At 41.8% G+C, this 139186-nt stretch overlaps 4 protein-coding genes across 5 annotated transcripts in view; 2 read left to right on the forward strand and 2 right to left on the reverse strand.

The window, feature by feature from the left end:
• ghrhrb (growth hormone releasing hormone receptor b) overlaps window positions 1-25291 on the reverse strand; it is a 36394-nt gene extending 11103 nt beyond the window's left edge. The window contains exons 1-5 of the mRNA XM_019273558.2: window positions 25000-25291; window positions 15595-15703; window positions 5849-5956; window positions 912-1012; window positions 171-268 (exon numbers count right to left, since the gene is read on the reverse strand). Of these exons, the coding sequence (XP_019129103.2) occupies window positions 171-268; window positions 912-1012; window positions 5849-5956; window positions 15595-15703; window positions 25000-25101 (518 nt within the window). The 5' untranslated portion in view covers window positions 25102-25291. The remainder of the gene's footprint in view (window positions 1-170; window positions 269-911; window positions 1013-5848; window positions 5957-15594; window positions 15704-24999) is intronic.
• A 13953-nt stretch (window positions 25292-39244) lies between these two features.
• cyldl (cylindromatosis (turban tumor syndrome), like) lies at window positions 39245-47203 on the reverse strand. The gene is made up of 15 exons (XM_019273571.2): window positions 46880-47203; window positions 46132-46608; window positions 45039-45320; window positions 44532-44610; window positions 44274-44446; window positions 43927-44092; window positions 43261-43402; window positions 42474-42584; window positions 42277-42368; window positions 42129-42192; window positions 41891-42023; window positions 40930-41038; window positions 40712-40830; window positions 40379-40592; window positions 39245-40297 (listed from the first exon to the last, which is right to left on the reverse strand). The coding sequence occupies exons 2-15, from the start codon at window positions 46573-46575 to the stop codon at window positions 40113-40115; spliced, it is 2313 nt and encodes a 770-aa protein (XP_019129116.2). The 5' UTR covers window positions 46576-46608; window positions 46880-47203; the 3' UTR covers window positions 39245-40112.
• A 2931-nt stretch (window positions 47204-50134) lies between these two features.
• zc3h3 (zinc finger CCCH-type containing 3) lies at window positions 50135-110966 on the forward strand. 2 transcript variants are annotated; one of them, XR_002042827.2, is made up of 13 exons: window positions 50135-50267; window positions 52158-53646; window positions 53842-54014; window positions 83121-83271; window positions 91907-92070; window positions 94494-94572; window positions 94870-95025; window positions 96005-96074; window positions 98992-99123; window positions 105684-105850; window positions 105945-106102; window positions 110727-110816; window positions 110954-110966. XR_002042827.2 is itself a non-coding variant. In XM_010749793.3 (12 exons), the coding sequence occupies exons 1-12, from the start codon at window positions 50222-50224 to the stop codon at window positions 110756-110758; spliced, it is 2817 nt and encodes a 938-aa protein (XP_010748095.3). In that variant the 5' UTR covers window positions 50135-50221; the 3' UTR covers window positions 110759-110947. The 2 variants fall into 2 exon arrangements, 1 of the variants encoding a protein (XP_010748095.3); XM_010749793.3 differs by lacking the exon at window positions 110954-110966 and having other exon boundaries at window positions 110727-110947.
• Window positions 110967-116466: 5500 nt separating this feature from the next.
• mafaa (MAF bZIP transcription factor Aa) lies at window positions 116467-121607 on the forward strand. Its single transcript, XM_010749792.3, has one exon. It carries the CDS (start codon window positions 118408-118410, stop codon window positions 119344-119346), a length of 939 nt encoding a protein of 312 aa, XP_010748094.1. The 5' UTR covers window positions 116467-118407; the 3' UTR covers window positions 119347-121607.
• The last annotated feature ends 17579 nt before the right edge of the window (window positions 121608-139186 follow it).

Consider the following 139186-nt stretch of genomic DNA (forward strand, 5'->3'; position numbering starts at 1 on the left):
AGTTTGATCTCTTTCACTGCATGAAACTCATTATAAAAGTTAGTGATTAGCTGAGTTTAATTTAGTGACTTCTTTCTTTCAGTCCTGTCACTGAACACAACGTCTTTCTGGGACACTTGCTGACATGATGCTGTTGTTGTTCTTGTTGAAGGACAATCTAACGATGTTACCTGAACACAGTGAAGACAAAAATAGCTGATATCAGAGCGATGAGGGAGGTCGCGTAGCCAGCGGTGTAGACCTGTTTGAAGTTGGAGAAGTACGTTGTCTGAAAAAAACAGAATAAAAGAAATAAACTAGGTTAATACTGACATTTTAACTGCTCACTTACAGCCTTCACACACATCTTTACAAGTGATAATTATTGTGACAAAAGAGTTAAGTTGAGTTTTGGCCATCTGGAGCTTGGTTGCATTTTCTTTATGCCGAGATCAAATTAGCAAAGCTAATACTGACATAACCACGTTATAATTAAACAATTTGCCTCTGAAATATGAGACTCATTCATGAGGCAACTGTGTAGAGAATTTGCTAAAATGACAGTAAATTGAAGGATTCATGTTGAGAGAAGGAGAGAAATGTCAATCATCTATTTTATAGCCTGCTTGAAATAACTTCTTCCATTTCGCCTTACCGGATCATAATAAGCTAAATTATGGGCTGTTGCTTCAAGGCTAGTAATTAAAGTCCCTTAGTGTGAATATGGAAAAAACGTGCATGTTAGCCAGTCTACAGCAGAGAAACAAGTCTACCGCTACTGATTTTGAAACGACAGCTTCCTCAGGGTAACACTAACGGCGATGAATCACAGAAAATCCAAATTAAAAGCAAACGAGAGAACAGAACAATTACAGAGAATGGACCCACAGAAGAACAAGAAAACATAAAAAATAATCATCTAAAACATTTACCACTGGTTCTGGCTCTTCGTAATCTGTGAACTCGCAGGCTTCCTCGTAGGAGGGGTAGAGCTTGGACCATCCATCTTTAGTGCAGTTCCTGTAGATGTAACCTTAAAAAACAGACAGAAGAAACAGGGACAGCCTTCACGAACAAAATTCTACTGCCATTACAATTAATTAATTAATTTACATTTGTAGATTTAGTGACCAACTATGTTTGCAACAGTTTTCCGAAGCGCTCCAGAGCCCGTGTAGTAATGCAATACCACCTGAGAGGTTGTGAGCCCCCTTATGTGCAGAGATTTATCTGAATGTTTTAATAAAGTTCTAGCAAATTAAACAAACGGATATCTCTTTTAGAAGTCTACGCTGTGGTGATGTTAACGGACTTTGGTTGCAGGATCTGAGATTAAGTGTAGCGTACAGCATGGGCACAAGAACATATTCCTGAGCCAGACAATGCAAGAGTTTGATATTTGTTCTCATTAGGAGTCTGACTGCAGCATTCTGTACAAGTTCAAGACGTGAGTGAGCTTTGCTACTCATAAAGAAGTCGGTTTGACCTCAACCACAACACGTGCAGCACCTTTGAGATGAACTGGAGCAACAACTGTGAGCCAGACCGTATCACAGAACATCACTGTTGGACCTCACTGATGTTATTGTCTTTTAATGGGAGCAATCATTGGAGCAGGTCCAGTGTCTGAAGGTCCATATTGACCATGTATATCCAAAAGCCTGGACAAATACTGCAAAAAATGTGCAAATGTCTAGATAAATGGGAGATTTCACTATATATTATTACTGTTTGTGTGACATAACCCTTCAAATTTAAACCATCGAGTCACATTTCATCAACACTACAGACACATTGTTTGTTCTACGACGGCTGTTCAGTTTGTGGCCATATGTTGATTCATCAGACTCCAGCGTGGACATGCAGCTTTCCTGATGAATCCCATTAGTTTTACTGAGACACTGATGACCAATGAGAACCGAAAACACTCTACGCCGCCTCCTCTCTCGACACAGACATAAACACATGTATACACATGAGTGCAGCTGTTTCTCAGAAGTGAAATAGCAGCACTGCTCCTTGTTAGGATTCAGTGGGCTGCACTAAAACTCCATCTGCTTGATAATGACACGAGTGGCTGGAGACGTAGCTTGCACTAACACACATGCACAAGAATACTACCGCTGATACTAGTAGACTTATCAGACAGAGGTGATGTCTAAAGGAACCGGTAAGGATCCAACATTGATGTGTTGCTCCAGACTGGTGCCGTATCAGTACGTATTTCATCTTCCCATTTATTTGATTTTGTTTGAATGAACGATACGTTTTTGGCTCCTTTTTATTTGAATTTGGTTTTTGGATTTCTTGTTTAGGGTTTCCTGTTTTATTTTGTAGTTCTCCTCTCTCCCCATGCCTTTAACTTTACTTGCTTGTTGTATTTCTGACCAGTTTTTATGATCCGAGTAGTTTTCACCTGTGTCTTATCATCCTGTGTTCACTTGTGTATTTAGTATCAGTTCGTCTTTATCTGTTTGTGTTCCTGATAGATGGTAGATTTGATTTATGGATTTTGGACTTTACCTGCCCGTTGGATTTCTTTTCCTTCCTTGGAATGCTTTCTGATATTGATCACATTTACCATTTAACAATTGTTCAGCACCAGCTCAGCCTCTGTGGCCCGTGTTTGGTTCTGTTCCTCGTGTTCTTGGGTAACCTGCTCGATATTTTGTGGCAGTACAGGGTCCAAACTCCTAGTGTCAGAATATTATGAAAATTGTATCTTTATTTCTCCATTAGATATCCCATCTATTATCTTTTTGTGCTCATTATTATATTTCTTTACCTCTCTGATATGAGGGCAGGTAGAGCAATACTTCATCAATTTATTTTACAAAATCCTTTTTGCTTCTAGCTATTGGGCCTGTTGTACACAACAAACTTTGTTTTTTTAGCTTTAATGGTTTTTTTTTTATATGTGAGTGCAATTGGAGTTCACTGAACTGTATGCGTCATACCTGGAGCCTCAAGGCAAGTTTGATCCATAGAGTCAAGGAGTTGCTTAACTTTATGTGGTATATCCAAAAGTACAACAAGAATACAAAGTAGGCTGTGAGATTTAGGTACTTGTTAACTTTACTAAACTAAAAGCGGAGGTAGCACTGACAGTAGTCCAATCAGGTGAAGGATAAATTTAAATAAGGCGAACTTGCAGCCGTGTTCTCCCACCATGGCCTGCAGTTAGAATGACAGAGCTCACTCTGCAAGCTTGTACGACGGTCATGACGCACACAAGGTCATCATCTTTGCAGCGTGAATCCGTGTTTCGAAGAAGGAGGATTAAAAAGTTTACAGTGAGATAAACAGATCTCATGATGTGAATATGCCCGTCCGGCTCCTCGGCACAGAGCCGAGTAGAGTGTGGGGGTTTGAGTCGTGGGTGGTTTCTACCGATATCCATCTGCATTAGCCTCAGTGTAAGGTGCTGTGTGGAGCCTGCAGGCCTGTGGCGTCGGTGGGTGAATGGTTGGATGTGAGTGGAGGTTGAAGGCTGAGGCTCTGGGGAGGGCACTAGTGCTCACACCACCATGCTTAACAAGCAGCGCCAATTCCTTCCTCATGCTCTTGGCTCTTACAGTGAACTCTTTGATTTTCCAATTCATTATTTTCTCTGCATGCAGCCTCCCGTTGGAGCTTGATCTATCCGCGCAGCGATAGCTCTCGACTTAATCGGGTGTCTGTGGAGGAGGAAATCTAGCGGGGTGCTGGAACCCACTAACACTAAGTTATGAGGTCATCAACAGCAACCTCCGCCTCCTGATCCCTCGACACAAAGTATGTGCTTAACTTTCGCTGCAGAGCTGCTGTGTTCTTCTTCTCTGCTTTATACTCGTGTCTTTGATTCTGCTGGAAATCAGTCAAGCGCATCATTTCTGCACTCGGCATCCCACATACTGTACCTGCTCTCTGCTGCTGGGGACTCCTCTGTGAAAAGTAGTTCAGCAGCACTGACTGGAAGAGTCTCTGGACTTCATCCACAGTGTTTCAACAAGGCCTCAACTCTGGCTGCTTACAGAAAAAGGTTAAGAATGTAGTTCGTAGATGCTACAGCCTGGCCAATACTGGCTTCAACATTCAACCCCACACTGTAAAACTGTTACTGTTACAGTGATTAACTGGAGCCATTGACAAGTAACCTACTGTAAAAATTACAGTAACTTAGCTGCAGCCATTGACAAGTACCATCATGTAACTGTAAAAAAAAAAATCACAGTAATTAACTGGCATCCATTGACAAGTAACTTCTTTTTTAAAAAAATCACAGTAATTAACTGGCTGCCATTGACGAGTAAGATTATGTAACTGTAAAAGAAATCACAGTAATTAATTTGCATGTAACTTACTGTAAAAAACAAACAAACAGTATTTTAATAATGTATTTATTTACAGTAAAAATCACGTCACTGTAAAGAAAATAGTGCTTTACTGTATTTTAGGTATTATTTACTGTAGGAAATCACTTCTGGCAGCAGAGTTGCCGGAGAGTGAACTTTAATTTTTTAAAGATTAGATTAGAAATACTTTATTATTCCCAAACTGGGAAATTGCATTTACAGTGACTTTACTGTAATTCAGTTAGATATTTACTGTGAAAGTAATTCAGAAACACTGACTGACAGACTGGAAGAGTCTGGACTTCATCCACTGTGTTTCCAGCAAGGCCAAAGAAAAGGTAAGAGTGCAGTCTACAGATGCTGCCTGAGAGATAATGGCCCTGAATTCAACCCTGAACTATAAATATGTCTGTGCCGAATTTAATAGCACTCCAATCTGGACAAAAGTGGTGGATCCACTGTTCTAAAACTAACCCTAAAATACTGTGGCATCTAAAAAAAAAACTCTATACAGAATCATCCTTCATCGCTTTTAAAAAAAAGATTATTTCTTGTTGTTTATATCCATCCTTGATGCCATAATGGCTTCATCACTCGATAAAAGAGAATCTTTCATTAAATGTTTGCCCTCCAAAAAATGTTTTATCTCTCCCCTTTGGAGCTCTGCTATTCTGTATGATAAATATTTTAGTGAACACTTTGTACATGCTTTTGTGTGGATAATCATTTGTTCTACAGGTGATAAGACCATTAGTTTTATGTTTGGCTAAATGAATAAACTTTTTCCACTCCTCTGCATTTCCAGTGTGTGTGTTTGTGACAACACACAGCTTTTTCTGTCACTGTCCGTCTCCCAAATGTCCTGAAACTCATTTATCAAGCATCTCGGTCGCATCTGTATCTGTCTGTCTGCCATTAGATGATACGTGAGAGATTCGAAGCATATTTTTATTTCTTTAGACCAGCCAGCTGGATGAGACAAGGCTCTGGAGGAGGTTAGGGTCAGGAGAGCAGCTCTCTCTGCAGCCAAGCTTAGACACTGGAGACGAGCCCATGTGACCCACATAGAAAAATGTCCATGAACTACTCACTGGTCCTAAGAGATATCTAAATATATGCTGGTCACTGAAAGATAGAAGCAGAAGTTCATCTTTCTGCAGAAGTTAATTCTGTTTTTTACTCTTTACTCCACACAGAGCTGCTTCTACAAACAAAAGTCAACATGGCCTTAAGATAGAGAATTGTTCGACAACATCAATAGAGGAACTACAACAGATACAAGCAGGAGGATGAAAAGAGGATGGGTATGACTGCTGGCAGGATTATTAATCATTTCTCTACACCACCTCAAACAGTGCCAAGTAAAACATAACCAAGTGAAATCTACAGAGTAAAGAGGTATAAAAAAATACAAAAATATAATATAATAAGACAAACTGATGCACCCACTGGTTTATCTTTTGTCTAACTCCAACCAACCTTCAAAATACAGTACATGTGAACAGCTCGTCAGAGGTGAGTTTAAGGTGACTTACCTTGGTTATTGGCAAACAGATGAGAGACATCGACACACGAGATGTTGACCACCTGGCCCACCTCGGCACGATACCAGCAACGAATGTCGTCCCACAACGTTGGACAACCTGAGACAAGAAGACAACGTTCGTCACACTTTATGAGTTTGACTGATGAGCTCGCAGTGCAGGTAAAGAGCAATGGGAGTACACACTGCTGTAGAAACAAGCCGTGGAAGAGGACTGCCGACATCTTTAGATATAAACGGTTCATTCTAAGGTAACAAGAACATAATGATTCTTAATTTAAGGTGATTATACACTAATGAAAACATAGTTATAATCCATCTCAACCTGACACACTTGACCTTTAAGAAAATAACTGCTACATAAATGAAAAGTGACAGCATGACGCAGAGGTCTTTTCCTCTCTCTTTATGCGGCGCACTTAATATTCTGTCAGCGAGTGACTTGTTTAACCTCGAACACCTCTGAATCAGGCTAATGTTAACTACTGATTCACAAATCTAATTATGAATCAGTTCATCCGGTGCGAGTTTTTAGGGATTTCCCCCAGTCTGCCAGAAAAAACAAGGGGCGTTTGATTTGGTGACGTCTTCTGTCCTCCTCTCTGCCCGTGCTTTAGTCTCTGCTGCTCCCCTCACGTGGCTGACAAGCTCTCCCTGCAGCCTCCGAGGTGTGGCGAGGGAGGGAAGGGAGCGTGGTAATGAGGAGCCCGTCTCTCTCTCCCCGCCACCACAACGCCTCATACATCAAAGCTGCTCGGCCCCGTGTCAATTAAAACGGCAGCGCGTGGAGACACTCATTCATAATGAAACACAGCTTCTGGCTGCCGCTGGAGGTTTTCCTGCCAAAGCTGTGATGAAGCAAACATCTCGCTGGATAAATGTGACTTTGACCTCTCCTTTTTGGAACATTTTTCGCTTCACGTCTTGGTTCTGCAATCACGACGAACTGCTGATGACATTTTCATCTGCGGCATCGATTGAAAATGACGTGAAATAGGCCATTTTGTAAATGCCCTAATGGCTCTCCAGGTAATGAAAAGCCACTCTGTGCATACAGACTGTAACAGCACAAAAGGACACCGTGCTTTTGTTTGAGAGCAGCCAGGTCCTTCATTAGGTGCTAATTGAAGCATAGCTCGTGACACCCTGACAGGAGGATGGAGTGGACGAATGGACTGGTGCTTCTCATTAGGTATTAATGGTTGGATCTTTTGTCCCGTTAACAGTAAGTATCCTGAGCACAAAGCCTTGTTTCTTCTTCATGCTTTCAATAAATCACCTCTCCAGGGTCTCCATTATCTTGTTAGGATCGGCGGTGCATGTGACAGGCTATCATGTAATGTTCCTCAGCAGCATCATAACGCTCACACCCTCATGAACGTCTAATCGACGCACACCATCGCACATCAACAGAACTGTCCCAGAGGCATGTAGCCACGAAATGAATGATGCCTCACTCGCAGCTCAGAAAATTAACTCTTTTGATTTGGTGTCATCATCACTTAAAGATTGTCAGGCCCAGAACAAAGCGGCAGACTCAGAATTGGCAGGTTGGAAGAAACTTTTGTTTCCAGGCTGCTGGAACACGGTTTACAAAAATTACAACAAAAATGGCTACACTGACCAGAACTCTAATTAACTAAGAATCTGCTACTCTCGAACACTAAAATAGAAAGAAAAAGCGCTTCACCAAAATGGGAAGGAATAACCTAATAAAATGTATCAAACAAAAACACTCACTCGAGATGAGGAGGAAACAGAACTATCTATATCTATGACCTAATCTTCTTAAACTGGCTTGAAACAAAAAGGATCCCGGAGGATGAAAAAAACTTTATCAAAAGGAAAGAAGCAATCAAACAGAAAACGATCCCGCAGGACGAAAACAGGCTACAAAATCCTATCTATACTTAACTTGTGGCTGTGAAACTTACAGAGCAAAAACGTGGAACAGGCTTGGAGACAATGGAAAGGCTTGGGTGCGACAACAGAAAGTACGAAGACACTTCGGCACGGGACAAGGGGAAACACAGACTATATATACACACACACACGAGGGAAATGGGGAACAGGTGGAAACAATCAGGGCGGGAAAGACAATCAGACTGGTAAGACATGAGGAAGGGCAAGTGACCTGAAACGAGAGGAGAGTTATCTTTCAAAATAAAACAGGAAATGACAAGACATAACAAAAACCCAGCTTGACCTCACCACGGTGTGACAAAGATACACTATTTTATTTTACACAGTCAGCAATCCTGCTTCAAGACATCTCTGTAGTTCTTTTCTCAAACTCAGAGATTTTTAAAACCTAGATGAGTCATTTTGTTACCAGGTGCAGGTGGCCCCCTACAAAGTGTCTATATTTGTAGAGTTTAGTTAAGTTTACTTGGTGGTTGGCTGCATGAGGACCATCAGATCCCAACCAACAGCAGAAACTTCAAGAAATGTAATGACGCCTGAGGAAATGTTGATTAATGCATCTGCAAAGTCACAAAATCCTTTAAATATCAGGAAATCTCTTTACTGTATCTAGTTTATTGCAACACAAAGATTAAGAATTTTAGGCAACTCTGAGTGTTTGGTGAAGGACAGGGAAAGATTCTTTTCTTGATTTAATACTCAAACAGTCCACAGTGACTTAAAGCGCTCAACGTGTTTAGCTTCTTAACATTTAACTGAAACCACAATCTTTTACACACCATAACCTAAACCTGACTAGAACACACTCTGGCTGAGAGTTTGTTCCCCGGTTTCACGGTTCTGCACTAATCATGCCAAAATCCTGCTGAGGTCGCAAAACATCTTGGGATGGCAGGACGAACACATGGAGCCTTGTTAGAGCTGCACACATGTGTCTGTTTAATGCAGCACCACTACAATCATGTTTAACTTATTGGCTTATCTTCCTGACTGACTCAAACTCAAACCTGAGTGAGCCCTTAAACTTTGTCCTATGTGAGTTAAATAAGGACTTACCCCTCTGACATTCATATGATCTATAATAAACATCATGGACAAGTTATGAGCGAGCTTTTTATTTCCATGGGGCAGACGTGACGTGGGAACAAGAATAAAACTGACCAAACGCCAAACTAAACATATATCCTGTATTTCCTCTACGGCCATCTCTCAGCATTTTATTCCTCCTCTGGGTACCTCACTTCACTTTCCAATGTTTTCATGGCTCAATAAAGTATTCGTCTTCTGTTTGTTGTGTACTTTGCTACTGCTGTAATATTGTTACAAATATCACAGATGGAAAGGCTCCACTGGGATGTATACTACAATATCCACCCTTTAATAAACAATGTCATGCGATAAAAGACGAGCACAGGTGGACGGAGAAAACAGAGAAGATGAGGAGAAAGAACTGACAGCGGGAAGATATTCAAACAAGACGAAGAGTTTGACCAGAGACGTCGCTTGTGTAGTTTAACTGACAGATTAAGGAAACATAAAGTTTGTTTTATGCTCTGCTTAGACTGCAGGCACATCCCTGGATCTCATCTAATCTCCCTCCTGCTCCGTCAATCCAAACTGTACGACCAACTCCATCCGTGCCTCTCACACTGCCTACATCTGTGTGCTACTGAGCAAGTTGTTCTGTCCTCGGCGGTCCACTTGACCGCTTGCACTCTGCCTAATCTTTCAGAGACTGTCCTTTACAGAACGAAATCACGTTTGCAGCACGGACTGACCTCTCTGGAGAACCGGAAAAATGTCTGTGCAAACTCCTCGATAAAAGAAAAGGTTGTCCGTCTCTCTTGATAGTATCGGCCCTGCAGGTCAGCTTTACTTTTAGGGGTTACAAAGAGATAAACCAGCGTGCTGTTGGTCGTAGCTGAGCTCAGACCAGCTTCCCGCTGTTAATGAAGGGCATCCAACATCAGCACATAACTTGGTTTGGTTATTTCACATCAGAATTTCATGGTTTTGTCTGCGCTTTTCTCATTGGGGCTCAGTTGGAGAAAAAAATGTTAGGTAACATTTTGAATGTGACGACAGACGTGGGGTTGTTTACTCATCTTACTCACTTTTAAAGACATTTCGTGTGCTACATTTAGAAGCTTTGGACACGCAGGAAAGGATGGAGTCTCTTCATTGTCATGGTAACTTTAATAAACGTGGTTAATGTGGATAGGTTTTTATTAACAATGAACAACATCTTCAACATCAATGTATATGAGTAAATTCACTGTGAATCTCTATTGTCACTATCAAATAATAATCTATAGTATCTGTTATAAAAATTAGGGTTACACAGCTAGTTGGATGTTTTAAACTTATACAATGTTTGTTCTTACATTATATGTTCTTAGGGCACTTCCCTTTATTGATGTTTTACTCAGACTGGCAGGGAATTCGATCCTCCTTATTTAAGGGTTTTTCTTTAAAAATTCCCGTAACAGTATCAAATATTTACAGCTTTCTACAGTCCAGTCTGACGTCTTTAAATGTCTTTATTTTATCCAGATAATAAATTTACTGTCATATAAAACAAATAAAAGCATTATCCAGATAATAAATTTACTGTCATATAAAACAAATAAAAGCAGAAAATCTGCACATTTGTAGCATTTTTAATTGATAAACGACTAATTATTAGTTCATTATGAACGTCAGTGCTGATTAATTCATAGACCAATCATTTCTGCGATAAAACTGACTTTATTACTTTCCACCTCTGGTATTTGATCTTCGTAATTAGTTATGAAAATGACGACCGTGAGTGACCACAAAGAGACGGGGAGAAAGTGTTTAATGATCTGTGGAAATGCCAACGGTGGAGCGTAAAAGCCATGTAGAGGACACACACACACACACACACACACTTATCCTCACACATACTCTCACAGGCTGGTTGTTGCTCTAATTGATTGGTTGCTGCTAATTACAAGTATCCTTTGAAAATGGACAAGACTGTTAACCCCCCTTCTCTCTCCTGCACTCCTGCACTACTTCCTCATTTCCTCTCTGTCACTGACTTCCCATGAATCTCCTCTGATGGTGTTTCCTGCGGGACTTGAGGTGTGAAGGTAATTAACCCAAAGTGGAGGAGACAGCTGCCCTCTCTACCTCCAGCGAACAGTTGTTGATAAATCAAGAAAGAGAAAAGGGCTCAAAGTGAAAGGGGAGGATGTGTTTCGGACTTATTTACCCATTACAGCCAAATGTAACCACACTAACAACTCTCTACTTCATCTGCAGTCTTTTGTCCTCCTCATAATTTCCTCCATCACTCTTTCACGAGCTGCGTCGCCCTCTGCCTCCTCTCTTCATCCCACCCATCTGTTCGTCCCCCATTTAGTCACACCTGATGGGTTCGTCCACCGTTGATGAATTAGTCTGGAAGGATTTCTGCAGGTGAATCGTGTCTCTAAACGCACCTGTTTGACCTCGTACTGAAACCAACAACTTTGTCTTTCCTTACACTGAGGTAAACAGGTGCTCGCAGCAAAACGTCCTCAGCTATCCAGAGAAAAGCGGCCATGTGATGAGACTAAACTTGATTGGGATTTTCATCAAGATCCACATCTAAAACTTTGTCACAGGATTCAAATTATTCGCTGCTTTTGCCCAGTTGGAGCAACAACTGAGAACTAAACACAAATTCAACATGTCTGTAATTTCATTCTTGCAGAGTCTGGCATGTGCAGAGGGGAAAACAAAGTTAATCTCATCTATCCATCCATGCATCAATCCATTTTTTGTAACCGCTTATCCTCATCAGGGTCATCAAGAAATGGCCAGGACAGAATGAAGAGGTCAAAAGGAAGCTGAGTTCAAAACAAGCCTCTTTTTCACACTTTGGAGAGGTCATGTTTTCCTCACGGTGGTCCTGTTGACTGGCAATCTCAGGCGGGAGCAACAAAATTAATCATGGCTTCATTCCATTCAGGTGTGTTACTGCAGGGACCCGGCATTGTGCACGCCGGCTTACTGGCATGCTGTAATTAATGTTGTTAGCAACACCTGTGCTTTTCATGCTCCAACAAGTGGAAACACAGACCTGTTTTTATCCAGCAGAGATGTTAACAAGCAGTTTTCTGACATAAACTCAAACATGTAGGGATAAAGAGGACTGAAATGTTCAATATTTTCCTCTGAAATTAAATCTACAGTAGAAAAATGTACACATTCACTTCTTTAATATACGCTTTCTTCCCACCTGACCTGACAATCTGACCCGAACACTTCTCCCCAAAACACTAAATATTCATAAGAGTTGAGCTCATTAGTGGCTTCACAAACACTCAACATGCTGTTCTTGTTTTGACTTTTGATTTTATTATTATATTAATTTTACTTTGACTGTATCTATATTTTTATCCCTGCTGTAATGTATTTTTGGCGTGCATTCGTTTTCAGCGGAGCCCCTAAAGTCCTGTAACGTCATATTATTTCATGTGTGCACCCAACATGATTCAGTGACCTTTGTTTCATCTCTCTCCTGAGTCTTACATTTGGGTAATAAAATCATCAGATAGCTACAAATGCATTTAAATAATGGTCACTATGATTCTTTTTTTATACACTTTTTGTATTATTATTATTATTATATAGTACTATATTATTCAATTCATTTTAATGTTACATACAATATAATCAATTTTTACTATTGAAAATACATGTGTGTGTGAGCTCCTAAAATGTGTTCAATTACTAATAGTGTAAAATATAATAGTAATGAGAACCTATTTACTCAATTATACAATTTTACCATTTTACAACCAATATAATTATTTATATTATTGATAATCTATTTAACTTTCTCCTCTTGTTTAGCCCATGCACCTACTGTACCGTGTGTGTGTGTGTGTGTGTGTGTGTGTGTGTGTGTGTGTGTGTGTGTGTAGGTATTTGGTATATTTGTTTGTTTTTTAGTTTGGATGTTCGTTTTGTTTGGTATAACTGGTTGACTTCTTCTTGACTTCTTTTGAAGATGACCGGTTAATGAGATGACTTGACTTAATTATGATGATTTTATGGTGTATATGTATTGTCTAATTTAATAAAATAATAATAATATTGATAAATAAATAAAAAATGAACCCTGCATTGTGTTATATGCTCTGACCAACACCTCCACCAGCTCCTCCTTATGAGCTAACATTATTGATTTTCTCATATATGTGTTTATTAATGGGGATTCGTTCTCCCAGTAGAATAATAATAGGAATCTTTGTGCAGAGCCTTTGCAGAGTCTGTACAAATAAAGCTTCATTGACTGATCTGATGCTTGGGCATTTGGTCGACTGGTTAAGCCACCGGGGGGCCCGGAGCCTCAGTCTACTTCAGTCTTCAAATACTAATTGTCACATCTTTGCTTTGGTAGGATCGCAAGAAAAAGGGTGACAAATGATGCAATTAATTCTGAGCGACACCAGCTGTGTCATGCACAGGCAGCCCCACGGGCGACGAGACGATTGTCTCACCGAGCTTTCATCAACCTTTTCAGAATGAAGAGTCGGAGCGAGGAGAGAGCGGGGCTTACCTCTCCGGAATGACCTGTCGCACAAGTCAAAACACTTCAAAACAAAGAGATTTCATATTCAGGGTGTAATAATCGACATGCTTTCAGACAGAGTCTCAGATGGAAAATGAAGCGCGGTCCTCCTGAAGGACAAGCTGTTCGAGTGGCTGAGGCTTTTTTCTTCCGAGGCACTGAGGGGAAGATAACGGATGACTCTCCTCTGATTCAGTTGGCTCACCTCCTACCTGAGCTGAATCAGGACCTGGCCAGGTTGACCAATCAGTTTCCTTTAATCCAGACATCTCCTCACCTGATTAGTTCCCCTGATTGTTTTGGCTGCTCTGCCAAGTGAAGGGCGGTAATTTGATAACAGGGCAAATGGGCTGGCTATGCTTTTGATTAAACAGCAGCAATCATCAGCTACAGGAAGCCTGCACTGAGCTCTACATGCAGGTTTCATCTATAGTTTACCTCGAGATGGTTCTTTTAACAATGATGCATTATATAAATGTTACATAACGTTAAGGTGTCTGCAAAACTGACCTCGCATGCGAGTATAAACCTACACTATTTACATTACAAACATGTAGAAGTGTTATTTGGCTGAAAGTAAATGTTGGCAGTAAAAACATTCCCCAGGCTAAAGCAAACGTAGCTCTTTGTCCGGTCCGGTGTTGTTTATTTAGAATTAGTTCAAATCTGAGAAAGAAAAAGGCGATTAAATCAACAGGTGAGTTGTATTCGATGTGTCTGATGTAACAAGACTTTATGAAACCACACATCCAAAACCTGCAGCACGATGAGACTCACAACAACCCGAACGATGCTTCTGTCGACAGAAAGTTCTTCAATCATATTCTGTTGTTATAACCATAACTTGTGATCTTTCTTACATAAGAAAATAAAAATCATCTTGAAGCTATACTGACTTATGATGATCTGAATGTTTGTCCGTCATGTAACCACTAAGGTTACCAGAGGCAGAACATGGCAGAGGTCATTAATTAATAAATTTAACCTATAACCATGACCTCCTCTTTAAAGGATTAAAAACAAAAATAGTGGTGCCTTTTAATCTTTGTAGTCTGGTCAAAATAGAACCACTGAAAAAACGCTGCTACGGTCAGAAAAAGACAAAAAAAAAAAAAACAGCCCCCTTTGTACGTTTCTACCAATAAGTATGATCTTGAGAGAGGTTTGATCCTCTGAGGAGTCAGACTGCCAGTGGCTGTCACCTGTTCATTTAATGAGGACCCTCCACACAGAAATCAATTTGAGCTCTCTGACTTTGTCCTGACATTTACCGTTGAAGCTTTTCACTCCCTTTAACACCCTCCAAAGATGAGGAGGAGGAAGGAAATGTGGCCCTTCAGCCCGTAATGATTCAAAGTCAAATATATAAATGTACATTCTCAACAAACAAGACAGATTTCATCAGCATCTCCTGGATGTATCCAAACTGTGCCGTGCTTTAAAATCCATAATTTGCCGTACTTTCCTTCAAACTCACAGAACATGTCAACTTCAGTCAACTTCAGTGAATGTCTATAATTTTACATCGTGACATGACTCAAGCCCACTCAGGAGTGCTTCTGAAAGTGCCTCCATAGGGAGAGTGTTTCTAATTCTAATGTGCTGCTTCAAACAGGGCTGAAAGTACCTTTTTTTCCAAGAGTAAAAGTCAGGACGGCTGTGATTTAAAGAGCATAGGGACACGATTTGGGTTTGTTTTGTTTGGAGGAGGCTGTGGGGAGAGAAGAAGAACCTGCAGAGCAAACCCTCTCATTTAAAATCTATAAGTAAGTCAGGATTTTAGAGAAGAGAGGACCGAGTAGATATATTTTGTTGAGAGTGTGTCATTTTATTTAAGGTCCTACTTGCTTCTAGTTGCTATGACTTCTGGTTAAACACAGGATGCATGAGATATGTCAGATCCATCAGAGAGTGAGAAAGAAAGATCGGCAAACATGAAGAGTAAACATAACGTGAATAAAACTTTACATTACCTCCTCCGTCGTCACGTCAGATAGATTTTCATCAGCAGTGGAGGAAAGACAACATATCCCATGATCCCACGCTACAACATCATCAAACGACATCTTTGTTTCTTGTTTTGATGTGAGTAACCCCCTAATGGCATAAATTACATACTCTATATTCAAAACCAAGTCTTAAGGACCTTGTGGGGGATCTATGTAGTCCTCACTAGGTCAGTATCTGTGTGAATATTTGTTCCTACAACATGATTAAAACACACTGACCTGCCCTGGTGGAGTGGTTGTTCCCCTCCTCTTTGAGGATCTGGTTGCATTCTTCTTGAGCCATCATGTGCTGAACCACCAAGGCACAGTCTGGGTGTATGGCCTCTGTCTAAGGACAGAGAAAACACCAGAGTCGAGTTACACATAAAAACACTCAGCGGTGTAATGAACAAGGAGCCACATTGGCAGTGATTACACCGACAATGACACCAGAAGTCTGCAGGAGTCAGACAACTGGACAGATGATAGAACAATATTAATTCACCACAATTGCTTTATACGACAATATTACCTCGAGTACACTCTCTAGGATGACACGAATGTTTTAAAATGACAGTAATTCCTTTGAAATGTAATCATCGGTACAAGCTGCAGCAAAAATCTAGTGGCCAGATGCACACTGTCTCCACCATGAAGACTTTACAGAGCTACTTCAAGCTGAAATCTGCAAATTCATTCAATCCAAATGTTGGAATTTTAATCGTCTTAATGCTGAAGTGTTAGATGTTCAATACTTGATTGATGTGACTGATGATTGATCTGACTGATGATTCTTACAAAGGTAGACTGATGGAGGAAACCTGTGCTTTGCTGTTTTGGGGTACGCCGACACACAGAAAATCAATATTATTTAATAGCTATTGATACTCACTAATCAGTGTTTGGATATCCGATGTGTCGATCTGTCCATCTTTATGTTTTTTATGTTCATGTGAGTTTAATCTGATCCGTGTTTGCTGCATATTGTTAAGGATGTCGGTGGTTCCCCTCCAGTGAGGGACCTCTGCATGGTAATCAGACACACCCGACAGCTTAAACGTGGGAGTTCAATGATTTCCCTTTCTTAAAGTCCTGACATCCACTGTCAAGGCTGCTCTGCCTTCGTTTCACGTCTTCTGAAGAACATGAAGAGGAGGAGGACAGAAACCTGCAGACCCACAGGCCTATAACGGTCTTAGAAGACTTATAAATTCACATGTGCAAAAAAAAAAAAGATTTGTATTGGTCCCATTGAGTCATGATGATCAGCCTGGGTAGCTTGGTTATCCGGCATAATCCACAACATAAGCATCCGTAACTTTTACTGGTGCATAATGCATATTCTTGAATTCACTTCTCATTCCGTCTGGATTAATTGGTTTCTCACTCCCTGGTCCCTCCCATTGGACGGACAGGGTGGATGGTTTTAAGAATACCACACAGGTACTTTTTACTTCTTTCCACTCTATGATTTATTTTTCTTCTGACAGGAATCCTTTCTTAGTCCTCTGCCTGCCCAGAGTCCTGAGGTTGTTCTCCTTAGGCCCCCACCCCATAGATAGTGGCTACCCTGACGTAGGGTGGTAGGTTCTGTGTGTTAGTAGCCATTCTTGGTTCTTGGTTTTCTTCTAGCTTGGAATCGGTTTAAGCTCCTTTAGTAACACTGTGTTACTATCTAAGATCTTCTTTACTATGTCTGATACTTCCTACTTAGCTTTGACTGCAGTATTCGTTGGGTGGTCGCGTGCTTTGATCCACACTCTCTGTCCAACTTTGAATGGGACTCTCAGTCCTGGGACCGCCTTTTTCTGGCACCACTGGTCCACTTGGGCGTTGCGGAAATGGGTCCCATTGCTCGTTCGGAGTTCTTTGGGCACTCCCAAATCGGAGCAGACTTGATCCAGCATGCTGACCACACTGCTGCCATTGATTCTTCTCACGGCTCTGACGAGTACGTACCCTGACATAGAATCCACCAGCAATAAAAGGTACTTTTCGCCCTTTTTTCCTGTAATCCCCAGCGGTCCAGCTGCATCCATACATACTGATCCCCAGGGTACAGTGCTCTTTATGGTGAGGCCGTCCACCCTTCTTCCTCTTTGTCCTGCATTGTATCGACCACATACGTTGCAGTCCTTGAGGACTTGGCGGACTCTGCCTCCTGGAGCCCAGAGTTTCTGCTTTTCCAATTCCTTCCGTGTAGGCATGGCGCCTGCATGGCCTAGCGCTTCATGTACGGCCTGCACCACTTCTATCACAGAACCTTCGGGAACCACCCTTCCTTTGAGTGTCTGTTCCCACTTCTCGTCACTGACAAAGACGATTCTTCTCCTCATCAGCGGGTCTCAGCGACTGTGGTCCTGCATCCAGTGCGGCCTCTGGCATACCTGCTTTTCCTTTGTCTTTGTCTTACGAGTCGTCTGGGGTGGTTAATCCTCCTTGCCTCGGCTCCCTCTTGCCAGCTGTGGTTCACCGAATTCTTCTCTTGCGATGTTGGGCTGTTCGTCTGTTCCTTCTCTGTGGTTTGGAATCTAAGTCCGCAGATTCAATGCTCCCGATGTGGTCTGTCGTCCAGGATGTCTCGAACTTGGGTGCCGGCTGACGAGGATAACCCCGATGTGCAGTGGCTCTTATACTCCCTGTTTGTTGGATTTTCCCCCTATCAGGCTACAGAGTCACTTGCCGGATTCCAACCATATTAAGTGGTGATTGTCATAGTTCATCCTCTCTGTTTGTTCCTCCAGATGTTTCCTGTTTGCTTCACTTATCCCCTCCCTCTTATTCTCCCTCCGGTCCAGTTGTTCAAGATTTCCTGGCCCAACCTCTCAGCATTTTTTAGTTATGATTTCTTCTTTAGCTACTAGCTGTTGCAATGATTTCACAATCTCCAGTAGTCAGAATCTTCAGTTATAATCACAATCTTTTCCTATGGTTACACTCATTTCAACAGTTAATTTTTACATTTGTTCAAACACAGAATCATCATTAATCACATTTTAGCTTAGCTCATTTTTATCTTTATGCATTACTCACATACTCATATATATTTTTTAAATGTCCAAAGGCTTAACATTACTGGCATGAATGAAAAGTCCCTTCGTTCCCCATTCTCAGACCTTCTGCCGGGGGGTTTCACTTCCCCATTTGCAAGGCCAGACAGTGAGAAACTTATTATTCTAACTTTTCCGTTGTGTTAGCAGATCAGGGATCTCAACTCACTTGACAGTATTCAAGGAGCATGTCCACCCTGCAGCTACATTAATTCTGTGAAATCATGTCAAGTGAGAAGTAAACCCTATCACGGATCAGAAGGCATGTAATTGATTTGGGTAAGTGTAATTGGGTCAAAATGTGTGAACCGTCTCAGGCAGAACACCTGCTTGTTGGCCAGATGGAGACCCTGCAGGTGAGCGCGACATTTGACCTCGTTCTCTCGCAGCTCTGCAGTGTCCAGGATTAACACGAGCGAGAGAGAGCGCCTGTTGCAGGACGTCTTACCCGACAGCTGTCAGGTTGTTGTTGTCTATATGTCAATCTGTGTGTGTCTACAGCGCTTTCCCTTCATTGAACCAGTCGTCGAGAGACTAAAGAGGAGCACTGAATATTCAACTGTGTGTTTTGATGGAGGCCTTAAGCTTCCTTCCTGTCCTATGTTTTCTTTTGCTTCCTGATGTTTGACTGTCTTGTCTCTCTGTTTTTGTTGTGAGTTGCTGGGCGTGGCCTCCATGCTGGAGGAGGCACCAAAATGGCCCAATTATCATCATGTTAAAAGAGTAGTGTAATTCCCTTGGGGCATACAGCTGTACATAAGGTGTGAGTGGCCAAGCGAGAACCACAAAGCAATTATTCTTAGGTCACCAAATCAGCTAGCAGTGGCCCTGCCTGATTGTCATGTAACCACCTGCTGCACATCATCATCCTCTGTCAGATTGTTCAAGGCAGTCTTGTCCTTGCACTTGCTCCTTAAGACTTCCTCTCCCTTCAAGACCTCATCCAGTTGCCTCGCTCCTGAGCTGCAGTATCACCCGTGGTTTCAATTAACTGTTCTGATTCTGGTCTTAGTTGTTTGCTACCGTTCTTAGTGGCATTACAATTCTTCTACTTGGCACATCTCTGCTGCATGGACTGTATGTACTTAACCTTTCTGTATCAGAGACATCCAGATTGTTGGATGGGTGTATTTTTAGACATACTAGTGCCATGGTGACCTGACTGCACCAGATGGTTTGTTACCCAAACTCATTTGGGATGTCGTCCTTGGAAATTGTTTGGATGATCCATCTGTCTATCACGGATGATTCAACCAATCAGATCAACAAGTCAAGTAAGTAAGTCGGTCAGGGAGAAGAGCAAAAATATCTTTGATCCACTGAGAAAAGCCTTCAGCACTGCTCTCCAATCTTTCAGTGAAGAAATACTCTCTGGTTCTGATGTAACTGATGTTTGCACCATCTGCGATAATCTCTTTAGAAGCTGGCATTGTTGTTTTTGAGAGCTCATTCACTTCTCGCTGTGTCACACATAACCTTAAAGTCACATCACAAAAGCGCACAGCTTGAAGCCTCGTGTGATCTCACGATTTCTTCCTGCGTCCAGAAATCCGGCTGTCCACGAAGATGCAAGGCTCTATGGATGGCAATGCTGGTCTGTCATTGGGCCCAACACTTCTGGACGGAAATGTCTCAGTGACTATTTGATGATTTACCATGAAATTTTGTAAAGACTCAATGATCCCCCATGACCCCCAGTGGATAAATGGCTACTGACATAACATCTTTTCTGTAGCTGTTCCTGGGCAACGTTATTCTTTGTTCTCAGGAGTTCAATTACAGGGGTTTTCAGGTGATGTTTGTTGCAGGTTTTCTGTGAGTGTGTCCAAAATCCACTTTCTCCTTTGAATTTGTAGGTCAAGAGGATCCTGGCTTGTTCTTTTCCATAGGTCCACATTGTTTGCTTCCTGTCTCCACATTGTTCTTCTGTCTCTCCCCTGATATTATCCTAATACAGATGCTAATGAATGTTTGCAGTCGGTTTGTTGTTTTCCATCCATACAGCATCACCTGTTTCACATCAGAGTGCATATTTTAGTGTTTATTGAGACGTGTTTCGAGCTCCAGAGCTTTCTTGAGCATGATTAACACCGAAGCCTGTCCCTCCGGTGTTGTCCACAATCAAGACTGAGTTATGTTGCAGCTTCTGAGAGCCTGTCCATCTTCTCCTGCATTTGTATCTGTGCATGTATAAAAAGGAGTGCTACATTACAGGAGCCAAGGTCATCTCGCTGCTCCCACATTCTCAAGTGAAGTCGATTTACAGTCCAAGCAGTGCTCACAAGCCCCCCCTCTGTGAAACCGTCATCATGTACAGATTGCATGTTAACACCAGATGTATAAAGAATATATGAGCAGAGAGCAGAGCAGTAGTTTCCCCCTTTCACACTGTTTCATTAAAGTAATTACAAAAGGGCCTAAAACCAACCCTTTTTGGAGGACTCTCTGGTTGAGCTACAGTAAATCCAGGCTTTCTGATAAACAGCTGAATCCGTTCCCACACAGACTGATAAGTTGTAAGAGCAACATGAAAGATGACAAAGGCTCCTCCTGCAGGTCTAACTTAAATATTTTCTATTTTAAAGGTTGTCTGATAAATCCACAGTGCCCTCTAAACACAATCTACTGTAAAAAGATTTATAATAATAAAATAATCTAACTGGGTGGCACGTAAACTCCTAAATCGCTGATAGTTTATACCTACAGCAGCAAGAAATGTGTGTGCGTAGCCGAAAGACTCGATCTGGCAGCGCCGCCTCACTTATCTGTCCTGCAGGTTTACAGAAGAAACCTCCTTCATGCAAGCAAGATAGCAGTGTGACATGTTGTCTTATGAAGCAACACATTGTGCAATTGTAGTCATGAGTTAAGTCATGTGCAGAGAATCTGGTGTAAGAAATATGATGAGTCTGGCAGATGTTTTCCCAACTTCATAGATGCAGAATTAATGAAATCAGATTGTGTGTGTGTGTGTGTGAAGAGCTCGAGTGCCATTTGAGCATGCACTTTAATTACTGTAACCCTCGATCCAAATGGCAACAGTTTACGTGGCAGCAATGCCATTTAAATTCAATCACTGTCTGAACTGGGTCATTATCGCAGGGCACCGATCGCCTGCAGCCAACCTTTACCGAGCCGCCATCATTTACATTCAAAATTTCACATGAGGACAGGTAATCACAAGGGCCCTGATGTCATTAGACAGCCACTGTATTTGTGTGTGTGTGTCTGTTATTGGCCCTTTAATGTTTTCAATCTAAGTCTTACCTCCGGGTCAAGTACTTTTGCAATTTCTTTTCATTTTACGCTGATGATACACAGGTATATCTAATACATCAGAGCTCTCCTCTTACTCACACCTTGCCTTGCGACATTAAAGGAATAGTAGATATTTTTGAAAAGTTATATCCACTAAAATATCTCAACAAGTACCTGATGGATTGGAACTCTTGAACCTGGATGTCTGCAGATAGGTTTGTGGATCTGTGCGGGTGAATTGTTCGTCAATCTGGTCGAATTTTTAACAAGAAGAGAAATAAATAAATATAATGTAATGTAGCATAACCCTGTTCCATTAATCACCTCAGAACAGTGGTGCTAGAATGAGTTTTTAAATGGTTTTAAGTGGGGGGGCATCTCTTAATTTATGCCCCCATTACACCACTGACTGATTCCTGGGTGAAATTACAGCAGGTGATCAGTGTACAACTGGGATGTGCCAAGGAAAACCTGGCACTCGAAACACCGAAAAAACACTGCACACCACAACATCTTCCAAGTCCAGAGAGACACACAAAATGCGGCAAAGTCATCACAAATCGACCTGGTTAAAGTATTTTGTTAAATGATAATTGTTTTTATTATTGTTGCTTTAAATGTTGTTGTTGCAAGGAATTGTGGGACAGCAATTTTCTCCTTCCCTTCAGTAAAGGATGGACTAGTGTATCCTACGCTGAAGGAGATGAGAAAGGAAGCATCAGACCTGCACAACATGAACCTCAACTACCAACCATCTGTCATCGTTCTTTACATTTCCTGACGCATGAATCCTTCCTGTCTTCGTTTCCAGCAGCTGGATGACTGTCACTCATTACTCGCCCCCAAAAGTCAATTAACTGCTTTCCGCTTGATGGTGCGTCAAAGCACATTTCCGCCACTTTGACCTTTCATCACTGGTCAGGATTAAAATTTAGGCTTTACAACTTGCCTCAGGCTGGAGACGGAGAGGAATGAGTCTTTGGACATCAGAAAAAAAAACCTCTGGAAGTGACTTCTGCTGAAAATCAGAACAGTGTCCTTTTTCTGAACTCCAGTTTTTAAGTAAGTAACATTTCTGCAAGCAGTGGAATGTAACTAAATACTGTATTTCAGTACATGTAAGGTACTTTCTAATTCATGCTATACATATTCTACCACATATGACAATTTCATTTGTTATTTTATCCGCTCCATGTATCTATACTTACAAGTAACGTTGCAGATTAAGATTTTACACAAAACGGGAGAACATAAATGATGATTCATCATTATAGAATAAACTACTCAACTGTGGTATTAAAAGTACACTACCTGCACCAATCACACACAATGCACAAGTAATTTTAATGCAGCAATATAAAAACGGTTTTAAACCTCACAGGGGGTACTTTTACTTTAGATTATTCTTTAAGTACGTTTTTCTCTTGTTATTACTTAAGGTGCCCTGTTGAGTTTTCATGTAAACAATTAAGCAGCAACCTGTAGCCAAAAAAAACAACAAAAAAACCCACAGTTCCTCAAATGGCCACTTGAGGCTGGCTCCAGAAGTGAGTCAGTCTCCATAAGCCCCCATCAGGTAAGCAGAAAAAAACCCTATATTTTAGCCACATGAAGAAGGTCCACTTACATTTAAATGTGTCCTATACTTTGATCGCTTTACTTTGCCGTCAGGCATCCTTTTTCTTTGACACTAAACTTCCATATTGCTACGCATGAGCGTGCACAGCCGTGCACTGTATCACGCAGCAGATTAGCTGCCTGAATCAGAGTTACAGCTGCACTGACAGAGAAACACAAGCATGCACCGTCTAAAGGTGAAGTTCGATTTTGGTCTGATCTGCAACTTCTGACACAAACAGCAACGTAAAGAAGGAAAAAAACATGAACCCACCAACCACCGGCTACCTGCAGATAAATCTACAAACTATAGATTGATAGCTCATACAAGCTCACTTCAACTATCCCTTTGAGTAAATGTGGATGTGTGCATACTGAATCACTTTATATGCAATTACACTGATCCAGCAGGTCAATACGTGGCATTAAACGTCCATCCTGCAGTCATCGATACCAGTGATCTATAATGAAAACGTAGTGAGGATGAGGACCGTCTTTCGTCCTGATACCAATCAGAACTGCAGCAGAGTCTCTGGAGGAAGCAGCTAATAAAGGAAGGGACAGCACAGGATCATTAACAGCCTTCAGGATCAGGAAAGACACGTCATAAAACCAAATCCTCCATCATGATTTAGACTCTGATGGATCTTCAGGTGAGCACACGGCTGATGGAGAAGCCTTCATGGTGGCATTAAAACACCAGTTCAAATAAGGATAAAATGGAATAAAACAGGGAGATTCTCCACCCTGAATCGTCTGTGTTATTTGAATTTCAAACAGTCGTATGTGCATATGCAGAAAAATAAAGGAAAATATTAATGCTTTCTCTTTGCTGCTGTCTGTCTGGAGCCGAAGGCAGCAGAGTTGGTGTCCAGTGTTAATGGAGCCACAGGAGACACCACCAGATCTTATTTTATTGACTTGATATTTATTTGAGGTATATGGTGTGTGTTTTCATCATTGCCTGCTCCTGGTGATAGCTGAAACTTTCTCTGATTTGAATGTTTCATTCATCAAAGGTTGGGGAAAATCAAAAAGTTGATATGGCAAAAGTCACACAGAATAGGCAATAATGAATAATAAACCATGTGATCACTGGGAATTTGTCACCACGCAGGAGATATTAGTCATCCATCAGGTAATTATGAAGATAATTATATAATAACAGCAAGGCAGCGGGTCGATAGCTTCAGAAAACAGCCTCTTACCTGGACCTTTTGGTGTTTGTGAGACCATTTACACCCTGAAAATCATTTTTAACTTGCAATTAGTTATGTGTGATATTCAGATTGCTTTAATTTTTGCGTGGAATTGATAAGCAACTGGCCAACACAATAAAATATAGTAATCTAAATGATAAAAATAGTATAAAATGTTTAAAAATGCTTGATATTAAATGTATAACAGTCATAAAATCGAACTGAACTTCTCCAACCTCTCAGTGAAAATGTAGGGACAAAATCAAACATGAAAAATGTGCAAACTCAGTGGACAGTGACACTTGTTGCCTGGTTATAGGCAACAAGAAAAGAGTAAAGAGATAAATAAGAACCAAATATTCAATGTTAAAAGTAGACCAGATTGTTTAACAGCTATATTTGAGGTTGTAATATTCATTAAATTTACCAGTGCTTTAATGAGTCATATTCCTTTTAACTCATCTGTATTTATGGTTGTCAAAGCTAAGATAAAATAATCAGATCACCATGGTTGGACTCACCGTTTTCCAAACCGCCAGCTGCAGGAACAGACCCAAGTGAAGTGATGTGGCCAAACATATGAAGCACGAGCCTCCAGGGATGAACACACTGTGCATTAACATGTTTAAGGTTTGTTCACTTTCAAAAGAAATAAAAGTAAAAAAATGTGTCCAAGAGTAAGAAATCAAGAAATCACTTCCTTCTTAAATTTCCAGCCCTGGAAACAATCCGTCGATATGAATGTGATCGGGCTTTTGTTTTTTCCGGTGTCCAGTGCAGGGAAAGGTCCGCATTACGCGCGGAGGAGAGCCGGTACTCGACTGAAGGCGAACAAGGTGCGCTCCTCCTTGAAAAGGCAGAGACTGAGCGGAGCGCACAGACGCAGCAGCGGCGCAGAGCTGCGCGCTGACACACACACACACACACACACACACACACACACACACACACAGAGAGAGGACGTGGAGTCTGTGTTCACCTGCGCACACACACATTCATAGCACAAATACATTAAGACTGTCAGAGTGACCTGAAACTAATCTTATAAATGCACAGACAGTATTTTATCTCCTGTCTTGTATAGAGTATGACATTTATGTCTGCTTATCCAAATTTTAAAACTAAAGAATCAATTTTAAAAACATTATCCAAATGTCAGAGATGTTCTGAAGCATTATGATAAATAAATAGTTTTTTAATGTCAAACTACTATTTCCAAAGTCAAACGCTGTTTCCAAAACATTTTCTTAAACTGAAAAGGTTGGATGGATTAAAGTGAGTCTGTGTCACCTTTTAAAGAAGAAACGACACACTTGTCATTTCACAAAACAAAGGTTGAATTCATCAGCAATGAAACAACCTTGATCAGTCAAATGACTCTCGGTTATAAAGTGGTTTTAAAGCGACACTCTCTCCTGGTCTGCTATGACCGAGTAGTTTCTGGTGGCTCACATTTATTGTTTGATGATATTTGTTCTCCCTACAGGCTACATATGACACAGATAAGATGATGTTTACTGTGTGTTCACATCCTGGTACATTCCTGCAGTGTGTGTGTGTGTGTGTGTGTGTGTGTGCATGCATGTGTATGTGTGTGTATGTTTGCTCCTGTGGTACGTATGCATGCCCTTGCAGTTATGTTTCATTGCTCAGGACACATTCTATAAACAGATTTAGAATAAACATAAACAGTGTGCAGGTTGACAGCAGCCCGGAGAGCAGCAGTGTGTGTGTGTGTGTGTGTGTGTGTGTGTGTGTGTGTGTGTGTGTGTGTGCTGGAAGCACCTACACCTTGCAGAGGTCGATCGATGACAGACGGTGCCTTTGGCTTTTCCACCGGACCACCAACAATGAACTTCCTGTGGACAGCAGCACCTGTGAGTACAGAGACGAGGTTGGGTGACAGAGGGTGGTGGTGGTGGTGGTGGTGGTGGTGGAGGAGGTCTAATACAGGGATTAGGCTGCACACTTTATTAGTTTATGTTTGTGCCTGAATAGCTCAGTTCGCATGTGTTTGTTGTGTATTTATGATATTGCAAGGACAACAATCTTCAGCTTATCATTCATTTTGAAAATGGTATAATTGTTCTTGATTTAAATGAGCAGTTTCTGATCTGCCAGCTCTGCGGTTAAGGTTTGGTTAAGGTTAGGCAACGAGAAGTACTTGTTTAGGGTTTAAAGACCGTCCACATTGTTCAACAGTTCCTGACCAGGATTTAAAATCAGTTCCTCATCCATGCATTTACTATTTCCTACACAGTGCGTCCTTAGCACTATAGGGCTGATATTCGATATTTTCCAGCTGATTTTGTCTGATTGCAAATACTCATTCTGATATATGCAAAGATTCTTCCCCACCTAATTGCAAAAAACACCAGCTCTGCTGTGCAGACATGAAGTACACTGCTTTTCAAAATTCACTGGGCAAAATGATCTTTGTTATTCTCTTCAGCTCCAAACCATTTCATACTAGCTGTGTTTCATCATCCATCCATTTGCATGTAAGTCTGCAAATGGTCACAAGTAGTTACAAGGGTTACAAAAAAAAGCAAACAAAAAAACTCTATTGCTTTCATCATAAATAAATCACTAAATCTGTGGAGTGTCTCTTACATCTGGCTTATGTAAACTACAAATGTGAACTGTGTTTTCCCTTTATAGTACATGACAAACAACAGGTATGTTGTATTTTTCCTTTTTGTAACTGAAAATTTGGCTTTATTATTAAAAACCTGCATTGGACTGAAGTGTGCAGAGAATAAACTCAGCCCCTCCAAACGAGAAGAAGCACCTGACACTTCGTATCCATTTTGCCATGAATGAAACTGACCAACAGTCGCTGCTACATGATCAGCCAGTTTCAGCACAACTAATGAATATCAGGGGATTGTTCAGACGACTGAATGAGGTCACATCATCATCATCATTGTTTTAAGAGTTCGAACAAACAACCAAAGCTGAGAGCCGTCTCTTTTAGGTGACGACTCTGACAAGGTCAGGGTGAACGTCTAGGGAATTTATAGAAATCAATACTATACCCTCACAACTATAGTAGGCATGAAGGTATGAAGGAGAAATAATCTGCTTGACTTTGACTTTGGGACAAGCTGTCCTTTCTGCTATTTTCCACATCTGATGTCCCACTTCATCTCTCTTTAAATCACAACAGATTATTTTTCCATTCCGACAAAAACAAAAAAAAAACACACCTGAGATTTCCTTTTATGTAAGAGGCGATTTATCCGAGCTCGACACAACACAACACTTCTCACAATGCGACATCTTTGAAAAACAAGAAAACAACATCTGAGGGAGAAAATTGCACAAAACATATAATTCAGAAAGTAAAACACAGATGATGCATTCGCTGTCTGTAGATCGTTTGATCAAAGATTGCAGAAACTTTTGTTATCAACTCGTGAAAATCCATGAATTTGTCCTGATTTTCAACTGTAGTCATATTATTAAATATCTCTCTAAACTCTGCTCAGTCCATAATATGATTTTGGATAAATCACAATGGCTACGGTTTCCATACGAGTTATAGTGCTCAGAAATTTCACTGATTACTGCAGGAAGTTACTGTACTTACAAACAGAAAACTGTCGTAAGCTCGGTCAGCCAGGCAACTCACCAAACTAACTCAGCCTCAGGATGTCAGGTGATCTGCTGTACTCCCTGCCAAAACATCTACCGCTGGTCCTTGAGGTTGTGTTCGGTCCAGACTCTGACCACATTCAACTGGATCCTAGTGCTACTTGTATAGCGGTTCACTCCGTGAAGTGAGGAAGCAAACAGCACTCTGATTTTTGTTTCATGGGAACTTTAAAGACAACTTTAAAAACAGGATTATCAGACATGCCATCAACATCACTGACCGTTGATCTGGACTCGTTCTGCTGTATTAGAACTTCAGCTGACCTCTTCTGTGTTTGTCCAGATCTGTTTTTTTAAACAGCATTCCTAGGTACAGTGTGTGTGTGTGTGTGTTTGTGTGTGTGAGGAGGAGGGTTGTCATTGCTGGACACATGCTGTTTGCAGCTGCATGTCCCCAGACGGTTCACAGAGACGCTGTGAGGCTCTGAACCCTGAACGGAAATTGATGGAACAGAACTCGTCCAGATGCGTCACGCATCGACTCCTTCTCTTCGGGACCTCAGTCACTGTTCTCATCTGAAGAAGAGCAGCGAAGAGGAAGCCTAACGTTGCTGTGTGTCTTTCAACCATTAGGTATAGATTTAGCCTGGTGTCAGCTCTCAGTCATGTCCGTCATACATCCATTTTCCATCTAATCTATCACCGCTGAATTTATCACAGCAGCTGAAAAGATTGATGCTGTCGTTCTTGTTCTTCATTAGAGTTATTCAAAAGATACCATGGTCTGCTATAGTAGCTTTAAGTAAGGTGGAAGGACTGTAGTCTTTAGCCATGGGATGTTTTGCAATCTGTTGCCCGGCAGAGACAATAGGCCACTAATGTCGGAGTGTAGCCGGCTCTGGCTGGATGATGAATCGATACTGAATTACAGCTTTCAGACAAAGCAAGACACTGACTGACACATGATTGAGCCTTTAGTGCTTGATTGCATTAACAAGAAGCCAGACCACAAAGTAAAGATGCAGTACAGAAACTCTGCTGAAGAAGGTGAGCTTTACTCACATGTACACTACATGTGTGCATCACCTACATGTTCACGTGTCCCTGTAGTCCTGTGGAGGTATGCCAGCTTCCTCCTGACATCTGAACCGTTTTGCCTGCAGACTGAGAGCTCGCTGCTCTCGATGACGCCTCTGACGGACGTTTCATTGACACACAGGATGCGATAACCTTCAGGCTCCCCTCTGGAATTCATGAGGAGACATTTTATGGAGATGATTTGAATGATAATACGCAGAGACTCATGATTATGTAACATTCAGTATTAATATCGTTGTTAGACCAGACTGACTCTTTAATGACCTATAATGGCTTTACTGGAAGGCAATTCTCTTGATCATTTTATCCTTCTTGTCTCTTATTTATTTGGCGTTTGTCTTCATGTTTCAGACTATAATTCTATTTTCACAGACTTGTCTTCAACAGTTAAACATATAAACAGCTAAAAATGACAGAAATGAGCACTTTGACTCATGCTCTGTGACATTTACTGACATTTTTATTGTGTTTGTCAATCACTTTTTTACAGGCACAACAGGCAAAAACATTTTCATTCGTGCATTGATCAATTTTGATATTTTGGGCTATTTTCTTCCATACAATGTGTTTTTTGACATTTAGATTAGATTATTTTACTTCAGTTTGTCTTTTTGTGTTTGCAGATTTTACCAAAAAATTCCAAATACATAATGCCTCATTTGCTTATTTGAACATACTGTAACTTAATGTATGTTTCACTGTGGCATCTATTAGTTAAAAGTTTTACTTTACTAGTTTCTGTTTGTCTGTGCTGAGGAGGTTTTGTCCTAAAACAAACTCAAAGAAGAGCTGAGCTGAATAGAGAAGATACAGTCAGTGCAAATGTGAGTCTAATTTGTATTAATCTGCGGCCGGATTTTGATGTTCAGTTAATATGCGAAGAGCGTTTTACAAATGATCTCAGATCCATTTGAAGGTCACATTTAATTGTGTTGCAGTGTCCAGCTGGCAAAGAGCTTTTATATTTTCACATCTCCCCCAGACGGTCAAAGATATTGCGGACAGCACTGATGGTAAAATGGTCACAAGGTCAAGTTGCAGGAAGTGAGCAGCTGTGGCCGAGCAGAAGTACATGAATTTTACCATTACAACTGGAAACCGGATGTTTGACTGTTTGAAAAGTCTAACACCAGCGGCGTACCGCTTTAAAAAACAGATCATTTGTACGTTATAGTGGATAGAGCCTCATAGTCTCATAGGCCAAGAAGGCAGACCAACATTCAGTAAGAAGAAGAAGATATACTTTATTAATCCCTCGATGGGGAAATTCTTTTTTCACTCTATTTTATTTTTATTTTTTTACATGTATTTTAACCCAGACACGCACACACATGCAGTACAAGGGCATAGACATGCGGTGGAGTGATGGACAGCCAGCCAGACCAGCGCCCAGCTGGGTGCCTTGGTCAAGAGCACCTCGGCAGTGCCCAGGAGGTGAACTGGGACCTCTCCAAATACCAGTCCACCTTCCATGTGGGACTTGAACCGGCCACCCTTCGGTTCCCAAGCCAAGTCTCTATGGACTGAGCTACTGCCGCCAAGTAGGTCAGCACTTCTAGATATCGACAGCCATGCTAAACTCAAAGCTCCCACAAACCAATGCAGCAGTATCTTAGTATAAAGGAAAAAACAAACGCTCAACCTACTGACATGCCTTTGATTGAACTCATCAAACCGTCCAAAAGTTGGTGCAGGATCACTGATTTTTAAGGAAAAGAGAAACATCCCAGCGTCTTTTGATGGAAAATTATTCATGGAAGCGTTTCGAGAGACTGCAGATACTCTGCCTCAAAAGAAGCTCACATGCTTTGAATGGACATCAGCGTCCACTTTCCCTGCCTCTGTATTGAAGGGCAGGAGTTTATCTTGAAAATTAAAGGTTGGGTCAAATCCCTCCTGCTTTGGAATGAAAACACATCGCTTTGTGCAACTACATTGAAAAATGTTGTATTTCTTATTTGGTGCATTATTGAGTCCAAACATAATACTCTGCAGTATCACCAGTATCTGTCCTCAAAGCTCCAACCACCGTGGAGCTGCTCTCACAACAACAACAGCATCATTAAAAAAGAAACATGATCAGCATTATCTTTACAAGGGCCGACAACAACAGCAGCAGCAGGTACGTCCCCGCTGACTGAGAGGAAGCCTTCAGAATGAAAAATCTGTTTTCTCCTCTCTCATTAGTCCTGACCGAGGTCAGAAATGAGGACCGACGCAAAAAACTGACGAGCCGGTAAACAGAGTCAGATACAAAGATGTTTGCTGCCCCCGTTAACCCGTGCATGAGGATCACGGCTTTCAGGTTTTACCAATTTTCACAAAAAAAAGTCCTGATGACCTGTCAAGTTATTGCAAAGGTTTATATGATGTTTATTTTAGATGTAATAGTTATTACTTTGCCACCATTAAAGTGACTTTAAGTGTATGGTAAAGGACTAGTTGACACGTTGGTGTTTTATTCTTCTGCTCCGGGTCTCACTGTGCTCATATGTAGGTCAGCTAAGATAAGGACTGTTTATTGCAGTTTCTCCGATTTCCAGTCAGCGAACGCGCTGTAGATTCTCCAGCTACCTGTGACGCTGCTTGGTGTTGGGCAGCAGTCTTGTCTCCATCCACTACTGTTATACGAATATTAGGAGTTGGCAGGTGGCACCGATTCTTCAGTCGGACACCAGAAGAAAAAAGTCGCAACGTGACGTAACTAAAAGAGCGCCAGTTTCAGCCATGGGGAAACAGCTGATTAGTCATGTGTCTTAAACATTTGCCACGTCACAACTTATTCAGAAGTTTTTAGAAAAAGATATTTTTCTGAATTTGTTGTTTCCATCAAACTTTTCTAATGTGATACGTCAAAATACATTGATGGAAACCAATGTACCTGTGATTGTTAATTTTTGTTCTTCCCGATGGTTCAGTCGAAGTGAGAGATTATTGTTTATTGTGTCTCATCTTTCTCTGATTTGACTTCATGATTACTGCTTTTGTCCAAAAATGTTTTCACAGCGTTTCACCAGTTTCTTCCAAGTAAACTCCGGAGGGAAACCTTTATTTGAAGTGTGCTGAGCTCACTTGCATCGCTCTGCACCTACACACATACTGACGGCAGAGGAGAGGAGCTATTTTAAAAGGATTTGTTATTCATTTCCAAACAGATGAGGGTACTTCATAAAATATCATGTAATTCTAAGGCCTGGAAGATTGGAAATACAACATTTTATTCAAAGTTTTAATTAATGAATGACATCTTATCTCGCTGTGAACCCTGTGTCTTTGTCACTCCCGTGTTACAGCAGAGTAAGTCTACATCTTCTCTTTGTTCTGACTTGTAGCAGGCTTTAATGAGGATATCAGGTTGGAGGCAGATATCTGGCTCCTAATTATAACCTCATTCAAAGCTTGACTCCTGTGCCTCTTAGAGAGGCTCATTGATCTCTTCTGTTTACATGTTGTTGCTCCAAAGAATCAAGCTTTCTGTATGGTGACGGTTGCTATAGAGTTTCAGAGGTCCTCGGTTTAATCAGATGAGCGAGCCAAACCCTGCGCATTTCCTCCCTTTCTGATGATGTCCCGTAATTGAAGACTCGAAGCCTCGCATTAATCACCATTATCTCCAAACACTGTTCACATTCTTTCCATTAGGGTGGCTGCCATTCATTAACGTGATTTGTTGCTTAAGGTGCAGCATCAGACTTAAGAGCATGTTATGGCATGTTAATGTGTGGGAAAAAAAAACATTTGAGCAATTGTTGCAACATCAAACCAGATTTTCTGTACCAAACCTTCAGGTAATCTTTTAGATAATTGTCAAGATAATCAAAATGATATCACGGGATGGCGCATGAATAATCTTTTAAACTTTTTGTGTCATTTAATGGTAACAATAATAAGTGTGTGGTTGTGAAACAGTCACAGTTTGGTTCAGTTTCAACAACAAAACTAGTTGGTTGGGTTGAGGAAAACATCGCATTGTGTACTTTATGCAAGTTAAATCATACGTTACATAAGTCACCGCTGAGAAATGGCAAGAAATGACAAAAGCTTAAAAAGTGTAATAACATTCAAAACACTCGTGTTAGTTGCCATTTGTTATACGCCATTTGGTGATAATGGACTGAGATATTACGTTCGATAATTGTTGATGGGATCCATCTTCTGAGGAACGTGAATATTTTATGGCACTCCATCGTAGCGCCATAAAAAATAAAGTCTAGTTGTTGAGATATTTCTTATCTCAACAACTAGACTCCTTCGTAGAGATGCAGAAACAGAGAGAAACAGATGTTTGTTGTTGCTGTAGAGACATAAATGGAGCTTTTGGGAGGTGAATGCATGTCCCTCAAAGTGCCAATATTAAAGCTGCAAATCAGTGACTTCAGTATCAGCATGAAAAACAAAGTAGAAAGTTAACAGAAGGCCGCCAGTTGCAGTGAGACGCGGCAGCCTGCGGGGGATCGATCAGCGCTTTCTCACTAAAAGCCACGTCTCTTGGTCCCATTATGGGTAAACACATCTCTTTTTATTGTGATGGATAAATCAGCTACAGTCCCACGTGGGGCAGCTTTTTCTCTGAGCTCGACATCAGACACACGCACGACTTTATTATTCTTTATTATAATCAGGTTTCATGCAGCCAACTTCTTATATCACTTTCTAATTTTTCAATCACACACTTCCACATTCACATGTCAACTTCACTTCTGTCACATGTCTCCGCTGCCTTGGCTGGTGTATAAAGGAGAACATCACCACTGAGGGAGAAATGATTTTGAAGCTGAAAATAAGACGGCGTTAACCTTTCCGGTGCTAAATTATGCAGATGTAACATTGGCCAGCCACCCCCTTTGTGAATACTTTCCATGACAGCCAGAGAGGAATATGCTCATCATGCTGGATGTAGATCAGGGTCCCACAGGTGCTGATGACATACAAATCTCAAATAATATCCAAAGATCACCCCATTCACACTGCTGCGAATTAATTCCAGACTCTAGAGACATGAGCCATACAAACCCCTCTAAAGACAACTGTATTCGGCCATCAGCATGTGTGCTTTAATGGCACATTTATGAGCTCTAATGCTGATAAGTAATTGAAAGAGCATATGGCTATGAGAGCCATAATTCTCACCCGCTGGAGAGGGGGGGCAATAAAAGCCTTTTCTTCTCATGGGAGGAGAGGAGAAGTTTTTTTTATGGATCTGAATTGATTAAAAGTGGACTCCATAAAAACTTTAATACACGTGTGACCTTTAATGCAAATGTCTTAATAAAAGGGAAGAGGCAGAAGAAGAAAAAAAAACCCCATTCATAAAAATAAATAAGTACATAAACAGTCCCAGTTCAGGTCATGAATAATATATTCACAATAAAACAAACCACAACGCCTCGACTCCATGAAATGGATCAAACAGAATGAGAGAGCTTCCCTGTGAGCGACCAATGAAACTTTTACTGTCCACAGAAACACGCGTTTGACAGAACGACACAAAAATGAGATCTGAATAGATTTATCAGAATCTGTGCTGATGACAGGCTGAGCAGAGACACGTCACCGTCACTTCCAGTCTATCAGGACTGATAATATTTGTTCCTCTTCCCATTGGAAGCTTCCTGTCTGCACGCAGCAAGGACGAATGTGTTCGGAGCTGAGATGGATAACAAGGACACAAAGTCTATCACAGAGCAGAGTATTATTACTTCTAAGGATCGGCAGAGAAGCCAGTGTAATGTATTAGTGTTTTACGAGTGCTGTATTTCACTGTGTGGTCTCTGCGAGGACGTTTGTCTTCCACCCTTTGCATGACATGAACTGAATATATAGATTATATATTTATGGCTTCTCATCTGCTCAAACAGTTTGTCAAATGCACGGTGGTTCACACGAGGTGCAGGGACGGGATTACATTAAATGGAAATCCTTCCCAGCCACTATTAGAGAACATACAGCAAATCTAGAGCCTGTTTAAAGGAACGTTTCATAGAAATTATAATATTTGCAATTTATTATCCCCAGTATTAAAGTGTAATACCAACTGTGGTAAATATGGATAGCTGCGTGTATTTGATTTATTTTTAATTCATAATAATCTAGATTTTTAAGGTCATCTAGATTTTCTTTGAATATTATTAGACTATTTATTGAACATTTTAAATACTAAAAAAAGATTTTAGATTTTAGATTTACTGTTCCAGCCTCTGGTCAGTAAACAAATAAGGACGACCACCATAAACTCTTAAGTAATTTTCAATAAATTATATGTGCATTCACTGCATGTATCGTATGTACTTAAGTTGTTGCTGTATGTTTGGAATCATATCTTTCTTATCTGTCATTTTTCCCTTTGTTTTTATGTTTTCTTATTGTTTAAATGGCCTTTTGCAAAACACACAAGCAGCATATAAATGCGTTTATAATTTCCATTGTTGAATCTCAACACAGTATCAGTGTATCAGGGACAATAACATACATTCAGTATGAAAATGATGTTTTCCTCCAGAGTATGGAGACTAGAAATGTCATGTTGACTCTGACGTGGAAAAGGTCTGCAGCTTTGGGCTCTGTGTGTTTTATTATGCAGACATTATCTTCTTTCAACAAACCCAGGAGCAGTTCAACTATACTGCTCAGACAAGCACAACTCTCCCCTTTATGCAAACACACACATGCAGGATCTGTAGTTTTCTGCATAATGATGAATATGTTTGAAAATGCTGAGCATGTTGGATTAAAAGGATGCTGCTTTGTTGAGTTGCGGGGCCGTATATTAAGACAAGGCTGTAACCGGCTGTGCCCTCGGGTATATAAAAGAACCCAACTCATCACAGAGCAGAGCACAGCGCAGCACTCCTAACTAGCGCAGAGGTCATCCACAGAGCTGATCACAGCGAGACGAAGGGGGAAACACGGTGGACAGCGGGATCAAAAGCATCCGGAACGAAGACAAATATCCACTGAGGCATCATTTGAAAAAAAGATGAGAAGGGAAGAGTGAGGAGCTGAGGAGACTCATGTAAAAACCCTGGGTGTGTATTCAGATCACGTGAAGTTATAGCGTGTTGGTCTGATCAAGATGAGGTTGGTGTTACACTTCAAGCACACGTCAAAGCCGACAAAGCAGCATTTTGTTGTACCGGAGATCCCAGCAAGGTTGTGAAGCTTACTGTATGACTTCAATGACTCGAAGTGTGTTACAGTTCATTTCCTGCTTGTTTCATATTTCACACGAAGGAACTGTACTGAGGTCAGCAGCGAAATGTGTATTTACAGCAGGTGAGATGTCAGGAACAATTTGTTAATGTGTCTGAGGACACTCGATGAAAGACAAGTGATTAGAAGTTTATTTATTATTGTGTGAGAGGAATCAAGTAATGCCAGCTTCAAAAACCAAATCTGTTGACCAATGTCCAACCTCTGTATAAAACCCTGAAGGTTTTGCTTGAGTTGCGGAGTGTTCCCGTCATCATTTGGTGTAAGGAGGTCATAAAAACGAGCTGTCTTCAGTCTGTCTTTTTCTCGTCTCGATGACCTCCCTCTCTAACACCATCAGAAAGCAGGCAACTGGCTACACAGCAGTAAATGTGGCCACCCTGGTGCCTGCTCACTCCAGCACAGTAGGGTACACCAGGGCAAGACCAGTTGTGGTCTTGTCCAGTCTTGAACAAAAATCCTGAGTCTTCCTTGTCTAAAGAACTAGACCAGACCGACTAAAAATGCGAGACTGGGGCCCTTGTCTCGAGACGGATTTCAATACCAAGACTGATCTCGAGTTTGACAACACTGAATTTGACATCTGATGACTAAAGACACGTCTGTCTGAACGGCTTCTCCCCACTGAGAGGGCATTTATTCGAGTGGGTTCATGTTATCACCCCTAGAGTCCTGCACTCACAAATGTGTTGCAGTGTGATCCCTCACTGGCTTCCCACCAACTACTACTAATTATGTTCATTCGAATATAAGAGGTGAATTATATTGAGGATTGTTCAGGACATTAAATTGTACTCTGGCTAATCCGATAAATCTTGCTCTGCAGAACTGTCTGTCTCATCTTGGACATAATTTGCCAGGAGTCTGGGCTAAACATGTCTCTAAAGCACACACACATTTATTTACATTATTTTATAATTTGTTTCCAGCAGCAGACGGAGAATTTTAATTGCTCTGCTTATCACAGTGTTCATGGTGACGGTTTCATCGAGCTTCCAGCAGCATCACAAGTTAACACAAAAACACTGTCTTTTCAAAACACACTTTTTTTGTGCTCTCAGTGGTTAATTGCTCCAAGACACACACACACACACACACACACACACACACACGGATGTACACACATCTGACCTCCTGCAGGAGACCTTTAACACTGCCGTTAAAAAAAACATTGATTTTTTATTCATGAACACCATTATTTCATCCTTTTTAAAATGATTGTGTTCAATATCTTGATGCTTTCTGTTCCCATCACTTTAGTGCTTTGATCTGACCTTCTTCCCATAAATATTTTTAGACTATAGCTACTTTTATACTCACATCATATCTTTGTTTTAAACTTGATCTGATATCTTTATGTGTGGTTGGCTGGCTAGGACCAAGAAGTATAAAAACATTTAACCACAAGGTGTTTGCCACATGATTTGGCCTGGTTCATATCCAACCAGCAGGATATTTAGAAAGGTACAGCAGAGCAAGACGATGTGGAGATTTGTAGACAAAATAATTTTATAATCTCCCTTAAAATTGACAAGAAAACACAGATCGAAGTTTAGTCATTCATTTTTCATTTCATTTTTTTAAATATCACAATTATCTGCAATTCTGATATGCCGACATCCCAACTTACCTACTTGTACCTTGTACTAAATTTTAAGTGAACTCAGTGTTAGTAATCCTGCTGATGCCAAAGCTCTAGAAATCAAAGTCACAAATAATAAAACTAATAAAGTTTGTGACTTGTGTCGTAATTTCCAGAGACACATATGAGAACGTATTTACGGCTGCTGAGGCACCAATAAAATTCTTCGTCATTATTGAGTTGCAGGAAACTGAGAAATTTTGCTTATTTATGTCTTTAATACACTCAAGCATTGACTTAACGGGCGATTCCATGGGACAGCAGCTGAGTGTCATCGGTATATTTAATGGTAACATTGGGCATCTGTGGGCAAAAGTTTGAACAAACTGAACAACAGCGGACCGAAAATTGATCCCTGGGGAACACACACTAGGAAACCCTTCTAAAACTGCATGACTCACACACAGACATTTTAATTAACTTCAGGTCTTGGCCTTCATCAATGCACTGTGAATATGACAGTAAAGATGTGATGTTGTTAGGAAATTGTCATGAAATTAAGATAGCAAAGAGGCCATTTGTTAGCACGTTCGTTGATTTGCATAGAGGAATTCTATAGCCGAATTATTCCTTAGTACAAGTATTTTGTCTTCAGCCAGCTTCCTAAAGAGGAGGAAAACCTAAACTCCCCCTTCGATGTTCAGTTGTAGCTAGTCAGCGATCTGAGACATCTATCTTACAGTATGTCTCACATGACTAACTGCATACTGAACTTTTAGGGGGTTTGACTTTTGACCCTGACGGTATCTTGTCCTTTTGTTTACAACTGGATGATAATCAGAGTAGCCAACACTTTGCATATAACAAGGTGTGTATTCCAAAGTGTTGCTGATATACTGTAACCACACTGTAAAGTACGTCCCTCATAGAAATTGTTCACAAAGTAGTGGAACTACTGTACCAACTGCATTACTAGAGCGCTTTGGAAAGCTGTGACACATCTCTGGCTCCATCAGGAAGATATCTGGCGTCAAAGAATGAAGACGTGATCTAATTATGCGACATGTAGCACAGACGGGGAAGTGAAGCCTTTGGAAATAATTAAGTTCAAAGTATGAACCCGGTTATAAGTGGGCACAGTTGCATGCTGAGAATCACAAACAGTTTAATAAATAAGTTATATATAATAGTTTACATATAAAAACCTAAAATATTCATTTCTGTTTGTGGTTTTTCTACATCCAGTTGTCACAAAAAAAAGAAAAAAAAAAAAGCCATACTTGTGTATGCCTTGGGATGTGTCTTTATTCATTGTACAGTTTAGCAGAACCAGTAGCAATTAACACAGTAAGCACTACATTGTAAAGAGAAAAGGCCACGAGTTTAACCCACAGAGCCATTTGAGTGCAGCAACTTTGCAATCTACCATACTGTTATTCTAAACATCACTCAGGATGCTGAATTTTCATATCAAAAAGCAACATATAATCCCTGCTGAGGTGAAATTCAAATTTCAAATATTAAACATTCAAAATAATCCGAACAAATGTTTTACTAAAATATATAAAGTACATGGTTGAGCCACAATCCCAAACTGCCACGGGTTAGAAAACAGCGAACGTCTCGAGCAAATTAACAATGTATTTACAATAAGTGCTGTGGAATTTACAGGACAGTCTGAAATCATTTTAATGTTGTCGCCTTCAGTTGAGTCTGATTTTGTCTCCAAAACTCTCAGTATAAAATGGAAACTTCAACTTTTTAAGGATAATTATCAAACATCTAGAAGAAACTGTAAACTACAAAACCTGAAACAAAAAAAATTATAGTGCAAGATGTCATTTATCTTTGCCAAAGCATTTCTTTTCATTACAGTGCAAAAGTATTGAGCCAGCATTGTCAGTTTATACTTTTTCTTCATACAGTATTACCGATATAAAACAATGTTGTTTGTACCAACACCAGGGCAGAAAATCACATATATACATGTTTTACATGTTCATGTGTATACTTCCATACGTTCGTGAAAGAACAACAATTCCCGCAAAAGGAAATTACATGAACAGCAAAAGCAACAGTATTTTGTGCTATTGAAATATTGTGCAGCGAGCAAGCTGTGAGGTTTTTCCAGTGCCGTGACGTCTCCTGTCAGCGATAGAGACACATGCTGGTGCTTTGATACAGGTACATGTAGGCGTCACAAAAGAGACGTTTGGCCACACCTTTCATGTCACGAGGCACCTGAGCGGCCAGCTCCGCTTGAGACATTTCCAGGTACGTGCCGACCTCAGGGCAGGCGTGAACCTCCGGGATGTTGTAGCCGTCTCTCTCGCCTAAATACAATGCAAAACTTGAGCCAAAGAGCACGTGACGAAATGGTGCGTGAAATATGACAAGGCATAGAGACTGCTCACCTTGTCTGTCGGCCATGCTGTCAAAGAAGATCCAGTCTTGGCTGTTTGGTCCGTATTTGATGAAGGACACGTAGTGGCTGGTCTCGATGCAGAGCACAGCGAATAGCTCCAGTTTGTCTCTGGTTAGAGCCGGAGGATTACTGCGACCCGCGTAACCCTTGGGGATTTTCAGAGGAGCTCGTTGATGGGACTGGCGCTGAGGATGAGCGTGTATCTGGAAAAGAAAAAAACACACATGCTCAACAATCATATAATAATACTGAGATAATGTTTGGTATTTATATATTTGTTTAACAAATGACTTGGGTGTCCAGACAGTTATACAAACGGCACCTGAGATGAACACGTCCCGCAGAAGACTTTGAATCCCGTCTGGCTGAAAACGGGATCTTTAAAACAGGCGGTGCACTCTTCCTCCGCCAAGTTTCCACACAGCACGCACTGCTGTGGACCTGAAACACACACAGCATGTTGTAATCGCTGTGTCTATTTAAGTTAAATCAAGTTAGTCTATGTGTGCTGCGTGTGTGTGTGTGTGTGTTGAGCAGTACCTTCAGAGAGGAGGTCAGTGACATCCAGCTCCAGAGAGGGAATGATCTTGTCAAACATCTTGAATTTCTTTCCAAAGCGAGGCATCTGGAGAATGAGGCAGGAAGGGACCTGCAGGAGTCAAAGAGGTGATCTGCTGAGGAAACTGTTCAACAGAGCCATCTACTGGAGAATTCATCTAGGAAAGGAGCAATTTCTAAGGCAGGCATACACAGAGGCATATGGAGACAATACATGATGGACACATGATGGACAGTAGTAGTAGAAGGCACCTTAACTGAAGGTTAAGCAGGTGAACAGCCTAATGACTAAAGGTCAGAGGGCAGCCACTTGAAGGCCCTATGTTGAACATGATGGGGTCCTATAGTATGAGCGGACTTTCTGTAGTGCTGATCGTGCAGTAAGATCAGGGACTAGAGCAGATGTTCACTTCATATTTAGGATTGTGATAGTGTGGGAGCAGCAGATGAATGAGAAGATTATTACACTGTTGAGGAGGGAGTTATTTTGAATGTAGCGACCAAAAAGATGAGGAATGCAAACTTAATTTTAGTAAAAAACATATTGGTGTCAGCAGCATAAACTCTTAGATCAAGGAATATGTTGCTACTGAAACAAACAGCAGGTTAATTGGTTAGGTAATGCACAAGAAATCTATTAAAAAGTGAAAATAATACCACATATTTCCTCATTACAGCTTAAAAATGCAAGAGATATGGGTGTTTTTTCCCTTTATTATCATTTGAATTAATCATAGTATCATTATTTAAGCACATCATGCTCTTTGGAGATCTAGGAATTGAACCACCAACTCTCACTCACTCAGAGATCAGAATATGTCCTAATTTATTGACGTCAATATATGATCGATGGAGGTGTTTGTAGAGCCTCATGATAACACTGGTCATTATGTGATAATTAGCATTACAGTATGTGATGAGTGTAACAGAAATCTGCTCTTACCTCTGCCAGCTTGAGTCCTGAACTGTAGAACGAATGTTCCAGCAGCTGCTGGACTGTCGGCAGCACCAGGCTGTGTTCCTGGTCCAAAAAGATCTGATAGCAGTAACTCTCCTGCACTTTACCAGCTGCTGAGCTAAATGAGAGAGAAACGATTGTGACTTTTCTGCCAGAAGTATTTTACTGTGGTCAGTATATATAGTTAGAAATGGTATTCAGCTGCTGTGTGGTGTAACTGTACAGTTTGAGTAGGGGATCCAGTGCTAGGATGTGGTGCATGATGACAGTCAGGAACTCCTCTGGATCTGAAAGGCAAGAACATCAACAGTCACTTTAAACCAAAAAACAACAAGAAATCAGCTGTTTGAAAGCTTCCACATCAAACTGACCCTTCTCATCTGTGGTGAAGGAGTGACTGTAGCCGTGTTTCTGCAGCTGCTGCCGGAGCTTCATGATGTGTCGACCTTCCACAAAGCCATTACTGCAGAGAACACACAGAGGGCATGACATGCAGAGTGTTTATACGTTATTAAATTACCACAAAAATGATTACATATCTTCCAAAAACACATAAAAGAACACACACATGCGGAGGGGGTTAACAATGTCATGGAGCAGCGTGTTCTGAATCGGGGCATCTTGAGGTTCTGTTGATTTAAACAGCATGGAGTCCAACACAGAGGAGCAGGAAAACAAGCTGAAAACACAGAAGACACAAACGAGAGATGTGACATGAAAACTCACCACATTTAAAGTATGCTTCACACACACAAGATGCAAATAGTTTGTTTGGTTTCCTACATTACGAGCACACGGTTTCAATTCCTTCCAGTAAGCTACAAAAATACACCTGCAGAGGCGTGAAACCAGGGACCATTTTTGAAGCTCTCAGTGAAGTCATTAAATAAGTAAAATGTATAATTAACAAACAAACACTGGCACCATGAACTATGTTGTGACTTTCAGTATTCAGATGACTAAAAAACAGAGATTCAGTATAACGGACGATGTGAATTAGGACAAGATTTAACTTTAGATACGAGTGCAAGGAGGTGGAGAGAGTCTGTACCCCTAAAAGTGAACCACAAAAAGAAACAGAAATGATTTAATAAGTGCTCGATGTGTATTATTAACATGATACCAATATTTAATTTTTTCAATATCACAGTCATCTTGTGAAAAAAAGGGGGCTACTGTTCAGCACGACTTTTAATCCTTCGACAGTGATGCATCCTTGACAGCAACACCAATATGTCTCAGCTTGCAGAGGCCTCGCCGCTGACCTATGGATTATGTGGTTTCTATAGTTAATGGGGCAAAACCTGCCGAACTCGCTATGAACGTTTATAGTCATGTGTCGTCCTCGTCCTGACCTGAAGAGGGCAGCGTCCATGTAGCAGGAGTTGCAGTGGCCTTGGATCCCTCTCATTCGTCCAATCAAAATGTCCTTAACCTGCTCCGTGCTGATCGGAGGGACAGTTTCCAGCTTCCCCGTGCTGTGCCATGACTCTTTCTCTAAAATAACACACACACCATTAAATATGTAAACACATCACATAATCTAATGTCCAGCTGGTCAGACCAGTTGGTGAATGCAGTTATTATTCTGTACTGTATATACTACATTGCCAAAAGTATGTGGACACCCCTCTCTATTCACTTATGTGTACCTTTGGGTTGATCTTCAGGTTTTCCAGCTCTATGTCAACAGTTTGTGTTTTCTTTTTTACCTATTTCAACATGACAAACATCATTAAGCTCATGTTTTGCACATGAGAAGGCAAGCCCTGGTATTAAAATGGCTATATGCACATGAAAGAAAAGGTAAAAGCTTATAGCTTATTGTTTACATTTGTACCATTGGGAGTCAGGTTATGGAGACTAGCCCGTATGTTGTTGTTGTTTTGGATATACCCATGATATGTTTTGTTGATAGATTTGTTGCTGAAACCAGCAGCCTACTTCCTGTCTGACTGCAAACAACAACAAAGAGTTACTCACAACTAAACCGACAGAGAGATGATCAATCTTGTTCTGACCTGTGTCTAACTGTTTGAGCATACTCTCGCCTCGATTGGCTGTTGGGCTCTGAAACCGCGAGTCAGGACGGCAGGAGGCGAGCTTCACAAAAAGAGCTCTCTTGGGGGGACAATCGAAGAAACGCTGGCTTTTGAAGGTCCCATCACTCACTCCTTTGTCTTCCTCCTGCGAACAAACACACACACAGATGATTAATGTCATCCATCCAAGATTAAATGAAAGGAAATCATTTACACTGGCTCAGAGCTACTAGAAACAAAGACCTGTCACAGAACCGAACACATAGGAGATGTTTTCCATATGAAATGATGCTGACTTCATCAGTATAAAGCAGTATTAATATTACCAGCTCTAGTCCAGCCATGATATCCTTCCGTTCAGGAAGAGTACCGATCCAGCGGATGATTCCATATGAATTGCCTTCACCCAAAGTCACCTCAACCAAAGAGTTTATATCCAAAAAGTGATTGTCAACGCTTTGTTCCAACGGCGGTGTATCAATGTCCATTCTCTCCGGCTCTACAGTGCAGAATATATTTGGGTTAGATTGTTTAAAAATGTGTAAAGTGGCTTTGCGGTTCATTGTGTACAGAGCTGCTCACACCTGAAGGCACCTCCTCCTTAAAAACTGACTGTAGCGGAAATTCAACCTCACCCCCTGTCTTTCCATTCTCATCTCGGTCCTGAAAACAGCAACAAAGAAAATGAATGAACGTCCTGCAACCTGAAAACTGCAGCGACGGAAGTAATACATTTTAAACTTGTATCAGAACTCAAAAATGAACCAGAGCATACAGACTGTGACAGCAAAAGGATGGCAGAACAGTGATCATGTGATCAGCAGTAAAAAAAATATGAGGGATGCGTAGAGTGAAATGAGAAGTGGAAGTGAGAGCTGTTATAAAAATGTGCTATTACGCTTTCTTTCTGATTTCTTTAGTGTATGATACACTGAACAATCCTTTACCAAAGAGGAGACGATAACGCTGAAAGCGAGAATGCTTTTATGCTCATGACACGATCAAAAACAGATCCTTGCATGATTGACTCTCCAGTTAGGAGTAATCTTGGGCTACTAAATCACACAAAAACAATTAGAAATGTTATGTACCGTGGAGATTCGAACAAAATATTTTCCGTTCCTTTCCAGCACATCCAGCACCATCCCATGGCGATCTTTGTCATTGATGAAGTAAGTGACTCTATCCCCGGGAGCGAGCTTTGTTTCTGGCTGTGCGGAGGGCTCGGGGACGGAAGGGGACAAGGAGCTGGGAGCCACAGGCCTGAGTCTGGTGAATGGGACAAAAATGCCACAATCTTTCGGACAGGAGAAGAGCTGTTTATAAGTCCCTCTGTAGATCCCATTAGTATTTCCCTTCCCCTTGTCCAGACCCTGGAGGGAGGGAGAGAACAGCAACTTGGAATCGATGTCACTTACACTGTCAGTTTCACACTTATATAAATGAATATGCACATTTTACTGTTGAGTATAAAAAGCATATTTTAAAGGCTCAGAATTTCCTAATTTCTGCATCTATGCCAGAATAAAATGGAAGTCGATTCTAATAGGTCTGAACAATACAATTAAATTCAGTGTTTTGTTGGTGCACAGTTCCACTGAACTAGTTTCAACCCAAAGAAATATTTCCTGTGAAAACGTGACAGTGTCGTCTGTGGATTATTTTACTTCACAGCCACGTCGTCTCTGTGGATTTTACACTACTACTGTAGTGCTATAGATTTTGTAGGGGAAAAAACACAAACACTGGATTTGGAGAAAGTCTGAAGGACTAGTTCAAAGGTAAAAACACCTTTAAACTTCAAACTTCAGCTTTCTCATTACCTATCCATGCAGATAATTTGGGGTGTTTTGTTTTATGGTACAGTGTCTTTCTGTGATTTCTTCAGGACTTCGACACAATGTAGGGGAATGTTTTTGTTGCATGTTCAATAAAAAATCTGGAAATAAAAATGTCAAAGAAGCTGCTGTAAGCACGGTGTGTGGTTAGGATAACCAGGACACTGTCACACCACATTAACTGTATGTTTTTAAGGTGTGTGTGTGTCTTCCACCTCCGCTGTGTTAGGGTGGACACATAAATATCAGAGATGTATATCTCAAAGCCTGTGCAAGTGAAAGCAAAACTATAATCCTGAACTGACGGCAGCTGGGGGAAGCAGAAAGGAACTCTTTAAAGTCAAACCTGCAGTTCGATGCCAAAGAACCTCCCTGATAAAGGACAGGAAAGTGTGGATGGCTCTTTCAGTCTTCCAATGTAGCGAATGACGCCTCTAAGCTTCTCTCCGTCTTTGTCCACAATCATGTCAGTGCCCTCTTTGAGTCCCAGGGCTCTTCGAAGAGCGTCTCCCTCCGTGAACCACTTCAGTCTCTCCACATCATCGGGCAGGGCCTGCAGCAGCTCGGCCTCCTCTAAACCCAGATCCTCCAGGCAACTCACCTCTATATCATAATCTAAGCTTGAATATGCATCGATGAAGATGACGGGCAACTTGCGGGAAGAATAATTACTCACAACATTTGATGAGTACTTGTGTACAGACATGTAGCATATCTGGCCAGGACTTTTACTTAAGTAACCACCAGGTTTCTTTGTTAGGATGAAGTAATGCTGGTTGTCTGTTGACATCGTGTTGCTGAGGTCAGGAGACGTAGCAGGATACTGTACACACACACACAAAGAGAGTACATAGACAGGTGTAACTATTACAGGTGTAACAATAAGCCTGTTATCATTTTTGCAGGCAACACTCGAGCTAACTAACAACAACAACAACAACAACAACAACAACACAGACAGTTGTTGGTGTACAATGTCAGACACAAATCACAGCAAACCTTTAAACAAACTAACGGGTTTAACCTCTAAAACTAACGGTTCTTCTCACTTTGTGAAACATTTACGACACAGTTAGGCGTCAGTTTAACTTTACCTTAACTTTCAGAGTTACTTCGCTCTGTTCGGTTCGTGTCCAAAGCAGCTGCTGCCTTTAACTTTCACTTCCTCTTTCATTTCATTTCACAGCGGCGTCATCGGCTTTTTCCTCCGGTCTGAGTCCGTCTGTACACCACAAAAAATAACGTCTTAGTTATAATGTTCGTCTTTAAATGAGCTCTGTAACGTGGTGAGGAATATTTAGTGACGCCGCTGTTTTTAAAATCAGTTGACAGCCAACTGAAAGTCGTTCGATAACAGGCTCGAGGGGAAAGAGCTCCTCGGTACGGGCTGACAGACCGGGGATGGGTCGTTCGTGGACGAGTCGGTTCAAACAGCCGGCTCTTTTTAACCTAAAACTCGAACGGGTGATTTTCACTTGATTTTCATTGTGTTGCTGCTGTTTGAGTGGCATAGGTAGATTCAGGCTGCTCACTGGTGTCATTAATGGTATGTTTGTTTCCCTCCTCCCATCTATGTGACTGTTAGTGATAGTGAGTGCCATTTTTTTTGTCTCTCTCTTCCACAGTTGTCAGTGATGCAGAAAGTCTGTGCCTTCACCAGACAAGGCTCACATGTCCCAGGAATGGGTGGACCAAAGAACAAGTTCCCAGCTCCATTATTTTTTTTTGTTAGGAAATTTCTCCTTATAGATTAGCTGATTTTTCAATAATTTTGCTGCCTTTTTAAAGGGTCCCCCATGGTACCTTTTTAAATTTTTTATTTGATATTGTATATTGGGAAATTAAAGAAGAGTACAGTGGTCCCTCGTTTATCACGGGGGATATGTTCCAAAAATAACCCGCAATAAACGAAATCCGCGAAGTGAGTTTTACAATTATTATACATGTTTTAAGGCCGTAAAACCCCTAACCACAAACTTTTATACACCTTTTTACACACATTTTGTACAGTACTCCCTTAATTTTTATGCTGTAAAAAAAAAAAGCATGCAAAATTACACTCAAAAAAATCTGCGAAACAGTGAGTCCGCGAAAAGTGAACCACGATATAGCGAGGGACAACTGTACTACAATTTGGCATACAGTGTTGTACTTTTACATAAATTCATGAAAACTGTATATTATCCGGGATATTATATCGGGTAAAATATACCCGACGTTAGTGACGGTGTTACTAATTTTAACGTTAGTGTTCTAGTGAGCTGTTGAGTGATAGTAGAAAAAAAGAAGCAGCATTTGGACCCATTTTAAATATTTGGGAAACACAAAGGCAGAATGCAGAATTTTGCAAAAGCCAAGCTGTCGTATTGAGCAGGCTCCACAAACAACCTTCACAGACAGATGAGAACTGTGAATCCAAGTCCAAGACAGTCAACAGCTGTCCTTTTTTAAAATAGTTTTTATAGGTGTTTCTATCTGCTTTGTCTCGCGGAGTGATTCTACAAGCTAGTTAGTGCATTCATTGGGCGGTTTCAGAGAGTCATTCTTTCTCATCGTTTTGGTCTTCTCATAACGCCTTTGTGATGCATCAAATCATTCATAAAATTAACCCTAGACTATGTGTGCTGATTCCTCTGCAGTCCTCGGGATGCATATGATACCAGAAATAAACATCTAATCACTGGGAAAAAAAGAAGACTAAAAAGTACCACCTTGTCTCTTGCATGCAGGGGGACCGCAGATTTGGAACGAGCTCGATGAGAGTTTAAAAATGGTGAAATCCATCTCCACCTTCAAGAAAAAGTTTCCTTGAGGGAATCATCCCAATGGGATCAATAAAGTGCAGTCTAATTCTAAGTCTAAGTCTAACATGAAGAGCCGCTCTTCTTGGTGAGCTGAGTCAAATGATCTGGCTCACTAAAAATAACCGAACTTCCCATCACTATTACAGATCAAACAGCAAACAGGTTATCCAAAATGGATTTCAAAGTTCAAAGTTCAAAATTACGTAACCTGGCAGTGTCTCTGGAGGATGTTTTAGTTCCATGTGTACAGGTTTTGAGATAGGCCTATCTTTCACTTTGATTTCTGCGTGACATCAAAAATTACACAACTTACCCTCTCGGAAATAGTTGCACTGATTTCTCTAGATAGTCTATAGCTGAGCTGAGGACAGTTTCTGACAGAAAGAAACTGTCTAAACAAGCACTGTTATTATTTTTTCATGATATCAGAATCAGAATCACTTCATTGGTCAGGTGTGTGTACACACACAAGGAATTTGACTCTGGTTCACTGTGTTCTCAATTGTGCATACAGATATAGACATAAGTAGTTTGTTTAAAAGACACGGGACATGATAGGTAGGTGCAAACATAACATAAAAACATGAAACATAAGTTTACTCATTAGATTATAGATTCAGGGCCCACAATTTAAACGATTTCAAGTATTTATTTGTTTTTGTTTTGTTTTGTTTTTACATATTTTGGGCTTCCAGCTCAGAAAAAAACATGCAAACAGGAATTCAAAAAATTAGAATACTGTGAAGAAATCACCATTTACTTCTCAGTCTTTGCAGAAAGGAAATTAGGATCTTATCAAATCAGTCAAAATATGGTACTTTCTAAATGATATGTCAGTGTTAAATACTTGGTTGGGAATCCCTTTGCCTTAATCACTGCCTCGATGCGCCATGGCAAGATAGAGATTCGAGAGATATAGATATAGATTATATATATAATATATATATATATAATATATAATATTATATATTATATATATATATCAGAATCTGAATCAGAAATACTCCCAGGTGGAACATATTTTTGTTACAATACTATACATACTTCTTCTTCTTGTTCTTTCTTTCTTTCTTTTTTTGTCTTTCTTCTTTTTTTCTGTTCGGTCGTTCTTTATTATTATTTATTTATTTATTTTTATTTATTTTTTTATATGTAGTGTCCATAACATCATACTCATTATTACTGGTAAATAAAACCACAGAATTTTTTTTTTTCCCCACTGGTATGTAATTGATTTGTTGCTCAAATTATTAATCAGCCTGTGAGACAAAGCTGGGGGCTGAAACAGCCACATAATCAGATAAACCGCGTTCTGTGATTGGACAAAACATTAGTATAAACCAGATAAACGCGCGCGTCTGTGATTGGACAAAACATTCGTATCAAACCAGATAAACCGCGTTCTGTGATTGGACAAAACATTAGTATAAACCAGATAAACCGCGCTCTGTGATTGGACAAAACATTAGTATAAACCAGATAAACCGCGTTCTCTGATTGGACAAAACATTAGTATAAACCAGATAAACCGCGCTCTGTGATTGGACAAAACGCATCACGCATCATCCTGGAAGCCCCCCTATTTCTTTTCTCGTCGCCACCGGATGACGAAGCCAGTCGGTTGTAAACAACATGGAGGAGCGAGAAGCTCTGAAGAGAGAGATCGAGCTGCTGCAAAGTAAAAACACGCTTTTATTCAACGCGGACACTTTGTCCGAGAGCGAAAGATGTGACGCAGTTTAAATCCAGAGCTGTCGTATGAATGTGAAGCCCGCGCTTTTTAAATATTTTAGACAAACGGACGTTAACGGTCAGTTAGCTCAAACTAACGTCTAAAAAAAAAGAGAGACGTTGGTGTCCAAATCTGACTTTATCCGTTATAATATACTGTAAGGTAGAGTAGCGTCGGTGAATGTGCTGTGTTATGTTTGTTTTGTTATTTTACTGGACGTTAATAACTACTGTAGTTAGCTGTTTAAGCTGTCAACAGGTTTAATAGTTCACCGTTAACCGTCAACTGTCTGTTCAGCTGTAACGTGTAACGGAAAGTTACAACACTATTTTTTTTTTTTACTTGTGTCTGGCGTAGTAAGTGAAAGGTAGACGAAGACTTGATACTGGTGGGTGACAAATAAAAGTGTAAGGTCCACCAGAGCAGCCTCAGTGCTCCTTTAGTATCTACAAGAAAGAGTCTGCAGAGACAAATGATAAATATATATTTAAGTAATGACAGTAGGACAGACTTTAACAGTCACTGAATGATGGATACGGAAAGGTAGAGCATGAATTAAAACATTGTGGAGAAATTGCTGAAGTCAAAGGTCAGCGGTGAGGTCAGGAAGGAAGGAAGTGTTCAGGAGCCTCTGATGTCTTATGCTGTATTATTTATTGACGCTTGGCCAAGGAGAATTAGAGACACTCTCAAAGTTCATCAGAAGTGCCTGAGTCGGTCTCACATTCTGCCGAACTCGTGCTGGTGGATAGACTTTAAATCCAAAGATAACACCACAAATACTACACGCCCAGAATTAACCCATGCAGGTGTTATTGTCAGCATATTCTAGTCTGGAGACACAGATGTTTGTTTACGCAGATTGGAACGCCAACAGCAAGATATCTATTATGTCTAGGAAGGCAGCAACAGGTCTCTTTGACCCTGGCCACCACAGTGTTGAGATAGACTGGCACCTAGTCAAAGCCAAACAACTAATACTGCAGAGGACCTCAAGGCCCACACGTGACCTTGTGTTACCTAAGGATAGAAAATTCCATGATACTTAGTATCTACAAGAAAGAGTCTGGAAGTCTGCAGAGACAAATGATGAATATATTTAGGTAATGACAGTAGAACACACTTTAATGGCAGTTTTGCCTACAGACAACAGTCACTGAATGATGGATACGAAAAGATAGAGCATGAATTAAAACAACTATACAGCTAAACATTGTGGAGAAATTGCTGAACTCAAAGGTCAATGGTGGTGTCAGGAGGGAAGAAAGTGTTCAGGAGCCTCTGATGTCTTATGCTGTATTATTTATTGACGCTTGGTGAAGGAGGATTAGAGACACTCTCAAAGTTCATCAGAAGTGCCTGAGTCGATCTCAATGGTCAGACTTTAAACCCCTACAGATAACACCACAAATAATATACACCCAGATTTAGTCAAAGAGAAGCGTTACCGTCAGCACATTCTAGTCTGGAGACACTGTTCTCTGTTTATGTTAAAGAAACGTCAATAGCAAGCTTTCTGTTACATCTAGGAAGGCAACATTAGGTCTCCATCACAGTGTTGAGATAGGCTGGCACCTAAGGACACCTAAGGATAGAAAATTCCATAACACGAAGCATCCAGATTTGCTAGATTTCTCAACTTTTCCAATAATGTTTCACCTGTCTTCAGTTCGTTGTGGATTATCTAGACACTGATTGTAAAAATGTTGCTGTAGAGATGTTTTTTTGTTATGTAAAACAACTTCTTTGTGTGGTTTCTGGTATCTTAATATTGTTTATCAGCCTGGAAGTGATTGTACAACAAAATAACTGTTTTTATTCTTTTCAAATTTCCAGATCTCATCAATGAACATAAGAGCGTCCATGGCGACACACCATTTTCAGGAGTTGAGCAGCGTCAGCCAGAAGCGCCGACATCAGCCAGAGTTCACAGCACATCTTTCATCCATCCTCACAGCTCCCGAGGGAGAATATATGCTCCTCAGAGCCACGCAAGCTGGAGGAAAACATACTCTCTGAAAAACAAGAATCCTCAATCCTCCCATGGACGTCCCTCAGCTTCTACCACCTCCTTTGTTCATCAGTCTAGTTCCCACAGTATATCTAACAGCGCCTCACTGCCCAGCCACAGCAGAGGAGAGGAGAGTGAAAGAACTGCCAATTTATCATCAGGGATCTCTCCACAGAAGAGAGAAGGACATGTCAGCAGCATCACATTGGGGATTGGGGGAGCTGCAACAGAGAAAAAACACACAGACTCGGCTCTGAGAAAAACAGGGACGTCTGTGTCTCAGCATGAAGATGGAAAAGGACATTCAAGCTCTGCGGGCACTAGTATGCAACATAGAACGTTTCACAGACAGACTCAAGAAGTTCAGAAGAAGTCTGAAAGCAGCCATGAAGTCCTGCCAGGAAAGAAAGTCAGTGCTCCCTCAGAAGTCTCCTCTTCAGTTAAGGCCAACTCCTCAACCAGTTTACAGAGCAAACCTTCCCTGACAAGCAAAACCAGCACTGAAATCAAACAGACTGTTAATACAACAACTCCAGTTATTCTCACTGCTGGTAATACCGGACCATCTCTCTCTGCTGCCTCTAAAGTATTAAAACAAGCTTCCATTAACCCCACATCTCACACCAGCCAGGGCCAAGTCAGTGCATCTTTTCCAAAAAAATCCAAGTTCACTTGGGTAAAGAGCCAGAATGTGGGTGGAGTGGAGCCTACACAAGCCAGTTCCATGTCCTCGCCCACAGGTAAAGCTGTGGCTGTTGCCCCAGCGTCAGTCTCAAAAACTGGAGGTGCCACAGGAAGCTCCCCCTTATTCGCTGCCAATAAGAGAACCCCCGCCAAGAAGTTACCTCGGAAGCTAAGTCCAGTCACTGTAGCCCCCAAGACCTCCAAGTACAAATGGGTCTCCTCCTCTGCTGGAGCTCAAGCTAAAATATCTCGAAAATTGCTCTCGCCCAAAGCCCTCACTCTTTCCCAGAGAGCTCTGGAGAAGGGAGAGGCCACCAAGAAACTCAAAGCAGCCTCTGCTCCCTCTGCTAAGATAAAAAAGGGAACTGCCGGTTCCCCTAACAGCTCCTCACTGAGTAGCCGCTACCGTTGGAAGGCTGGAGGTCAGAGTACCTCTGCAGGACTGACAGGAGGAGCAGCCCGCCGTAGATCTGCCTTCCACTGGACGTCAGAAAAAAGCAGCAAAGCAGTGAAAGGAGGTCTTGTTGGTTCCCCATCTGTAACCCAACGTACCTCCCTTACACCCTCCTCTTCCCCTGGTGGGTTCAAGCTCCGCAGCAGGATGAAAATAATTAGGAAGCCTGCTAATAGGTAAGCAATGGCAACATACACATGATCTGTGCATTTACTTCAAGGTCTTAATTCTGCCAGAAGGTGGCAGCAAAGCACGCAGACTATTGTCTGTACAACAAAGAAAATAGATTTTCTCGATCATTTGTTTAAAAGTAGCCTCAAGTGTATCACTGATTCCACTGTTTTCTTTTGCCCTCTCTCCTGTGGCCACAGTTGTGGTGGGTCAGAGAAGGGGATCAGCCCATCAGCAGTAAAGTACTCCCCACGGAGCCGGATACACAGCTCCACCCGAAGTCCCATAGGCGTTAGGAGGACATCCTCCAGGGAGCTTGTGTCTTTTGGTAGACACAAATTGAGGAGGCTCTCCACCACCTTCTCAAGGACAAGTAAGGAACACACACACACACACACACACACACACACACACACTACGGACGATAGTACAATGGAGTATCGTTGTTTGCTTTGTTCCGTTCATGAAGAGCAGTTTTTGACTAATGAGCAGTTAACCACCACATGCTTATCCCTGCAAAACAACAGTACGTGATTAAGAGAGAGCAAATCTAATCTGGCTAGTTTTGGTACAACTTTGTTGTCTGTGGTCTTCTAGTATAAACGCTAGAACCATGTTTCTGATCAGTCCTTAAGCCTAATTTAGTATGACTGACTGACGGCAGCTAAAGTTTCCAACAACCAGTTAGTGAGTTGGAATTACATCCTACAGCCATTTGGTGGTGCTATGACAACCTTACATCATCAGACAAGATCCTGTAACATAACTAGGAACAAGGTGGTCACAATTAGTCTGATGTTTGGTGTATTACTAATTTGTATTGCCAATTAGGTATAGTCTTCTGAATTTAAATGGTCATAGGTATTCTGCAAAGATGGCAGGTTTGTACTTTCTGTAATTACACAGAATCATTGCTTCCACTTGTTTTGTGTGTCACTATTTACATCTTTCAGCGATTCACACTAGATATGCCACTTCATGACTCTTCTGTTCTCTCTTCTGAGATGTTGTTTGCTCCATTCTTTTATTTTATGTCTGTTTTTAGAATTTTAGCTCTTAAAAACTGAATAAAACTCAGTGTTACCATCTGGGAGATTGGCTTTTCTGTCATAATTGTTAATGTGATACAACCTCTTTATATCTGCCAGTCACACCCCAAAACATCCCCACGTGTCACTGTGTTTTATGCAGCGAAGTCAGCACAGAAGATGTCAAACATGCACTTAGTGGGCTGATTCGTCATCGCAGAGCTCTTCGGGTCAAACAAAGAGTCTTTTGAGTTACACTTTCTATTGATTGTGGTTTTATTTACAGCAAATTGAACATGCCAAGAGAATCTGTGGAGGCTTGAGAGGATTCTCACGTGGTTCTTTGGTTCTTAGTTTATTGCCCTTCTTTCAACTTTGGCACCACGATGCTCTTCGATGCTTGTGTTAGTCTTGCACCACCCGTCTCCCCTCTAATTGCCGTAATACATTGTTTTTGTAGTTGGTTCACGAGGAATCACTGTATGCTGAGGGGAAATGATGTAGTACGCCTACTGACAGTTCAGTCAATCTGCAAATTACACCACCAATTGTAATTCACAAAGAGAAAACTATGTGTTTGAGATTTAAGGCTTATTTTAGTTTTCCAAAATCTTCCTGCAGCAGTTTTTACTTCCATCCTCCAAGTAAATCTAAGCAGCACACCAATTCTTTTAGTGCGAATACACTACATACAGGAAGCCTCCTTTTTATAATTGTTATGTACTCCGGAATAAATAAATTGGCCCTTCAGTTGTAGCTCTGACAGCAGCCGTTCCAGCCGTCTCCAGTAGAGGGCAGCAGCTCACATCCGTGTAGTCCTTGTTGGGGCTTTGTGTTGCTCGCTGTCACTAGAGAGGCTTACAGGCAGACTATAAGAGGAGGAGGGGGGAGGTTAATTGATTGCCCAATTCAGCCGTGATGGCGAACAAGTGCCGATAGCGGGTAATTTGCAGAGGTGGAGGCAGGCAGCGCCACTGCTATCAAGCCCTGGCACCACTCTCCCTCCAGTAGATAAAAAGGAGCTAATGCATAATTATCCTTTTGCAAATTGGATTGTTTTAACGAACTGTAGAATATAGGCCTAACCTGATGGAAAGCAATCATTGTTTTTACAGCCCCCCCTCCCTCTCTCTCTCTCTCCACCTCCCTCCATCCTCTTGCCCCTCCAACCCTCCGGTCATTCTGCGTGTACCCTACACGCCTCATGCCCATCTTGGTGTAATCTCCCATACTCAATGGAGTCAGAAGACATTAGAAAAGCCATCACTATTAACATTAGGCTTTATTCGTCCCCATGGCTCTGTGTCTATCAGTCTGCCTCTCTTTTTCGGATTCCTTAACTTTATGCGTCTTTTCTCACACCTTCTACACCTCCTCCTTCCCCTTCCTCCTTCATCATTCCTCCGTGGGTCTCATGTCATGTGGAGAACCCGAATAGCCTTACAGCAGGAACACATGCATCTCTAATTAAAGATGGGCATACAGAATCAGAGACACAGGAAAGGTGGAGCAGGGGTGAACACAGAGGAAGATGGAGTGAGGAAAGCTGCTCGTAGCCGTCTGTGCCTCCGATAAGAGCTGCTAATAAAGAGCAAATTGAATTACTAATGATGGGAAGCAGAGTCCCTATAGATGAGCCCGTTAAAAACAACCTTATGACCACTCACACATGCATGATAATACACTCGCAAACAATGTGTCTTAATTTCCTCCTCAATGGCCAGCTTTAGCCTCCCCTCGCCATGGCGGGCGTTTCCTGAGGTCCTTCGATATCTGTGGTTTAATTTAAAGAGGGCATAAACCTAAGTAAGCAGTTAAGGGCTGTAATGAATTGAGAGGGGTGTGTGTGAATGAATATATCTATCTTATATGTATATATCTAAGCGTGTGTGCTTGCATGTGCCTGAAGACAGCCATGTAGCCCAGATAATCTAATAAAGCAGATAAATGTCAGGAACGGACAGAACACAGAGAGGAAGAGTGCTGAGCCGTGCGGCTTCGGGCCCCATGTGACTGACTTCTGGAGCGTTTTAGGTCTCTATCTCACTCCACTTTCTCTCCTCCCTCACCATCTCTCATCCAGTCTCTCGTTCAGTCTTTTTTTTTCCTCTCTGGGGCTGTCTTCGCTGCTCTGCTAATACGCCTCGTGACTTTTTTTTTTAAAGCCCAGCGCTGTATATCACCATGCAGACTGCAGGCATTTTCTGTATAATCTTAGTCTAGGTGTGAACTTAATGTCATGAGAGTTCATCTGGATTCTTAAATCACTTCCAGAATAAATAAAATTTGAAGAGCTAACGTAAAATGAACATCAGCAAATGAAGATACTGGAGTAAGTAACTCCTAGCTGTAAATAATTATTTTCATTATTGGGTAGTCAGCTGATGACTAAAATCTCAGTGACAATGTCTGTTACAAGGTGACTTCACATCTTTTATTTGACCTCAGATCAACTAAATAATGATTAGTCAAGCCATCTGTGTTATTAATTGCCAGCTATTTTAATAATGGATTAATTGTTTTGAGTCTTTTTTTTGTGATAATCTTTGTATTCTTTAGTCCTCTGTGACAGTAAACTGAATATCTTTGGGTTGTGGACAAAACGAGACATTTGAGAATGTCGCCTTGTGCTTCAGGAGGCACTGATCAACATTTTTCAGCATACTGATGACTATAATGATTTGAAAAAATGATCGTCGGATAAATCGATAATGAAAATAATCATCAGTTGAAACCCTAATTTTTCTTTTTTCTATACTTGAACTTTTACTACAAAGAGAGAAAAGAATGGCATATTTACTTACCGGTATATACTATCACAGCTACCTGCACAGGTTAGGATATAGAGAAAAAAGCTATAAAATAACTAAATTTAATTGAAACATTTGAGGGATTATGTGTGGCTTAGAGAGACGAGGATCTAGAGGATCGACTAAACAAAATAAAGTACAGTTCAAGCCAACTGTCCAACAAAATAATGAATGAAGGAGAATTGGACTGTGCTCTGGCTTCACCTCACAGAGGTTTTTACTTGAAAAAAGCACATGGCCTTACAGGAAATACAGTTGAGTTGCCAGTGAAAAAGCTCTGTGGTTTTTAGATCGAAGAGTTTTTGGAAATAAATGTAACATCCGTCTCTGTTCTTGCCTTGAGTAGTTTATGTTAATGATAGTGCTGTTGATTTTGATCAGAAATGTTCAAGCTTACTTTCCTGGTGGATTATTTTGTAACTGTGTGTAATATGGTGACTGTCAAGATGGGGTGAATGAATTATTGCTGTAAGGACTTTGTAGAGTTGTAGGATTGTGTCTGATGGATAAAACTCATGAAAACAGTCAGACTAATGCCGTCTAATTCTCTCTTATTACTCTGAGTTAGTATTTACAAGTGGACTTTACAACTGGTTTGACTTCTCGGCTGGTTCTCAGCTGTTTATGTAAATCATCACACGGGTCAGACTGTTGACCAGTTTGTGTGTTGTTGTAGTAGGAGGTCTCTCTCACAGTTACAGTGGTGCCACCTTTCTCGCCACCTCCTCGCCCCTCCTCTTGGGGGATCCTGTTACCGGGCCTACAGTGGTCCCATTTATTTCACCCATAAATCACGCGTGCTGCTCTGCATCGAGGCCGTGCTCTCTCTGACATTTCTCTGGTGATCGGTGTGTACGGGTACATTCGAACATAATTGGGATAATATCAACAACCTTGCCAACCTGTGTAACAATTCGAGGAGCTCGGGAGACCATTTTTCAGAGTCCAGTATCAAGTTCTTAATAAAGTAGAACGTCCTGTGTTGAGTAGTGATCAGAGCACTTATTTAGTCATGAATGAATGAACTGAATTTACTTGTGTATTACGTTTCAACCGCACAGACCAAAGGCACCTTTGACTAATGTGTTTATAGTGAGATTGTAGTCATCGACAAAGATGTGATTCATTCATCATTACAAAATGGACAAAGACACGTTACTATTTAGTTTTTTATTCATGAATGAAATGAGTTTGTTTCCTACCACAGGGCCTCCAGTCTCATTCAGAAGTACCTGTTGACCAGTTACAGAGTAAAAAGGTTCGCTTACCGCTGTTTTAAGACCTCGTTAGAAAGGTGCTCTTTAAGAAAATGTTGATTTGCCCGCTTCAGAACAGACTTCCATTTCAAGCCATTTGCTGATTGCAGCAGTGATGTTGTGTGTACTAAAGAGCATCTCACGCCGGCAGCATCGAACACGTGACTGAACAGCCTTCATTGTTGCTGCTTCTTGCATGTCCTCTCATCAGGATCTGCCAGCGCTGTATTTCTGAGTGTAGTAAACTCTTCTGGAAAACAATCATTTCCGAACATGCTAATTGATATTTAAAGGAATACTCCTTCAATGAAACGACCATCTGGCCATTGCATAAGTAAATGGGCAACGTTCAACTGTCTGCTTGTGTCTCTTCGTCATTTCATTCACCACCTGCCTTGAAAGTTCAGCGGTCGGGTGCATGCATAAGTGACTGAAGTGGAATGATGCAAGTAAAACGGGAGCAAGCGAGAACGCAAATCTTTAGCTGTTCCTGGGAAATGTAAATCTGAGGACTCGTGGTTCACCAAAGACTGGCTAGTTAAATATGACCTCATGCATTCTCCATGGCCAAACTAGGCCACGCTGGGTCCTTGAGTTTGAGGGAATTGCACTTGGAAAGTTCTTGAATAGTCCATGAATTTGATGTTTAGGTGTGAATGTGAGTGCATTATTGATCATGAAGGAAAGAAACATTTAGATGAACAATAAATTCCACAGAGGAATCTTGTTTTTGCACTTCTCTCTGTACAAACCAATTTGTCTACATTCAACTCCACTGTCTGCCAAATTACTTCCTTGCAGTCTGAGTTGTCCAGATGCTCTGTCTCGTCTTGGTCTTCCCCGAAGACTGCTAATCTGATCCTTAGAGTATTATTAGTAGTCTTACTAGGTTATCATTTATATGCTAAAACCTTAACTACTTTGAGAGTGAATAAAAACCTTGTTTCTTAGTGTTATTGTCCAGAAAGTAAGAAAATTGTTTTTGGTTTAAGGATGTATTTTTAGCCATTTTTAGTCTTTGGACGCCAGTCTCTCGAGCTCAGCCTGTCCTTTTTGGACTTCAACTTGGCATGACGCACGTTTGTTTATTTCTGTTTGTTTATTTGCATCACTCTCTGGTTCACACTTGCTCCAGTTTCTCCCACTTTTCCTTCACACCGCAGCCACTTGTCCTGCTCTCTCCTCTCACTGACCCCCCCCAATGTTTCATGTCCACACACACACACAAACACACACACACAGAAAGGATATTAACTCACTGTTTGTTTGTTTGGACATCTCGACGCACAGCTGGTGCCGCTATGCGCATACTGCAGGCGTCATTCTATATCTAATGTATGTGTACGCTGATCTTCCCAAGTACTTTTTATTGGACAAATGATTTTAATAGTTTGTTTGTGAGTGTGTATGTGTGTGTACAATTCTCCCATCAGCTGCTTTTTTACATACCGTTCCCTGAATGCCATTCCCCAGTGCTCCCATAGTATCATCAGTTGGACGACACACATACACACACACACATTTGCACTGTGTGGACCTCAGCCTAATGCACAGACACACACAGCCGTGCACACACTGGCATTCTGCTCATTCCTCTGCACTTTCTCAGGCTCTCTGTGTCAAACAGGTGGACCTCTGTCTTCTCTTTCCGTCCGTCTCTGTCTGTGGTTTTCTCTCTCTTCCTTTTTCTTTTTATAACTGTCACCATTTGTCACACCTCCAGAACTGTTACATTGCCATAATGATTTTAGGCAAGAGCTGCTGTTGCCATTGCAGACAGAGAAGGAGAGCTGTAAGGGTTTTTTGTTGTTTTCCATGTTTGTTTTTAGCATTTCGAAGGAGTGAGCATGTTATGTTTGTGCCTATAGATCAGCTGAATGTCTCTTTTGGTTGCTTATATGATTCAGTTTCTCTTGTCATGTCTTGGCAGAACGGGCTCAGTTTAGCTCTCTGCCCCGATGAACAGTCACATTTGGCATTTTGATTAACCTCTCAGGACCCATGGAACCACACATGCCAGTCTTCAGACGCCTGTATCTCTACAGTATGTCCACATGAATAACCCCTCCTCGTCTGTGTTGCAAGACCCCTCCTCCTTGCTGCCGACTCTCATCAAACTGTCAACTGGCCATAATTAAAGTTGTGACTCATTTGAGATCAACATGCAAACAGACCTCACTGGCCTCAAGGACACACAAAGAGTCACAAACATAACACATCGCTAAACCTGTTCAAATGACTGCATAACCTTTATGTTGAAAAGGTTTCAAATTGCTCAACAGTTCTATGTATTTTCTTCGAGAAGTATCCGTCTTATGGTGTGTTCTAGATGTTCCCACAGTCTTTTTTGACAGAACTCTAAGGTCAGAGTGCTATTTGCTGTCATGAGGGGGTGTTTCTAGCCTATGCATCTGTGAGGAGGGGATGAACGGCATGTGTTGAAATGTGTAATCAATACTATTGAGCCCAGAAACTTTAGCCTGAGATGAGTGTGACTCCTTCCCAGTTAAGGAGGTAAATGTTTTCTTGGTATCCAAAGGAGTGGCCCATGTGCCAACCTGTCTGAATAAATCAGAAACCTAACAGGACGCAGGCAGAGCCTTACTAATTATTTGAGAACACATGGCAGGCCATGCCTGTGTCATTTAATGGTAAATGGCTTGGCTGGGGTAGGAGGTGTTGCTGTGTTCTGAATACAGTCTGTGGGTGTGTTATATACAGTACAGTTATACAGTTCAAGTAATGATTTTTATTTGACTGTTGTTTGTGATTATACCAGTGTTTTCAGGGCTCTAATCTGACCCAAAGCCGTGGTACAGTTTTGCACTTTCTGGTGTCACCGGTTGCCAGGTTTCCTCAGAGAGAGGATCTAAACCAAGTTGGGCTACATAAGGGTAGAGTAACTGTCGTGAATCGTTCGGTTGAGGAATGAACTTCAGAAATTAGATATTATTTTTGCAATAACTTCTTCCAATTGGTCCTGGATGCAAAATGTTTAGAGTGTCGTTTTGGTAACAAAATGCCTGCAGTCACACCGATAGATATAAAGGTCACGTCCGATTCGTCTTGTATTTGGAAGATTCCCAGCTCGATTCGATGCCCAGCTGTTCTGGAGAGTATGAATCGCTAACCGCTCGTGATGAGCAATTTGGCACCTTGCATGGAAGCCTCTGCCATCAGTTTATGAATGTGTGTGATGAGTCAATGTTGGCATGTGTTTTAAAGCTCTTTGAGTTGTTGGTAGGCTAGACAAGCACTATATAAAAGCCTCAAGTCTATTACCATTCACTATGTGGACATGCATGTCAGTGCCTGAGATTTACCCAGGCATTGCCTCCAGCAGGGTAGGGCTCCTTCACTAGGAAATCTGAACAAAGTATGGGTCAAAACTTTCAAAAACACTGTAATGGTCCTTCAACAGTTGTTAAAAATCCACTGAAGTCAACTTCCATGGATCGAAACTGTTTATTCTTTCTCAGTAACTTGTGCCAGTTGTATGTGGTTTGGTTTTTGTTGTCTGTTCTGGTAACAGGGAGGAGAAAGTCAGGGGCCGTTAGGAACCACACCATAAATCTTCACCTTTTGTCAGCTGGAGAGCATGCTGGTATAACTGCACACCCCCTCGGCCCACTTTACCCCCCGACCCTATGACAGTAACCTTATCTCCCCCAGCTCTCCTCCATATGTCTGCACACACTGACGTGTTACCATAATAATCATTGGGGGTTTGGTGCTTACGTGGGAAGACGAGCAGAGAGTCTGAGAAGCGCTCGGCATGTTAATTATGCCCCCCACCACACACACACACACACACACACACACACACACACACACACACGGACACATGGTAGAGCTGGGATTGTGTGACTGGTGGGGATGGTCACTGGTTGGTCGTCATGGCCAGGGCAGGATTATTTGGGCACTGGCCATGGCTGTTGACATGAGTAGTGGTTTATGACTTTAGGGGCTTGTTGGGGATTTCTTGGAGGTTTATAAATTGTACCGAACAGTTTAATCACATAATGCAATCTTCTTTTTAAGGGGGTTGACCTGTATTTTAGTTTTACAGAGCCAAAGTTGAACTGTGGATTAAATTTCAGTTCCTCTGGTCCAGACTACACTTTGTTTTTCTTTTTTGGTAGGGACAATTTTAGACTCATGGTAGATAACTTAGAGGCCCTGAGGAATAATCAATCAACTAATAAATTTTCTCATTCACTTACTGAGCGATGTGTTCAGTTTTTGGTTGTCTGCAGCTGTTTTTTGGGGGGAAAAAATTTTAAAAAGTAAAGAAACACTGATATCAAAATGAGATTTAACTTGCTATTGGTTTTTGTTGCCAAATTGTATCAAACCACATCAAAGAGTTTGATTGTCTTAACTAAGACTTTTCCCCCTAACTTTATTTAATAATAAATATAAAATGATATTAAGAAATACTTGACATGTGAATCTATGGTTTTAAAGGCTTTAAAAAGTTAAATGCGACCATGTAACTGATATCAGTTGCAATTTTTTTTTAATGTCTGATGCAAGTTATCATGATCTCTGCAGAAATGGAAGCATTCACAGCTTCTTTCTCTCAGCTAGACAACGTGTAAGTCCTATCACCACATAATGTTAATGTAGATATATTCTCCTCTTTGTTGACCAAATTCTGGGGTCAGGGATGTCCAGGCATTAGATGTATGTTGTTGTGTCATCACTGCAGAGGTCACATGAGCGCACACCAGAGGTTGCGTTAGATGTTCTCCTTGTCCATCATTTTGACAGACAGGGTCGTAAAAATCTCATCATGCATTTTTACCCATTTTAATCTTAATTTGTTAATGAGCAGTCTCGAAACTTTAGTCTAATTAACACATTTACCTCCAACTGTACAGCCTGGTTTACTGCAGGTGGTCTTCATGTGGTTATTGACAGTGCTGCATCTGAATGACTTAATATGACAATAGATTGCCTTCAGTGTTAATCTGTCAAGATGACGGACAGCCTTCAGATTTTTCTAAGCACACATAAGTTCATCCACCATGGTGCACAATCTGTTTTCAGTACTCTCCACAGTTTGCTTTCTACACTTCTTCTTTCTGGTCTTCTCTCTGCAGTCACATTCCATGATTGCTCACCCACACCATCACTTTATTTCTCTACTTCCTCCCTGTCCACAGGGATTAAACGTATTCCTCTAATTAATGTCTTGGCTGCAAGTCTCAGTAGGTTGGTGGAGCCAAATAGGGGCCAAGAGCCATATTCCTGTAATTTTAGTGAATCTTGTATGGTTTCTATCTTTTTTTCTTATCATCTTATCTTTTTTTTATTTTTATTTTTTTTATCCATCTTTTCCATTTGTCTCCATCTTTCTTTCCCCCTTTTTAGTCATATGCCCTCCACCTGGCTCTCCATCCAAACCCCAGACTCCAGGTCGAGGCCTCAGGCTGAGAAGAAACCCAACCCTTTTATCTTCTTGACTTTTTTTTCCTTTTCTTTTTTTTTTTTTTTCAGCCATTCCAACTTTCCATTTCCATCATACCGGCCTGGACACCCGACCCCCCCTGGTCTATTCTGGTCTTGTTGAGTTATTCAGTGACCCTCTACTATCTCCCCCATGGGTCCCTACTACTCTTTTTCCTCCCATCTCAGTGCCTCCTTTCCTCTTCGGTCACCACTCATCCCCTCCTTGCATGTCTTTCCTTTGGGTATTTGTCCCTCCCATGGGGAAAGTTAAGTTTTGTCCATTATCTCAGCCCCCTCCCTGGGTATTTGACTGTGTGCCTCCAGTCATGATCGGCATGCAAACCCCTCGGCTCAATGCCCCGACTTTCCCTTATGTCCATGAACTCCTTGCTTGCAGGCAGAGGGCAGGCTTCTTAAGCCCACCATGATCTCCCTACAGGTGTTCCCCAGATTTAACCATTAAGAATAATGTTGTCGGTGTTGGGGAAAAAATGTGGAGCAGATTCTTCAGCAGAGGCATGATGGACAGGTGTAAACTGAATGATTGATTGGTCCTGTCAGCCTCTCTCTTCTCTTTAAAAGAAAAGAAAAAGCACACTAACAAATCTTCTTTTTACAGTACAGGCATAGAACATGATACAGTCGATGTCATCATTAATGTTGCTGCGGTAAGGACTTTTTTCTTGATATATGGGGTGCACACTCTGCCAGGTTAACTAACGGGGCACCATTAGTATATTTTTAATTGTTACAAGAAACTCTCAAACAGTCTCACTGCAGGATTCATCCTGTCTGTGGTCTATTATTTTTTGGGTAATCTGTAATAAGTCAGTAAATCAGTTTAACTGATGATGTTCATGTTCAAATGTTGGTGGAGTAACAACAATTATGATCATTATTGATTAATCTGACAGGTATTTTCTTAATTAAGCAATTCTTTCTTGGTTTGTCTGACTAATAGTTCAAAACCTAAAGAGATTCCCTTTAGTATCACAAAAGACAAAGAGAAGGAACCCAGTTCATGTTCGGCAGATTGTTTTTCTGTTGACCAATGAATCAACTAATCTGATTGCAATGGCCATTAAAGGAGCTCACTTCTGAGGAATCTGCGGTACAACATGGACATGACAACAGCTACCGGGTAGACACGTTCACATCTTACAGGTCAGGATAGACATACCCACTTGAATGAGAAAACAAAGATGGTGTCAACGGTAAAATGATTACTGAAACTGTCTTTGTTTTTCTGTACCAAAGCTCATGAGGAATTGTTACACACTCTTTTTTTTCTGTGATAACTTTGCCTCCAAATAAAGTGGATTAGGGACAAAGTGGACAAAGTGAATGTTGTACACAAACTCAAACCATTTCTTGTCCCATTGAACTGTCCACCACCACCACCCAACTCATCTACTGAGCTTCGGTTGTGTTTTGGTATTTAATAATGGATGATTGCTTGTGTTTGTCAGTCAGCACACTCTTGTTAAAGGGCTTTAAGATAACTGCTAATTCCAGCAGGGCTGTATTGATTAGCTGCGCTGGGTGTGGATTGTTTTATAGCCTGAGAAGAGCGCTGCATCCCCCTCCATCACCCCCTTCCCATGCTCCTTCAGTACCCTCTTCGCCTCCCCCCTCGTCAAGGGTCTCTCTCTCTGGTTGAATAATTAATGCTTAACCTATTTAATTAGTGAGATTTGCTCTGAACAGAAGCAGAGTAATTGAGTCCTCAACTCTGTGTGTGTGCGTGTGTGTGGGGCTGGGGGAAGTGTGTTTGTGTTTAACTGTGCGGCTGTGTTTATCCGTCACACGTACCCACCGTGATTGCAGCATTAAGTGGCTCACTTCCTCCTTCACTTTCAGTTAAAACACCCAGTATGATTTACAGTAGTGCCGTGGCTTCATTGCGACTGTCAGTAAGTCGGCGTTAGCGCTATTGGCATCTGTGGTAGTGGAGGTGTAACCACTTTGGTTTGGCAACTCCGGCGCTGGAAGCTGTGGTTGTTTCCAGCAGCCGTCATGCCAGCAGGCTTGGCATTAAAGGCAGAAGGAGAGTGTGGGGTAAGTAGTGATAGGCGGAGAGCTCAGACTATTGGCTTTGGTTGTGATATTAATAACCGGTTCTACAGTGCCAAAACAATGATGACGGATTTGTCATCATCACATCATCTTTGGTGTTGTAATTGAGGCTCAACACTTTGACCCCTGCACACTGGTCGAATGGACTGATGCTGAATGTTCCATGAGTCACAGTGCCGTACGTTTGGCTGCTGTGACATATATTACATAACATACATGATACATGTGACACATTTTGTGAGATACTGATATTTACAATTCAGAACAGAAATATTTGCCTCTGTTATCTCTTTTATTAACCATTTTAACTGAAGCAAATGCATCTGCAGGCACCTATAGTCAATGTGGAAATTCAGCAGTTTGACTTGCATGCATCAGATTTTCAATTTGTTTCGTGGCCGTACGGCAAGTGATCAACGTTTTTTTTTTAAGTAGCCTTCAAATGACTTATTTTTGTCATTCCAACTGTCCAAAACTGAAAGATATTGAATTCACAGTGATATCAATCAGAGAAAAGTAGCGTGTTCTCCCAATTTAGGGGTTGGATTTTAAAATGGCTTTAACAATTTTCCAATCCACTTTAATCAGCTAATCACTTCAACGCTACATAGCTGAACAAAAGTAAGAATTATCCTCAATAAATATAATATTTGATATCTTGATGATGAGTTACTCTGTTTCTAATTTAAAGCCTGGCTGGTGGTTTGGTTATCAGCACTGGTCTGCTGGCAGCGATGATGGTTTGACTGTGATCTCACAGTGGACGTCAATAGACTGCAACAACACTCGCTGGTTGGAGAAAGCCGCTGGTCTGAATTTTCATCACCTCTTCTTTGGCCAGCAGAGACTTGGCAAGAAAACCACAGAACCAGGGGTCAGTACTATTTATACTCACCTGTTAGTGGGTCAGGGTGTACAGCCAGATTCAGGACTCACACACACATTTAAACACACAGCTGCACATGGACGCATACGTGCATTCCTGCCAATGAGCTGCAGAGGGGGCTCTGCACATGTCCACTGCTGGCTCAGCAACCTGAGCAACCAGTGTTAAAGCAACCTGTCAGTCAAAACCCCAAATCCATTTTCATTTGCATGTGTGCACGCATGCACACACTGCATTTCCAGAGATCATCTTTTGGTCGGCATCTAAAACGATTGAATCCTGTCTACTTTCTTCAGCGTGACACTTAACTGTATTAATCTTTGGAAGATGATTACCAAGGAAGAAAATGTAAATCTGGATTTTTTGCCAGCAGTTAAAACAAAATGCATTCCAGCAGTAAAGTTTTAATCAGTGAGTGAGTTTTGAACATTTGAATTGCTCGCTGACAAATGAGAAAGAACTCCCCGCTTGCTTCTTTAAAACAAAAAACGTCGACTCTTAGCTTAGCATGTGTGTTTGTTTTTTTCACACGGGTTAACTTTCTATTCAACAAATGGTTAAGGTTAAGAGATAAAGTATATACTTGTAAGAAGAGCCTACAGCAAAGCACACTGAAAATCAGCATAATGAAAGCACATAACAGGCATGCAAATAGATGTAACCGCATTACAACAGCTGCTTCAACAATAGTCATAAAAGACAAATACAAACTTCTCATGCAACATAGGAGCTTGATAGTGTCGGATGTCATATCCTACTGGCAAATTTCAAAAAGCAGGACACACAGCAAGATGTAGATGTTGTGGAGCAGCAGCACTGTGCAGAACTACCCGATCATCATTTCTCCCGTGTTAATGTCAGGCGCTGCTGCCCAGTGATGACTCTGTAGCTCGTGGCTGCAGCGTTCTTTCTGCCTCTACACTTCTGTGGGTGGATCTTTTAACTTGTGGGCACGTCGCTCCGGGTAAATTGGTTTATTCATGGAAGCAGAGCTATTGAGCACAGTGTATTACGTTGTAACTTAAATTCTGAAATTCTGACTCAGATCTGAAAGTGTCTTTTTTTTTTTTTCAAGGGGGGGGCATGCTTTGCGTTTGTCTGTGCAGGAGAGCAGAGAGTGACTGTGAGAGAGAGAGAGTACAGTATTGATCTGGGGCAGTTCATTTTCTGCTGTCCCCGGTGAGTTGCTCTGGGGGAAATGGCTAGTTTGTCTCCTGTCATTGTAGCTTCAGAGTTAAAGAGGAGTAAAAAAAAAAAGAGAGAGAGTGTGGGGGTAGAAAGGCACTTGTCTCAATGGGACAAGTGGGAGCTTCACAACCACAAAGACTTTGTCAGTCACCCAGGAACTCCAGGATCAAACTGTCCTCTTCTGGGCCTCCTGATATTATATTCATGCACAAGATTGATGTACAGTCCCCTGGACACATGTTCTTGTCCGTTCCGTTTGTGTTAAATGTATCCGGGTGTGGGGCTAATATTGTGTTGGCGCTCCCGAAGAAAGCAATATTGATCATTTGCCGTTTACTGTCCCCGGTTCCCTTGTGAATTGCTCTGTGGGAAGTGGTTAATTTGTCTCCCGTTGGGGGGGCTTCTCTGTATGTGTGTGTGGTTAATTTGTGTCCTGTCTTTGGGGGGCTTAGCTGTTAAATACTTCACTCTGTCTCTGTGAGGACACATGCTTATATCATTGACCATCTCGTTCGATGACAGTAATCCTGGACTGATTGCCAAATAGCCGCCGTTAACAATATAGACTCGATTGTAAATACAGAACATAAAATGTGATGTAGCATAATGAGAGTTTTTTTTTCCACCTGAAGCTTATCTTGTCAACCAAGTCCTAATATTTACATAACGGTATTGGATAGAAATAACCATTCATCCATTTCTTTTAAAGAATTCCTTGAAATTTGGAATCACGGCTATCGTCTCCTAATGTATGAGCATTTACATGTGCAAGTCTAAAAATGTATTAAAAAAAACAACTAAAACAAATAAAAAAGTGAAGGAGAATTATTTGGTTTAAACAGAACTCATTAGCTTTAAGAGAAAATGACATTTTTGCCACTTTAATGAAGGAAACGAGAGAGTGAGACGGAAGCATCGGAGATGTCCAGGTAGTGACAGAAGCTACCGTGTCTCATGTCTTTATGACAGGTTTATACTCCCATCACTACATAATACTATGACTACACTAAAAGGTCACATACTTTCATCCTGTTTCTGTCTCCAGTTCTTGCACAGAAACTTTAGATCACGGTCTCCTGCTCACACCTCTTGTTTACAGCAGCCCATCCTTTGCCCACATGTATGCATCCGTGCATGTGATACTTTAAAGCATGTCTACTCTCTTACAGTTTAGCTTGTATATTTAAGGTTCATGACCCCTGGTCTATTTTGGAGAGGATTACCATACTGCTATTTCCTCACTTATCGCTCTCACATCAAGGCTTGACTTTCAGTGCATTCTTGCTTTAATGAGTTTGTACATATATATGACCTGTTTGGAGCGACATGTGTTGAATTACCACAATGATGGGGATTGTGTAACTAATGCCACTAATGCTCAGAGGGATTTCAGTGGGGAAAAAAACCTTCTATGACCTCGCTACAAGTTTTTAAAATATTAGTTGGTCAAAAACTTGGATTCATCTACCAAGCCCAAATGTGAAACTTAAACTATAATTATAACTTAAGGATAGGAGAGGAAACATTTTACTGGAAACAAAAGATAACTAGAACCAAGCGAGCACAACAGCCACACTTTATTTCTTCTTTTTTTTTAAGTATTCAGCTTACTGTTAGAAATGGAGGTGTGAAATTTTAGGAATCTTTTGATTCTGGGATTCTTGGCTTCACCATTTGATGAAATATAGATTTTCGATTCAAAACATGATTCTCATGTGAATAAATAGGAAGGGGTTGCACTATTTTCAGGCTTTTACTCTAATGAAATGCAATCGGTCATTTTTTTGTAATCCAAAATGCTATTTGGCCACAATTCTAAAAATGAAAACAGACTGTTGATTGAGTTATTTTTCTCACCCAGCCAGAGTTGGCTAGTAGTTTTGTGTTGCAGTGTGAGATAGTCAGCTTATCTCTTGGTAATGGGGTACCAAGTATCACCAGAATACTTCATTTTCCTCATGCAGAGCTAATTGTTTGAGTTATGAATCCAGAGAGATTGACAAAACCAGTTTGCTATGCTTAAAGGGCAACACATGCTGTGGTTTGCCGTGTCAGGGTACACCTCTGTCCCAACACTGATGCTCTGGAAAACTTTTTCTCTTATCTGTATGGTTTGTCTAGTATATGCCAAATTACACAACACAACACAAATGGTGTGTGCACTTGGTTGGCTTACCTACTGGCTAATAATGTACCATGATGAGTTTAACTTTGCTAGTATATATGTAGCTTGGAGAAGTGTTGTTGAATTAGGTCTGGATCTACGAGCTGGACAGTATTTTCTGTAAAATCTACAAAAGTGTAATGAGATTTTCTGTGTCATTTTGTGTAGTTAAGTCATGTTGTGTCTTCATAGTTTTAGGAAGTATTGTTTGCATTCAAATGTGTGTACTTTTTCACTTGAGTAATCTGTGATATTGTAGTCAGTAAGCAAAGCCTAGACCTGTCTTATGAATAGATGTAGTGTTGCTTCGACTTTACTGAACCAAGGCTTTCATTTATTATGCCAAGCTCTGTGACTTTGAAGGACCTTTATTAGTACATATGCTTTGGTGTATGTGTTTGTGAGCGGCCTGTGCCAGCGGTTCAGCAGCGGTGTCCGCTCCGAGCAGATGCCCACTCCTCCTGGTTGTGATCAGCACTTTAGCGGGCTGCTGCCAGCTCTTCCGCGGCCCAAAGGGACCAATTAGGCCCTGGCAGCTGCACCTAGAATGCCACCACGGAATGAGGGGGCTGTGGATGGGTGAGGATGCTACGCAAGAGAAGGGCAGATAGAGCTAAGGACACGCACATGTAGACGAGTAACAACACTGCGTTATTACAGAAAGTATCCGCTGCTGGATCTAAGCAAAGGAAAGTTTTCTGTGAGCAGAAAGCAACCAAGTACTGGACAGCAGTTGATGAAGAAGAGAAGAAAGTTGTTTATTTGAAGCCTGCTGGCCTTCAAAAGGATCCGAGAGGGTGGAATGGAACCCTCTTGTCCCCCTGCCCTCACCAAATTAGCACCCAAGCCGACAAGAGGCTTAACTGTTCCTCATCACTCCGTCATTCTCGTTTCTCCCCTCTGACCTTTAACCCCTGGACCCTTCTTTTTCACCTTGGTAAATGCAGTGCCATGTCAAGAGCCTGCCCCCGTTACTCAGCTAACCATGGCCCAGGGCCAGTGTGAACCTTCAGACACAAGGTCCGTAGTTATTCCAGCAGGCCCTCTTAATTACATCGAGACTCAAGGGTCATATATCAGTATCACTGCCAAGGGTCGTCTGTAAATCTATACTGTACGACTATATATATATTATTGGACACGCAAACCTTTACAGTTACTTAAGAGGCCACTTTCTTATTCTAATGCTGTCGTCAAATGTCATTATAGAGGAGGCTATATATGGCACTCCATATGGTTGTTATTGTACAGGGAGTAGAAGTAACAAAAACAGTGTTAATTTCTATCTAAATACAGAAGTGAAGAAGTCTTAACAACTTAGAAGCTCCACATTATTGGATCCATCCAACAAGTCACAATGTGGACCTTAAATTTCAGTTATAATAAAGGTTAAGAATGAGATAAAGTTGTAATAAACAACATAATAGTCGGTTACACCAGTACTGAACCAAACTGGCATGACAGTCGTACTTTTGTCTTGGCTGGACGGTTGTTTTTAAGCATTGATCTCCTTGTTTAATATAAGGGTAGGAATCTTTGGGAATATGAATTGATTTCTAATTTGAAGTCGGATTCTCGTGAATTAATCTTAGCAACTATAAGGAGCCGTATATAGACAGCAATCAATTTTGGGTTTAGATAAGAAAACAAAGCATTCTTAAATAAACTAAATGAGGACAACAGTCGACTATGTACAGGTATATTATCCCAATCGAACAACGCCATAACCATAAAAGCTGCGTTTTTCCATTTTCCTTATGGGCTATAGGAACCAATAAAAACTAGCTGATCAGAAACCTCAGTGAGTAATAAAGTGAAATGTGCAATCACAGACATCTGAAGTCCTATGACACGTATCTGTACTCTCTGCACACGTATCAACAGCAGGACGTTACATTTGTATGTGGTTATTCAGCATGTTATTCCAAAACCACAAGCATTCATCTCCTGCTGTAACAGCTCTTTGTACTTTACTCTTTTAAAACATCAGTGAGGTCCAGTATAGTCGTAAGGTGATAAGGCCGCTTTGCAGTTGGTGGTCCAGGTCGTCCCATAGGTGTTGGTTCAGTTTATATAAGTCAAGTCAACCATTTTTCACTTGAAAATTGACTTTTTGTCATTGGACCAATTACTTGACCTGCTAATCCTTTCATTTGAAGTAACAACACATAAGAATAGGAAATGACGTCAATGGCCTGGCTGTGTAAGCGCCATGTGGCGAACCGCTGTCAGCGTTTTCGTTCTGTGACCTTGAAAGGAGCGAAATCGTATTGAACTTTATCCCCGGAAAGATGCGCATATGCTTACAGTCAGGTTTTAAGAACATCTAAATACTCCCTGTGAGCGCATCCCCTTTCGACACCCCTGTTCCCCCCGTGTCCTCCAACCGTGTCCGACCCCCACCTTCTCTTTTAACACTTTGACACATTTGCGATGCTTGTGTGTCTCCTGGTGGGCTTGTACATCACCTCCTTGTCTTCTCACTCAGTAGCTAAAACAGAAGTTGCAGGCTGGTGTCCGACCGGCTGACTGGGGTCCATCACTCACTGGCCCAAAAGAATCAGCAGCATGATGGATGCACGTTACTCTGGCATCTGCAACCAGAACCTCAGTCCTGGTTAAAATCTACACCACTGAGAGCCACCTCTGCTCCTTATATGTGTGTGTGTGTGTGTCTGTGTGTGTGCGGTGACTGACATACAGGACTGCAGGGCCCTGCATGTGTCTTCAACCCATCACTCAGTATGATGAAACAAAGTCAACCAACATGGTGTAGGTCCATACACCAGCTCTTCTTTCTCAATATTACTTTATTCCAGTGCAAGAATGTTGTCAGCCAAGATATCCAACGCTCAGACTATTTCTGGGTGTAGCAACAACGCTTCTCAACAGAATGATCCACAGTTCAGAGGAGTACAAGTCTGATGGCAGGTGGGACCAAGACAAACTCTCGAGCTCAACTAAAACTAAACTTTAAGGCTGATAGCAATATTACAAAATTTAAAAATTAAATCTGATCATGATGTATTATTTATTTTCTTGACAAGCACGCCTTAAATTTAAGAATTAAAGAATTTCTTTAGGATATAATATTTGCGGAGAGGTAGATTTTTATAGTCGATAAATAAAGTTGTCAGTGCTCCCTGGAGGACAAATCGCTCAACGATGTCTTTGCCATTTTCTGTTGCATGGTGTTGGTCACATACACCGAGTTGATACATCTGTCATAAGCTAAAATCAGCTGGTAATATCAGCCACGCAGAGGCCTCCGATACTGAAGCAGCCAAATGAATAACTGAATAAATTAATAATGGCTAAAAATATTGCCATAAAAAGTATCAAATGTTGAGCAGACGCCAGCGGATTTAAAATAATATTCAAGTAAAAATAAACACACAAACCACAAACTGGAATAACATTTAAATAATAAAAGTAACTATTAATTATTGAACCACACTGACAATACTTTTAATGTTGACATTTTTCATTCTCAGACCTGGTAACGACCTCCATGTCACAGTCAGTACAGCAAAACACAGAACAGCTTTCTTTCCCCTCTGTGTTTTCTCTCTCTCACTGACAGTCTGCTGCTGTTTTTTTTTTTTTTTTTTTTTTTTTTTGCTGCTGACTCGCTTGGGGGTCTTGACGTGTATCGTTTGGGGCAGAGGTTCACATCCCCTGTGGAATCTTGTGTTGCCCTGTAGGGATGAACTCACTTAACCTTCAAGTGCCACACTTGGAAAAGGTTTTATGAGACGCGCTTACCCCCCCCCAAGCTTTTCACTCTGTTACAAACACACACACACACACACATACACCTACACTTTCTATACTCACAAACAGATGCCCATATAACGTATATAATAATGGCAATCCTTAAGTGGACAAAGCCCCAGGCTCTTCCTCCTGATGCGTCTAATGGGATGCGCTGATTGACAGCCGCAGTCATCTCTTTGACCAAACAAGACGCTGTGTGTGTGAAACACACGTCATGGGACAAACATGAAATGCTCGTGACGAATCACAACCTGACGGAGTTCTGATCACCGCTAAAGATTTTGTCAGCTTTCAGAGTTGGGGTCAAGGTCAAGGTTGAGTTCACAGGAAATGCATGTTTTCATCATGTCTTATTTACATTATTGATGTACTTTATGGCTTCAGGAGCATATGGCTACTCTGGAAAAGCACACATAGGGGTTATTATCATTGAATTATTCATTAAGGATGTTGTCAAGACTCCTAGCATATCATTCAACAGTGAGAAAAATACTTGGGTATGAATTGTGCTCTTAACATGTGGGAATTCATTGAAGCAGATTTGTAGTATGTATAGACCTGTACTCTTGTTATATAATTAACTTGTTGTAGTTAATTATGCTGATTATGCACGACAGTCAAAGAAATGTGCTCCTCCTCATCATGAAATCATCATGTGTGACCTTAAGGTAAACTGCAGACCTTTTTCAATATACAATTTGAGAAATTTTCTATATATTTCCAGGAATATAGATGAGAAGATCACCAAGTAGTAAAAGCATAAAGACTGGAGCAAACTCCTCGCCAGATCTAAAAGTCAAAATTACCATGACTAACATCCGTGAAACTCACTAAAAAACATGATGTATAATGTATTACTATTTTCAAACCAGTTTAATATAAGGCCAAAAACAGGACTTGACCATTAATAAAACAAAATGTCAACAATTAAAGCCACGTATGAGAGCAGAGAGCAAATGTTTCACAATAAAAGCCTTGTTAAGAAATGGCGTTATATTGTTGAGCTGAAAAGCTAAGAGGGCTTTTAATTTGAAGCAAATAAAGGAAGTGTTGAGTGTGTATTAACAGCATAATGCAGTAATGTTAACAGGGCAAATGTGAGCAGATCAAGACTAGGCATTGTACTTCTGCTACATTACATGTGTACATTTCTACATTGCTGACTGTACTGGCTGCCTCACCAACATAGCAAACAGATGTAATAATCATGTCATGAGTGTCAGGGACAGGATTCTATCTAAGCTGTATTGAAGAGAAAATAATGGGATCATTATTTATTAACTTTGCTAGCACCACATCTGTGATGCTAATCTGTAAACGCTACGTGTGCTGCAGACAGAGTTGCGATTATTGTAGCGACCGCCCACTAAAGGGTTGACGTCACTGAGAGCTGCTTCAGTCTCTTTAATTTGCCAGAACGGCTCTTAAACAAATGTGGCAACAAAACGTGACAATGCTGGTTCAGTGGGTTTGCATAAGATCAGGTGGGATTAAAACCCGTACACAAGGCCGGACTGCAAAAGACGAAACCATGCCAACCCTAGTATGTACAGCAGTGTGTATGTTTGTGGTTTACTTCAGGGTTGGGCCAAAACTCTGCCGTCATAGTGTTGATAACCAGTCTGACTTCACGCTAGCTCAAGTTGCTCAAATTATTTCTAAAAAACAAATATTTTGTTGTGTTTTTTATGATCCATTTTATATGATCCAGCCTTCGTGTTTGCATTTGCGTGTGTGTGGCTGAGTGGAAGAATTTCCCCTCCTTCCCCCGGTCAGCCTGAGGTTCCCTGGGTCAGCTGGTATATGTTACAGCTGATGGCTCCACTGCGATGATGGACGAGGCCACAAGCCAGTAGCCCACCCCTCCCCCTCCCTCCACCCCATCATCACCACCACCACCACCGTCCTTCCCAAAACACTCTTTCGTCTGACCACGCCTCTCTGTGGTGACATCACCACCACACTGCCTGACAGCTGATGGCACACACCAGGGGCCTCCTGTGTCAGTATTTGGCCTCCCGCAGCCGTCAGCCTGTCAGCCCATGTCAACTCTTCATCCACATACACACTAATGGAACGCCTAGGAGTACTCCACTAAAAGAGTGTATCAGGTCCGTCGTACAGAAATACTTTGTTAAATATAATACTGTTTATTCTCTGGCGTCTGACTTGCAGGCAGGTGTTAATTCGGTCATGACACGGTACAGAACTGAACAGCAATTGATTAATGTTCAGCCATCTGTCTGTCATCACACTTACAGTAACGCCGGTTCCCTGAAAGCAGCTCTGTTTTTAGTCTGCAGGAATGAATAAAGGTCATATGCAGTATTACTTAAAGGATTAAAAGAACATGAACTGTAACTTCAGCTCCGGTACTTTTAATCTTAAAATTAAGATCAAACGAGCCTGTAATGTTAAACGTGTCACTTGTGGTGATGACCCCGCAGAAAATTCTCTCTATCTGTAGCTGTAGCTCGAGCTTTTCGGCCTCCTTTCCTAAAGTTTTTACAGCAGATTAACTGTCTGATAAAGTCTTACTGCTGCCAGCAACCTAGTTTCTGTTTACTAAGGCAATAATATGTGAAGCTGTGTGTCTTTGGTGTTGCTCTTTAGTGTTGAAAAAGGTAATAAATGCATCTCTAATGGCCCGATGGGTCTACCATCCCATTTAAATTAAATGTAAATATTTTGATTGGTTGAGGCACTAACAGAAATATATAAATCAAAAAGTTTTCAGCACATCATCATCAGTCATGTCTGCTATCTATCTATGCATGGTAATCACATAACAGATCTTAATTTTATTAATTAATCATTTTATAAGGATCCCATTTAATCTCAATTTTACACTGAAGAACACACTTGTCAGTGCTCTTATGTTTCATTGTCAGTTTCTAAACTTCCTCATATATCTTTGACCTTTTTGTACTGCAGTTAAATGCTAAAATATGTTAAATGTCAACAACAGCTAACGGCAGCTAAACTATTTCTTCACAATGTGATTCTGACCAAACCATCTATCTACTTACCTACAAAGCCATCGCACGACACGTTAAACACGCACAAACGCACATCTGGACACTGACAGCAGGTCAGGAATTATAGATGGACTGAAAACCCCGCAGCAGTCGACCCGGTGACCTTGTCTGTCATCTTGAAAAAACACGGTACACTATGAGACTTTACAGACAAGATGGCTTCAACACCGAGGAGTGGTGTCTGTCCTTGGTTTTCCCAAAATGTGATGTTAAACTCGTTCACTTGCACATCTCCTGCAAGGCTCACATTGTAGTCATGCTCTGAGTACATGATATACTCTGTCGAGTTACTGGATACAGTATTTTTAAGACCGTGTCACACAGTTCTCTGTTGGCAGGGTGGGGCATCAAACTATGTTGACATTTCTGGTAGTCTGTCAGAAAGTATCACTGGTTGTCAGACACGCAGAGATCACATTATCATAACCAGGCTGGCTTATAGCGGGTTATTAAATTGTGGTAACTCCCTTGTTAAGTCTGATGTTAGCATGGCTCCGCTGTCTTCTGTGAGAGCGCTGGAGCAGTGGGAGTCAGAAGATGAGCCCCAGGGGACGGGAACATGGGATGGCAGGGGGAACAGGCACTGTCAATAATAAGATTTATTATCCATCGGGTTGTCCCAGGGAGGGGGCAGACAGAGACCGCAGTTCCCTGGAATTAGCCGTCAGGTATGGAGGGGAGATCGCTGGGGGGATCCCTAAGAGGATGGAGGAGGGGAGGTGCGGTGCAGTGGCCTGTCAGTAGCCCCAGTCAGAGGGCTGAGGATAGAGAGATAGAGAAGTGTGGAAGTGTGAAAGCTCTGAAGTGGGAGACAACTTTAGTCTAAGTTTAGTCCACGCCGCTTAGACGAGGCTCAGTCATCTTAGGGATGTGACTCTAGTTCAGCATTCCCAGATCTACTTATGTGATGTTACATCTGCTGCTTTATGTTGATAAAGCAGCATCTGCGTTAGTGGTTTGTCACGAGTTCTGAGTGTCAGGGTTTTATCTGCCTCTAGTTTGAGATATAAGTCTAATTTCTCACCCCACTCCTTTTTGTAATTTAGATGAAGAAAATAAATCGAAAAGTCGTCTGGAGTCGTCTCTGTGTGGAGTTTGTGTGGTTGTGGTTTCTCTCGGGATATTCTGTTTTCAGTTTATAGCTCAGTTGGTGACTTGTCGTCGTGAATGCGAGTGTGAATGGTTGTTTGTCTCTTATGTGTTAGCCTTGTGATGAACTGGTGACCTATCCAGGATGTACACCGCCCAGTGTCAGCTGGGATCGAGCCCCCATAACTCTTATCAGTGGATATGGAAAATGGACGGATGTGTTTTGTGTTTTGTAGTTGGACTTAAGAAATGTAAGTGATTGACGAAACACCCAATTTTGTAAGAACATTGTCAGATAAACTGTAAACTAAGGAACAAAGAGTCAGAGAAAATAATCTGTAGGTATTTTTTTTATTTTAATAATGAAATCATTAATTATGATCGTTAGTTGCAGTCCTGTAAAACAAACATTTAATGGTGATGGGACACATGGCTGTTGTCCTATTTGCTTTATCAGGCGTTGATACTGATCCAGCAGGTCGAAGCGGTGCATCTCTGGATGTGAGCGTAACACTGATATTTTGTATTGTGGTGGAGCAACATATTACAGAAACTGATATCTGAAAACCTGAGCCAATAAAGCCAAACATACCTGCATGGATGGATCCCACCAGAGTGAGAAAATACGTTGAACCAACCGATAAATGTAGCTCTGAGGCTGGAAGGTGGGCTACTTGCAGAAGGAGCGATGTGTGCAGCGTGTGGCGTCTAGAGTAGATTATCTGTGGATTCACAGCAGCGAGTCAGCGAGAGATGGATGGACTGCGTGTGAGCTGCATGCGTCTGCAAACGGTGTCTTCACAGCACAGGGCGCCACTTCGCTCGCTTCCCCCACATTGCAAGGCAGGCCACTGTCAAAGGTCTATTAAGGGAAGATTGAGACCCCAGGTGTATGTGTGTGTGTGTGTGTGTGTGTGCGAGTGTGTGTGTGTGTTCACATGCTCATTGGTCATGGTCCTGTAGTGGAAGATTGAGACCCCATTGCTCCCAGAGCCACTCAAGCAACACAACCTGCAGTGGTTTACAATCAGAGCAACACCGTCCATCCATCCCTGCTGACACACACTCACACACACTGAGAAACACGCACACACACTGAGGGATACTCACCACAGTACAACTCACTATAGATGTCATTAAACAGTAGCCAAGGTGGAACAGCTGTGTGACAGCATCACGGACACGGCGAGTGTCGTGATGTTGGAGCGAGGGGTTTAGAGGCAGATTGAGGTGCAGGTCATGGATGCTGGTGGGGGGGTGGTGGTGTTAGGGAGGTGTATGAGGCTGCAGGGTGGGAATCGTGGCAGCACCTTTGACAAGCCCTATTTGTCATCTGCCAGGACGCCCAAATAGCTCTGACTGCAATACAGATGGATTGTGGGAGAAAAAGTGACTACAAGCCAGGCAACTAATCCTGTACAACCCCCCTCCCATCTCCACCCATATACTCCTTCTTGTGCTGTCTCACTTTTTTTTTTTTTACTAGGTCTCCCTCTCTCTTATAACCCAACACACACAGATATGGCTGATTTCAGTATCATTATCTTAATAACTATATATATTTTTTATTTTTGAAATAACCATTGGCCTGGGTTCATTAAATTTCCAGACATTTCCACTTTCCTCAACTTGGGTCTTAATTTCATAGTTTTGGCCCCCATTTCTGTCAGCTCTGAAAACATTGTCCTCATTAAGTAATTGCTGAGATGTGGGAGGGAGGTAACTTCGCTAAAAGGAAGTCAAACGAGGTAAGAAGCATGAGCAGGAAGGCGATCATACAGGCTTTAAATAAGATAACAGTTAAGCTCAATTATATAAAACACATTTTTAGAGCTGAAATAAAAAGTGAAGTGAACATAAAATGTTGGTAATAACCCCTCTTTGCAGAGAAAACCTGAGTGCACAGTAACAATACTCAGTGTTTTACCTTACCTTAGGACCAGGATGATCTTCTGTAAACTGTAAACTAGTTTGGGCCATATGTTAGTTCAGTTATACATTATTTTTCCTTAATGCATTTGAAAGTTTATTGGCCTGTCAGACTTAAAGTAAAGTAAAATGTTACCATACCTCTGAACATGAGAGCCAAATTGTAATAAACACAAAATATACGTTGATTTGGTAACACAAACATTTTTTTAAACGATAACTGAATGAATGATAAGTAAGGGATAATACAGTATCAGGTGTCCTGTGATAGAATACAAATAAAGACAAAGAATACCCCCTGAACTAGCTGCTTCAGTTTGTAGTCATTTTATGATTAAATCATGTCATGAAGTACGCGTTGTTTTACTTTTTTGTTACCTGAAGTTTAACATACTTGCACTTTGATACAAGGATATCAACATAGGCATGGCCTAACCCTGGCCCGTAAAGAATTTTCATACATATAATGTCATATAAATGTGCCTGTATAACACACATTGTGTTTCTGTGTATGTGTGCCCTAAGCATGCAGTCAGTATGTCAGCAGCCCCCTGGCTCGCAGTGATTTGTTCAACAGTAAATGTTTGTCTGAGATGAATTCTCCAGCTGATCCAGAGCTGCATCCCGGCTGACAAATGAAACCAGCGCCCTGGGGGTAGGAAGAGCGAGGGGGAGGAGTGGAAAGAGAAGCCGGAATGTGTAGAAGTGGAAATCGAATCATTTTATTGTTCGTCGTCGTGGCCCTCGTGGTCATGCTTTGTTATTGGACGCTAATTAAAACGGCGACAATCCTGACAATTGGCAATTAAAGACTTGTGAAAGAGGTGATGGGAAATGAGCTCCTCACCGAGTGTATAAAACTCATTTGTTATCCCTCTTTCACACCTCTCTTCACTCTGTCTTTTCTTTACTCATTAGGAAGACAGAGTGCTGTCACTGACCACCACAGTGAATGATTGGTAGAAGGGGAAGAGGTAGCGCAGATAATGACATGCAAGAGGCTTTTTTTTGGGAGGGGGTGGAATAATTTAAAAAATACAAGCAACTGATTCATGTTGCATTAAATCTTTCTTTTAAGGCTGCGGTAGCGTAAGGTGTCTAGCTTTTTCTTTTTTCTTTTCTGAAGTACCATGCTGCTTGTGGCAAATTAATTCATAAAAGATTTCTTTTCCAAATGTCATTCTCCACAAAACTTTTAGTCCATGTTTGTAGTGATGAGGATATTTCATGTTTGTAGTGATGAGGACTGCCAAACCCAGTCAGGCAAGAAAGAATGGCTTGAAGAGTTAATACAATGACATTTATCTGATGTAATGCACAGAACAGGAAACACTAAAGACATATTTTTTATTTGTTAAAGCTGTTTTGGTTGTGTGAATGTGCTCTTTCAGCTAAACAAAGGTGAAAATGATTACCCAAACTGTTACCTAGGGTTCAGCTTGCCCAAAGTCAATTTTTAGTTACCCCTAAACAAATTGGTTTAGCCATTCAAGCAAGAATGCTGTCGACTCTTGTTCTGGCACTCCAGCGTTGTTTTTTTTGTTTTTTTGGAAACTTGCAACAAACGTAGTTAGGATTATTGCCAGGGACGAGATCATTGAAATGCTCACTTGTGCTTCAGCTTATAAACTTTTTTTTTTCCTGCCTCTATTTTCTCATGTGTTACTCTCAACAGAGACGAGTAGGAAGTGAGAAGGCTCACTTCTACTTCCATCTTTAGTACTGGAACATTCAGTGCAGTTATTTTTTTACCACTTGAGCTGGACTTACTAGCCTGACATGGTTTTGTACTTGCCCTGGACAATCTGGCAATCCTTTTTTTTTTTAGCTCAGAACTTTATGTTGGAAACATCTCTCACAGTTTACAGACTTCCTGTTTTAACTTTGTGTAGTAACATGCACACAGTTTTCTTGAATTGTGGCTGAAATTTCAGGTGCACTCCCTTTGGTTTTATCACCAGATAAACATGTTTAGGAAATCCGAACAAACCATTCTTTACAACCTTCTGATCGTTGTGTGGCTTAGAGTTATTTTTACCGATGTGTCAGCCACAGGATACAAACTTTGACTGTATTTGACACAAACTTACACAGTTACTCAATGTTCCTACATCTCTGACCTCAGTACAGAAGTTCCTTCTCGCCCATGTAGTCTTTGATCTTGGTAAACTGATGTAAACAGTAACTTAGACGACCCGCAATGCAAATTCTATTCTGAGGTGCGAGCCCGTCAGGCAGCATAGGCCATCATAAAACAACATGATGGATACACAGCCAAATAAATAAATAAATAAAAACACTTAGTCCTCTTTTTTTTTTATTCCGATCGCTCCACTCTTACGCCTCTTCTCTGATGGATCTGTAAAATGATATAACGAATGGGACTTAAAGTGAGAAGGAGGGAGGGAGACCAGGCAGGAGGGATGAAGGCAGCGAGGAAAGAGACAGAGGATATGATTTATTAGGCTCATAAAAATTCTGCCTTTGTTATTCCCTCTCATTTTTATATGTGAAGCTTATTAAAGAGCACACCTGCCAGAGTCCTCAGACAAACTTGTGTGTGTGTGTGTGTGTGTGTGTGTGTGTGTGTGTGTGTGTGTGTGTGTGTGTGTGTGTGTGTGTGTGTGTGTGTGTACACACAGTTTTAGGCATTCAAAATGATGTGTACATGTGCATGTGTTGGCCTATCCACTAGATGTTTAGCTATTGCTTCCGTTTTTATGTGTGTGATCAGATTTTCGATTACAGACTTTCATACTGATCTGTCAACTTTACTGTCCTCAGGTCCCGCCTCCTTCTCCCACCGAAGTCCCACCTCTCAGCGGGTATTCCGGACACCCTACAAGATGGTGACCCGTCCGGGCTGCACCACGGCACACACCCTCCACTACAACCCCGCCCTCTCTTGGAGAGCCAAGAGGATCCAGTCTGCCCGGTAATCCACGTTAATAAATACACACACCTCCTGCAGGTCTGCGTTTAATGTGTCTCAATGGCCAATATCCTTCAGTGCAGAGCAGCGCCCCGTCTTTTATGTCACTGTCATGTGCAGCAGTGAGTGGAAGAGGTCGGAAATTTATGGCGCTCATTTTTACACAGTAGATAACCCAGAGAATAAACCATTTACACCACTGTGCTTCTCACATTAATTTACTGTACACTAGCAGGGAAGGCTTCTCACCCAGCGATTCAGAGAGAGAGAGGAAGGGTGGGTGGGCCTTTCTTAAAGGGATAGTTGGGGTAATCTGAAGTGGGGTTGCATGAGGTACTTATCCAAGGTGTGTTGTGTTTAGTAGATAGAGAGGGGAAGCAACAAAGCATGTGTCAGTCTAAGTGTATGCTACATTTACATGAATACTTTCACCACTTTACCTTGCAGCCCTTTCCAACAGGAAACTGTAGCATTTATAAATCTATGCACTCTTCAAACCCACCAGACTTCATTGACTAAAGCCATAATTTTACCTCACAGAACAAAAAGAACTTTACCTCACGGAACACGGGAGTTGCTGGATCACCGCAACTCCTGCGTTCCGTGAAGTCTGGTTGTGTTTTTTTTTTTTTGTCAGTGAAGTCTGGTAACTTTGGAGAGAGTGATATAATGGCTACCTGATTGCTGGGTAAAGCTGAAGGTAATACACAGGGTAAGAATTTCCTACAGCCCCACTTCAGATAACCCAAACCGTCCATTTTGAACTATCAGTTGATCGACAAATCATTTCAGCACCAGTCTGTAAATCTTGTTAATCGTATATGACTGAAATGAATGTATAACACGTATATAGCCATATAACATACAGAGTTTCTTTGTGTAATAGGATTGGTTGTGATGATGAGGTCATCTCTGAAGTTAGAGAGATAATTAATGTTTATGAGGAGGTCATTATTGGGTGACAGACATTAAGTTAATGCTTTATCTGTGTCTTTATCACTGTGAAAAAGACACTACAGTGATGTTTATTGGCCAAGTGGTGTTGATCTTCGCTCCCTGCAAAGGTTACATACTGTGATCGCCAAAGCTCTGAATAGGTTGTTGTGATTTTGGTTTTGATGATCTGTTAATGTGTAGAGAGTTAACAGGATGCTCCTCTTCTTGGCTGAGGTATTACTAGACTGTCACACACACACCAATCTACACAGGGTTGAAAGTGGCAAACAATCATTTCATTATCACCACTGAAATTGTTTTTGAGTAATCAATTCATCTTTTAGCTCAGAAAATGTTAGAAAATTGTGAGAAAGAAAGACAGAGATGTTCAGCTGACCTTCACAGAGGACTGAAGGCACCAGAAAATATTCACATTTGAGAAGCTGAAATCAGATAATTGGATTTTTTTGTGTGACTAAAACGATTAATCAATTCGCGAAATAGTTGGCGATTCGTTCAATCGTTGCAGCTCTAGTTGACCTCTGACACTTGTATTATCTGACCAGGACAATAAGGGTAGATTAAAGTTTTGTTTTTGCCTTTTTTGAGGACCAATGATTAGGATTCAGTTGCATCTAGCAGTGTAGTTGCTGACTGCAACCCCCTTCCTTGCATGAAGGGGAAACTATGGTGTCCAATCCAGAGAGTGTTTGGTTTGTGTGTTCTGGACTACTGTAGAAACAGATGAAGTGAACAGGAGGGAAACATTCACCAGTGTTGATTTTACTTGTATAAAAGTCTAACAGAGATCTTCAATTGTTCGAATAATTTCTCACACTTCTCTCTGCATTCTGTGTTCAGTCATCTTTATCCAGATCTGTTAACTTAACTTTCCTTTTTGTCTCTTTTTGCCCTTTTCTATATTAATCAAACAAAGTGAATAAACTCCTAAATGAATCGTGGCACCCAAAAATCAAACTTAAATGGAATTGTGATTCCCAGTCATATTATAAACACCACAAACTCATTTCCTTAAAACAACAACTCATGAACATAATAATGAAACTATCTGCAGTGTCGAGTACATCTCTCTTGAAATTTGGATGACGTACTCTTCGAGTTGTCTTTGTTGAGTTATGTTTGGGTAGTCCTTTTTATAATTAAAGCTTCTTTGTGTATTTGTGCTTTGCGTGTATGTGTATTGGTGATGGGGGGTGGAGGGGTTCATTTGTGTAATCCAGATTTGGTGAGACAGAGCGGCCTGGACTGTGGCTGGACTCAGCCTCTGGTGACTTATTACTATTCATTTAGCTGCTGCAGTAAATATTGATTCATCAAGGGATTTTCAATTTGAGCCCTGTGACACCTTGTGAAATATCACCAAGTGTGTAGAAGTGAGGAAAGAGATAGGGAGGGAGGGGGACAGATCAGGTCCCCTGGGATAGTGGATCACCCCCCCCACTCCCACCCATACACTCCGTTCTCGTGCTTATCTATCTGTTTAACTCCAAAGACCTCCACTTTTATCAGTTTGAAGCTATTGAGTGGAGCATGAGCTCATATTCTCTGCTCTTAACTACTGAGTGCTGCTCTTCATCTTTGGCCTATCAGACCCACTGATGCCTGTCCTCATATGTTCTCTGCTCTTATCTCTGGTGCCTGCTCATAGCTGGACTCCTCACTCAGGGCCATGCATCTGAAAACAAATCCCAGCCTTGCATGGTGCTCCAGAGGTTGCCAGTGCCCTAAAGCTGGGAAGCCTGTATAGATTCTAAATGACGTTGTTATAATTATTAAAAAAGATAATTAGAAATCAAACTGTCCTTTTGAAGAGGATCAAATATGATTCAGTAGCTCAAATTTCATTTATACAGAGTGTTCATTAAAAAATGAAAACCACGTGGACAGGCAGAGGTCATGTCAAGTGATGTGACTGAAAAAAAAAAAGATATATTAACATATATTAAGAAAATTCGGGACTTAACCAGAAGCAGAGAGAATACTTAGAAATCTTGTAATGATTCATTTTTAGTAATTTCAGGGCCTGAAATGAACATTCAAGTGAAATGGGGTTGGGGTAATTCCACCTTTCTGTGCAGCACAGACTGTAGAGATTTACAGTGATGGTGGCTTGTACTCAACAAGCATCAGCTTGTGGAAGCCTTTTCTTTCCACAAAGTTTACTGGGATCTTCTCTGACCTGATGATGCCACAACAGCATGTTCTAACACTGCTAGCACATGAGGTGATGAGAGGTCGCCTATTATTGATCTCTGCTGTTTTCTACTTTCTACTTAATGTGCAAATGGTTAATCCTTGAACCAGTTGTTCTATGACATCCTGTTTAACCCAGAACTTGTTCATTTCTTCTCTTCTACTACAGATCAAGCTTAGTGGAGAACACAAAGAACACAAAGGGCCCTAACATTTTCTACTTTGAGGCTCTGTTGTTAGTTAAAACTACTGAACATCATAAAATATGCTGGAACAACATTTAAAAGCTATTTGAATGTAATTATTTAAAGGCACAGATTTAAACAAATCAAACATTGTAAATCAAAAGGTAAATGAAAGTTGTACATTTTCACACTTACCAATTTCACCGTCTACATGTAAACCCTCTCAAACCAGCGTCCAGATCCACAGGAACCGAGGTTTTCCCTACCCAGGAGGCCTTGCTTTTACCTGTGTTAGCCATAACGAGCGCGGCCGGTGATTTAGTGCTGGGTGGCAGTTTGAAGGGGCGGGGGAATTGGCTGCAGTATTTCAACCCCCGCCACCAGAAAATAGATATAATCTCAACATTAACTCCATTAATAGTAGCATGAGTTGAATTAAGAAAGCCGTAAAGCATGCATGCCGGGGGATAAATTACAGCCCAACCCTCCCTTCACTCACACCCTCTTTATTTTTCTCTCCGCCGTCCCTTATTTAATTTTCTATATCCGTGCGTTTGCTCTTTTGCTGTTCTTTCTTTTTCTTTTCTCTCTTTGTATTTAATAAGACGTGGTAGGAATTTCTCGTCCCTTCCTACTGCCTGATTTTTAGCCAGATTTTTATCCTAATTTCTTCAGCTTCTTCTTGCAAATAAATGTTAAAGCCCCTAATTTGGCACGACCCTCCACCCCCAGATAAGTACACTATTTTTGAGTGTATACATCTACACACACGTAGACACACATATATATTTGGTCCAGGCGCTCATCTCCTTTAGTGCTTCAGTATCGATCAGTACAGGATGTAAGAGACTGGGCAATAAAGTGAAGCAGCGCTCCCTCTTCTTCACTTCTCTCCTCCTTTTCCCGCATTCACTCCCCCCATTCATCGCCTTTTATACCCCAATTCATTCATTTACTCATTACTTATCACATTAGTCATCCACCCATCACCTACAGTTGTGTGTTATGATCCTTTTCTGCTGCTGTTCACGCTGTATTCTACACAAACACTCTCTGGGTTGCTTCTACCATAAAAGAGGATTTTTGTTCATTACAGTCAGCTCCCTTTTAAGTTGGATTTGATGGGATGGTGATGCGTAATGACACTGCTTTGGTTTCCTTTAAGTGCCCACAGAAGAACAGCAGTCCTCACTGTTGGAATTAGCCAGATGACTGTTTTTGCTGTGCTCTGTTTCAAGGGTAACTGTTTCCCAATATGAGCTTACTAATGCTTGGGTTGCAGACAAATAGACAAGGGCAGCATTATTCTGAGCAGTCGCGCGACCCTCCAAATTCTTCCCTGTCACTAAAACAAAAGTCGGATCATTCATCAACAGCGCCGGTAGTGCTGAATCGCGCTCTCCTTTATCTGTGCATCGCATGGTCAGAGCAGTGCACGTACACACACCTGCCTGTGTAGACACACACACACCCACACGTGCATACGCATGCAGACTATTCACAGGGGACTCTGTGCATGCCCTTGTCCCCTCCTTCACTTCTTCCTTTTCTCAACATATTTCTGCCTTTCTTTTTGGGGAGTTAATGTTTTTTCATTGTGACCTCCAGTCTTATGTTTTACAACACAACTTTTCATTGTAAAGTACAGAAACTGAACTTCACGGCGGAAACAATTACTTTGTGCCAATATGAAAAGTTTGTTGTCCACAGTGTGAAAAAAGAAACCAAAGACAAATTTCCATCTTCAACTTCACTGTAAGAAAAACATAAAAATACAGCTCACAATGCACAAGATCACATTATTGTGCCAAACACCTGCAGCAGAGTTAGTGGCACTACATTGTTCCCTCTTCTACTGGACTAATGTGAACATTTTTTTTATTATTTGAAATTTAGTAATATTTGGGTCTTTGATGATCAAATACAACATTTGAACACAAAATCAATACTGAAACTAATAAAAAGGAAACATTTTTAAACAATTATATTGAACGGCAACAACTGTAGAAACTACACTGAGTAAATTGAAAACAAAAAATAAACACAATATAAAAACTGAAAAATACGAAACAAAAACTCTGATATGGATGTTCATACATCATCTGTTTTAAGTGGACGAGAACACTCTTTTTAGGCTCTCAAGTACAATGCCAAAGCAATAGAGACCGTTTAGACTGACCTGTACATTTCATTGACTTCTTAAAATGATTATTCTTTGCTGCACAGCCCATTTTTGCAATAAATTTTTCATGGAATTCCATGGAGGCACAAGAAAACACACAACTCTGAAGTATTATCACTATTTGGTAATGCCAACTAGTTCGATATATTCTTTCTCTTTTTAGTTTTGGTTTCCATCAACACTTTTTGATTCTTGACAATCAGACATGATCATTCTGATATAGAAAATATGAATTAGTTACGATATCTGTGCGATGTTCAACACTGAAAGGGCTTCCCCCCCGAAACAACTTGGTTGTCCAGCAGAGGAGGATTTGTGCATTAGACGGGCCTGGAGCGTCTGTGATAACAGATATCTCTCCCGGGGTCAAGGGCATCACTTGGAACAGGCCAAGGAGAGTCTGGAGACGGAGAGAAAAAAACACCTACTCCTTTTAAACGATGTTATCACTTTCTTAATGGTTTGATTCTTAGGTTGCTTACACTGTTTGCTTTTGTTCTTCCTTCCTCTACTCCTCTCTCATTACAGGCAGATTACCTCATTGCAACGGTAATCTGCTCCTGCACAGGCTGTTTTTACTAATGGTGCTCGGCCCGAGGGTGAAACCCGTTCACGTGGCTGTATGAACAGTTGCACAGAAGTCTGAGAACTTCATCGCTGCACAAATGAGACTTGCAGTACATGTTAACTTAACAAGTCAGGCATAAAAACACATATGTTCATGGTTGTAATACAGTTTGTGCTTATAGTGCTTTAACACTGGCGGATGAGCCTGAATCTATTTCAGCTCTGCAAAACAACTGGAAACATTTAGCAGCATTATGTAAAAGATTTTTTTGTGATTTAGAGACTCAGTTTCAGAGTGACCCTCTTTTATAAATATGGACAGCTGTACTCATATTTGTTGTGATTATATTACTTATCATCATCATAAACTAGTGAGTCAACAACTTTTTTTCAACAACACAGCCAGCTAATATTACTGATTAGTCCAACAACAACAAGCCCAGCTCGGTGTCTGTCTTTCAGCCTTTTTCATGAAGCTCTCGCCAACGACTAAAAGTCAGTCCCACATTTACTCTGTCTTGCTCTGTCACTCTCCTCTTCCTAGCCTCCTCCAGCGACATCCTCTTCAGTCTCTTCGCCATTAGCTATGTCCATAGAGGCTTCTGAGCCCAGTTGCATCACCTGCTTGCCCGGCTATGGTTCTGGAACAACACCTGCTCGGCTCCGTCAGCATCCCCTGTTGATCTGAAAACTTCCTCTCACAGAGGAATCACTGAGAGTTGATGCACAGCAGTCAGAGGACATAAAAATATGATCAAGATACACCGAAATCAGTGAAATAGCTGGTGGTGTGTGAATTACTTCTATAAAGTGTTTGTTCTTCTTGCACTAACGTACCCGGAGTACAGAGTAAGTTATATAGTACAAGAGCAGGTTTATGGCGCGCACAGTGTGAATGACAGAAACGCCACTCACCTGATTTCAAGTCAGTGTAGCATCAAAATGATTTCAAACCTTTTTTTATGGTAGAAAGGTTACACAATATTGCTTAAATCACTCAGTCTCAGTCATCTGGGAGGTGTCTGTTGGATCCTCTTCAAACCTCTGTAACCGTTACCTATAAAACTCTTCTTTGTGCATCAGCAAACCTCTGTAACCGTTACCTATAAAACTCTTCTTTGTGCATCAGGGAAATAATTCATGACATACCATTTAAAAAAAAAAAAAAAAAGGATCAGGATAACCACATTTTGATGAGGAAAAAAATCATGTAAATATATCACAGAGTGAAACAGTAGTAAACAAAGTGTGTGAGCTTTTTATCAGGACAGTCACTCTGAGTTTCAGACACAAACCTACGACCCCAGTGAGAAAACATCCAAACAGACTGGGTGGTACCCCTCCAGTCACCCTCATGGCTGCAGTCCTGTGTCAGGGTTAACTGCTGTCTGTGTTAACTGTTCATGTCATATCCCCATTAACCTCCATTGTGGCTCCCCAGGCCACACAGTCCTTGTTTAAGCCTCCCTGGGTGGCAGTCAGCGCTCTAACATTAGCCTCCATTACAGCTCCCCTGGCTGCAGTTGCCCTGTGTAGGGCAGCCACTGATCTTGTATCAGTGAAACTGAGTGTCTGTGCTGCTGAGTTATGGCGCGCGGTCAGGTAGACCGTGTACGTGAACGCAGCTGATGGCTGATATTTGCTCTGTTTCTTTCTTATTTGCAGCAGTGCAGCAGCTCTCCACCGGCTGCAGCGTGTTAAGCGTCCGTGTCAGTAGTTTTGTTCGCAGCGTGCATTCGGGGTAACCCTCTCTTTTCTCTGTAATGGGAGGCATGAACTCTCGCTCTAAACCCATTTCCAGCCCATCTGAAATACGGCAGCAAATTACCTCCAGCGGCACCCTGCACACCAGCCCCAATCCGCCCCAAATAGAAGTGACAGGACAGCGCAATTTATCGCCATAACCCCTGCACCTCCCCACCACCACCCAGCAGCCCAATACACACCGCAGGCTCGCACATGCATCCGCCGCACACATGCACAAGTCGACTGAGTGACTTCTGAATGGTGAGCACGTGTGTGTAGAGGCCTGTGATTGTGTGTACTGTACATACTGTAGCAGGAGTGTGTTGTGGTGCTGTGTGTGTGTGTGTGTGGTCTCTACGCTCCAGTGTAGGGGCCAACCTCGCTGCCCTGGCCCCCTGCCCTGCCTATTATCTCATTGATTTCCTCCTCTCCTCTTTTCAATTCTCTCCATTTCCACACTCCCGTCCTTTCCATTAGAGGAGCAATTTAACAGAGTGCTGTGACATGGGAGAGAGAGAGAGAGAGGGAGGAGGGAGGGGAGACCAGAGGATAGGAAACGTAAAGTGAAGAGGGGAGATATAGTGGAAAAGCTTGAGGGAACATAGGCAAAAGAGGGGTGGAACTGAGGGAGGGATGAACAGATAATATCATTCCAGCTCAGAGAACAGCTGGAAATTTCACACAGTTTGTAAACTGAGCTGAATGGATCATTAAAATCAAAATATTTAACTTAAAGTTCATTTCAACGCGAGTTCCAAAGATGTTTTCTTCTCCCTAATTTCATACATTTGTCCCTCTTCCTTTTTAGGAGTTTCCTTCAGAGCCGTATGCGAGCGCCCCACGACAGACACCCGCCATCCACTCAGCACTGGAGAGGAAGCAGCATGTGCTGGATTCGTGGTTCCCTCTACCGGGTGTCAGCCAATAAGCTGTCCCGCACCGTGGGGTCCAACATGTCGATCAACCGAACAGGTACTCTGACAGTCACTGTAAAGTAAAACTGAACATGCTTGTCCAGGTTTTGAATTTTCAAATTTTACTAACCACTTATTACTTTACATTTATACAGTTTTTTTTGGCTGTTACACGAAGCAAATCTATCAGTAATCTATTTTACTAGCATTTGGCTTTTGACTGGTGCTAATTTTATGCTCTGGATCCGAGGTTATTGAGTAGTTCAAACACATACTCGACACATTTGTACATCCAAGACTGTGGCAGGGTATCATTTGAAGTGCTTTGATCCTCCTGCCAATATGGCACCTGGTACGAAGCCAAAACTTGTTCTGTTTTCAAGATGTTGAGAAATGAAAACCAAAAACCTAAATGTGTTCTACATAAAAACAGCTGTAGAAAATAAAAAGGTTTCCTCAAACTGGTAAAAATTTCAGTCGGTACCCAAAATGTATTGAGGTTCGATATCAGTCCCATTCAGGGGGACATGAGCAGTGAGTTTGTGCAACCCTGTGGTGATAAAGAAGTGTTTATTCATGTTTGTGGCTGCAGCTCCGTCCACGTGCCCTTTAACAGACTTACAGGAGCTGGCTGGATTTGCCATCTGAAATAATAAAGTTGTCATCTGTCAGAGCAGCGAGGGGGAAGGTCTGGAGAACTGGACGGTGCAGATTAAAGCTCAGATCTGCCTCTACCTCCCTCTCTCATACACATTCTGTAGCAACTACACCTGCGGGTGAAATTGAAGAGCTCCATTCTGTTAAACTCGTGACCGGCATCCCAACATACACACATTCCTCCCCTCCCCCAGGAACACGCCTCAGGTGCTTCCCCAGCAGAAGTTGTGGTCTCACATCTTCCCCCAGTGATCTTCATATTTGTTCCTGGTCTGGAGCCATTGGCTTGTAATTCTGCTCTGCTTAAATCACACCGGTGCGAACACTTGATGAGAGCTTTAACAGCCAATAAGTTCCAAAATTAGAGGTCTGAATGAGATCAACCGCCATCTGTAACCTCAAACTCCTCACCTCCTTGTCCTTAACCACTCCTCATGTCCTCCAACAACCCTGCCCTCATGAACACACCTTTTCCTCCAGTATTTGCGGAGTGCATTGGGTACATCATGTTTATGGTGTTCTCAAACAGAGCTGGACGTCACGTTTGGCTTTGGCACAAACGTGTCAAACCACCACAGTATAAATAACCGGACTCATATCAGGTTGTTATTGCATTTGGCTGCGCAAACACACACGCAAGACAGCTTCAGTTCTGTCATATCTGACGTGAATGCTTATAACAGTATCAAAATAACACCGTTGGGACATGTAAGATGAATAAATAAATAAATAAATAAATAGATTAATAAATCAAAAATAACGACAAAAAACGACCTCCGCTCTCCTTTCAAATATTTATGTGTCTTCGTCACCATGCAAAACGAAATGCTTGTAATACTGTGGTAACATTTCACAACATAAGTCGGTTAGGAGGAGTTAATGCACTCGCACAAATTGCTCCTGGGCATCGTATTGGTACTGCTGATGTAGGCAGCGTAGCATCTAAAAATGAGACGGCTGTAAATGAGTGCTAGTTAAAGGGAAACTTCCTTTTCCAATCTTGGATCTATTTTCACATGTTTCTCTGTCTATTTGACTAAAATCAACAACATTTTTTAAACATTTGTTCTGATATTGAGATGTGAAACAAGCTGCAATGTGTGGCAGTGATACATCGTCCGTGTACATCCAGAGCACTTTATTTTACCACTGACTAAACACTGCAGCATGTTGTGATAACATCTCTATGGAAACGACTCTATATATTTGTTCTAGAATAATATTCTTTTTGTTTCGATGAGAAACAGCTGTCGTATCACTCTGTTCCAGACTCCAATCAGCAATTTTTACTCCCAGAACTTTTGATTGTGACAGCAGTAGACACAAGTCACAAGTGAACCAACTTCAAAAAATTATTTCTCTTTAAGCTGTTCATATACATTACCTGTGCATACACACATTTGCAGTCCTCAGATGTTGAAGTAAACGTGGTGTGTTCTCGTACTTTCATGAAGAAAGTTGTCAGTTCTGGACACCAAGAGGCATACATGAATTTGAAAGCGGCAGTAAGCACGTTATGCGGAACCAGTACCACACCAACACAATCATTTTAAACTCCTGTAAAAATGAAATCTGTCACAGAGGGATGTTTACGTGGTCCAACAAAGTCAGGCGAATGAATGAATGAATATTTGTGCTTTTATGATTTGTTACTAAAATGATGCACGCGTTGTTTTAAGTGGATGAACCACAGTCTGCATGTTTACATGAGGCAGCAGGGACCACAAACACTGTGGAGAACGTCTGATAGATAAAATCGGAACATTTATTTCTTATTTTAAAATGTATTTAGGTTGCTCACGTGTCGTGTTTCTTCAAATTTAGGAAGGTCTTTCAGTACCGGACACGTCTCACCCATGAGTCCTGCTTTCAACCGAACCTCCAGTACTCGTCATTTGGCCAGGTAATCTTTCCACTCCACCAGCCTTTTTCATCCCTTTTCATCCTGCTGGCTCTCTACATACAGCAACATTATGAAATCAAATCCAGCCAAGATTTTTGCATTTGATCCTCCTAACCCCCCCCCTCCCTCTCCCAATATTAACTGCCTTTCATCACTGTCAAATGAGGGTTGTGAAAGCCAGAAGCAATCGTTTAGAATTAAAATTAGCGTATGGTGGTATTCTCTAGTTACCACAAGAAGCGTCTCTATTGATTTGTTCATACCTGCGGTTTGTGTGTGCGTGTTGTCTCAAACAAGCCGTGCAGTCCAGCGAAGCCTCGCAATAATCAGACACGCTCGTCAGAAGAAGCAGCTGAAGCAGTACTGCATGTACTACAACCGCTTTGGGAAGTGTAACCGAGGCAACAGCTGTCCCTACATCCACGACCCAGACAAGGTGGCTGTCTGCACCAGGTAAAATAATCACAGAAGAACACCTCATTTTGTCATACGTGGAAGCTCAGGCTGATGAACAGTGGGGAGGTTAGTGTTCTGGGACCTCATTACAGAAACTTTTCCTAACTGCTTGTTCTATCCGAACTTGGCAAAAATCCTGTCTTCCAATTACACAAGCAATTCCTAAACCCATGGCTGTGTTTTACCGATCTCAGACGTTGTATCTTACCATAACTGAAGGAATCCCAACTATAACTGTAAACTTAATTCTTTGATTTCGCATGTTCGTGTTTAGAACGCACACAAGACTGCCCGTATCCATAACAACAGCTGTGTCACTGTACTCGTCATAATGGCGTGCATAATGGAGAAGAAAAGACAGGCGCTCGATTTAAGCTTCAACGAGCCAAAAGCATTAAACCTGTCAGTGCAGGGGAGGAAACCTAACCAATTCAATTCAAAACGAATTGTCTTGGAATTTTAAATACGCACTTACTAATACATAGTCTGTGAAATTTAAAGCGTCATCGTACAGATAGCATCAATCATATTTGGGTATTCCCAAGACACTTCAAGGCTGGGGATCTCAGCTGCATGTTGTTAAGCGTCTCCCTTCCCCACTGAAGTCCTCTCACATTTCAACTTTTGCTTTCGAGTAAAGACATAAAAAAAATATTAAGTAACAAACTCTCCTTGTTCGGTCATCAAAACAAAGAATAAAGTACAAGCTAGAAGTCTGTGTACATAAAATCTTTATAGGCCATTTTAGGTGTTTCAAATAATTTGCGTCTGGTTTTATCACAAAATGTTTACTGACCAAACAATATGCTCTCTATTAATTACCCATACTGAGATATCGGGGCTTTACAGATTAAACAGTGGGGAAGAAAATCAACCGGTCCTTGATCTGTGGCTGTGCAGGGATTCTTTTAGCAAACATTTTTAAATGTAGGTAGAGAAAAGGCAAATAAGCAAGTTTCTTATTGATTGTTTGCAGGTTTCTGCGAGGGACGTGTAAGCAGGCAGATGGGACCTGCCCGTTCTCCCATAAGGTGGCTAAGGAGAAGGTAAAGGACCTGCATGCACCCACATACCCGGCCTACGTGTTGTCCACATGGTGTTCTATGGGTTTCAAAGTTGGCTACAGTGTGAAGGTATAAAATAACACACTGTTGCGTACAGTCATCGTGGATCAAATTTGCGTTCTCGACTCTTGGCACGGCTCCTGTTTCCATGACACAGGAAGGATAGGGACTTATAGGTGTGAGCTTGTGACTCAGTGTCACTCGCTCAATGTACAGATGGGCATGATGAACCTGGGTGCGTATCGCTTTCTCCTCCTTCATCACCTCCTTCCTTGCGAATTGGTGTGTAACACTGTGAGTGTACACCGGTGAATGAACAAAGACACTTTTGTCATTTTTTAAATGTGAGAGTTTAGCCCAGGTGTCTTGCTGTGGTCTGCACATACAGCAACGTGGAACTTGATCCTCATCTGACCTCTGATTATACACCTTATCCTGCTGGGGAGCGAAAGCAACTCAGTCAATCTGCAATGATGGCTGAAATTAATATCAAGATATTTAATTTGTTGCCAAAAAATTGTTGATAATTGATCAAATATGAAATTCAATTTCCAACTTTTAACACAGACAATTCTGAATATATCAAATTCTTGGTTTTCTTTCAAAATTGCAATTAGGACATCCTAAAAGTTTGTTATTCTCTCAGTTGGAATAACAGTATTAAAAATCTGTGTAAAAATCTACTTTATTTAGCTCAATAAAAGAAGAAGGTTAAGTCTGATATGAGGATGTTTCTTTTCCTCTATAGCAGAAATTTAAAAAAGACACAAGTCCTGGAATACCTTGAAAATAGTCCTTTTTAACAAGGTGCTCAAAAAGTCCTTGAAAAACAAACAAACATCATCAAGTTATGGTCAGAATTAGAAATTGCTCAGCGTTTTCCTTTTGTAAATTGATTGATTGATTCCTTCATTTATTTATTTTGTTATTTTTATTGTTATTTATCAGGATGATCCCATGGTATGGAGAACAGACACAAAATGACACGGCATGGCTAATGTGCAAGAAATGTTACTTCAACAAAAACACACCTACAAATAACTTCAGGCTTTTCTGACTGTGATAAGATTACTTTCAACAAAGATGGGCATTTTAAATTCCTTAAGTTTACATACTTACATTCAAATGAAATATGATACATGTCTCCCAAAACGATGGCTGCGATCCTCTGGTTTCTGTCCTGCCAGTTCTTTTGGTTTTCATACAACGAACAAACTCTAATTCAAATTCGACATAAATATCAGCCGAGCAGTGAGCCAACAGCCCCACACCTTTAACTGTTCTCCTTAAATGTAGAACAAAACATATTGTTATCAACATTCATCTTCATACTGATTTTAGGTCCTCAATAAAATAATTTGGACAAATTAGTCCAGATTTGTTGTCGTAAACTCACATGGTGTCACCTGGAAGCTGTTTCCACAGTTGGTCAGAGTCTCCAGTGTGTGTGTGTGTGTGTGTGTGTGTGTGTGTGTGTGTGTGTCCGTGTGTGTGTCCCTCTAGGAGAAAGTGTAGCCGCACAAAAAGGGAAAGCAGTTTTTCCTTTTTTTCCCCCTTGAGACAAACAACTTTACAACAGGTGCTCTGCCTCACCCATCCACACACACACACACGCACACAATGCCCTGCACCTGTGTTGGTTGTCACACTGCTGCCTGTAAGCGCTGAGAGCCCAGCTGTCTATTTGTAATGCCACCTCTCTGACAGCCTCCCTCCCCCCTCTTACCCCTAAACCTTTGGCCCATCCTTCCACAGGATACTCCCGCTCTTATTTCATGTGGAGTCCTTAAACAGGACTGTATGGGGGTCTTGAGAGAAGTGGGGGTCAATTTGGGGGGGGGTTATACACCCCAGCAGCCTTCTGAACCTGATCCGGGCGCTAGTGTTGATAGGCGAGCCCGAATCCTGAGTCTTGCACCCCACCCTCCTGTCCCCTCCACTACCACAAATACCTCGAAATCAGACACCCCTGAGCCTGCTCCTCTGGCATTGCCCCCTCTACACCCGGGAACACCGCCCCCCTTCCTTTCCTTCTTCCCTCTCCCTCCACCACTGGCCCAGTCTGTGCACACATCCAAAGCACATAAACACATCATGAGAGCTGGACGAGCTGCAGCCTGGATAAATATTTCTGTAGCAGTTAATTAGGTAGAGCTGATCCCATCCCAACAAGGAGGAGTCCCTCTCACACTCCGCCCCCCCTCCCCCATCTCACTCTCCACTGAACCTCCTCAGAGGTATATTTAGACCAGCCTTCACCAGGCTCACCCACTCACACCGAAGAGTAGACCTCTGCACACACACCCTGCACACATGCTGTCAGGACACACATTCACTCTCACTCTGCTGCTGTCAACTGCAATTAAGGTAATTTAGCTGCTCAGTGTGACAGATTGTTCGGCACACGTCTGAACTGTACATAACGCGTGTGTGACTTTAGAACCGCGTGTGTGTGTGTGTGTGTTTACAAACTCATACAATCCCATATGATCTCTGGCTCCCATCCCCACTGTGCTCTCTGTGTTTTCTTTGTTTACACGTGTTTATTCGAAATGTGTAAAGGAATAAAACATGATAAAACCATGTTTGACTTTATTTTTGCTATCCGAAGCAAACCCTTATCAAACATCTCAACTTACGGTCTGATTTGTTATCAGGAAGACAGCCAACGATCAAACGTTCCAGAGTCAGTTGTCAGATTGATGCCCCGAATCAATTCAATCTCTTTTTGGACATTTTGCCAATTATCTGGTCGTTTGGTTCAGCTTCAACCCTCCAACACAAGTCAGAAGATATAACAAAAAAGATAGAATACCTCTTTTAAACACATCTCTGTTAAGCACTATGAACACTTTTCCAGGGTCACACGTGTGACCTGTTTGTGTCTGACTCTCTCTAGATGCCGGTGTGTTCCTACTTCCTGAAGGGAATCTGTAACAACAGCGACTGTCCCTACAGTCACGTCTATGTGTCGCGCAAAGCTGAAGTGTGTGAGGACTTTGTGAGAGGCTACTGTCCTGAAGGAGAGAAGGTACCACAAACACACACACACACACACAAAGACACAAAGACACAGTCTGAGGCAGTGAGACTCATCATGAGCAGTCTTTAATCCAGAGACTAAGAAAGCATCACAAACGCAAGAACAAACACAAATGTCCAGTGCCCCCACACACTCCCTGCCTCCAAAATGAAACCGAGTGACCTGAAGTACGATTAACTACAACAAGAACAAACCAGTGAATGAATCCCTTAAGTTCAAAGCTTACTGGAATTATAGGAGACAGTGAATGACTCTTATTTTTCCATTCAAATTGATTTAATTTGCCAAATTGACTTCAGATGTTTCTACCGAATAAAATAAAGAAATTAAAAATACAGTCTTGTTTATGCTGTTTAAAATGTGGGATCCCTAAATATTAATGATTTTTCATAATGTGGACATGGTGGGTTAGGTTTAGAGTGACACTTCGCACAGGTCAAGTCAGTCAATTAATTGAACTTAAATGGCATCCGACCATTTTGCATCTTAACAATAGAATAAAATAGGTGTTTGCTTTTGCTTGTGGCCTTCCAGGGAAAAGGTTGACACTGATAAAAACTGTGTGAATTTGGTGAGCTGATCTAGTTTGTCTGGATTTTCTAAATCTGCAGATTTGTGTATTATTTCCCTTGATTCCCGTGTGTCACGATATTTTTGAAAACTTGTCCGTTTCCACCTTAATTGGCAGCAGCTACTGTGGCTCGTCGAGATCAGGATATTGTTAAACGTCAAAGGTGCGTTTCTCGATGACAACCGTGTTGGCGAGTGATGAAGAAAATATGCTGGAAGGTAGAACCATGACACATTCTGTCACGCCATGTGTACCGACACCAACACACTTTTGCCTCCTTCCAGTGTGTCTGGGTTTTCTTTCGGGACAGCAGAATTGCAGGACTGTGGTCTTCTGCATAAACCATAAGAGACAGACGTCACAGTCTCTGATTGTCAGTATTCACAGACTCTTGTATGCAGCTGTAGATGTAGAAGTCGCACTGCTCAAACACAGAATTACAAAGACAAAGCAGCACATTAAGTAAGGGTTCACTTTCACTTCTCTCTGCTTGCTTTCACATTTGTGCTCCTGCACACTCTCACTCTCTCTATGTGAACTAAATGATAAAGGTCAGTATCTTCGCATGAAATCTACCTGAAGTATAGAGACCTGTTCACCAAAGAGGCAGCATCTAAGCCGCGTTAAACGCCGGACAGATGAGGCTTTTAGACCTGGTCAGCTGACACGTGTTCAGCCAATCTGACAAACCGTGGATCACTGTGTCTGTGTTTGGAATAATTGCAACAAGAGATTTCACTGTTTTGACTCCCTCCAAACCCGTTTAATCTCACTCTATCTTTATTTAGCGCTGCGTTGACGCCATTACTCGATTTGTGAAGTTCTTTGTCTAAGCTGTGTTCTTCATTCGGACATATAATTACATTGTAAAACACGTATACAGTTCCACTGAAGTTAAACCGAGGCTTAGGTAAACAAGTAGTTCGGTAACCAATCCGTCCTGCACGCACACACACACTCTCACACACACGTACACACAGACCACAGGCAGGAACAGCTGCAGGGGGTGGCGGTCCATAATGGCATAACTGCAGTGTCTGAGTGACACATTGCGGGCCTGATGGGTAACAGAGAGCCACCTGCACATGACTCAAGACACCCGAGCCCCCCACCACCACACCACTCACACTCTGTACCCACATCCACCTCAAACGCACCCTCCACTCCTCCACCCCCCTCCTGTGTTTTTACCTCGCTTTGTCTCCCCTCTCTCTCCTCCACTCTCTCTCTCTGCTTGTTTTTGAGCGTCAAGTGTGAAACAGATGCTTTTTCACACTGTCAGACCTCATTTAAATAGTGCATGGGGAAATGAGGATATAGAAAACAAAAGGGATATTAATATTTATTCTATTAGCTGAAGTGCTTAGGTCTGTGATTTTTCCCCCTGTGTGTTTGTGTGTGTGTGTGTGTGTTTATGGAGCGCTGCGCTGTGAGGCTCTGGTGGCTCTATGATGGATAGCAGGCAGTAATTATAGATGGGAAAACTGCTGAGGATGGCACTATGGGCCAGGCAGGCAGACACTCCAGCAGCTCAGGGGTTAAGTCTGCTCCTCGCCTCCATCCTGCCTCATCCTGGCTTTGTCTCACACTCACCCTCCACCTCGCAGGATCTGTCTCTGCCTTCCTAATTGTCCCTCTCATTTTCTTTTCTCGCAGCATCATTTTTTAGCTGTTTTTAATTATTTCCATCACATCAAATGTGGCTCCTACAGTCTCTCCCAGGGTTCCCGACAGGTTAGGCCGATAGTCGGCTATCAGGCGTCATTGAGCATCTGTGGCCAACTGTCATTGGCTATAGTAATCTCTTATCGGCTCTTATCAATAACCATTTGGCTGATTCAGCAAGTTAGAACCGTTTTGGAAGCAGTCGTTCACAGAGAACTGTCTGATCGGATGTTTAGCCTAATTAATTTGTGATTTCACCCTTTTTAATGCGGTTTCTCTCCATTTATCACCTCTGCCTTTTCACCTCAAAGCAAGACTTTACAATGACATTTACAGTTTTAAGTTGTATTCTTAATTTGTATTCCAAGCAGACGAAACGCTTAAAAACAAATTCAAAGCGCCGTAGAAACGTTTGGAGCGTGTGCATGCTGGCAGAGAGTTAAGTTCAGCTTTCAGCAGAAGACATGACCAGTGCTTGTCGGCATTTGGTCCTCAGTCAAAGCTTTGAAAATGCATCTGAAAAGATCAACCTGCAAGATTTTTTTTTTTTTGGCAAGCTTTATTTTGATAGAACAGCTGAAGAGTGACAGGAAATCTGGGCAGAGAGAGACGCGGAATGACATGCAGGAAAGAGCCACAGGTCGGATTCGAACCCTGGGCTTCCACAGCGAGGACTGAGCCTTCGCACGTGGGGCGGCTGCTCCACCAACTGAGCTAAACACTACCCCAAGAGCTCCATGAGATTTTGTGGCATTGTGGGATAGCAGGCGTCATGTGACTGACCAGCGATTTTAAGTTCATGCAAAGTGAACAAAAAACTGACAGCTAAAAAGTGATGCAGTGATCGGTCAGGAGGTTTAGTTTTCACATGGTGTGGGTACAGTTTTATAGAAGAGAAGATCATTGTAGTTTGTTCCCTACCAGTGGCTGTTCACCGTCCCTTCTCCTCCGTCAGGCCCATCATGAGGTCAACGCACACACACGATTGGCTGTTGTAGTGCATTCCCCAATTGCGGAAAAAGTTGAGCAAATATTCCTGAACAATGTTGTACTTTTTTTTTTTTTTTTAATAGAATCATCTGTGTCCTGTCCACACTGCAACAACACAATGGTCTCATAGAAATGAATAAGAAAGCTGCATTTTTTATGTCGGTCTGAACACAGCTTTTGATCTAGAGACAGTGTGAACTTTCATTTTCTTAAAATTACCCTCTCTATATTAATACCCGAGCAACCTGAGCTCATTTATTGTTCCGTTCTACTCACTGTAAGTTGCTCTAGACAAGTGTCGGCTTAATGCCCAAGATGTAAATGCATGTGATGTCCTTTTTTTATTTTTTTTATTTTACTGTCTTTTCCATCTCCCTCCCTCCCTCCCTCTCGCTTTCTTTCTTGCTTCTTTTGCTCATTCTCTCAGTCTCTTGGTAAATGTGCTGACTCCTCCTGGTTTTGGCCCAGCAGAGAGCTCTCTAATAGGCCCCAGAGACATCCTAGCATTCCTTAAATCAAGTGGAAAATTGTTAACTTGGTGTGGGATAAAGATGTTCTGTCCACTTTAGCTTTTTCCTCCCATTTCCCAGCTTGCCGTCTCTCTCTTTCTTTCTCTCTCTCTTCCTCTCTCTCTGTCTTTTTATGAAAATGAGGATGTATGGAGCTGTAGAGAGTGGACTTAGCTTTTACAGTCAATTTCTCCTTCACTTTCCGTTTCTTACACTGAAAGTGTTTCAGCTTTGTTAACTCCTGTTGTCCTGTTACACTTACCTCTATACCAGACCTCTGTCAGAGATGGAATATTTATATTCAATATCAAATTTTATATATTACAAAATGTGTTTAGGTTCGCAAACTTACTTGCAGTGTTGTGTAGTTATTATGCATCACATTGGACCGCATGATTATGGCTAAAAAGGTTATCATAATCACTTCACCCAAGACTGAGATCACAGTTGTCATCCACTGCTACACACGTATCTTTGAAAGGATGCACTCAAACATTTTAATTCAAATCGCTGAAATCAGAAAACAGTCAAACATAAAAACGGTTTTATTAAAAATTAACTCAAAATGAATTGTCAAAATAGCTGGGATGTAAAAGTGTTTGATACTAATAATATGAACACCATACCAGCCTGGAATTTAAATAAACTGTATCCTTCCATAGACACATAGATTGAATTGTGCTGAAAAATATTAGCAGAAAGTTAATAAACAACTGTGATAATTTATTAATCGTTCATTCTCTGTTCCGATTTCGCAAACATCCAATGGTTTTAACAACACTCGTGAAAAATGGGAGGAAAAACAAAAGTGTCATTTATTCTGACCTGTCCAAGGCACACCGCTGTCTGATCAGCACCTTGATGCTGTCGATGGATTATCTTGGAAAAGCAAGAGGACATCTTAGATCTTTGACTTAAACTCATGAAAAAGAAAACATTAAGTTTCTGTTTCTGCTGAGTGTAATTTGAGTTTTTGACCATGTGAAATTTTGACTTTCACTTTTTTTTTTACTAAACTAATAAATGGGGGGAACAATAAGAGGTTGTGAGGTTTCAGCCTTAATCATCACTTTCAATTCACAAAACTACACAAGAAGAGAAAATGTTCTACAACACAGTTACAACAATAAATGATAAATGTTTACGTGCTTCTCAGCCCTATCAGGACCTGGCCCGGACCTGACTGGGACCTGGTTCAGTAGTCATGTCAGATACCAAATATAAAACGATGAACATCACTGACACCAGCAGCAGACCTGATTTGTTGAGCGAAATGTGGTGTCAAAACCGCAGCCCTATAAGATGATCCAGAGAAACATTTGACAGCGAGCTGACCCTGGGCTGCCCTGGCACCTCAGGGTGCAGGAACATGGGTGTGAGGGCAGTGAGAGCGCCTCTGTTGGCAGGGAGTCAAGGCTGTTGGCCTCCAGAGAGAGTTGACCATAGCGACTTGGAAAATCGATCTCAAGATCCCTCTCCCTTCCACGCATGCACACACACACATCCCCCGATGCACACTCTATTTCTGGACCAATCTGCTTCCCAGTCCCGCACTCCTCACCCCTCCACACACACAGACGCACACAGACGCGCACTCCTCACAGCCTGTACCCCAGAGTGAATATAATTAGCTTTTCTGACAGGTGGGAGGGATCGGATCTCGTGGAGAATGAAGCTACCAATTTACACCCGTATTACACTGTCATACACACTCAGTTGCAAACATGCATGTGAAAGCTCTCCTCTCTCATGCACAATGCTTCCCAGAATGACCCTATCCGTGAACCACTTGCTCAACTTGCATGTTAAAGGAGAAGAGTGACGGAAAGAGTATCTGTCAGAAGTGTAACTCAGAAAAGAGTGGATGGAATAACGAAACAAGATATCAAGTACCTAATCAAGATAAATCATCTCTGTGCTCATGTGAAAGTCCTTAACCTTCTGTGGTCAGATAAATAAAGTTTTTCCTCTTTTAGGGAATATTTAAAAAAGAGCATTTTCTACTCTGGATCTTCAAGGAAGAGTTTAAACAGGTTTAGATCTGTGACTTTAGAGGATGTGAAAGACATTAAACTCTAACCGTGTCATCTTGAAACTAAATTTTCTTGTTATGAGGGAACACCGTTTTCTTCTTTATCTACACCTGGTTCCATAGCAGCCATAGAGCCTGTGTAGGACCATGAAGAGCAGTGAGTGACTTCCATAATACAGGATCAGTGACTACGCCATCATGGATTCAAAGCATCATCCAGCTTGATCAAAATATGAACCCGTTATTCTGCCAGGCAAAGTAGACATTGTTCAATATACTTTTTCTTTCTGTGCTCAGGAGTTTCATTATGATTGCTGCTCTTTACACCCGATCATGGAACTCTGAATTAAAGTGGTTAATGAATAGCAGCCACACACATTTTTACTGTTTGAGTCAACCACCAGTAATACCTCACTAACTTGGGTGACACACTTGGTAATTTTTTAAGCTGTGACTTTAGTGATGTTCAGTTCTCAGACCTGTTTATTTTCACTCGCTTCTTCTTTATATTAAATGTTTCATTTTGTTACTTCCCAATTAAAACTGTCAGACCTGGATGAGCTGAGACTTTGTATGGGGAATACCTCTTGCACATGGTTTCATAATACATATAACGCAGGGTATCTGGTCTTTCTCCGTCATCTCTGTCACAATCAAATAAAGGAAAAATGCCAAAAATAATAGGTCTTGCCAAAAAGTACATTAAATCCACACATTTAAATTTGTAATAGTATCAGTGGTCTTAAATTTCTTCCTGTCTCTCCTTGTTTCTCACCACCAGTGTAAGAAGAAACACACTCTTGTGTGTCCAGACTTCTCTAAGACGGGAACCTGCCCTCGAGGAGCCCGCTGCAAGTTGCAGCACCGCCAACGAGCCAAACGAAGCACCAGCAACACCTCCACCACCACCACGGCCAAGAGACCCCGAACCAAGGAGTCCTCCAAGAGGTCACGTACCTCTAATCAACAAGAGTCAGTCATCTGAATTCATTGCGTTGAATTGAATGCCATGTTTAATGTTTTTTTTTCTTTCTTTTTCTAGGCCCCAACTTTCTGTCGTCATCCCGCAGGACTCTCAGGCTGCTCCAGGGACGCCCACCAAAGGTTCTCTTGCACTGCCATCCTTCATCTCCCTCTCCAGCTCTCCTGAGGAGGCAGACGCACCGGACACACGGCTGGCTGAGACTTCACGGGTTAAAGGTATGAAACTATGCTACCCAACAAACCTAGAGACCCACAGTGTAAAGAAAAGTGAACTAAACTGGGCCACATATGATTGAAAAGACCGTTTTTAGATGTCAACAGAATTTCAGTGACTATCTGAATTTGCATACTTATGACCTGATTCATGCTGCTGAAACAGCTGTTTAAAACTTTGGAGGACTACAGAACTTTTCTAGCAGACTGAGTTTAGTTTTAACTAGCATGTCTTTTCATGTAGATCACCTACAACCTACACCTAACCTACCCTAACCTTAAGTCTCAACTGTGTCCCACCCAAACAAAACATAGGTTCTTTTTTAGGACCTTGTATACCTATTGATTGATCTTTACACCCCTTTTACATTATGTATATTTATTAAATTTTACAGACTTCCTATCTCAACTTGAAGCCTCTGTATATACACTGGTTGTTTGCACACTTGTTTTCTGTTCATGAGGGATTATAAATAAGCAGTTTAGACAATCTGATTAAATCTGGGGTTTGTTTACGTTCCCCTTTCATCCCTTCCTGGACTTCACATCTCCACATTTGGTATGTAAATGTTTAAAATGGAATTATAGGAAAATCTGGGGAAAATACATCCAGGTTATCAGATGAAATATAATGTTCCTTAAGAGGACTGACTGCTTTACTTGGAGTAAAGGTGCTGACTGTCAGACATATTGTCCAGAGATGTTTTGTGGAAGGATCATGTTTGTCATGAAAACCGGGCTCAGGCCTGAGTTCATGGTAAGAGGAGTGGTGATTTGTCTGAGCTGCAGACAGATAATGATGATCAGAGCTGGGCTGTGGAGTGAGCGAGATGATGCTCAGGGGAGGAGTAATAATGCTCAAAGGACAGAGGTAATAATATTTAGGTTTCGGGCTGGACGGAGCCACAGCTGAGCTCCCTGTTGACAGACTTGACAGATAGAGGATTAGGAGAGAGGCTGCATTTCCCCTTCAACCTCCTCCCCCATCCTCCTCTCGCCAGGCTTGACCATCCACCTGCCCCTGCCTGCTGGACACACACACATGCAGGCTGACACTGCAAAACAACATTTAGACCCTCTCACCTGTGTTCAACAGTTTTACCACACACCACATTCCATTTTCCTTTTTTTTTTTCTTTCTTGACCTCATTTTTAAATATAAACTAAACATTTTGTATTTTAATGTCTATTTCACGTGACACTTCAATACCAACTGCCTAAAAAGATGTTGGTAGTTCTTTTTCTCGTTCCTTGAAATGGGTGAAATCTTGTCCTCAAAAAATGTCCTTAAATAAGGGTGTGTCTTTAAGTGTACTCCAGGGATCAGGGTTTCTTTAGAATCACGTCATGTTGGCTTAAGGGATGACTGAAGTGTTTTCATTGACGGACAAAATGGAAAAGTCCCAAGAGACTGCAACTGCTGAGAGACAACGTATTTGTATCTGCTGCATCTGCTTTGGTGGAAAAGCTAGACACGGGTCATAAAATCCATCTTAACTTCTTATTCCCACAGGATCTGTAGTTAGTCATTGCTGCTTTTTTTTTTTGTTTGCTAATGACTTGTTCCAGTCAGTCATAGTAATGGTTTTCAAGACTGTATCCCCTCATTTTGTTAAATATTACAATAATATCCTATAGTTCATAATTAACTTTAACAGAGATAAGATTTCTGAAACCTAATCTGCTTCTAAAATTAAAATCCCCTTTATTTTCATTAATTAATTTGTTTTTTACTTGGAGCCTCACTCACTCTGAACCTGGAGGGGAGCAATCTACCTATGTCTGTGTCTGGTGGAGAGTCTTGGAGTCAGTTTTGGAGGGGCAAATCTGACTGCAGACTGCTCCAGTTCATGCCGGAGGTCCTTGTCAAATGAAACCTCTGAGCTACATCATCTGTAAAGAGCAGCAATGCAATTCTGAGGCCCCAAACCAACTTGTGCCCCTGGCTGTGCCTTGAGATCCTTTTCATGAAAACTAGTGACAAGGTACAACCCTGGTAGAGCTCAGCACCCTCTGGAAAAGTTTTTTGACTTCTCCATACTCCTGTAGTACCCCCAACAAGACTCCACAGACTTCTCTATGTCCACAAATCATGTAGACTGGATGGGTAAACAACCATCTAATAACCGTGCCAGGGTAAAGAGGTGAGTCACTGTACCCTGACCAGAATCGAGTCAGCATTGCTCCTCCTCGATCTGAGGATTCCTTTCCAGCACCCTGGCTTAAGTTTTCCCAGGAGGCTGATCAGTGGGATACCTCGATAATTAGTCCTCGTTTTTAAAAGCAATGGGAACAACCTCCTCAGTCTGCGACTGCACATGCACTATTACCAACACTGTTGTTTAACATTAAGACACGTTGGCCAAGACAGCCCAACAGTGTCCGGATTCAGTTCAGCAACTCAGGGCGAATTTCACCAACAGAGCACCTTGATGCTGAGGAGCTTCTTGACTACCACAAACACCTCTGTGAGGGAGATGGGCGAGTCTTCAAACACATAAGATGTTTGATTGGTTGGGTTTAGGAAGTAACACTAACCCTGTTCAGGGTCAGAAGTTCTTGTCACCTGCTCAACACAGCCTGGGCCAAGCCCTTTTTGACCTCCCGGTACCTCCCAGGGCCTGAACATGGGCCCACTCAGATTCTATGACCCCAAGCCCTCCAAGGATGCACGAGAAATTCTTTCATAGGTTGAAGTTCAGTACCTTGTGGACAGCAGCACTCAACCCAGGGGCTTGTGAGTATCCCCCATTCCCACCCAGTGGCAAAAAAGAAAAAGTCTCTTCTTCTTTTTTTCATTAGGTTAATTATGTAAATACTGAAATCATCTATATACTTAAAATTTACTTAACCGGAGTTGGAACTCAGCATCAGAGTATTTGGAAACATCAGGAATGGAAAAGAAATTAAAAAGTCTGTCGAACTCTCATTTTCCATTCTTCGGTAACCCTCCTTCTCTTTCATGGTTTATATTTAGTCTCCTGCTTGGAAACAAGCATGACCTTTGACATGACCTGAGTCATTTTGACCTCTGACCTTCTCCATTCACATACACACGCCGCCAAAATGTCTAATAATATTGTTGCAGTAAATGTTTTCATAAGTTTCTGTTTGGATGTGTATACGTTCTTAAGCTTGCTGTGAATATCCAGAAAGTATGGCACGATGTTTTGCTCACGTTTAAACTTAGGTGCTTAAGCAGCGGCATCTTCTCTGTCTCCAGGACTGGAAAGAAACGTTTGGAGAAAGGAGAGAAATGTTCAAAACTTTTGAAACTTTCATAAAGGGTTTAAAACTGTTAAATTGATTTAATTGTTTTAATGTTTTTTTTATTTTACGAAGACCAAGCCAAGAGCTGACCGGAACAGGAGGTTTGAGTGGTTGTTAACCAGGAAGAAAATTTGCATGAACAGCATTTGGTTTTAATATCCCATAAAACTGTGAATCACTGAATGCACCCCAGCTCATATACACCTCACCTCAGACAGCTTTACATGAGATGAAACTTACAAAACCACGGCATGTTTGACCTGGAGCGTCTCCATGTCCAACAGATGCAACTGAAGCTTGGGAATGTGGCACCGAGGGTGATGACGAAATAACATACAGGGCACTCCGGCGGCTCGTCATATATAGAAATGCTTACCATATATTTTTACCATGACTTTACTTTTGTGATACCAGATGATCGAATCAGAGATTTTCAGGCTTCCTAATCATCTGGAGATGAATATAAACAGTGGAAAGAACTGCCACTAACAAGCATACTTCCCTTACTTCAAGGAACGATGTTCTCCCCTCATTCTCCTCTACAGTGAAACAAAGTGGACACAGAGCGTTTCACTGTAACACAGAGAGCTTTTTAAAACATTGTTGAGAATTCTTTTGGCACTACACAGTGTGTCTTTGCTCTGTGATGGAGTCATCAATCAACAGGAAACCAAACAATGTTGACAACTGATCAGATATGGAAGTCGCGTGTAAAGCAAAAGTGACAAACCGTGTCTGGTTCCGACTTTTATGATGTGAGGATTTTGTTTTTCTCTGATTTATATCATTATAAATTGTATATTTTTGCATCTTGGCCTGTTTTGTTTGGACAAAACAACAAAGCGAGGTAGCAATTTGACGACGTCACGCTGAACTAAGGGCACATTTCACTATTTTCTGACTCTCTGTTAACGATTAACGGAACCACCCGCCGCCTCCACCCGCTCTGTCCGGTTGGTTTGTGCTCTTAAGTATTACTAATGACACTCTGGTCTTTCGCTAACACACTGCACCGCCCAGAGCCTCATTAAAGGTGGAACTCAGCCAAACAAGCTCCTCTTCACTTTGCATAAATTAGCTCAGATGCAATGTATCACTGCCAGAGTGCGACCTCACACACACACACACGTACGCATACACACTTCCTGTACGCGCACCTTCATTTATCCCTGTTGTCCTGTTCTCTTCCTCATTTACTCATCAGCTGAGATGTCATCACTCAGCATTTCAGCAGGACTCAACACACTGTAGATCATAGTCAGCTACACACGAGCGAGCACACACACCTTGTCTTTTTGTCATTTCATTTCTGACAATATTCGCCTTTTCATTTTCAATTTTAATTTCTCGTCCGCAGAGAAAAAACTGCAGATCAAGCCTCGGCTGTGAGACAGCAGAGACCAGCATCGCCGGAGGTGAAAAACACTCAATGATTTCAGAGCACCAGGTTTGTCCCGACAGGTGTATCTGTGTTTCTTCCCTCTGAATTTCTTCACTCAGGGCCTGAAAGTTTTATCTTTTTATCTATAAATCTGTTTTACATATCGACTTTGGGTCTTTACACTCTTTTTTTTTCCCCATCAGGCTTTGTAAATTTTAAAAAAAGACAAATAAAATATCAACTATTGCCACATGCTGCTTCACAGACTCTTTTTGACATGTGACATCAGTGCTGTGAAAGTGTTTATAAGCCGAGAGCGTGTCTCTGTTTGGGAGCGGCGCTGTCGTCACATGACTCGAGCGTGTTTGTGAGAGTTTTCATTGGGAAGGTGGTGACAGAAGCAGCAGTGCTCCTCACTTTAAAGCCCGGGGACAAGACACATGAGTGGACAGTGACTTCATCCTCACCATGCTGTGACTGCGTCTGTGTGACTGTGTGTGATTTGAGAGAATGCATGCCGACACACACACGCACACATTATAATGTTTTCTTTTGCTCTGAATTAAAACTACCGAAGTTTGAAGTCGTGCGGCACGTTTAAAAAACGTTTTTCTCTTCTTCTGTTTACAGGAAATAAAATATTACCTTCTGACATTACAGCAGCACGTTCTGGACGTGATTTGAAGCAAAATTACGTAAGACGTGGTCGTTTTTGCATTTTGGTAACCCCCCAAGAGTGAAATTGCCTGTGGTAAATATGGACAGCTGTACAAGTGTAGTTGTTATGATTTATATTACTTGTAATCAAAAACTAGTGAGTTAAAAACTTTACTATCACTGCCAAACATGGAGCTCCTCTGAGGACATCAGGAGGAAAACCAGAAAACATTTTCTCCATAAAACATGATCCAGTTTCAGCAGCATCAGTAAATTAGTTGGTGGTGTGTGACTTCTCCCTCATACTTCTCCCGACCGGGACCCCAAAGTTATAAAGTTATACTTACGATTGTGATTATGATTATGAAAATGATTGTGAAGCTGTTCGAAATGTTAGGTAATGTTTCGTTTCAATTACCAGAGTGACTACCAGTGCGTTAGTTGAAAGACAGAAGATATTTGCGGTGACAGTTATTACTGGAGTGGGTTAACACTTTTAGTTTGAGTACATGGGAAAACACCAATTTTTATGTTTTATATTTTAGAAAATAAAACATTTTTTCAGGTGGGTGGAGGAGCTCACTTCTTAGTTGTTCTCTGCACTTTCTTTGACTTTACTATTTTCCCACCTCTTTATTTCTCTTCACGTCTGTTTGCATGCGAGTCGGACAGAGCGGATGTTGCGATAGGAAACTCCTCCACTGCTCTGCAGGCCACAGACGTCTAATTAAACTATTAATACACTGTGTGTGTAAGTGAGATTGTGTTTGTGTGCGAGTGCAGAGCGTCATATTTTTCAGCATACCTAACTGAGGCGTTGTCATGGTGACAAACAAGTAGAGTGACACTCTGGGAAGCAGCATAACATCAATACACAGGAGGTCACAAACCCACAAACATGAATAAGGTAAGTCCTCCAGCATGAGAATAACTGTGATGTTGATTTCTCAGCATCACGTTCACGCTCCCACACTGAAAACAGTTCATCCACGTTAAGGGTTAAAGGTGAAATCTTAAAACAATGTAAGAAAGTTGAATCTCTTTCATACACAAACTTTTCAATAACTGAGTGTTTCTACTTTATGAACAGAAGTTTTAAAACAAATTGTGTTTTTTTAGAGGACGTTGCATGATGGAATATTTCTTGATGAACAGCAGTTCATCTGCACTGGAGCGTTTCACCATATACAGCCATTGAAGACACAACTTAAGGAATCTTCACATCTGATATTTGTCTATAAATAGTTCTGCCGTTATAACTCCCCCTAAAACCACATTTCTCTTTGTCAACAGTTAATTACTGAGCGTTAGAGCTTCCAGGCTACATGATAAGCTGTGATACTCCTGTCCTGATTAAATGGACAGACGAGATGAGATTGATGTCTTACTCAGGAAAAAAAGCTTCTGGGGTCACCTCAACAGATCATTGGTTTCCATCTCACTTGCAAACTGGACCCCACCCAACTTGGAATTAAGATCTGATGATCCCCATAAATTATTTGGCATTTTGTTTTTAGGCCGGATGTTCTTTCTGGTGAAGTCCTCCACGTGTCACATCCAGGTTTAGAGCCAGCAATTAGAAATGTACTTGGCTTGTTCACGCCTAGTGACTTTGGAGTAATCAGGGGTTCAGTGTCTTGACCCAAGGACACTTCGACACATGGACAGATGGAGGTTTGGATCGAACCTTAGACACTGGATGGCGATGAAATGTTGAGGTAGCGCCCCATCTTGCAATGCTGATTTTGACGATAAAAAATATTATACATGCAATATTATGAACCCAAACTCAAGCAAGAGAGAGAGATCAGTCGGTCGATGGTTGTGCAGTAACTTGTAAAACTTAAGTTCATGTACATTTTGTCACATACTGCCAGTTTAACTCTGTCGAATACATTTTGTCAGGATGGATATTTGAATTGTGTGCGCGCAACTCGATTTTCTCTCAGATGTATTGACAGCAGCGAGCGGAGATGGAGAGCTCGACATGTTTCTCAGAAAAGGCAGGAGACAGGGAGCCATCACTCTTCTTCTTCTCACCACACGTTTTTTTCCCCCCTTCCTCCTCCTCCTCCTCCTCACCCACGTTGCTCCTCTCCTGCGCTGAAGCCGTAAGTGCCTTAGACAGATGTCTGCTGCCTCTTGTCTAAAACCCTCAACGCGAGCTGCTGAGCTCGGCAAACTCTAATTAAGATCAATATTTCAATTTTTAGTAAAAGCGCACGAGATGGAGTGAAGACAGAGGGAGAGAAATCATCTGTCCACGAAGACTCGGAGAGACAAAAAGAAAGGTCAACTGTGATTCTTCATTGTGTGTGTGTGTCTATGTACGTGTGTGTGGTACATGTGTTCAGATTCTCTTCTTCCTCTGAAGTTTCGCCTTTTGAACTTCACTTCTTTTGAAGGATGATTCCAGTTCATTGTAACTTGATAATGTTGTTGTAATTTAGGGTTGGCTGTCATTGCTAGGATGGATGGATGTTGCTGGGCTGCCCATGCACCAAAACAGAAGCACGCCCAACAGGTCACAACAGACACATATATAACAAGACCATTAAAATAATCAATATATCTGAAACAAAACCTTAAAAGAGATCTAAAACCCATCCAATATGACTCTTTCAGCACGTTAATCTGCTAAAAACAATGCAGTGATATGAACGTGGCTGACTAAACTTTCTCTCCTGAAGGACCAAAACTGAAACTTAATGGTGGACGAAGGCCACACAAGTTCCCTGAGCAAAGTGTCTCTCTGCCCGCCGTGCTCAGAGGTTTGAAGAATATATTTTTACCTTTGAACAGCATAAACAGCCGTTTATATTATAGTTTAAGTTCACTTCGTGCAGCCGTGTCCTGAAACAATCCTAATCAGTCTCTTTGGATTTCTGTTTTCTGAGGAAAAACAACCCAGATTTTGCCTTTTCTGACCCAACCATTGTAACGAATGATTACACCAACACCAACTCACGACTGAAATCTTGGGATGTGGGGACATCCCCAAAAAGACAGCGTTTGAGGGCCAGAGATATTCCTGAATTTTCAATTTCATCTCTTTATCTTCTGCACTGTGTTCTTAACCCACATCAGTCCAGAATGGTGGCAGCCCAACAGGATTTCTCCTGATATCTTAACACAGAGAAGAGTATCTGTACTTTTAAGTTCAGAGCCACGGTTCACCTCAAGTCCACCTCTCTCTGCACCTCCAGCTCTCTCCAGTTTACGGCCCATGTTTTCCCTCAACTCTCCATCCATCATCTGATCCAAGTTTAGTAGTTTTCCTCCTTTTCTTTCCCCCCTTTGAGTGGACCGCAGTATAAATGACCACCTCTTTTTGATGACTGACCTCTTGTGTTTCTGCGTTCTCGCAGTTTTGGCGGTCACCACCTACGAATCGCCCAGTTTGTATGTTGGTGGACACAGTCATCATGTTCTGTTTGTCCGGTCTTTGAAGGTTTCTCGTAGTCTTGGGGTCTGTCCAATGTCACCCTGTTCCCAGATCTCAGCAATTACTTTGGCGCGTACAGTGTTACCACCTAAAGAAACGCTACTCCGAACTACTGCCGCTTTAGACTGAAAACCTTTTATCACTCTGGTGAACAAACATGCTTTCTATACAAGCGAGGCCTCCTACATGCGGTGAAACTCCTGATTTCTAAAGTAAGCCTCCCTATAAACTTCACCGTCTGTGCACATGCTTATGTCACATCCCTGCACAATTAAAGCTGAATCCTCCACAGCAGCATTAGTGGCTTAGCGGCAGTGACAAAAAAACCTCCAGGCCTCAGATAACCCTGAGCCACCTCCCTGAAGCCGGTCCTTTTGGTCTGGTTGTCGGCTACCTTGGCTCAAAGCTCGCCGCCGTCGATCCTCCACCTTGCTGATGTCCGTTTTGCTTAAATCGGAAGAACTGCACTTACAGCGAAGTCCCAATATGCAAAGGCACAATGAAAACCCTGACTTCAAAAATTTATGTCTCAAGCCCTCGGCCGCAGACGCTCCCCTTCCCCTGACAATGAATGGACCACAGCAGATCTCCTTAAATGTGCCATTTCAATGCAGACTGCTTAGCTTGGCGTTTGTGGGCCAGCTCCTGCTTATTTGATAAAAAAGCCCTCTCCTAATGACACCTAAACTTAAAATACCTTGATATGATTTCCGTCCCTTCATCTCACACTCTTCTTTTCATCCTCGCCAGCAGATTTGAGGCAGGGGGTGGGGTGGTGGGGGGGGCGTATTTCATGGCCATTTCCGACTGGAAGTTAAGCTCAGCAGCTGTGCAAGGTTTTCCTGTTCACATCTGACCAACTTAAACTTACTGCCACCTGTTTTTTCCCCCGCAGATAGGCACTTTATCCCGCAGATATATCACTCACATATCGGTGGGTAGATGGGACTCAGGGGGGGCGTCCGCTGCTGAAAAGGCTAAACGGGTCAGGTGCAGCAGTGTCCCATGATACTATCGACATCCTGCTTCCCTCTGATCCCCCCTCCTCCTCCTCCCTGAACGCTTTCCTCTTCAGGAGGAAAAAAAAAAAAGACATATGTGTCCAGAATGGAGACGCACGCGGCGGGGCTTAATTATCCGTCAATCCGCGGAGATGAGACGGGATGCAATTTGTGGTTAATTGCGAATGAAAACCCCGCAGACCACCGCCAAGATTATCCAATCATACTTAACCCGCGCGCAGCCACAGCGCGGCCTCCTCGCGGAAATGCGGATTGATTTTTGGCACAGGGGGCGCGCGGCCTTAAATCGATCAGTATTGATAGATTTGGTAGTTTGTGGTGTCAGAAGCCTCCTCGGGCTTCCTCTGAGAGACCTAAGCGAGTAAAGTAGATACAATAAGCTGTTTTTAATAAAGCTAATAAGGACAGAACGTGTTTTTTTTAAAGAATAATCAACAAGAGTTCTGCTTTATGGCCAGACAGTTTTTATTCATATTCTGTAAAACTTAATCTTTAGGTCAGTTACACACACATGTCCATCCCTCGTTACAGGTGACCCATGCTGTAAGAAACTAGAATGAATCTTTAATAACACCGAATTGTGTTGAAATTTAAAACTTTATGCAGACATGGATGACAATTCCTTTAAGTTCTTAAAAATAAAAATGGAGTTCCTAATGAGGAGGATGTTGTGATGTGATGGAAAGCTCCAGAAAAGCTGCCGAATTCATTGATATGGATAATAACACACACACAGGTGATAACCCTGCTGTGCGTTTGTCCTCCTCCTGTGCGTAAAGTTGGAGTTCATTCCAAATAGTTCCCTTTTTATTGGACTGAATGTGTAAATCTGATCGCAGCAACTCGTCTGGATTGATGTGAAATGTTTCCTCACAGAAACTAAATGTTGTTTGAGTTCATAGAGTTGCAATGCAAGTGAAGCTGGGCCATTAACAGTCAGGCATCTCTGAGTATTGTGCTGATTAGAAATTTAAACATTTAAAGGTCTCATGTTACGACACATATACATCATGATAAATGCTCCGAGAGTTTCACATACAATCACCATGAAGTGTTAAATTGATCAAGTCACCGCCTGATGTCATTCTCTCCTCCTGTGACATCCAAACTCATGCTGACAGCCTTCTGTTACATAACTGACGCACACTTTGGAGACGGTGAAAAACTGTTTCTCTGTTCCGAGTAAACATTTTTTCTCTGAGAAACTGCCGGAGCTCTCATCTTACTCGGCGCTCCGCCGTGCAGTAGCATCTGCTCGGTCACTAGAGGGGGGGATCTGCTGCACCTGTTCTCCCTAGCACGGGCTCCGCATCACTTCGGCTCCGCTCGGCTCTCCTCGGCCAAGAGTGGAGGCTTTTCTGCTATAGGAGAATGCAAATACACCGCTGTGGTCTCCTCCCATTGGCCCGTCACACCTCTGTGTGGGAGGGTCGAAGGGGCCACGCTGTCTTTATAAGAGCAGATTGCCTTCCAGCGGCTCAGTGACACTGCGTGGTTGCACCGTGAAGCTTGTAGAAACAGTTTGAGGGCCGATAGAGAGAAAAAAAACCAACTGGAATTTATCACCTCTTGCATAATAACACACAGTCAACACGTAAGGTCAACAGCGCGCCCCTGTGAGGGGGGACAGGACCGTGGGGACCGAAGCTGTCAGTAATCCGCTGGACTGACCACAACAAGGGGACCAGACTGTCCTGACCCTCCGTGTAGGAGCACTACCTGCAGTTTGATCTCACGTGCATGTGAACTTTGAAAACTTCTGCACGTGCCATTCCATTCCATTTTGTTTTTTTGGATTCCCGGGACTTTTTACTTTAATTTTATATTTTTGGCACACATTTTACGCACGCTTGCTGCTGCGTCCTGTGACTGTCACACACAGCCTCATCTGATTTGTGTGTAGAAACTTTCGAACCGGGCCATGCTGCAGTGACTTCAGCCCCCGCCGCTTTGCTTTTGGGACTTCATGATCAAGTTGTAAACAGGAGGAGGAGGAGGAGGAGGAGGAGGAGGAGGCGAAGAAGGATGCTTGGAAAATATTTATAACGCACGCACCGAACGGAGGAGACGAAAAATCTTTTTCGTGTCACTTGATCGAGCAGAACCGAGGACTGTAAATCAAACGGAGGCAAGTGGGCTGCAGAGGTGAAGCGAGGACAAGACAGGTTGGTGTTTCCAAATTCACCGGGCTCGAGTTTCAGCCGCCCCGGGGGCTCCTGGTATTAAAGCGTGCATTTGACCTGGGATAAGTTGTCAACAAGAGCAGCGAGCAGGGGGAAACTGGCAGGTGTACAAGTTCATTTACATGCATACGTATATTCACGCCACTATATATAGAAGTTGTCTTAGGGACAAGCAGCCTTAAAAAGTTTCTCCACCCACCCACCGGCCCTGCAGCAGCTCTACGCACCAGGCGTGTGTCTATATATATATACACACCATCCAGGCTTTTATTCCTCTTCGCAATCTGTATCCGAGAGGGCTGCCCGCCGTCGGTTTGGCTGTGAGGGCAGGAGTCGTCGCATGGACTGAAATGGCCACCGACCTCGCCATGAGCGCAGAGCTGCCCAACAGCCCTCTGGCCATTGAGTACGTAAACGACTTTGACCTGATGAAGTTTGAGGTGAAGAAGGAGCCGCCGGAGGCCGACCGCTACTGCCACCGCCTACCGTCGGGCTCTCTGTCCTCCACCCCGATCAGCACACCCTGCTCCTCCGTGCCTTCCTCGCCGAGCTTTTGCGCCCCGAGCCCGGGCGCGCAGCCCAACCAGAGCCTCACCAGCGGGGTCAACAGCAGCAGCGGCAGCAGCAACAACAGCAGCGGCAACAACAATCACAGCAACGCGGGCAAACCTCAGCTGGAGGACCTGTACTGGATCCCCAGCTACCAGCACCACATCAACCCCGAGGCGCTCAATCTGACCCCGGAGGACGCGGTGGAGGCCCTCATCGGTAACGCGCACCACCACCATCACCACCACCAGGCCTACGAGGGCTTCCGCGGGCAGCAGTACGTCGGCGAGGATCTGTCCACGGCCTCGGCGGGCCATCATCACCAGGGCCATCACCACCACCATCACCACCACCACGGCCACCACGCCCGCCTGGAGGACCGCTTCTCGGACGAGCAGCTAGTCAGCATGACGGTGCGCGAGCTGAACAGGCAGCTGCGGGGCTTCAGCAAAGAGGAGGTGATCCGCCTGAAGCAGAAGAGACGCACCCTGAAGAACCGCGGCTACGCGCAGTCCTGCCGCTTCAAACGCGTCCAGCAGAGGCACATGCTGGAGACCGAGAAGTGCACCCTGCAGAGCCAAGTGGAGCAGCTGAAGCAGGACGTGGCGCGCCTCGCCAAGGAGAGGGATCTTTACAAGGAGAAGTATGAGAAGCTGGCCAGCCGGACCTACAATGCCGGTGGACCCGCGAACACGAGAGATCCGTCCGGGAAACAGGCCAACAGCGAGTTCTTCATGTGAGAGACTGATGATTTGTAGCATAGACTCTGAATTACAGCCCCAAACATCCTCCTTACATTAATTTATATTTTTCTGCGTTTGTGTTTTGTTTACAGTTATTCCCTCCACAGAAAGACTTTGATAACTCGAACAAACACGCGAGCATTAGATGCATCCTGAGTCTTAAAGATGTTTTTGGTTAAACTTCTGTAAACTCAGCTCAAACCTGTCAGGTGCGCACATGGGATCATGGGATCACTTTAGCCTGTAGACTTTTCTCTGGTGCAGCAGAACCTGGTCAGAAGTCTTATTGAACCGGTCTGACATGTAACGTGACTGTCTTAATTCAGAGATGATTTTTGTCTTAAAGCTGATCGAAAGAATGATTTTTTTTTTTTTAAAGAAGGAAAAAATCCGATTGGACTGAAATAGAAGCAGAAAAAGCAATACACCGCCTCTCCTTCGTGGCTCCATGAAAGCTCTGCAGACTGTTTGTGTGTGATGGAGAGGCGGTCTGTGATGCAGAGAAGAGACCTTTCAACGAAATAATACTAATAAATATTGCAAGTCTATAGTTTCCCGTCCCTATTTGCAACCCTGCATGCAGGACATGTATGGTAACCTCCAGTCATCTTCCCAGAATCCTTCCACATGTTATGGAAAGCATGGCCCACGGTTCTCTCCTCCTTCTTAACGCTTCTCCTCCTTTCCCCTCCATCCATCCATCCTTTTCACCCCCTTCCTCCTCCGCCATCAGTAAGGCCTGGGTATGCAAAAAAAAAAACAAAACACAAAAATGTCTCCCCTCCAACCTCCTTTCTCAATAAACCCCCCATCCCATCCCTCGGAGAGGTGCAAGGACTGCGGACAAAAATGCAACTGCGAAACATGGATGCGTCTTTAACTGCTATTTTCAATCAATTTTTCTATTGTTTTAAAAAAGAGGAAAAAAAACGACAAAAAGAGATTAACTGAGCCAGATTTTAGACTGTATTTATTTCCACCTGTACATAACGTGTAGAGAAAAACAGTTACCTGTGTTATTTTACCTTTTTTTGTTTTGTTTTGTTGTTGTTGTTGTTGTTTTCTCTTTTTAAAGAAAACCTGCTTTTGTTGCTTGGATTATTCGAAATGTCTTAATACAAAAAAAAAAATGTTTGTATGTTACAGCATGCAAATCGTCTATGGTATCCTCCTCCTACTGAACATGTGTAATGTCAAAGGCAAGCCTATACTGCACTAAGAAGAGATCAAACTGGACAAACGTTTTGTTTTCTACTAATAGGACCTTTGATCTGTTACTAAAAAAAAAAAACCCTGGATGTAAATTAGATGAGGTGGAAGCCTCATTCATTAGATGGACATGGACTGCGTTCGCTGCTAAAACTCTATGCACCAACCTGATGATTAAAATGACTTAGTTTAACGGTTCTTTCTTTCTGTTGTTTGTTTTTTTACTTTGGATATTCGTAGACGAACATTTCAAGGGCCTGTGCTGGTTTTACTCGGCAGCCCGGTGTCTTAATGAGATCTTGTGTCTGATAGGAGGATGCTTGATTGTTTTTTTGTTTTTTTTCTGTTGTTGTTTTTCTTGGAAAAAGAGGAGACTTTGCCTGGTGGTAGAGCTTTACTGTTCTCGGAGTTAACTCGATGCATTATTCTTCTGTCAACAAAAGAAATCCCTGGTTCGTGTGTTTTTCTGCTGCCTAGATATATGTGCAATATTGTGCAGAAGTGAAGCGATGCTCGGTCTTTACCTGTTGAACGGCGAAAACTTGCAGGGGAAGAGACTTTGAATTATGTCACGTTTCGATCCGAATGCCACAGAAAAACAAAAAAAAAGTGAGGTGAATATTTTTTAACGCCCCCCTACCCACCCCAGAAAAGTCCGATCTTTTATGTGAGCCAAAAAGAACAAAAACACAAATTTAATCTCATAAATTAAAAACAATTAGGCACCAACAATTTTTACACTCTCTTTGTTTTAATCCGATATTTCCGAGGAGGTTTATATCCTCGAATTTTAGTAATATTTCCTAAAGCGAGTGGAGCTTGAAAATAAAATTTGATTTTAAACGACTGCGAATAAATCAATAATATATATATATTAAAAAAAAGGAAAGTCGACTTCTGCACAGTGCTGTTAATGTATATCTGTACATATAATTTCTATATTTATTCAATGAACGTGTCCTAACGTGTCAACAAGTGAAAAACCTACAAAGTGGAACGTTGTTGAGAATCTTGTTTTCATAATGTTTAATAAAAAGTTCTGTCCCAAATCTGTCAGACTGCTGCTGCCGTCATTGATACAGAGAAAGAAAAAGAAAAAAGGTTTTATTTTGAAAAAACACCTAAATTATTAAAACTTTGTGTTTCTGTCAGGAAATCCTAAATTTAGGACACATTTCTTATTTTAGGCCGTTTGAGTTTCCTCTCAGATTTATGAATGTGGTTAAAAAAAACATCAACAGAAATCTCGTTAAATAGATTTAAAAATCATTTCATTAATGATTATTAAAGGATAAATGTTCATATTTGTGAAGGAGAAATCTGAAATATGTTTGACGCAGTTACTCGAGCATCCATCAGACATTCAGATAAAATGATTTAAATGTTAAAATATAAAATACTAATAATATAATATCATAATAAATCTAGCAAATTTATTTCATTAAATTATCTAATTAATCAAACAGACATCCTAATATTGACGGTGACTATTTTTGTCTTTGTTATTATTAAAGGAGGCATATTAATATGAGGCATTTTTTAATAATCAGTTGATGTTTAATGTTTCTTCATTTATGACTTGAACTCAAACTGCAGTTTGTTTGGGTTTTTAAACCGGACTGATCCGGTCTGGACTGCAGGACGCTGCTCTGATGTCCGTGAACATCTCACCACAGATCACCACATCTGTGTATGAGAAGCATCACCGGAGGCGGACACAGCCCTCCTCAGCTCCTCTGCCCTCGGCCTGTCAGCGGGCCTCCGTGCGCCCCCATCATCCCGGTGATGGATGGATGAAGCCGGCCTGCTCTGCGCTCTCCTCCCGCCGCCGCCGCCGCCAGCGAACAGCGAGGTAGACTCTCTAAACTCTCTCTCTCTCGCTGTTATGTTGTGAGTGTGTCCACAGCAGCTTTGCATGATACCATCGATGTCCAGTGTGTGTGGGCGCGCTCGTGCACGCGCCCTAAGCTGCATTAAGTGGTCTCTCCTCCTCCACCTCCTCCTCCACCTCCTCTTCCTTCAGGGTGGAAGCAGCGCGGGTTAAGACAGATGCCATCCCGCGTTGGTGCTGATGTGACTCCGCCGTCAGGCCCGGTGGGTGGCGGCTCACTTCAAACACACATCATAACACAATGAGTGTGTGAGTGTGTGTGTGTGTGTGTGTGTGTGTTCACGCTGCGTGACAGTGGACGCTTAGACGTCAATAAAACAAAGGCACCACGTGCAGCATCGCAGCTCCTGCAGGTGCATGCCTGCACGTGCATTGAATCCTGTTTGCTGTGTGTGATTTTAAACTTGATTCAAACAGGAAGCTGCTGTCACAAACCTGAGCTATGAAAATTTGTATTTTTCTCTCGGGCTGTCAGACAAACTCAGCATGTAAACAACAGAAAATGGCACATTTGATCAGAGTTTCATTTGTGTAAAGTTTCTAAAGGGTTAGAAAGTTCCTCTGAATAATAAGTGAGTGTGTGAGTGACACAGGTAAACAAATCATTTCAGTCATTTCACTAACATTCATCTGCCTGTGCGGATAACTGCACAATAGATCTGTGCGGTGTGCATAAGGCATTAACACACACACAACTTCAAAACCAAATTAAATTTAAGTGATTCAATCTTTTTTCTCATTTTAATTATTTTCTCTTAATATCTCTCTCTCTCTCTCTCTCTCTCCTCCTCGTCTTCCTCCTCCTCCTCCTCTCTCTCCTTCTCTCCCTCCTTTCAGCCTCTCCATCACTCTCCTCCTCTTCCTGTTTTTGCTGACTCAGAGGAAACGTTGAGCAGTGTGACAGCCATCACCTCACTGAGAGTCAGAGTGTGTGTGTGTGTGTGTGGTCATAACACACACACACACACACAGATTGAGATGGTTTACAGTGGAAATGAGGGAACAGTCATGTTGTGTGTGTGTGTGTGTGTGTGTGTGTGTGTGTGTGTGTGTGTGTGTGTGTGTGTGTGTGTGTGTGTGTGTGTGTGTGTGTCAGAGAGAGAGAGAGAGAGATCACCATGACTACACTGTGGGCTTTTCTTTCCATAAATCAGGGCAGAGTCCATCCGAGCTGCATCTGAGAAACAAAACAAGTGAAGCAGCGAGGATGATGGAGAGAGGAGGAGAGAGAGAGCGAGGGAGGCAGAGAGAGGTGCAGTGTGTCTCTGGCGTCTGGAGCTGCCGCTGCTGCTGAGATTCAACACAGTCAGCGTCTCTTCGGCTCAGCTTACCTACAGTATACCCACCTACACACACACACACACACACACACACACACATCATAAACAGAGTCCAGACAAACACTGTGGAAGCAGCTGATAGATTCACCAGCTTTTAATAAGAATGATAACAGCCGAAGTTGTTAGTGTCACGTCTTAATCACTGGATCAAGGCCCCCAGGACCCCCAAACAGCTCTGTGATAATTAGGGAATATGTGCCAGTTAAGTGAGATATGAACTAATTCAGATTCATTATGATTAGATATGTTGTGACTCTGCTTTAAGCAAGGGCTGTGTGTCCAAATCTACAACTTCAAGATATTAATGAAGCGTTTATTGTGCTCACATGGAGAATATTCCTGATCAAAGTTGAATTAAATCACTACAAACTGACAAAACATCCCAGCATAGCATTGTTAGTAAGTATTGAACAGGCAGCTTGTGTATTGTATTTAAAGTGTGAGTCAGTGAACACGTGTACAGACACTTTATTTATTTAACTCATTTGAATCTGTCACGTCACAAGCAAACCAGCCTCACGTTCAACGTTAAAAACGAATCTGTCAGTCAGCAATTTGGAGTTGTGAAGATATACAGAGACTAAGAGGAGTTGGTAGTAGGTTAGTAGTTTATAGTGATGATCAAATTTACATGCTCTCTACCCTTCATCACATCCCCTCCTCTGTCACTCTGCCTCTGCTTTGCAAAGACAGCAGTTCGAACAAGTCGGACTCTGAACCGCTGTTTTGTTCGTCGCTTTCCGTGTCGCCTGCAGAAAAAGATCCAGCCAGTACAGACGTTAAAGAGTGACACTGGATGTAAATCTGGACATTGCAAACCACCAACTTTATGCATTATAGCAGCACAGTTGTTGTTGCACGGTGCTCTCCATGAAGCTGATCTTGCTGCTTGGAGCAGCCACAGTATGAAAGCAGTGATACAATCACAGCTAAATGAACAGACTAATTGTTCCAAACATGTTCTTTATTGTTGAATAGCAGCAAAACCAGTAGCTCCTCGTCTCTTTTTCTTCTCTTGCTCACACATCAATGGCTTTTCGTCGACTGAAACCAACCTTAGAAGGATGAAAAGGACTAAAAAGTGACTAAAACTAACAAGTATTTTCATCTGAAGACTGTCAAAACACTGCAAGGTTCTCCCACTGTGCACAGAGGGTATGAGGTCTGCAGGGGCCCAACAGCAGATGTGTGTCCTGGGGTCTTCTAGCTGCGTAATCAGTCTATGGATGTTGTTGTTCTCTCTCAGCTTCAGTCGTGGAAGTTTTGATCCAAAATTCAGACGATTTAAAACAGTAAATCCTCATCCAGCAGCAGGAGGGGTGAAAGTGATAGATGCTTTTGTTTTGAAGAATTGCTCTTTGTATGAATAACATCCTCCCTGGTGCCATTCAGGCCTGTTCATTTAGCAGAAGCCCACACGGCTCTTTACAGTAGAAGTGTTCTCGCGCTCCAGTTAGGCCCGCTCCCCGGAGACGTGTTCAGCTTCAAAAAGTTGTCACCCTGCGCAAAATGTAATCGACATTTTTGATAAATCACCTGCGTGCCTTTAACGCTCACGGGGTATTAATAATTATTACTCCTGATCTGGTGATTGAGTTAGTGACCCCGGGCCAGGAGCCCCCACAGAGGCGGGTGGGGGGAACCTGGGGGGGCCACCACACCGTCCCGAGCTTGGTCCCAGCGTGACGCGCCCAGGAAAGCAATTTGGCACTGGTGGCGCCGTACTGCTGCTGCGACCCCTGAGCGCATGCCCTGCCTCCACCGGCTCCACACTGTCACAAACACACACCCACACCCACACACACACACACACACACACATTCTCTGACACGCCGCATGCTGAGTAGACAAATTCAAACATGCTATCACAGGAGAAAATATGCCCAAACAGCAAATCTAACCTTGTCCCGTGCTTTGAAAATACAGTAATAAACAAACCTAACCGGCAAACAAACAAATAAATGAGAGCGGTGGGATGATGTGCTGATCTCTAAACAAGGAGGAGGAGGGGGGGGGGTGTGAATCACAGAAAATGGGCTACGTTCTACCCTGAAGGGGGGGGGGGTGAATCACAGAAAATGGGCTACGTTCTACCCTGAAAGAAGGTAAAATGTGCCATGAAGGGAAAATTACCTCCAGATATTCCCTTTAAAGTATTCAAACTGTTATCAAAGTAATTTGCAATCTCACAAATAACTGTACAAGCGCTGTTATGATTCTGTATTTATTGTGCTGCAGATTTCTTTCTGTGCTTTCTATATCTTCTTTATGCTCGGCCGCAGTTTCTGCTCGTCATTTGTTGCCAGGAATTCACTTAAAGAGAATTTCCTTCATGTTATTTTATTTCCCGTTGACGGCGGTCACGAGGCGATTTACTGAGTCAACCTTTTAACGAGGGGTCGAGTTCCTGCTGAATCCCTCAAACCACCACTATCACTTCCATTCATGTTTCACTTCCCCATCTGTGTGTGCGAGCTTGTGTGTGTGTGTGTGTGTGTGTGTGTGTGTGTGTGTGAGAGAGTGTGTGTGTGTGTGTGTGTGTGATTCAGCATTTTGTCCAAATCAACCAGTCACTGTTTCTCAAACTTCGTTCTTTTTTATTGTGTCACAGGTCACGCAGGCCTTTTTGTTTTAATAATAGTTGTTGGTTTGTGGCTGCGGTTTGTGGGCAGAAGGATCTCACACACACACACATATACTGTATGCGAATACACACACACACACACACACACACACACACACACAGTTGCACATGCTGTTGACCAGATGAGTCTGTGCAGTAATGCAGTGGAGAGGACTGTCCTCAGTGGCAGTGGAGGGTCAATCGGCAATCAATTATTCCACTCAGCCTGGCCTGCAGCCATACCACAGGCTCGCTTCCTGCACCACACACACACACACACACACACACACACACTCACAATCAAAGACAGTGTGCAGTCTCCAGTTCACACATATCTGTAAAAACCTACATGTTTTCATATTGAACTATGTAAAGTGTTGTCTTAAAGTTATGTAAGTAGTTAGTGTCGTTTTAATGCCTCAGTTCTGATACAGTTTTTAGACTTTCCATCAGTCCATCTCATGATGAGCTCAGGTCCAGAGAGGTTGGCAGTGTCTCTGGATGTTATCTGGCTTTGTGTTTGGATGGTAGAGTCTTGACTTGTATTTGTAGATGCAGCGATGAACTGTGAAGTGTTCCAGAGCCCATGAAGTAATATCCTTTATGAGGGCGTTCAGTGCTTTAGGTTTCATCCTTCACGTGCAGAGATTTCTCTGGATTCTCTGAATCTTTCAATAAAAAGTTTCTTTGTTCGTCCATCTATTCCAGCATCATCGTGACATGAAAAAATGCCCAAAGATTGAAAGTTCCTGCACAAAGTTTTATGTGTGAATGGTGAAAATCAATGTGTGAAAAAAGCTTTAGAGACATATTGAGATTATGGTAAATAACCTATGGTTGGTTTTATTATGTAAAACACAGGCTGTTTGTCCTCATGGCTTCGAGCGTTGACACTGAACCTTGGTGTTCCACATACGTTTGAAAGTTTTTGGGTACCGGGTTTCTATTCCACTTTATACTTGAGTTGGATGTGCTAATGTTGGCTGATTTGGGGCCATTATAGCAACAACTTGAGACATCAAACACACTCTTACACCTGCTGCAGGGTTTGCTTCCATGCCTTGGTAACTCAGTGGCTCAGTTTTTTTTATCACGTTCATTTCAGGACACATTTATCTAAAAAAGAAAATAGAATAAATGCATCAAACTCGTCAGGAACAGGAGCTGCAGGTGACCGTCATGACCTGTTCCTGTTAAAAACTCTCTGGACACTCAGATGAATCAGTCAGTGATGTTCTCAGTCCGTCCTTTACTCTCACCAGAATTGTAGAAATGTCACACTGTGTGAGGTCCAACCAGATATTAAACACAATCTCATCACATTTGGTGCAGGCCCCGTTTTTCTCTCTGAGTGACTCCCCTTCAGTCCTGAGGGTGGATCTCTGTTTGCTCGGTGTCAAACAGACTCTCACAGACGACAGGGGAGTGCCAGGACCACGACGCCCGCTGTCATGCACCCTGTCACCTTCTGCACCCGCAAAGTGCCGCGCAGGCACTCACGGTGACGACGACCGTGCAGCCGCAGAAGCCGAAGTGACTGAGGTGTCACTGAGCCTGACACACACACTCTGAGACCTGGACCCAGAGGCAGACACGCACTGTCCGGACTGATGCACATCTAAAAGGTAGGTAGAGTGTGTGTCGTGTCTGTTAACTGGGTTCTGTCATGTGTGTCATGCAGGGGGACGTTCAGGCAGGAGTGTGGACGAAAGGAACTACGTTTCCCACCAAACCTCATGAGAACTTTCAGCATTTCACTGATAACCAGGTTAGATCATTTGCAGGTTAAACAATATTTAGACATCTTTGTTACATTTGAGTGAAATTAAATATAAAAATTTTATATTTCGACGTCTCGGTCAGTGTTTAACTATTTCATTCACCATATTCAGGACTTACATATTCATATACTTTTCTACTAAATATAACCTGGTTTTAACAAACACTCAACTAACAAAAAAATGTTCCATTTTATTTTTGCTCAGTCAAAGATCTAAGATTTCTTTTCCCCACACGAATGGTCTGTCTCTTACAGATTTCCGAGATAATCCGTCCACCTGACAGGTGTGTGACGTGTCAGCACGCTGATTAAACAGCACGACTGTGACGCAGCTGTGTCCCGGACTAGTCACAATAAAAGGACACTGAAATGTGCAGTTTGATCTTGAGAAAAGACAGTTGTGCATTTTTTTTATCACATTTTCTGTATTAAACACTGCAGTCAGTCAGTCAGACACATAACCAAGCACAAATTATACTTCCCACGTCTGCATAAGCTGCAAAGGTCCGTGCGTAGATCGTGTCACATGTCCAGCGAGGATCCAGAATAAATATCCGTGTGCAGCCCAAAATGTATTACCACGTGAACGCAAAAGTGTCTTTCGTGTAGACTTTCTGCACAGACTACAACATCTGCTTGTTGGACACCAGATGTTGTGTAAGCAAAACTGTGTCCGTGACTGTTTAGGAGTGTGTCAACACTTTAGTCATCTGTCTTTTAGTTCATATTAAGATTAGACTAAATGATTTAGATTCGATAAGGAGATTTATTTATTCTGTATTTGTCTTTGAATGGATGCTATTGAACTTCAAGCACACCAGAAGAACTTGAGGGCAACTGAAACTGAAGTTTGGTGTCACATCAGGTGCAAATGTGAAGCCTGAAACTGTCCCACAACAGCAGTGAGTTTGTCACCTGTATGTCTGAGTCAATCTCACCGAACCTTGTCAATATTTTTGTGACGACTCTTCTGTCGCCCATTGTTCAGGCTTCTATTCTTAAGCCCTCCAACAAACTCTGATCGGATGTTTTTCCAGCCAGTGAATGAGCCATCAGTGAGCGCCAGGATGAGAGAGTAAGAGAGAACAAACATCGGTCGCTGGTCAGGAAAAGACAGACATGGTTTGTTTTGAACAAATCTTTGATGCCGGCACTTTTCTCATGAGTCCAGGCTCTGTGTTGTTTGGTTCTACATCTGTTAGTAGAAGTTTTGTAACTCCTAAAAAGTTCTCCTCAATTAAATTTTAGAAGTGAGACAAAAAAGAACGCGTCTAAATTCAATCACGCTTCTATCTGACAGTCTGTCGGAGTAACAGAAAGCGACGGCGCGGCGTCCTCTTTCTTCTGCGATGTAACTTAAACTGGGGTACACTCAAAGCCCCTGCCTTATAAAAGCATGTCCTCATTTAGCCTGTTTAGTACCGAGCAGAGGAAACCGTTCTGCGGGAAAGAGACAGACGAGGAGAAATAAACAGAATGAAGAAGTGTTTGTGGTGAAGGGCTGCAGACTCAGCGCTGCCGCCGGCGTGCGGAGGAGACGCAGGCAGAGTGCTGAAACTGTCATGGCAGCCCCTCGCTCGGTGACAGAGAGGTGTGAGCCGTCATAGAGAAGACGAGGAAGCGAAGGAGGTAGAAACAGAGAGAAACTAAAGGGAGTCTGTGGAAGAGAGGAGCTACTTGTCTGACATGTTGCCGTTTCATTTAGAGGTATTTTTTGTGGTGAGAGATGTTGGCAGTTTGAGGCCAGCTCTTCTGTTCTTCTTCTCTCTAACTGATAAAGTTCTCCATCTTCACTGCTGCTGTTGTTGTGGTAGTCGTCGCTGTTGTTACCGGCCTTATTGTTCTGTTTCTGAATTCATTCGCTCAAGTGTTCAAGTTAGTTGAGGTCCTTTGTCAGTCTTTGGTCAACTTATAATAAAATGTTCAGGCATATTTCTTTTCATAATCTCCTTGAAATCTGAGACACAAACACATACGCACAAGCAGAGGCAGATGTGTGTCCTTCAAGAAGAAGGGGCAGATAGCCACTGTAGTGTATGTAAAGAACTTTTTAAATAGCTTTAGTACAGAGTCTTCCCTGATATGTTGAAGAGATCCTGTGCAACCTGCCTGATGGTGAAATATAGTCATCTAAATGTTGTGGAAACCCTCTGAACTCAAGTTCCACTTACTCCAATATTCTGGAGCTTTCACGTGCATCATGAGCGGGTTAAGTTTCATGACTCTGAGCACCTTTAGGACCTCTCCTCTGAACCTGACAGTTCATTTTTAGGTTATTTCAAGGTAAAACAATGTCAGACATACCTGCCACCCTTCAGGTAGAGATTCATGCTTTTTATTGCCCCTTCAGTTTCATAGTTCTCCCATATTTCGATGCATTATCTCCCTATATTTCAACACACAGTGTGTGTGTAAGCACTACAACTCCAAAAGTCTTGTTTCCACCAAGATGTCATGCACGTGATGCTCGTGCCTTGTCCTCCTCAGAGTGAAAGAGAAAGAGAGACTAATATGTAATTTCAAGCGTGATGTCTAAAGCTCCATTTCTCAGGCAAACAGTCAGCAGCACCAGCTTACGCACGACACAGTGGATGCACAAAGCATCAGTGTTTTTTTCTGCCTGTAACTTCAAAAAGTAATATTGGTTCATGTGCTATCCCTGAACTAGACAAATAAAAGCTGATGAATACGTTTTTGCCAGAGATTCAGGTGAATTCAAACTGTTCTGTATCATTTCCTGAGAATTTAAAAGCATTTCACATAAAATATATCGATTTTTTTTCGTCAATTTCATTCTTTAAAAGTCAAAACACAGGAAAGATTCTGAAACTCAAACTTTTCTGGGGGAGGACCCCGAAACCTCCACGGTGGTGTCGTTTGGCACACTCCTTCTTAACACCGTGGTAATGTTTCATATGCAAATCACTAAAAACACGTTGGTATGCTCCGTTTGAACGGTGGTGACAAGAATCAACTTAAGGAAAAAAATATATATATTGATAAACTTTAGTCTCAGGATATCAGGGGGAAAATCTCACTTGTAGATTTTCATGGTCTTTAAGATTTTTATCTAATTATCGACTTTATTTGATTACAATGAAACATTGCAAGCTCGTTGATCAATAAATCATGTGCTAACTCCGAAAATTATGTCTGAAAACAAACGCTGGCAGCAATATGTCACAACGCATCCATCCTGTGGACGCTGGTCAACGTTAACGCTCATTTTTTTTCTGCTGTCATGACTAGTTTTACATCGGAGAGCAGGAAGTGATCAGACGAACATGGGAAGCTTGGCTGCATTGTCTTGTGGCGTTGGTGACTTACTCTCCATCCTCGCCCTCATCAGGACCTCCTGCAGCACGTCTGCATGTTAACTCAGCCACCTGTGTAATTCTCGGCGGTGTAGATCAGCAGTCGAGCATGGTGACATTCACACGCAATCAGCCTGATGAGCGGTTGGACACACATTCACCCCCTCCGTCTGTCAGCCATGCAGGTCTCAGTCAGATAGGCCTCCATGAATAAGTCATCCTGCACAGTCCACTCACCTGCGCCTGTTTACACCGATTAAATTTGCATGGCCTTTATTAAGATTTAAGGACAGACGGCGGCAGGTTACTGTCAAAAAACAAAAACAAACTCTGTTTTATTTTGGCTGAAATCGTGGCTGTTGTTTGCCGTCCGGTGTAAGTCAGTGTTGAAGTCGTGTTTAGTTGTTGGGAAGCTGAAAAGCTCTGACACGGCACAACTACAGCCCCGGGTGGAGTTCAGAGTGCTTCAGAGAAGTCACACTGCATATTAAGAATTTAGATTAAATTATCAGTTTCCATTTACTTGTACACTTTCAGTTCTCAGATTCAGCCAAAAGAGGAAGTAATTTACTCAAACAGAAAAAGAAATTCTTCCTTTACATGAGAAAAACTGTTTTTATTGACAGACAGAAGATGCAGCTTGGCATCAAAAGTCTACAAACTACAAAGTTTCAGATCCTTGCCAACTGCTCCCTAAGCCTCGCTTGTTGTTTTGACCTTTGGCGATCACCCAGCTACTTTGTCTACTTACATCTGTGCTTCTGATACTCAAGTATTTCTGAGTATTTACTAGTGTCCAGGTTATGACATCTTACTCAGCTGTCAGTGCTGAGATTTTTACACAAAACAAAGTGATACAAAATCAGAAAATCTATGACAATATCATGAATATCAGTTATTTTACTGTTGTGCAAACTTTTATTTCCTCTTTTCTTTATTCTATATTTAGCCCTGCCTCTTCAAATCATCGAGCCTTGAATCTGCCAGAGCGCTTTCGTAACCTAAAGCGAACACGGGGCGGAGAGTCTGGATGTGAACCCCCGGACTCTGGTGTCACAGGTCCTGTTTACACCTCGTATTAACACGCGTCTTGAGTGATCCGATAACAAGTGGACAGCATTCAAACAGCAAGATGAACTGAGATCAGATCGCTCAGAGCACATTCAGAGGCGGTCTGACATACAATCTTTTAGCAGTTTAACAAGGTTTTAACAGCATTTACACCACTTTTATGAAAGAAGAACGTTTTGTTGATGTCAGATTTTATAAATACAGTGAAGTGATACCAATATATACTCCTTACAGGAGAAAGTACTGAAGCTCCTTTAAAAAATCAGACAGTTTTGTGAGTTAACTCGACAGATTCTGAACTACTCGGACTGCCTAATGTAAATTCAACGAGTTATTCTCTTTTTGTGTGACACCTTTGCATGCAGGTGTGAACTAAGCTACAGAGCTGTCTACTTGTAATCGGATTACCCACTCTGTGTGTTAACAAGCTCACAGTCCTGCAAAAACGTGCGCTTACCGTTCATCCTTACCACCTCTTCGCTTCTGTGCAGTTCATAAACGAAGCGTTTATTTTTCACCACAATGTAACTGGGAACATTTTTTTAATAATAATAAACATCATTTCTAGGAGGCGTGATTGGTTGATGGGAAAATCTCTATAGAAGAGAGGTAACTACAGGCCGTCTTCTTTCCCTTTCCTTCCTTCGTATACTTCCTCATTTGTGCTCTTCTGTCTTCCCTTCCTCCTTCCTTATTTCTTGATTCCTTTACTCATCTGAGTGATGTGAAAGTCCCAAAACTGGACAAACTGTGTGACAGTGAAACTAAAGTCTTTCTCATGACGAGTACTTTTACTTTGGATGTTTGGGTACATTTTTACTGCTCGGTCATTTTTACTTTTATTTTTGTTAAAGTTTAAAAACAGGATGTCTAGTAGAGTAATTTTTTTTTTTCAGTATGACCACACAGTAGTTTTGGTGTTCAGAAGTAAAACCACTGGATTCTGTTGACTTTGTCCACAGAGCAGAAGGACGAGTCACATCTGCAGCCTGTCAGGTTGAGCTGGGCTGGAGTTGAGGTTGAAATGTCACGTCTCTCATTAGTGAAATGTCCCAGAGTGCGTCTCCTCTCCGACTCCTCCGAAAGATGGAGCAGCGGTGCGTTTGGTTAAAACCTCAGGATTTGCGTCCAGAGTAGAGGGGAAGTGGAGATTCATCAAACCTGTCAGGATGGGAGCGGGTGGGAATCCCCCCTGGAGAGGGAGCTCACCCTGCTCCTGATGAGACAGATTCATCTTCCATATCCTGTCAGACCACCAGACCTTCGTGGTTTTGTAAGGAGAACGAGGAGTGAGTGACAGCTGTGGAGAATCCAGAGTGGGAAATGAAGGGAAGGACGGCTCGGCGGAGCGTTCAGGGCTGTGGTGAGGATGACCGGAGAGGGACGGACAAACTGAAGTGTTAATAAAGTCATTAAACGTGGGGAGTTTTTCTGGGCATCCAGGTTCTGGAGATGATTTTCAGCAACAACAAACAACAAAATCCCAAAAAAAAATAGTTTTGGGGTCCTTTTGATGTTTCTGTCTTTTTCTAAAGAAGATAGAAACACTTTTTTCTAATACATTACGACGTAGCAGACGTGGCTCTATAATACAATATAAATATGATATAACCTTCCTCACGTTAATACATGAAACAAAACAAATGTCTGATTTACATCTTGTTTTCTTGAAGCTTGAGCTTCAACTGGAGCTCTTTTAACTGTCGTCTCCGTGCACCGTCTTCTTCTGGATTTCTGTTGGAGTATTTCCAGCAATTACTGCTTATCTCATCAACCAGCTACATTCACATAACAGCAAACAGTCCTTCACATTTTCTTTAGACGAGTTACTCAAAATGTGCAATACATGTGGCTGGTTACACAGCTCATGTCGGGCGACAAACAGTTGGAGAACCTCAAGTTTTAGACGGACATCAAACGCTTCATGAGAACTGAATATGAACCGCTGTGTTTAAAAAATATCTGGTTCTTTGGTAAAAAGTGAAAAGTAAAATCCTTCACAAGAGCCAACTGCTATTCCCATGGTGCGTTTTTTTTATTAATAACATCCAATCACTGAGCTTCACGTCTTCACCGTGCAGAATCACATTCTTCTAACTGCGACCACGAGGTGAAACATTTTGAATTTGCTCCTCGATAGAAACGACAGCTCAAGGCTCATGGGTAAAGTTTAGAGATATTTGCAAACCAAATAGACGGGCGAAGAAATATTACACAGTTGGCATAATTAAAACTGAAACCTATTGGATTTTCTAAATGATACTATTCAGGGAATAGTTTGAGGAAATTAGCAGATAACATTAAAATAAAACCTTGAAATGTCGAATTTACAGCTACTGTATCTTTACTGACATCCGTGATTAGATTGTAGTCATTTATAACGGAAGAATCAAACTGTTATATGTCATCCAGGTCTCAACAGGCACAGATATTACAGAATAATGACACTCAACATCTGAATTTTCTCCCACAGATCAGTTGAAATACATAAACAGAAAGATGATATTTATTTGTGCCGTATCTGGTGAATTGTACATACACAGTATGTGTGTGTGTGTGTGTGTGTGTGTGTGTGTGTGTGTGTGGGCCTGCTGCACTCTGGCGGGTTAATAATCAGTCTCAGTGGGGCTCAGATGGGATGTTTCTGCACTGGTCTGATACTGCATGTCATAAGACCAGTTCTGATTAAATATTCATGAAGCTTGCAGCGAGTGTGTGTGTGTGTGTGTGTGTGAGAGTGTGTGTGTTCGGATGGGGTGGATGGGATGTGACAGGGGTGTCGGTGCACTCAGTGGGAGGTCAACTTCAGGAGAGAGAGAGGGGAAAGGTGCTGAGTTACCAAGGAGATAGTTCTCACTCCAGCCAGGCAGAGTGAAAGACAAACACGCCGCATGCACATTAATACTAAGAGCTTGTATCCACAGTGTTTTTTAATTAATAACTTCTGCTTCAGGGAGTATTCATAACACACACAAACCGCTACCACAGTTACATCTTCAGAGACATGTCGTGACTTCAGCCTGTGAAGCTTATCCCCTGATTGTAATGGTCTGTAGAAAATTCATTTTATTTTTTTATCTCCACCTTGTTCGGCCTCAAAGAAACTCACTAACTAATGATTGTTTGGTTTGGTCTTCATCAACTCATGAAGTCACAAATATCCATACCTGCCACCAGAAAGTGTGTAAAATAATAAAGCGTACGCTACTCGAGTTTATTTTCTGAAAGTGATAAATATATGTGTTTTGTATGTATTCAGAAAAAGAAGTTTTGGTGAATATAAATAAATATAACCTTAACATTTATACTGCTGTATACAAAATACAGACCAAGTGATTGGATGAAACTTTTGTCTATCGGCGTCTTTCATGGGCAAACTTCATCCAATCATATCAACAAACTGTAAAATGTGGTTAAACTGTGATCAGAGCAAACAGTGCTGCTCTTCACTCTTTCATTGAAGAAATACTCCGTTCTTCTAGAACTGATAGCGTCAGAATAGTTTAGTTAGTTTTGCAGGACTGATTATAAACCAGATCAATCATCAAGTATTTGTTGAGACATTTCAGTCCGGACCAAAGTGGTGAACTGACAGACTGACTAGTGTTACCAAATATAAACCTCGGTGCCTTAAAGCTCACTAATTAATAGCAAGTTTCTTGTTAGTCCGATGCTTACACAGAACCAAATATAAAAACATCAAGTTGTGGGTCGGAGGCAGAGTTACGACCTGGAGCTCCAGCCAGGAGCAAGCCACTGTGCTCAGCTTCCTGATGTGAGGTTGCCAGAGACCAGAAACCTTCACTGAGCTTCACATCTGACACATTTTGTGGCTTTACTCAAATCTGTCCTGACGCTGATCCCAAAAGTCAACTCGACTTTTTTGTTATTCGGCGTGTTCAGAGTGTTTGAGACACTCCGCCTAAATCGAGAACGTGAGCCTCACAGGTTGCATTAAACATCCACTTTCCCGCTTCTTCACACCTCCTGCAGGTAATGAGTGAAACGCCTCCAGCAGGTGTGCATGTCATTAGTCTTCATCTCCTTCCTCAGACTTCCCCTCCTTCTCTTTAGCGTCTCGCTCTTTTGTCTTATTCGCTCAGCGCTTCATATTTCTCAGCCGCAGAAACGTTTTCTTTTTATATTTTCTGGTTTTTTAAACAACAAAAAAATCTGCATCAGTGTCACCGGCACGTCACTGGGATTTCTCTTCTCCTGTCTCCAATTAGGAGTTTATTTCCCATGATGCTTATTGTGCTGTGGCTCAGAGTCCACAGAGACTAAACACCTATGTTTGTGTGTGTGTTTGTGTTTTTGTGTGTGAGCTTTGTATGTGTGTGTAAAGCGAGTATCAACTCTGAGGAACTGCACAGTCAGCAGGCATTAAACACACAGGAGAAAGACGTGATGAGAGGAAAGACAAGGCGGAGGAGGACGAGGGAAAGACCGGAAAGAAGAAGAAGAAAGAAACTAAAATGAAGCCACATAAATAAGACAAGGTGTTTCGAATCATTTTAAATATCCCATTAATACACGTCCTAATAAATCATCGTAAACCATGATTTATAACCGTCCAGTGAAATTTAGTCATTTTTGTTTTGTAACTTTTCTGCTGCGTTCAGCTAATTTAACTGGCACTGAGTTCTTGGCCGAAGCTGTGATTATAAAATAAGTGACTTAAATGGCTTTTTCTGCGTCAGTATTATTAGCTCTGTGAGCGCGTTGTGCCAAAATTATCTATATTTTTTTTTGTTCGTGGACTTCTGCCTGAAAAACAAACAAACAAACAAAAAAACTGGGACACAGCTGAAGTTTGAGGTGATTTCCAAACATGAACGCTACATTTACATTCTGGGTCAGGACTTCCTCTTCGGAGTACCTTTAAGTCATGTTGGCCTGTATGAGCAGATATCTGCATGTAGATGAATTAGGTTTGATAATTCTCCATTGATTAAACAGTATCAGTTTTTGTCACGCTCAAATTCTGTATGACATTTCACATTTGTCACAGTTTTATATGAAACATGGACAAAAAGACAAGATTGATCTGAACTGGTACATTTATGTTCTTTAAGCTGCTATTGTTATATTTATATATATTTTCTATGACAGAGTTAAAGCAACATTGGTTGTGGAGCTCAGAGGTGTTTCAGTCAGATGTTTCAAAGCTCTCTATGTGCTATAATAAAACAATAAGGCACAAAATAATGAAAGTCCAGGACATAGTAATGACTTTAAATGACAAACATCAAGTTGTGGTCGGAGGCAGAGTTACGACCTGGAGCTCCAGCCAGGAGCAAGCCCCTGGGCCAGCTTCCTGATGTGAGGTTGCCAGAGACCAGAAACCTTCACTGAGCTCACTGAGCTTCACATCTGACACATTTGTGGCTTTACTCAAATCTTCCTGACGCTGATCCAAAAGTCAATCGACTTTTTTGTTATTCGGCGTGTTCAGATGTTTGAGACCCTCCGCCTAAATCGAGAACGTGAGCCTCACAGGTGCATTAAACATCCACTTTCCCGCTTCTTCACACCTCCTGCAGGTAATGGATGAAACCCTCCAGCAGGTGTCATGTCATTAGTCTTCATCTCCTTCCTCAGACTTCCCCCCTTCTCTTTAGCGTCTCGCTCTTTTGTCTTATTCACTCAGCGCTTCTATTTCTCAGCCGCAGAAACGTTTTCTTTATATTTTCTGTTTTTTAAACAACAAAAAAATCTGCATCAGTGTCACCGGCCCGTCACTGGGATTTCTCTTCTCCTGTCTCCAATAGGAGTTTATTTCCCATGATGCTTATTGTGCTGTGGCTCAGAGTCCACAGAGACTAAACACCTATGTTTGTGTGTGTGTTTGTGTTTTTTGTGTGTGAGCTATGATGTGTGTAAAGCGAGTATCAACCATGAGGAACTGCACAGTCCAGCAGCATTAAACACACAGGAGAAAGACGTGATGAGAGGAAAGACAAGGCGGAGGAGGACAAGGGAAAGACCAGAAAGAAGAAGAAGAAAGAAACTAAAATGAAGCCACATAAATAAGACAAGGTGTTTCAAATCATTTTAAATATCCCATTAATACACGTCCTAATAAATCATCGTAAACCATGATTTATAACCGTCCAGTGAAATTAGTCATTTGTTTTGTAACTTTTCTGCTGCGTTCAGCTAATTTAACTGGCACTGAGTTCTTGGCCGAAGCTGTGATTATAAAATAAGTGACTAAATGGCTTTTTCTGCGTCAGTATTATTAGCTCTGTGAGCGCGTTGTGCCAAAATATATATATATATTTTTTTGTTCGTGACTTCTGCCTGAAAAACAAACAAACAAACAAAAACAGAAACTGGGACACAGCTGAAGTTTGAGGTGATTTCCAAACATGAACGCTACATTTACATTCTGGGCCAGGACTTCCTCTCTGGAGTACCCTGAAGTCATGTTGGCCTGTATGAGCAGATATCTGCATGTAGATGAATTAGGTTTGATAAGTCTCATGTGATTAAACAGTATCAGTTTTTGTCACGCTCAAATTCTGTATGACATTTGTCACAGTTTTATATAAAACGGGACAAAAAGATTGATGGAACTGTTAAATTTCTGTTCTTTAAGCTGCTATG

Source organism: Larimichthys crocea, chromosome XVII (genome assembly GCF_000972845.2).
Source record: "Larimichthys crocea isolate SSNF chromosome XVII, L_crocea_2.0, whole genome shotgun sequence".
Classification (NCBI taxonomy): domain Eukaryota; kingdom Metazoa; phylum Chordata; class Actinopteri; family Sciaenidae; genus Larimichthys; species Larimichthys crocea.

Excerpts from the sequence above, each read along its gene's own strand:
- cyldl (XM_019273571.2), bottom strand. The coding sequence starts at position 46,575 with ATGTCAACAGACAACCAGCATTACTTCATCCTAACAAAGAAACCTGGT. Across the intron at positions 43,403-43,926 it reads GCTCAAACAGTTAGACACAG|AGAAAGAGTCATGGCACAGC; the intron begins GTCAGAACAAGA and ends GTGTTATTTTAG. Across the intron at positions 42,024-42,128 it reads CTGGATCCCCTACTCAAACT|CTCAGCAGCTGGTAAAGTGC; the intron begins GTACAGTTACAC and ends TCTCTCATTTAG.
- zc3h3 (XM_010749793.3), top strand. The coding sequence starts at position 50,222 with ATGGAGGAGCGAGAAGCTCTGAAGAGAGAGATCGAGCTGCTGCAAA. Across the intron at positions 54,015-83,120 it reads CACCACCTTCTCAAGGACAA|GTCCCGCCTCCTTCTCCCAC; the intron begins GTAAGGAACACA and ends TACTGTCCTCAG. Across the intron at positions 92,071-94,493 it reads CATGTCGATCAACCGAACAG|GAAGGTCTTTCAGTACCGGA; the intron begins GTACTCTGACAG and ends CTTCAAATTTAG.
- mafaa (XM_010749792.3), top strand. The coding sequence starts at position 118,408 with ATGGCCACCGACCTCGCCATGAGCGCAGAGCTGCCCAACAGCCCTCTG.